The 144,179-nt window shown below is 42.5% G+C and overlaps 1 protein-coding gene across 2 annotated transcripts; it reads left to right on the top strand.

The window, feature by feature from the left end:
* The first annotated feature begins 58,571 nt into the window (after positions 1–58,571).
* LOC109896117 (tenascin) lies at positions 58,572–141,393 on the top strand. Of its 2 annotated transcripts, none has more exons than XM_031829753.1 (23): positions 58,572–58,896; positions 83,879–84,465; positions 84,827–86,047; positions 87,303–87,566; positions 88,216–88,331; positions 97,816–97,969; positions 106,058–106,327; positions 106,984–107,169; positions 117,449–117,538; positions 118,114–118,377; positions 122,617–122,892; positions 126,798–127,070; positions 128,450–128,572; positions 131,054–131,197; positions 131,702–131,821; positions 137,506–137,649; positions 138,038–138,168; positions 138,454–138,586; positions 138,917–139,068; positions 139,339–139,435; positions 139,617–139,778; positions 140,057–140,220; positions 140,382–141,393. In XM_031829753.1, the coding sequence occupies exons 2-23, from the start codon at positions 83,985–83,987 to the stop codon at positions 140,490–140,492; spliced, it is 5,076 nt and encodes a 1,691-aa protein (XP_031685613.1). In that variant the 5' UTR covers positions 58,572–58,896; positions 83,879–83,984; the 3' UTR covers positions 140,493–141,393. The 2 variants fall into 2 exon arrangements, with proteins under 2 accessions (XP_031685613.1, XP_020345961.1); XM_020490372.2 differs by having other exon boundaries at positions 126,795–127,070.
* Positions 141,394–144,179: the final 2,786 nt, after the last annotated feature.

Genomic DNA, 144,179 nt, shown 5'->3' with positions numbered 1-144,179 from the left:
AGTATGAATAAATTCATCAAAATAAAGTGATAAAATGAAAATATGTCAATCATTATTTGAATATGTTGGTAACTCGTTGTATAAAGGTCCTGTCATACTTACAACTCACCATGCCCTTCCTTAGGTAGGGGTGATGCTGATCTCAAGGGTGATGATGATGATTATGGTTTTTTTCTAGAAAGGATACAGCTTTTGTCAAAATGTTCTGATCATTGCAGGTTTAGGAGAACTTATGCAGCAGATAGGATAATTAACATAGCCGTTAAGAGAATTAGGTTAAGATTAGGAAAAGGTTTAGGGTTAGCTAAAATCAAAAATAAACTTTGACAAAATCTATATCCCATCTAGACATGACCATGATGATTGGCCATGTGATCCAGGTAGTCTGTCCTGTGCCACACAGTAGGAGCAGAAGAAATTGAATTAGCCGACTGTCAGTCATTCATGTGGGTATTGAAGTGAGCCCACCATGAAACAACCAAACAGATGGCTTGCCATTAAGGCTTTGAGAATGCACCCCCACCCAGCCCAGCCGTGAACATGCTCCCTGGGTAATTTACAGTATGCTCCTTAGTTTATGTCCATGCTCCCTGGGTAATTTACAGTAAGCTCCTTAGTTTATGTCCATGCTCCCTGGGTAATTTACAGTAAGCTCCTTAGTTTATGTCCATGCTCCCTGGGTAATTTACAGTAAGCTCCTTAGTTTATGTCCATGCTCCCTGGGTAATTTACAGTAAGCTCCTTAGTTTATGTCCATGTTCCCTGGGTAATTTACAGTAAGCTCCTTGGTTTATGTCCATGCTCCCGGGGTAATTTACAGTAAGCTCCTTAGTTTATGTCCATGCTCCCTGGGTAATTTACAGTAAGCTCCTTAGTTTATGTCCATGCTCCCTGGGTAATTTACAGTAAGCTCCTTAGTTTATGTCCATGCTCCCGGGGTAATTTACAGTAAGCTCCTTGGTTTATGTTCATGCTCCCTGGGTAATTTACAGTAAGCTCCTTAGTTTATGTCCATGCTCCCGGGGTAATTTACAGTAAGCTCCTTAGTTTATGTCCATGCTCCCTGGGTAATTTACAGTAAGCTCCTTGGTTTATGTCCATGCTCCCGGGGTAATTTACAGTAAGCTCCTTGGTTTATGTCCATGCTCCCTGGGTAATTTACAGTAAGCTCCTTGGTTTATGTCCATGCTCCCTGGGTAATTTACAGTAAGCTCCTTGGTTTATGTCCATGCTCCCTGGGTAATTTACAGTAAGCTCCTTAGTTTATGTCCATGGTCCCGGGGTAATTTACAGTAAGCTCCTTAGTTTATGTCCATGCTCCCTGGGTAATTTACAGTAAGCTCCTTGGTTTATGTCCATGCTCCCGGGGTCATTTACAGTAAGCTCCTTAGTTTATGTCCATGCTCCCTGGGTAATTTACAGTAAGTTCCTTGGTTTATGTCCATGCTCCCTGGGTAATTTACAGTAAGCTCCTTAGTTAATGTCCATGCTCCCTGGGTAATTTACAGTAAGCTCCTTGGTTTATGTCCATCAATCTCAATAATTTGGTTCTTCATCAACGCAGTATTATCATTTTTTACACATACATTTGATTCACCAAAAAAGGCCCCTTTTAACGTGCCATGTCAATGCTATGATCTATACAATAGGTACTGTATAACACTTAGATAATGCTGAAAATGCTTGAATGTGATTTAATTATTGTCGGGCTAAAAAAAATCAGTGCTAGCTGGTGCTTAAGACTATAGCATGCCATAGGGAGGTATAAGTGACAGGTCTATTTTGTGCCAGGGCAGGCGACCACCCCCGACAGACACCAAAGCAAGCAGAAGAGTAGAAGAGGAGAATATAGCCCAAGCAGAGCAGGTGTCTCTTGTGACATCTGCCTCAGTTCACTAGGGAACCACAAGCACCCTGCAGCAACATTCAGCCCTCACAATGCCTGAAGTGCCAAGCTCTCTCTTCTCACACTTCCTCACTCTTTCCAACTTGTTTCTATGTGCTAGGATCCTTTCAGAAGCATCACAATATATTTTGTATATTTTTGTGCATCATTGGATCATGATTTTAAGAGTGGAATGATTGATTATTTGGATGAAAGATTCTAGAAAATTTGCATCATGCAAATGTTTAGTTTTCTGAATCGCTGTCTCTCAGTATATAATTTTATTTTATGAACTGAAACAGCTACATTTCAGAATAGAGATAGAATGCTTATTTTCTACACAAAAAGAAATAAAAAGCTAGATTTTATCTCATGTAATATTGATGCGTTTATATTTGTTCATCAACCCAATTTCCTTTTGAATTTAATCAGGCTCTCAAGACAAACCCACAAGACTGTTTCTTCAGACAAACTATTGATCCATCCAGGTCCGTGTTAAATTGACCCATGGGCATCTTATAAAGAGGCAGTCATCACTGAACCTTTGCATTAAATCTGTCTATCCCTCCTCTACCCAGACCTGGCTTATCCGATTATCAGAAAGCTTGTTACAGTTTGTATTTTTTGTGTGTATTTGTTGTAATCGCTCATTGATCTGACAGGGCTAGAGTGGTGATGTGCTTATGGAAAAATACATGGTTGTGACAAAGAGGGTAAATAGGGATGGGAATAGAGAGTGAGTGATGGCAACTTGAAGGAGATGGACGGCGAATTGAGGGTGAGTAAGGGGCTTATAGGAAGGAGCCTCTCATAGAAATTCAGGGCATGCTCATGACAAGTGATATGAATCCCAGTACAAGCATATCCTCCTCCTTTAAATATGTGTCTGTGGTTGTGTCCCAAATGGCACCCTATTCCCTAAATAGTGCACTACTTTTGACCAGGGCCCATAGGCCTCTATATAGTGCACTACATAGGAAATAAGGTGCCAATTGGGACACAACCTATCCCAACAAAGAGACCAGTGCCCTTATCAGTTTAATCATGGGCCGTTATTGCAGAGCCCTGCTGAGAGAGCAGTGAGAGAGGTAGACGGCCTCAAGGTAAAGTTACTTTAGTATTCCATGTGAACACTCACTGAGACGGGTGGCCATTTGGTTTTGATTGAAAATGGTTTTCTAAAAGGTCACTGAGACCATAGTTATTCCAGATGTATTTTCAGTGCTGGTAGATTTGAATGACTGCAGTACACACCAAAGACATATTAATTACTTATGGCCAGGTCTGATTTGTGCTCTCTCACGCATGGGTTGCTCTTTTCTGACAGGTTTCGGCACAATTTGTTAACTTGGTCTTTTTAAACTGACAAACCATCATTGCTTATCTTTCAACTGGGCGAATGAGAGACTCTAAAACCCAAATGTCAGGATGTAAAATTGATCTTTGACCATGGCCGGGTAACAGGCTTTGTGTATTTTGGCAGCTTTAGATGTCTCCCAGGTCATGACTTCTCTCTGTATGGTAGGCTGTGGTAGCCTGAAGAGCAGGGAGCATGTGGTCCCTGTGCTGGGTGGAGAAGGTTCCAAGCTTATTTTAGGCCAGGGGGACATGAGATTTAAGCCATTGCGGAGCTGGCATCAGTCTGTCTGAGGATGGAATTAAATTGTGAGTGTGGGGGTGAGGGTTTTGAAACAGAGGAGCAGCCCCTGGACTGCCCTAGTATGATCTTACACTCAAACATGGATTTTCCTTAAATGCAAACAAGGGTGGTTTTTTGACAAGGTACATTTTTACTTGACTAACATGGTTATTGTGCTATGCCATTACCTCTATACAACAGTCTTTTAGAATGTAGAGGTGTTACATTTTCAGATATAGGCCAGTAAATTACCTTGTGGTTAACCGACATTGAGCCGTGAAATGATTGGAGCCATCCATGGCACGTGCAGCACACCATGTCATTATTTTCCATGTTTTATTTCAGAAGGTTCATACATGCTCTGAGCATTTTATAGCAGTGCATTAGACGTGTTAAAAGCTGTGTCACAAAAGTGTTTCCTTTAAGTTTGTCCCCAGGAAGCGCAGACCTTGGAAGTCAAGTAGGTTTTAGTTACTGCAGCCTTTGGCTTGTTCAGTGTCAATATATTACCTTGTGTTTTAACAATGAGCAATTGGAGTTGAGGTGTCTACATAATTCACCATGCGAAATTGTATGCATCTTCTCAAGTGTCAAAGACTACCTGCATTTGTAGTGAATACTCAAGGGGAAAAAAATTGTAGATTAACAAGCAGAGCGCGGCAAGTGTTTATTTCGCGGTCACAGGCAGGCAATGGTCATACACAGGTAGGCAAACAGGCAGGTGAATCAAAACTAGGACTGAAGACTATAACTGCTCAAAATGAACAATACCTCACAAAGGCACAAACAGAATGAACTGAACTAAATAAGGCGCTGATGAGACCAGGTGAGTAACTAACAGGTGAAATCAATGAACAAAAATGAAACAGGGCTATGCTCAAGAACACAATGTAACAGAACAACAGATTGACTAAGAAAATAAATACAGAACCTCAAACTACACCCCCCCGAACAAGGGCTCTTGACAACCCAAAGGCACCGGAGGGCAGAGGCGGTCTCCTACGTCGGGGGCAAGGTCCGGCAGGCTGGTTCGACAAGGTCGTGGATTGACCCGACGTTCTGAGTCGAGGCTGATGTCCAGTGGGTCTGTTCGGGGGTTGACCCCAAGGTCGGGCAGCGGGACAATCCGGATGGTTACGTGGAATGCCTGAATCATCTCCGGGTCGAGGAGGTCCTGGTTGGGCACCCAGGACCGGTCTTCAGGCCCATAACCTTCCCAGTCCACTAGATAGTGGAAGCGACCTGAAGCATTTGGAATCAAGGACGGCCTGAATGGCGTAGCCAGGTTCCCCTCCGACGTCCAACGCTGGGGGCGCACTGTGGGTAGAGACTGGAGGCTGAAGAGGACCGTAGGTGGCCGGTTTTAAACAGAGACACAAGGAAGGATGAGGAGATTTTATGCTGACGGGGTAACTGGAGGTGGTACTTGACAGGGTTGATGCGATGGGTTATCTTGAAGGGACCAATGAAGCGTGGACAGACATTTTGCAGGGGAGGCAGATGTCTCTGGTAGAGAGCCACATACTCTGTCCGGGGTGAAAGAGTGGCGTAGGTCGGCAGTTTCCACCGGCAAAGCGTTTCTGGGTATTAGCGGTCTCCCATACCCGCTCACTACGCCGAAACCAGTCATTGACAGCTGGGACAATACCGGGCTCCGCCTCCCAGGGAAACATTGGGGGGGGGGGGGGATGGTAACCATGTACACACGGAAACGGAGTAAGGAGGGATGAATGCATGAGTGAGTTCTGAACGTATTCGGCCCAGGCCATATACTGACTCCAGTCGTGTGGAGAGGCAGAACATTGTTTGCGGAGGTACTCCATTTCTCAATTTTTCCATTTCTCCATTTCTTGGTTCAGGCATTCCATATGCCCATTGGTCTAGGGATTGTACCAGAAGGGGAGGCTGACGGCGACCCCCAGTCGGTCACAGAAGGCTCGCCACACCTGGGAGACAAACTTGGGCCCCAGGTCAGAGACGATTTTCTCCGGAATCCCATAAAGACGGAACACCTGCTGGGACATACACTCAACGAATTCCATGGTGTTAGGTAAATGAGGAACCAGACACATTTTTGAAAAACAGTCTACTATGACAAGGATAGTGGTGTTACCAGAGGATTCAGGAAGGTCTGTGATGAAGTCTACAGCTATTAGGGACCAGGGTCTGTGAGGGATTGGCAAAGGTTAAAGTTTCCTGGAAGGGAGATGACGAGGGCTTTTGGTTTGGGCGCAGACTGGACAGGAGAATATGTAATCCCTTACGTCGGATGCCAGTGAGGACCACTAGAATTTATGGGCTAGAAGTTTGGTGGTTCGTGTAATGTGATGTCCTGACCCCAAGGATGTGTGACACCATTGCATCAGTTGGGGTCTGACAACTGCTGGTATGTAACTCCTCCCAGCTGGTGTCTCAGGAGGAGCCAGGTCTGAGGTTAGTGCTTTTTGTATGGCAGAGTGAACCTCCCTCTGTACCGGTCCCATAATGCAAGAGGAAGGAAGAATGGGTGTAGGGTCTGATTTACTGGTCGGAAGGTCAAACTGGCAGGATAGAGCATCAGCTTTTATGTTTTTCTTTCCAAGGATGTAAGTAACATGAAAATGGAATTGTGTGAGGAGAGCCCAGCAGGCTTGTCTGGAGTTTAACCTGTCTAGGACTGGGGTTCCGCTAGTGGAAATTGCAGGGCGCCAAATACAAATGAACAGAAATCTCATAAATCACATTTCTCAAACATACAGAAATTAGGCACCATTTTAAAGATACAATTCTCGTTAATCCAGCCACAGTGTCTGATTTAAAAAATGCTTTACAGCGAAAGCTCCACAAATTATTATGTTAGGTCACCACCAAGTCACAGAAAAACTCAGCCATTTTTCCAACCAAAGAGAGGAGTCACAAAAAGCACAAATACAGATAAAATTAATCACTAACCTATGATTATCTTCATCAGATGACACTCATTGGACTTCATGTTACACAATACATGTCTGTTTTGTTCGGTAAAGTTCATATTTATATCCCAAAATCTTATTTGACATTGGCGTGTTATGTTCAATAGTTCCAAAACATGCAATGATATAGCAGAGAGCCACATGAATTCACAGAAATACTCATTATAAATGTTGATGAAAATTCAAGTGTTATGCATGGAACTTTAGGTACACTTCTCCTTAATGCAACCGCTGTGTCAGATGTAAAACATTTTTTATGGAAAAAGCATAATCTGAGAACGGCGCCCGGAGCCCAAACCAGCCAAAAGAAATATCCGCCATGTTGGGTAGTCAACATTAGTCATAAATAGCATTATAAATATTCACTTACCTTTGATGATCTTCATCAGAATGCACTCCCAGGAATCGCAGTTCCACAATAAATGCTTGTTTTGTTTGATAATGTCCATCATTTATGTCCAAATAGCTTCTTTTGTCAGGGCGTTTGATAAACAAATCCAAAAGCGCGTTTTGGTCCAGTCGGACGAAAAGTTCAAAAAGTTATATTACAGGTCGAAGAAACTTGTCAAACTAAGTTTAGAATCAATCTTTAAGATGTTTATATCATAAATGTTCAATAATGTTCCAACCGGAGAATTCCATTGTCTGTAGAAAAGCAACGGAACGAGAGATACCTCATGTGAAAGGCTTTGGTGACCGAGAACGAGGCTGCTGGCAGATCCCTTAGTCAAACAGCTCTCATCCGGCCCCCTTTCACAGGAGCAACCTGAAACAACGTTCTAAAGACGGTTGACATCTAGTGGAAGCCGTAGGAAGTGGAAAATAACCCATATCCCACTATGTATTCGATAGGGGTGAGTTCAAAAACTACAAACCTCAGATTTCCCACCTCCTGTTTGGATTTTTTCTCAGGTTTTTGCCTGCCATATGAGTTCTGTTATACTCACAGACAGCATTCAAACAGTTTTAGAAACTACAGAGTGCTTTCTATCCAATATTACCAATTATATGCATATATTAGCATCTGGGACTGAGTAGGAGGCAGTTCAGTCTGGGGACGCTATTCATCCAAAAGTGAAAATGCTGCCCCCTATCCCAAAGAAGTTTAAACCTCTTGGCCCCTCTGATCCATTCCAGATTATGATGATCTGTTAGGATGAGAAAGGGATGTTGTGCGCCCTCCAACCGGTGACACCACTCCTCGAGGGCCAGCTTGATGGCAAGGAGTTCTGTTCCCCATATCATAATTCCTCTCAGCGGAGGATAACTTCCTGGAGAAGAATGCACAGGGATGTGATTTTGGAGGTGTTTCCACCCGCTGAGAGAGTATGGCTCCTACTTCGTAGGAATCCACCTCCAGGGTGAAAGGAAGGGTTGGATCAGCTTGGTGAAGGACAGGAGCTGAGGTGAAGAGGTGTTTCCAGTTGTTGAACGCAGTCAGGGCGGAATCAGTCCATTGAAGGGTCCGGGTCTTTTGGCTGGTAAGGGCAGTACTGAAGTTCCGAATGAACCGGCGATAGTAGTTGGAGAACCCAATGAAATGTTGGAGTTACTTAATGGTGGTGGCTTTGGGCCGGTTACTGAAGGCGGTGACTTTGTTCTCATCCATGCTGACCCCTCCAGGTGTCAGTACAAGACCGAGTTTGAGGTTACATAGAAGGTGCTCTTTTCAGTCTTCACATAAAGAAGGCTGAATGAAACCGTTTGAGTGTTTCATCAATGTAGTTCTCCATTGCCTCATTTTCTGGGATAGGGGGTAAACACGGCCCTTTGGTGGGGACACTCCAGGGAGTAAGTCAATAGCACAGTCCCCTGGGCGATGTGGTGGCAGAGTGTCATGCAATAAAATGCAAATTAATTATTTAAAAATCATACAATGTGATTTTCTGGATTTTTGTTTTATATTCCGTCTCTCACAGTTGAAGTGTACCTATGATAAACATTATAGACCTCTACATGCTTTGTAAGTAGGAAAACCTGCAAAATCGGCAGTGTATCAAATACTTGTTCTCCCCACTGTACCTCTTTGAAGAGGGTGTGGAAATGGGTCTCGGATCCGAGCTCTGTGCTGTTGGCAGTCCATATGGTGGTGGCCCCATCCAGGGCATTGCCTGTGAGTAGCGACAACAAAATCCATCCTGCTCTTGTCAGTGGTTAGTGCGGTTGTGCTCTATGTATTTGCTGCATTGCATCAGAAATCCCAGGTGAACCGTCATATTTTTCAGGCATGGATATGAATGAAGGAGGGCTATGGGTTACCATACCTGGCATTGCAGGAGTAGGGATATGCTGGCGGAAAAGATGGCAGATATACACTCCTCTTGCTGGGTTAGGCATCGCTGTAGCTCTGCTGATTCCATTCCGTTTTTAGGTGAGGTACTATGTAGTGAATACTCAGGGAGAATAAGGTGTAGATTCACGCTCAGAGCACGGCAGGTATTTATTTCGCCTTCGCAGAAGGCAGGAATCATTGTCACAGGCAGGCAATGGTCAGACACAGTTAGGCAAACAGGCAGGTGACTCAAAACTAGGACTGAAGGCTATAACTGGTTCTCACAAATGAGCTCGGAAAAGGCTTTGTAGAGTCAAAACTAACAATGCCTCAAAGGCACAAACAGAATGAACTGAACTAAATAAGGAGCTGATGAGACCAGGTGAGTAACTAACACAGGTGAAATCAATGAACAAAAATGAAAGACAGGGCTACGTTCAAGAACACAAAGAAACAGGGCTACGTTCAAGAACATAAAGAAACAGGGCTACGTTCAAGAACATTAAGAAACAGGGCTACGTTCAAGAACATAGAACACAAGGTTGACTAAGAACATGAATACAGTACCTTACAGTTTGTTTATACAATCATTTGCATTTACAGTTTTTACAATTGCTAACGTCCTTTTGTCCAATCTGTAGTCACATTTTCAAAACTCTAAACACAATTAGCACAACAACATGTAGTGGACCATACCTTTAACACAATTCATGTTCTTTTCACAGAATATGAACTCAATTAGCACATTTCGAAAATGCTAACAATTTCTTTACAAGCTTACACAATACCAAAATGATGGATCTTTCTTGTCTTATTTACAAATGCTTGCACACAGCATGCCAGAAATTATGACCTAATGTTCAAAACCTTAAATATAGTATAAAGCCTCTACTTCTGCAACAAAAGCAGCTCAAAAGCTATATTGAAACAGCTTATAAGCATTTGTGAATGAACAGATCATTGAAACATTGAGAAATAGCTGATTTACATTAAGTTGTGTAAAATAGACCAACCACAGCTGATTCCAATCTCAATCGGAGACATAACCAGGTGTTGAAGTTCTTTCAATTACATGGACACAGTAAAAAGGGGGCTCTTTTGGATTGATTTTGTTCAACGTGGATACAGAACAACACAGAGGAGAAGAGAGAAAAAGCTGGACCAGGCAGAGGAGTAGCTGGAACAGGCAGAGAAGTAGCTGGACCAGGCAGAGGAGTAGCTGGACCAGGCAGAGGAGTAGCTGGACCAGGCAGAGGAGTAGCTGGACCAGGCAGAGGAGTAGTTGGAGAAGGAGAGGTAGGGGGAGAAGCGTAAGTGGTGCGTGCTGGTGTTCAAAGGAGATTAAGAGCTGATGAAATAAGAGCCACCATCATAGACCATGGTTTATCACATTGTCTATCACTGAGAAAGGCTGGTGAAAGAGTCAAGCCTAATCTCAGACTGTCAACCGTGGCTTCCATTATCTGGAATTTTCAACAAACCAACAGGTAAGTAATGCATTTCACAAGGGCTTCTTCTATTATTACTGTTGATATGTCCCACAGTAACTGTAGGCCACCAGTCCCAATGCAAATACATATGGTGTATTTTTGTTCCACTAAAGGACGCAACGTCTTCCTCCCTTTGGGGAAAGAAGAAACCTCCTCCGTGAAGACCAAGAGCATGCCATTGTAGGATTGGTCATTGCTGACAACGCAATAAAACTGAGAAATTCAGACCTGAATTGTATAGGACAACCTAGTATTTTACCATGTGGAAAGCATCAGCCAAACTACAATTGCTCGGACTCTGAAAAGCATTTACACATACTGTTTGATTTCTTTCAGAGAGTCATGGAGTTGGAGGCTAATCAGACCCCACAAAAAATAATTTATGTAGACGAGGCAGGGCTTAACCTGGCAAAAACACATCGGCCGGGGAAGAAACGTAATCGGAAAAAGGGTCACCGTTGATGTGCCGGGTCAGTGAGGAGCAAATATCACAATGTCTGTGTTAAAGGTTCCCCTAGTGGTCATGATTTGGTCTGTACCAAATGAATTATGTATTAGAATAATTGAGTATGCTTATGTTGTATTAATAGAAGGGGAGGGGTTATAAGACATAGACTACAGATTAACAATATATATATATTATGAGGTTTTAATATTGTTCCACAGTTGTTTTCTAGTTCTCGCTCTCTCTGCCTCTTATGAAGAGACCCCGCTGAGAAATGTGTGACTGAGACAGAACTCTGCAGGGGAGTGTAGGAGATAAGACTAGTCAGACATTCCACTATAAATCAACTTGGACATTTACTGCTAAGCTTTAAGATAACACTAAAAGCCTTGTTTAGCTGGGTAGGCATGGTTTTGGTCTCATGAGTAAAAGGTAATGACATAGGCAGTGACATCACTAACGCTTCGGGTTTAATAAAAGCAACTCGAGACTTTTTCTATTTTACTCGGAAACATGCGTGCTATGTTCCTGATTGTCAACTTCTGTCATTAATTAATTGCATTAATAAAGGTTTTGAATGATTTAATTAAAGATATTGTTATAATGCTAATTTCACCAATGAGCCAATGATTGACAAGGAACAAGGAAACGAACCCCAATATGTGCTGCAATCTTGAGTGCTGGTTTGGTCCTGCAGAAATGCCAGATTGGTCCCTACAATACAGAGCGCCTTTTGTTTTTAGATGACCTTGTAAGGCGTCTAGGTGTAGCAGGTAAGGCGGAGTCAGGCGCAGGACACAGAGATGAGTAATACACGTAACTTTACTCAAAACAACAAATATTCCAAGAAGGAAAAATAATCAAGCTCACAAATACAGACTAACTTACAATGAACAAACACGCACAAAACCATTGGGGAAACAGAGGGTTAAAATAAGGAACATATAATTATGGGAATGGAAACCAGGTGTGTACAATGAAGACAAAACAAATGGAAAATGAAAAGTGGATCAAACAATGTATACGAAATGCTTCAGTCTGGTTTTAGACCCCATCATAGCACTGAGACGGCACTTGTGAAGGTGGTAAATTACATTTTAATGGCATCGGACCGAGGCTCTGCATCTGTCCTCGTGCTCCTAGACCTTAGTGCTGCTTTTGATACCATCGATCACCACATTCTTTTGGAGAGATTGGAAACCCAAATTGGTCTACACGGACATGTTCTGGCCTGGTTTAGATCTTATCTGTCGGAAAGATATCAGTTTGTCTCTGTGAATGGTTTGTCCTCTGACAAATCAACTGTAAATTTCGGTGTTCCTCAAGGTTCCGTTTTAGGACCACTATTGTTTTCACTATATATTTTACCTCTTGGGGATGTTATTCGAAAACATAATGTAAACTTTCACTGCTATGTGGATGACACACAGCTGTACATTTCAATGAAACATGGTGAAGCCCCAAAATTGCCCTCGCTAGAAGCATGTGTTTCAGACATAAGGAAGTGGATGGCTGCAAACTTTCTACTATTAAACTTGGACAAAACAGAGATGCTTGTTCTAGGTCCCAAGAAACAAAGAGATCTTCTGTTGAATCTGACAATTAATCTTAATGGTTGTACAGTCGTCTCAAATAAAACTGTGAAGGACCTCGGCGTTACTCTGGACCCTGATCTCTCTTTTGAAGAACATATCAAGACCATTTCGAGGACAGCTTTTTTCCATCTACGTAACATTGCAAAAATCAGAAACTTTCTGTCCAAAAATGATGCAGAAAAATTAATCCATGCTTTTGTCACTTCTAGGTTAGACTACTGCAATGCTCTATTTTCCGGCTACCCGGATAAAGCACTAAATAAACTTCAGTTAGTGCTAAATACGGCTGCTAGAATCCTGACTAGAACCAAAAAATGTGATCATATTACTCCAGTGCTAGCCTCTCTACACTGGCTTCCTGTCAAAGCAAGGGCTGATTTCAAGGTTTTACTGCTAACCTACAAAGCATTACATGGGCTTGCTCCTACCTATCTCTCTGATTTGGTCCTGCCGTACATACCTACACGTACGCTACGGTCACAAGACGCAGGCCTCCTAATTGTCCCTAGAATTTCTAAGCAAACAGCTGGAGGCAGGGCTTTCTCCTATAGAGCTCAATTTTTATGGAACGGTCTGCCTACCCATGTCAGAGACGCAAACTCGGTCTCAACCTTTAAGTCTTTACTGAAGACTCATCTCTTCAGTGGGTCATATGATTGAGTGTAGTCTGGCCCAGGAGTGGGAAGGTGAACGGAAAGGCTCTGGAGCAACGAACCGCCCTTGCTGTCTCTGCCTGGCCGGTTCCCCTCTTTCCACTGGGATTCTCTGCCTCTAACCCTATTACAGGGGCTGAGTCACTGGCTTGCTGGGGCTCTCTCATGCCGTCCCTGGAGGGGGTGCGTCACCTGAGTGGGTTGATTCACTGTTGTGGTCATCCTGTCTGGGTTGGCGCCCCCCCCTTGGGTTGTGCCGTGGCGGAGATCTTTGTGGGCTATACTCAGCCTTGTCTCAGGATGGTAAGTTGGTGGTTGAAGATATCCCTCTAGTGGTGTGGGGGCTGTGCTTTGGCAAAGTGGGTGGGGTTATATCCTTCCTGTTTGGCCCTGTCCGGGGGTGTCCTCGGATGGGGCCACAGTGTCTCCTGACCCCTCCTGTCTCAGCCTCCAGTATTTATGCTGCAGTAGTTTATGTGTCGGGGGGCTGGGGTCAGTTTGTTATAACTGGAGTACTTCTCCTGTCCTATTCGGTGTCCTGTGTGAATCTAAGTGTGCGTTCTCTAATTCTCTCCTTCTCTCTTTCTTTCTCTCTCTCGGAGGACCTGAGCCCTAGGACCATGCCCCAGGACTACCTGACATGATGACTCCTTGCTGTCCCCAGTCCACCTGGCCATGCTGCTGTTCCAGTTTCAACTGACCTGAGCCCTAGGACCATGCCCCAGGACTACCTGACATGATGACTCCTTGCTGTCCCCAGTCCACCTGGCCATGCTGCTGCTCCAGTTTCAACTTCCACCTGACTGTGCTGCTGCTCCAGTTTCAACTGTTCTGCCTTATTATTATTCGACCATGCTGGTCATTTATGAACATTTGAACATCTTGGCCATGTTCTGTTATAATCTCCACCCGGCACAGCCAGAAGAGGACTGGCCACCCCACATAGCCTGGTTCCTCTCTAGGTTTCTTCCTAGGTATTGGCCTTTCTAGGGAGTTTTTCCTAGCCACCGTGCTTCTACACCTGCATTGCTTGCTGTTTGGGGTTTTAGGCTGGGTTTCTGTACAGCACTTTGAGATATCAGCTGATGTACGAAGGGCTATATAAATACATTTGATTTGATTTGATTTGGATCGGTGGCGGCTTGAAAACCGGTGATGTCGACCACCGAACGCCTCCCGAACAAGGAGAAGGACCAACATCCGCGGAAGTCGTGACAGACCTCCACCAACACCTGGTGCCAGAAGCAGAAAGGGAACAGGTGGGAGGAAACATGAGGACATTTGTGACTGCATGGGACAGTGTATCATTCCACCATTCACATGCAATCACAAACTGGTTTGCAGCCCATCCAATAATGGTCCCCCCCCCCTCTCGCCTTTCCGACCAAATGTCCCTCCTGGATACAATGGATGCCGGCTGCAGAGACCTCTCAGCTGAAGACTGCCAGGCGTGGAAAAGGCATGCCAAGCATTTCTATCCAAGGTGCATAACGAGAGACGACATGAGATGTGATGTGGCCAAATGCTGAAGATTGTATTACAACAGGATTCTGCTCTTTTGTTTTTACCCTTCTGTGACTTTTTTACTGTAATTTTTTTTTTTACACATTTGGAACCAAAGGCCAAGTATGTTTTTGTTGTTGTTGATCACTGGCAGCAATTCCATGTTGCTAATAAAGCTTTTACTGCAGTAGTTCTGTCACTTACACTTTTTTCTACTGTACTGTCACTCCCTGGCCATAGAGAGGCTTTTTATTCTCTATTTTGGTTAGGCCAGGTTGTGACTAGGGTGGGCGTTCTATGTTCTTTTTTCTATGTTTTTGTATTTCTTTGTTTTTGGCCGGGTATGGTTCTCAATCAGGGACAGCTCGCTGTCGTTTTTTCTGATTGAGAACCATACTTAGGTAGCTCTTGCCCACATGGGTTTTGTGGGTAGTTATTGTCTGTTTAGTGTGTGTTGCACCTGACAGAGCTGTTTTGGTTGTGTCTTTTGTTTCATCTCATGCGCTCCCTAGGAGGGGTGCGTCACTTGAGTGGGTTGAGTCACTGATGTGATCTTCCTGTCTGGGTTGGCGCCCCCCCTTGGGTTGTGCCGTGGCGGAGATCTTTGTGGGCTATACTCTGCCTTGTCTCAGGATGGTAATTTGGTGGTTGAAGATATCCCTCTAGTGGTGTGGGGGCTGTGCTTTGGCAAAGTGGGTGGGGTTATATCCTACCTGTTTGGCCCTGTCCGGGGGTATCATCGGATGGGGCCACAGTGTCTCCTGCCCCTCCTCTCTCAGCCTCCAGTATTTATGCTGCAGTAGTTTATGTGTCGGGGGACTAGGATCAGTCTGTTATATCTGGAGTACTTCTCCTGTCCTATTCGGTGTCCTGTGTGAATTTAAGTGTGCTCTCTCTAATTCTGTCTTTCTCTCTTTCTTTCTCTCTCTCGGAGGACCTGAGCCCTAGGACCATGCCTCAGGACTACCTGGCATGATGACTCCTTGCTGTCCCCAGTCCACCTGGCCGTGCTGCTGCTCCAGTTTCAACTGTTCTGCCTGTGGCTATGGAATCCTGACCTGTTCACTGGACGTGCTACCTGTCCCAGACCTATTATTTGACCATGCTGGTCATTTATGAACATTTGAACATCTTGGCCATGTTCTGTTATAATCTCCACCCGGCACAGCCAGAAGAGGACTGGCCACCCCTCATAGCCTGGTTCCTCTCTAGGTTTCTTCCTAGGTTTTGGCCTTTCTAGGGAGTTTTCCCTAGCCAACGTGCTTCAACACCTGCATTGCTTGCTGTTTGGGGTTTTAGGCTGGGTTTCTGTACAGCACTTTGAGATATCAGCTGATGTACGAAGGGCTATAGAAATAAATGTGATTTGATTTGAACATGAATATGCGTGATGAGACCAACAGCAGGTGGTTAGGATGGATGGAGGAAACCCTGAGTAAGCTGTATGGCTCATGGGCTGCCAAATATAACAGGCAGAACAATGCCTGGGGTGGAGGGGACAGAGAGGGAGCGGAATCCTCAGTGGGAGAAACTCGTAGAGGTATTTAACTGTAGAATTACCCCCACTTCACCTTGGCATGGCCCTAGGTCACACTCCACAGATGGGGAAAGTTGGGCTGTGTGTGCTGGAAGGTGGGTGTGCATTATTATGGTATAACGTTTAGAGAGCTTTCAGGGCTAACAACTACAAGAGGTTGTAGATAGATATATGTCTACAGTTACCACACCCAAATCAATTCAAATCAAATTTTATTGGTCACGTACATAGATTAGCAGGTGCAGCAAAATGCTTGTAAAGTGAGAAACCCTAGGGGGTTGGAGATTCAGCTACCTTGTTCTTATGACCGATCGCCTTGATTCGGTCTTATATAGCAACATTTGAAATGGTGTTTTTTACATTGGATAAAAGCAGAGACACAGAGCTAAACAATGCTATATCAAATGCTGCATTTGAGGAGCAATGGGAAAGTAATTCTGGTTTGAATGTTGATAAACTTGTAACCGCACTGTTGAGAAAATGGCCTTTGAATGTGTTGGTACCTACTGGAGAGCTCTTATTTGTCTACACCCATTCTGCATTGTATTTTGAAGTAGTGACCCATGACATACGACTAGTTTCCTGAAACGAGTCACCTATATTCATTAACTCGGGCCGGTATCAATCAGAGAGCAACACAGACGGTTACCCTATCCTCACTCACTTTGACATAACATAATGAAACAAAGTGATGATAGATTTCTACTACAGTACATGGTGCGGCAATCGGAAAACATCCAGTCAACGGCAGTCCTGCGGGCGACAACAGCTCGTTGAAGAGAGAGGTCGAAGGAGAATGGCAAGAATCGTGCAAGCTGACAGGTGGTCCACAAACAGACAAATAATGGTTCAGCACAACAGTGGTGTGCTGAACGACATCTCGGAACACACAACTCGTCGATCCTTGTCCCAGATGGGCTATTGCAGCAGACGACTATACCGGGATACACTCTTATCAGCCAAAAACAAGAAGTAGCTCCAATGGGCATGCGATCACCTACGCTGGACAATTGAGGAGTGGTAAAACAATCCCAGTTCCTGTTGTATCATGCTGATGACAGAGTCAAGGATTTGGCATAACAGCATAAGTCCATGGGTCCATCCTGCCTGGTACAGGCTGGTGCCAGTGGTGTACTGTACTGGTGTGGGGAATTTTTTCCTGGCACACATTAGGTCCCTTGATACCGAATGAGCAACAAACGTTTCCAACACCTTATAGAATCCATGCCCTGGAGAATTCAGGCTGTTCTGGTGGCAAAGGGGGTCTGACCTGATACTAGATGGGTGTACCTAATAAACTGGCCTGTAATTTTATATTTCATTGTAAAGATTGTAATTCTGTGTTCAGGTGCAGGAGAAAATGGATTCCTTTACCATAAATGAAATGTATTCATGCATTAGTGAGACATTTCCAACGTTCCCATTGAAATCAATGAATGATGCATGTAATAGTAGGTTGCAGTGCACCAGAGCAGAAAGAGATTGAGTGAACAAAGCTGATAGGCCGGTAATGAACATCCATTAAGCTGTGGAGGGTTACAGCAGGAGGGTTAATTTATTGGGCTGCTTTGTCCTTTCATCACTATCACATTTTAAGGTTTAATGGCTGAGTGGAAGCTCATATTTTCACTCCCCACTCTCTATTTTTACCCCCAGTCACCATCATAGTCCAGTCAAAAGTTTTGAGAATGACACAAATATACATTTTCACAAAGTCTGCTGCCTCAGTTTGTATGATGGCAATTTGCATATACTCCAGAATGTTATGAAGAGTGATCAGATGATTTGCAATTAATAGCAAAGCCCCTCTTTGCCATGCAAATGAACTGAATCCCCAAAACACAGGTGTTAGTGTTGACGAGGACAAGGCTGGAGATCAATCCGTCATGCTGATTGAGTTCGAATAACAGACAGGAAGCTTCAAAAGGCAGATGATGCTTGGAATCATTGTTTTTCCTCTGTCAATCATGGTTAACTGCAAGGAAACATTGCTTGGCACAAATAGGGCTTCAAAGGCAAGGATATTGCTGCCAGTAAGTTTGCACCTAAATCAACCATTTATCAGATCATCAAGAACTTCAAGGAGAATGGTTCAATTGTTGTGAAGAAGGCTTCAGGGAGCCCAAGAAAGTCCAGCAAGCGCCGGGACAATCTCCTAAGGTTGATTCAGCTGTGGGATTGGGGCACCACCAGTACAGAGCTTGCTCAGGAATGGCAGCAGGCAGGTTTGAGTTCATCTGCACGCACAGTGAGGCGAAGACTTTTGGAAGATGGCCTGGTGTCAAGAAGGGGAACAAGAAGCCATTTCTCTCCAGGAAAAACATCAGGGACAGACTGATATTCTGCAAAAGGTACAGGGATTGGACTGCTGAGGACTGGGGTAAAGTCATTTTCTCTGATGAATCCCCTTTCCGATTGTTTGGGGCATCCGGAAATAAGCTTGTCTGGAGAAGACAAGGTGAGCTACCATCAGTCCAGTATAATGCCAACAGTAAAGCATACTGAGACCATTCATGTGTGGGGTTGCTTCTCAGCCAAGGGAGTGGGCTCACTCACAATTCTGCCTAAGAACACAGCCATGAATAAAGAATGCTACCAACACATCCTCCAAGGGCAACTTCTCCCAACCATCCAGGAACAGTTTGGTGATGAACAATGCCTTTTCCATAAGGCAAAGGTGCCTTGTCATAAGGCAAAAGTGATAACTAAGTGGCTCGGGAAACAAAATATCAAGATTTTGGGTCCATGGCCAGGATACTCCTTAATCCCATTGAGAACTTGTGGTCAATCCTCAAGAGGCGGCTGAACAAACAACAACCCACAAATTCTGACAAACTCCAAGCATTGATTATGCAAGAATGGGCTGCCATCAGTCAGGATGTTGCCCAGAGGTTAATTGACAGGATGCCAGGGCGGATTGCAAACAAAACCCCACAAATTGTGGGTTTTTGTTTGTCAACACTGCAAATATTGACTCTTTGCATCAACTTCATGTAATTGTCAATAAAAGCCTTTGATACTTATGAAATTATTGTAATTATACTTCAGTATTCCACAGTAACATCTGACAAAAATATCTGAAGACACCGAAGCAGCAAACTTTGTGAAAATTTTAATTTGTGTTATTCTCAAAACTTTTGGCCACGACTGTACAGTATATGGGATGGGTCCCAAGTGGCACTTGGTTCCCTTTATAGTGCACACATTTTGACCAGGGGCCATAGGGTATATATGGAATAGGTTTGGAAAGCACACATATACTGTCAAAAAAGTCATCATCAAACAGTACAGTTTAGGATGCACTATAGAACTCATTCTCATTCCCTTTCCTTTCAGAGCAAAAGGATCTAATGTAAGTAAGAAATGTCATGCTTTTATGTTGTTAGTAGTGTCTTGTCACAGTCTTAACAAGTGGCTGATTTAGTTCTGAGTGCCGAGATTGTGTAAGAGTATTGGAAAAACCGTGAAAGATTGAGGTACTCCATAGCAAGGTTAGTACTGAGGTTGCCTTATTCAAGTCTGTTAAACCCTGAATACTTCAACAGTCTAATGGGGTCTCTTGACTGACAGACTGATGACCAGTGGGACTGTTGAGTTTGCTCCTTTGCTCCAGTCTCCAAAGTCAAGTACCTGCGTCCCAAATGGCACCATATTACTTACAAAGTGAACTACTTTCGACGAAAGCCCTATGGGTACTAGTCAAAAGAAATACACTGTATAGGCAATAGTGTTTGATTTTGGACGCATCCAAGCTCTCTGCCCCAACTGCCATAGGCTATTTTCTGTAAAGTGATCCTAATGTAATGGTTTTAAACCTGGCTGGGTCAAGACAATATTTACTCTGAAAAGCAGAAAAGTGGTGTTTACTCACTATGGAGTGTATCAGGTGAAGACTTTCTGACAAAAGAGCAACTGTCAGTAGGTATTGTAGCACAAACTTACAGATGTTGAATTTGAATTTGATCACCCTGTTGCATACAGGACATTTAAAACTTGTAGTGTAAAAAGAGTTTGGAAGTTTGTAACTTCAGACTTTGTTTTCCTGTAGAAAAAATGTATCAACCCCTACAAAAATGTCCATAGTTAAAATCCATGTCATGATTCACATTTCATGTTGCTGCAGGATCATTTTCCTGCTGTAGCAAACTGTCTCAAATTAAATCATGAGTGTATTATAAGATCCCCATAGAAAAACAACGCTAAGGACTGAGAGGGTAGGTGTAAAATTGGAATATCTTATTATTAAGGCATGATTAAATGATTAAAGCATGATTAAATGAGTATATAATATACTGTCTAGACCAGTGGTTCCCAAACGGTGAGTCGTTGGTTAAAATGTTTGGTACATTGCAAAAATTATATATATATATATATATATGGACTGCCCGTGGACATGGTCTCCGACCAGGGTCCTCAGTTCTCGTCCCAGTTCTGGAAGGCGTTCTGCACCCTCATTGGGTCATCGGCAAGCCTATCCTCTGGGTTCCACCCCTAGTTCAATGCCTGGTCTCCGCCAACCCCACACCAGCTTGTGTGGGTCGAATATGCCGGCAACACCTTTCCCTGCTCTGCCACGGGCCTATCTCCCTTCGAGTGTTCCCTGGGGTATCAGCCCCCGCTCTTCCCTGAGCAGAAAGAGGAGGTCGGCATACCTTCTGCCCAGACGTTTGTCCGCCGCTGTCGTCATACCTGGAGGAGATACCGGTCGGCCCTCCTCAAGACCACCTCCAGGTATTGACGACAAGCGTATCCCCGGTATCATCTCAGGCAGAAGGTATGGCTGTCCACCCGGGATCTGCCCCTCCGGGTGGAGTCTCGCAAACTGTCCCCCCGGTTCGTCGGACCTTTCCCCATCTCCAAGGTCATTAGCCCCTCTGCTGTTCATCTTCTGTGTCCCTGTACCCTTCGTATACACCCAACATTTCATGTCCCGTATTAAGCCCGTGTCTCACAGTCCTATGGCTTCCATTTCCAGGCCCACCTTGTCGTCGATGGCCATCCAGCTTACACAGTGAGATGTCTCCCGAGGGTTTGAGAGGGTCTGGTTGAAGTCATCCATTGCCAAGCTGATCACCCCTTTACTTTTTTTTGTTACGTTACAGACTTATTCTAAAATTGATTAAAATCATTTTTGTCCTCATCGATCTACACACATACCCCATAATGACATAGCAAAAACTGATTTTTTAAAATTTGATCAAATGTATTATGAATAAAAAACAGAAATACCTTATTTACATAAATATTCAGACCCTTTGCTATAAGACTCTAAATTGAGCACCGGGGTGGCAGCATCAGGTTCTGGGGGTGCTTTGCTGCAGGAGGGACTGGTGCACTTCGCAAAATAGATGGCATCATGAGGAGGAAAAATTATGTGGATATATTGAAACAACATCTCAAGGCATCAGTCAGGAAGTTTAAGCTTGGTTGCAAAGGGATCTTCCAAATGGACAATGACCCCAAGCATACTTCCAAAATTGTGTCAAAATGGCTTAAGGACAACAAAGTCAAGGTATTGGAGTGGCCATCACAAAGCCCTGACCTCAATCCTATAGAAAATGTGTGGGCAGAACTGAAAAAGCAACTGCGAGCAAGGAAGCCTAAAAAACCTGACTCAGTTACACCAACTCTGTCAGGAGGAATTGACCAATATTCACCCAAATTATTGTGGAAGGCTACCCAAAATGTTTCACCCAAGTTAGACAATTTAAAGGCAATGTTACCAAATACTAATTGAGTGTATGTAAACTTCTGACCCCCTGGGAATGTGATGAAAGAAATTAAAGCTGAAATAAATCATTCTCTCTACTATTATTTTGACATTTCACATTCCAAAAATATAGTGGTGATCATATCTGACCTAAGACAGGGCAATATTACTTGGACTAAATGTCAGGAATTGGGAAAAAGAGTTCATGTGTTTGGCTAAGGTGTATGTAAACTTCCGACTTCAACTGTAGGTCCCACAGTTGACAGTGCACGTCAGAGCAAAAAGCATGCTATGAGTTCGAAGGAATTGTCCTTAGAGCTCTGAGACAGGATTGTGTTGAGGCACATATATGGGGAAGGAAAACAAAACATGTCTGCAGACTTGAAGGTCCCCAAGAACATCATTCTTAAATGGAAGAAGTTTGGAACCACAAAGACTCTTCCTAGTGCTGGCCGCCCAGCCCAACTGATCAGTACCGGTAGAAGGGCCTTGGTCAGTGAGGTGACCAAGAACACGATGGTCACTCTGACAGAGCTCCAGAGTTCCTCTGTGGAGATGGGAGAACCTTCCAGAAGGACAACCATCTCTGCATCACTCCACCAATCAGGCCGTTTTTGGCTGGACCCAAGGAAAGAACTAATAAATATAAAGAATTTAAAAAACCTAAGCTAGTCTTGCCTGCTTCAAGAACAGCCAGCTAACTAACCAATAAAATACAGTGGGTGGTCCTCCCAGTTCTAACTAGGGTATTTAGACTAAGTTTTCTTACGGGTAATGTATGCCCAAGGGCGACTTGGCTTGATATCCCCTTTTCCCACCAACAAACAATCAGCCATACACCACAGCAATACATACTGACATGATAACGGACAATGTGAGATGTAGGCGCAAAAACAAAAGAGAGATAGCTCCAGAGACAACTGATTGGGTTTCTTTTAAACCAAGGGAAAGGGGATGTGATTGGGTAAGGGAAAAGGAGCAGGTGTGTCTTCAGATTGGCGACTGATAAGCGACTGATGACTGCCACCTGTGACTAGGGCAGAAGGAGAGAAAACAAATGCACACAGGATACCTGTATCCGTAACAGTGGCCCAGCCAGAGCCCGGACTTGAACCCAATTGAACATCTCTAGAGACACTCCCCATCCAAGCTGACAGAGCTTGAGAGGATCTGCAGAGAAGAACGGGAGAAACTCCCCAAGTACAGGTGTGCCAAACTTTTAGCGTCATACACAAGACAACTTCAGGTTGTAATCGCTGCCCTTAGTCGCTTCAACAAAGTACTGAGTAAAGGGTCTGAATACTACATACTACTACATGTCTAAAAACCTTTTTTGATTTGTCATTATGGGGTATTGTGTGTGAGATTTATGACGTAAAAGACAATTTAATCAATATCCTAATACGGTTGTAACGTAAATTTTTTTTGAAAAAGTTAAGGGGTCTGAATACTTTCCAAATGCACTAAACAAAAATATGAACTCAACATGTAAAGTATTTGTCCCATGTTTCATGAGAGGAAATAAAAGATCCCAGAAATGTTCCATAATGTTCCATATTTCTCTCAAACTTTGTTTACATCCCTGTTACTGAGAACTTCTCCTTTGCCAAGATAATCCATCATCTGACAGGTGTGGCATATCAAAAAGCTGATTAAACAGCATGATCATTAGATGCGTCTTGTGCAATCAACAAAATCAACACTAGACAATCAGACTCCCATTGATTGTGTTATAATATCTGAGCATAACAACAAAGCATTAGCCATGTAATTGTATGGAATTAGCTTCAAATCTGCTAATTATTCTCTTAGCTCCATGTCAAAATGAGTAGAATTGTATGGAATTAGCTTCAAATATGCTAATTATTCTCTTAGCTCCATGTCAAAATGAGTAGAATTGTATGGAATTAGCTTCAAATGTGCTAATTATTCTCTTAGCTCCATGGCAAAATGAGTAGAATTGTATGGATTTAGCTTCAAATCTGCTAATTATTCTCTTAGCTCCATGGCAAAATGAGTAGAATTGTATGGAATTAGCTTCAAATCTGCTAATTATTCTCTTAGCTCCATGGCAAAATGAGTAGAATTGTATGGAATTAGCTTCAAATCTGCTAATTATTCTCTTAGCTCCATGGCAAAATGAGTAGAATTGTATGGAATTAGCTTCAAATCTGCTAATTATTCTCTTAGCTCCATGTCAAAATGAGTAGAATTGTATGGAATTAGCTTCAAATCTGCTAATTATTCTCTTAGCTCCATGGCAAAATGAGTAGAATTGTATGGAATTAGCTTCAAATCTGCTAATTATTCTCTTAGCTCCATGTCAAAATGAGTAGAATTGTATGGAATTAGCTTCAAATCTGCTAATTATTCTCTTAGCTCCATGGCAAAATGTATAGAATTGCAGGAAATTCGGCTTTAAAACTGCAACATTTTCTTTCAGCTCCATGGCAAAATGTTTAGAACTGCAGGAAATTCGGCTTTAAAACTGCAACATTTTCTCTCTGCTGCCAAGATTATATATTTTTTTACATATTCTTTGGTCTATGTATGTTTTTCCCTGCTCAATGCTTATGGTGGGTCTCGACTCAAAAGACACCTCAATTGTTCAGCCTTGAAAAGCACTATTTTCTTACAGTCCTTTACCTTGGTCAATCAATTGAGGAGAGAGAGAAAGTGAGAGATTGTGAGAGAGAGAAAACGACAGACTGACAAGACTGGCAGACGTGTAGAGAGGGAGAGAAAGTAGTTATCTCCTCTTTGCGTGACACATGACGGCTATCTAATCGCGGCAAATGCAAATGGCCCCAGTCCATGGCTGCTTGGCACGGGGATCTGGCACAGCTTGAACTCATCTGGCCCCCAGTTCCTCTGGGTTGAGCTAAATAACTACACAGCCTGAACTCATCTGGCCCCCAGTTGCTCTGGGCTAAGCTAAATACCTACTGAAATAGCCTTCAACTTGCTACAGTCAAGTGCTTTTGGAAACAAAGGAAAGGAGGGAAAAATCACCTTGCGCAGCGTTTTTCTCAATCTCCGGTTTCCATGGGCACAACCAGGGGGTTGTGTGAGTCACAGGTACTGCTGTGGCTGTAAGGACGAGTTCCTTGACCTCAATTAAAGAGCAACTGAAGGCAATAAACAAATTCTCTGGTGTGGCATCAATATTAGTCAGAGACATTTATTCTAATGCCGTAATTGACTACAAAGTGTAAATAGGATATTGTTGGTCATAAAGTCAGTCTCTTCCAAAACTGAGATTTGCAAGATAATTAGGGGAAAAAATGGTATGTCACGGATTGAAGGGTCGGTTAATTTCAACTCTGTCCACATGCCCACAGCTGGCAGCACCCAATTAATCATCAATTCGGAACGCAGCTGCAAGCAACCAGATTGTATTGCTCATGGTGAATTTGACATTCAATATCCCTATGGGGCTAGTTAGGGACCATCAGTAAATTACACAATTTTTATTTTATTTAACCAGGCAAGCCAGTTAGGAACAAAATCTTATTTACATTGACGGCCTTCCCCGGCCAAACTCTAACCCGGACAGCACTCGGCCAATTGTCCGCCGCTCTATGGGACTCCCAATCACGACCGGTTGTGATACAGTCTGGAATCAAACCAGGGTTTGTAGTGACGCCTCTAGCACTGAGATGCAGTGCCTTAGACAGCTGTGCCACTCGGGAGCAATGTCCACATTTCAATTACTTAAAAACATAAAATGAACAATAAATTGTAGAAATTCACGTACAAATATTGAAAGAATTTAATGAGACAACTCAAAGATGTTCAACATGAATATATTGTCCCACTAACATTGTGTATTTTATTGACACCATCAGTGGATGCTTCCGGTTTCAGCTGTCCCTGCTCAGGCATTTATTTTACGTCTGCTAACATAGCTTTAGGTTCACAATGACCGGCTGAAGCTAATTGCCGAAAGAAGTTGGGTAGCTTGCTAGCTAATCTAGGCTACTTTCAGGCACAAGACAGGTTAAGTCTGTTTCAAGTTATATAGAAGGGTGAGTGACTGCAACAGTGTACTGTTTTGGCAGTTTGAAAGTACAAATCAATCATATCAATTTGTATTTGACACATGTGCCGAATACAACGGGTGTAGACTTAACCCTGAAATGATTGCTTAAGAGCCCTTCCCAACACCAACGAACAAATAACAATAAAAACAAATAATAAAATGAAAAATAATAATACAATAAATGAAATACACAATAATTGACAAGTAGCAGAAAAATCTATCCACTCTTGTTTGTTTTTTTCTAAGAGATTATGTCTTTAGGGGGTTGTTTATTCTCTCATTTATTCTATTTATTTTTTCTATTTATGACGTACTTGATGTAGAAGGCAGGGTAAAGTGACTAGGAATCAGGATAGATAATAATACAAGTAAAGAAAGGCCTTGGGCCATTTGAGATATTGTGTGTGACTAACACATTTCAGTTATCATGTGTGACCACAGATTATCCATTATATTGACCAGATACTCAAGTGGCCGCTCTAATGATGAAAAAAAATAAATAAAATGAAAGGCAGTTAGCCTAGTCTCTTAAACGAATCCATTCCCTGTACTCCATGTCATGTGCCATTATTTGGCCATGGCAAGGATTGGAATGTTACCTAATGAAACTGGTACGCAGACTAGAAGGCAGTCGGGAGGGGGCAAGATCAGGTGGGAAAATTCTAGCCAATGAGAGTACAGATATGGGTGTGAACAACAGGCACTTTGATATAAAGCGTTATCACGGGATGTCACGTGTCTTACTTATCAGTACAGTTCGATCAAATAAGACACAGATAGCAAATAAGCCATGCAAATGTGTGTTAATCAAATTCAAGACTCTCTCATTGGCCATACTAATACTCGTTGCTGGGTAAAAAAATATAATCCTGTAAATTTGTAAATGCCAGATCTCTATGGAAAGACACATCCTTCACCCAAGTTCCGTCAAAATCATGCCAGTGCTGTCTGAGATATTGCGTGTGACTAACAAACAGACGGACGGAGACCGATCCACAGTCCCCTCCTCACCGTGGGGGAAAATAAAGAACAGAGTAGCAGCAGCATGTGATGACTGTAAAAGTGTGAGTGTATATGTGTTTGTGTGTGTGTGTGCGTACGTGCGTGTATGTGTGTTTGTGTTGTTGGTATGCGTGTGTGTGTTATTAGTGTGTGTGTGAAAATATAGTGTATGTAAATGTGTGTATATAGTGTGTAAATATAGTATTGTGAGTGTGCATTGAGCCAGTGCAAGATAAGGCCAATGCAGATAGTCTTGAAAACCATTAACTATTTAGCAGTCTTATGGCTTGGGGGTAGTAGTAGTTTCGGAGCCTGTTGGTCCGAGAGCCAATATTCCGGTACTGTTTGAAGGATGATAGCAGAGTGAAAAGTCTATTGCTTTGGTGGCTCAGTTCTTTGGCAATTTTTGCAAACGCTTCCCACGTTCGAACACATTCACACACATTCACACACACACACACACACACACACACACACACACACACACACACACACACACACACACACACACACACACACACACACACACACACACACACACACACACACGACACCCACTTCATGAGGAGAATTGAAATAGAGTAAATTCAGGCCCCCTTTAAATATTTGTTTTTTTTAATCTGCTGGTAACTTTGTTTGTATGACCTTTTGTTGACCACCACCATCAACATGTGTTTCTCCTCTCCCACTCCTGGCCAGTTTGGTTATATGATATGAAAGCAGTGCCTATTCCAATCCAGGGCCCGTATTCATAAAGCATCTCAGAGTAGGAGTACCAGGTCTCCCTGTCCATATAATATCATTCATTATGATCTAAAAGGGGAAAACTGATCCTAGAGCCGTACTACTCGGAGACTATTTATGAATACAGACCTATACCTATGTTTTTCCCCCTGAGAGAGGTTGGCACGGCACTCTGCCATCGGACTGAGCGCTAGTTCCTTTAGTGTGTATGTGCGTGTGTTTGCGTGTGTGCCAGCTACTTTTCATTCTACAGAACAAACAGCTGCATTATTCAGCCTGCCATCTCATCTCAGTACAGCGGGCTACAGAGCCTAGCCTGTCACTGTGCCAGCAGGCTTGCCCCGGCCACCGTATGTCTGTGTCTCAAATGCCACTCTATTTCCAATATAGTGCACTACTTCTTACCAAAGCCCTATGGGCCATGATCAGAAGTAGTGTTCTACATGGTGAATAGGGTGCCATTTGGAACACATACATTCGGTTTACTACAAGGCAATAGGATATTAGTGAAACACTCATGTCCAGTATTGATGCCACTGTCTGCTTCATACCCAACAACATTATCTTGTAGAAGTTCAAGCCAGGCCAGAATAAAGATATACGTTTCATAGCTGTTGAGCCTAGTCAACACAGCAGTTTAATTGTTGTGTGTTTTGTAGATTTATTTGATGGTAACCTCGTCCCCAGGCTCAATTGCTATCGCATATAGTTTTGGACAGAGAGAGAGAGACTGGCTGGCTGGTGGACCACATTTTTACGGTTATAACCGCTGTTCAGTTAAGACTGTTGACTTATGGTGTGTTGGTAATATGTATTCTGACAAGCCAGGCACTGAGCAGCCAGCAGCAACAGCCTATTCCATTCCTCACCAGAGGATGAATAAATGTGTTTACATGGCATGCTTGGCCTCACATACACAGATACAGTTCACTTTGCTTCAAGTGGCTGTTAAAGCCTTCACTCCACTCTGTCTTGCCTGTGTTAATGGGCAAGTGATGGTGTTTGGGGGTCAGACGAGGCTGCAGGGCTGCAGGGTGGCATTGCCAGTATCTCTGCCTAGCTAGTCTGCCTAGCTAGTGCTTAGTGTCATTACATCCACTGTTGAATCCCATCAGGCCATAGTGTAGTGGTGGTTATGGCTGGGAAGGGTCCCGCTCTGAGATGTAATCAGCAGATCTGGGTTCAAATGCTATTTGAAATCTTTTAAATACTTTGGGCATTTAAATACTTTGAGCATTCTACAGTGCCAGATGGGTGGGACTTGCAGTTTGGGGACTAAGTCCATTAAACCAGGCAAGCTCAATCAAGCGCAGATAAAGTATTTGAAAATATTTCAAATAGTGCTCATTTGTCTGTCTGCTGCGAACTGGAGGTCAAGTAGGATTTTCTCTCACATCATCGAAACAAACGAGTCTCAACCTCCTCCAGTCTGCTTCTCTCCTGATAGAACTCCGCTGAGGAAGTCATTATCCTGAACTGGAGGACTGGGGCTGTTTTCATAAAGAGAAGGGAAAGGGGATACCTAGTCATTTATGCAACTGAATGCATTCAACTGAAATCAGTCTTCCGCATTTAACCCAACCCCTCTTAATCAGAGAGGTATGGGGGCTGCCTTAATCAACATCACCGGCCCTGGGGAGCAGTTGTTGTTGCCTTGCTCAGGGGCAGAACTATTATTTATTTTACCTTATCGGCTCGGGATTCGTCCAGCAACCTTTCGGTTACTGGCCCAACACTCCTACTTGCCAGGCTACATGCAACACTAAAGCATCGCAGAGTACAAGTGCCGATCTAGGATCAGGTCACCTCTATCATTATAATCCTGGTCATTATGATTTAAAAGGTAACAATGGTCCTAGATTAGCACTAAGTGACTCTTAGTGATTTGTCTCAGCATGACTGGTTGTTACTGGTGGGGAGATTCAGTTTCACTGTCATACACAGAATCAGATTCACATTCACACGTCAACTACACTAGAACAATTTAACCTACACAGAATAAAATGTGTGTGGTTGTTTGTATAAACATTTACACTGATTTTGTTATATACGGTATCAAAAATGTACACAGTGTATGTAGATTAGTACAGTAGATTACAATATACATTATATTTTGTAGATGTTATCGTGTCTCTAGTGAAATGCTTGTGTTCCTACCTCCAACGGTACAGTAATATCTAACACTACAAAACTATAGATGCAAATCCCAAAAATAAATAGAAAGGAATTAAGAAATTAGAATGAGCAATGTCCAGAATATTAAAACAGTATTAACACCCCTAGACTTTTTACACATTTTGTCATTTTACAGCCTCAAATGAAAATGGATTGCAATTACGTTTTTGGGTCACGGGCCTACACACAATAACCCATAATGTGAAAGTGGAATTGTGTTTTTTTTTAATTGTACAAATTAATAAAAAATTAAAAGCTGAAATGTTGAGTCAATATGTATTCCGCCCCTTTGTTATGGCAAGCATAAAGCAGTTCAGGAGAAAAAAATGTGCTTAACAAGTTGCATAATAAGTTGCATGGACTCTCTGTGTGAAATTATAGAGTTTAACATGATTTTAGAATGAATATATTTCATCTCTGTACCCCACACATACAATTATCTGTAAGGTCCCTCAGTCGAGCAGTGCATTTCATTTACAGATTCAACCAGAAAGACCAGGGAGGTTTTCCAATGACTCGCAAAGAAGGGCACCTATTGGTAGCATGGTTTGAGCATGGTGAAGTTATGAATTACACTTTGGATGGTGTATCAATACACCCAGTCACTACAAAGATACAGGCATCCTTCCCAACTCAGTTGCCATAGAGCAGTGGTTCCCAAACTTTTTATAGTCCCGTACCCCTTCAAACATTAAACCTCCATCTGCGTACCCCCTCTAGCACCAGGGTCAGCGCACTCTCAAATGTCGTTTTTTGCCATCATTGTAAGCCTGACACACACACACACACTATACAATACATTTAATAAACATAAGAATTAGTGTGAGTTTTTGTCACAACCCGGCTTGAGGGAAGTGACAAAGAGCTCTTATAGGATTAGGGCACAAATAATATAATAATAATAATTTTGATCTTTATTTAACCATCTTACATATAAAATCTTATTTGTTCATCAAAAATTGTGAAAATTGAAAATTGCTTGAAAGATTGCATTGGAGAGAGTCTCAGTCTTAAGTAATTGTCCACCAACAGTCTGTGCCTACATTTCGTTTTCATGCTAGTGAGGGCCGAGAATCCACTCTCACATATGTGCGTGGTTGCAAAGGGCATCAGTGTCTTAAAAGCGGGATTTCCCAAGGCAGGATACTCTGACCTCAAATCCAGAAATTTGGCAGTGGCTTCTGATTTAATTCCATTTTCACAGAACCGCTTGTCTAAAAAAAATGTTTTATTTTTTATTTGTTTTTCTTAGGGGGGTGGATAAGCTTTAATATTGCGGATAGATTGTTACTTCCATCAATGTAATTGTCTGCATCATTTCCAATCCCCGATATATTTTTGGGGTAAATATACACTATCATTCAAAAGTTTGGGGTCACGTAGAAATGTCCTTGTTTTTGAAAGAAAAGCACATTTCTTGTCCATTAAAATAACATAAAATTGATCAGAAATACAGTGTAGACATTGTTAATGTTGTAAATGACTATTGTAGCTGGAAACGGCAGATTTTTTATGGAATATCTACATAGGCGTACAGAGGCACATTATCAGCAACCATCACTCCAGTGTTCCAATTGCACGTTGTGTTAGCCTATACAAGTTTATCATTTTATTAAAAGGCTAATTGATCATTAGAAAACCCTTTGGAATTATGTTAGCACAGCTGGAAACTGTTGTCCTGATTAACAAAGCAATACAACCGGCCTTTTTTAGACTAGTTGAGTATCTGGAGAATCAGCATTTGTGGGTTCAACAGTGAAGAGGCGACTCCGGAATGCTGGCCTTGTAGGCAGAGTTCTTCTGTCCAGTGTTCCTTTGCCCATCTTAATCTTTTCTTTTCATTGTCCAGTCTGAGATATGGCTTTTTCTTTGCAACTCTGCCTAGAAGGCAAGCATCCCAGAGTCGCCTCTTCACTGTTGACGTTGTGACTGGTGTTTTGCGGGTACTATTTAATTAAGCTGCCAATTGAGGACTTGTGAGGCGTCTGTTTCTCAAACTAGACACTGTAATGTACTTGTCCTCTTGCTCAGTTGTGCACCGGGGCCTCCCACTCCTCTTTCTACTCTAAATCTACTTGAACATTTATGGCAAGGCCTGAAAATGGTTGTCAAGCAATGATCAACAACCAATTTGACAGAGCTTGAAAACTTTTTCAAAGAACAATGGGCAAATGTTGCACAATCCAGGCATGGAAAGCTCGTAGAGGCTTACGCATCTTTAGTTACTGACAAAGGTATTTCTATAAATTACTCACTCAGGGTTGTCAAACATTTGCAAACATTTGCAAAAATGTTTTCACTTTGTCATTAGGGTGTATTGTGGGTATCATGGATGATTTATTATTATTATTATTATTTTAATTCAGACTATGACACAACAAAATGTGGAATAAGTCAAGGAGTATGAATACTTTCTGAAGGCACTGTATTAGAGGTTGACCGATTATGATTTTTCAATGCCGATACCGATTATTGGAGGACCAAAAAATGCAGATACTGATGAATCGGCCAGTTTTTAAAATGTATTTGTAATAATGACAATTACAACAATACTGAATGAACAATTATTTTAACTTAATATAATACATCAATAAAATCAATTTAGCCTCAAATAAATAATGAAACATGTTCAATTTGGTTTAAATACTGCAAAAACAAAGTGTTGGAGAAGAAAGTAAAAGTGCAATATGTGCCATGTAAGAAAGCTAACGTTTAAGTTCCTTGCTCAGAACATGAGAACATATGAAACCTGATGGTTCCTTTTAATATGAGTCTTTAATATTCCCAGGTAAGAAGTTTTAGGTTGTAGTTATTATAGGAATTATATGACTATTTCTCTCTATACCATTTGTATTTCATTAACCTTTGACTATTGGATGTTCTTATAGGCACTGTAATATTGCCAGTGTAACAGTATAGCTTCCATCCCTCTCCTCGCTCCTACCTGGGCTCAAACCGGGAACACAACGACAACAGCCACCCTCGAAGCAGCGTTACCCATGTAGAGCAAGGGGAACAACCACTCCAAGTCTCAGAGCGAGTGATGTTTGAAACACTATTAGAGCGCACCCCGCTAACTAGCTAGCCATTTCACATCGGTTACACCAGCCTAATCTCGGGAGTTGATAGGCTTAAAGTCATAAACAGTGCAATGCTTGAAGCCAAGTGACAAGCTGTGGGAAAACGCAGGAAAGTGCTGTTTGAATGAATGCTTACGAGCCTGCTGCTGCCTACCATCGCTCAGTCAGACTGCTCTATCAAATCATAGACTTAGTTATAACATAATAACGCACAGAAATACGAGCCTTAGGTCATTAATATGGTTGAATCCGGAAACAATCATCTCGAAAACAAGACGTTTATTCTTTCAGTGAAATACGGAACTGTTTCGTATTTTATCTAACGCGTGGCATCCATAAGTCTAAATATTCCTGTTACATTGCACAACCTTCAATGTTATGTCATAATTACGTGAAATTCTGGCAAATTAGGCAGCCCAACTGTTGCATATACACTGACTCTGCATGCAATGAACGCAAGCGAAGTGACACAATTTCAGCTGGTTAATATTGCCTGCTAACCTGGATTTCTTTTAGCTAAATATGCAGGTTTAAAAATATATACTTCTGTGTATTGATTTTAAGAAAGGCATTGATGTTTATGGTTAGGTACACATTGGAGCAACGATACGCACAGCATCTATTATATGCATCACAAGACACGCTAGATAAACTAGTAATATCATCAACCATGTGTAGTTAGCTAGTGATTATGATTGATTGATTGTTTTTTACAAGATAAGTTTAATGCTAGCTAGCAACTTACCTTGGCTTCTACTGAATTCACGTAACAGGCAGGCTCCTCGTGGAGTGCAATGTAATCAGGTGGTTAGAACATTGGACTAGTTAACTGTAAGGTTGCAAGATTGAATCCCCCGAGCTGACAAGGTAAAAATCTGTTGTTCTGCCCCTGAACAAGGCAGTTAACCCACCGTTCCTAGGCCGTCATTGAAAATAAGAATTTGTTCTTAACTGACTTGCCTGGTTAAATAAAGGTTAAATAAAACATAAAAAATAGGCATGGGTGAACAGGGAGTACTGCAGGGGGAGTCTCTTTGTGGGGCCCCTGTGTTGAGGATCAGCATAGTGGAGCTGTTGTTGCCTAGCTTCACCCCCTGGGGTATGCCCGTCAGCAAGTCCAGGACCCAGTTGCACAGGGAGGGGTTCAGACCCAGGGCCCTGAGCTTAGTGACGAGCTTGGAGGGCACTATAGTGTTCAGCTGTTGTCGATGAGCAGCATTCTTACATAGCTGTTCCTCACATCCCATCCTAATTCACACACCGTACCTAAATATAGAACCTTATTTTGATTAAAGGGAACAGCCAGTTCTCTTACCTGTATGGATGCATATGGAAAATGCTTGCTGCCACCACTCTTCATCACAGCCACAGTCCATGAACCTGTTGAGCTACTGTGATCATCAAAAGCATTGAATACCTGGACATGTGGAGAGAAGCTCTGAGAGAAGCTCTCTGGTTGCATGCCTGATCTATAACAATAGGGGCGGCAGGGTAGCCTAGTGGTTAGAGCTGACAAGGTACAAATCTGTCGTTCTGCCCCTGCCCTTGAACAGGCAGTTCCCACTGTTCCTAGTCCGTCATTGAAAATAAGAATTTGTTCTTAACTGACTTGCCTAGTTAAATAAAGATAATATTAGTTCAAATGAGAGGGCTCCTGTAGGAATCATCTGGGACCAAATGTCACACTGTTTTGCACTACTCTGGTAGGTTGTCAGTGATGTGCACCTGTGGTTTGGGGTACTCTGGTAGTCTGGTAGTGCAAAAGTGGACTAGATAGGGAATAGGGTGTCAGTTGGGATGCATGTCAGTTCTTCAGATGGACCTTTTCAATCTGAACCTCTCTTAGACTGTCTGTGATCCCTACAGCAGGCTCTGTAGGCTGTCAGGTCATTGCGGTAATTGTAATTGACTGTACAGGCCACTAGAGAGCTTTAACTGTCCTCTAGGCCAGAGTGTTTGGGGAAGGGATTGGCAGCAAGTGTCCCATTTAATAGCATGTTTCCTTGTTGGGACTGGCAAAATGTCCTTGTTTTACTATACTTGTGAGGACTTCTGGTCCACACAAAGATAGAAAACCAATAAGACACACACGGCACACACACAAACAAGGCACACAGCCACCCGCAAACTGTTTATCAGATTTTGTTGGATAAATGGTTACTGCAGTGCTGATACAATAATAGCTTTAGGGAGCCAATGCACACATCACAGACAGACAGTATATTACAGCCATATGTCGGTCTAGAGGGGATCGGTTGAAATGTGTCTACGAGCTGCTGGTGTAGAGGTGGATAGAGGTGGAAAGGCTGGTGCTCCATCAATTCTCCCTTTGAATCCCTCAATATGATGAGTGGGCAGGGGCGGGATGGGGTGTGGAGTGAAGGAAGGAGTCCGTCGGTGACAGAACAGAGGATAATATTTCAGGTTTTGTGCTGTAGTGCAGATTGCTAACTCTTATAAATGCTTTCACAATGCAGGTGATTGTTTTGGGTAGGGTGGGGTGTGGTGGCATGTGGGGTGGGGTGGGGGGTTGGAAATAAACTAACCCAGTCACTGGGTTATGTGACACAGGACGTAGAGGAGACATTGGGTGATCCATCTGGTCTGTACGACATGTCATCATGGAGGATAAGACCCAGCAGAGGACCCAATCTCCCCCACTCCTCAAACAGACCCTGGCTCAGTACTCACAGGGCAGCACTTTGACTGGAGCCCCCAGTACCAGCTCCCAGACCCAGACTCCCCAGACCCAGACTCCCCAGACCCAGCCTCCATCTGTAGAGAGAAACTTGTGGTTTGGGGTTCTACACATGTGACTGATTGTAGGCATGGCAGCTAGCTATAACCTTTCCTTTCCTTCACTTTACCCTTCCTTTGTTTATTAATAATACCAGGTTGTATCCAGTAAAGTGTGTGTGTGTGTGTATGTGTCTGTGTGTAGGTGTGTGTGCGCATAATTATGTGTGTGTGTGTGTGTGTGTGTGTGTGTGTGTGTGTGTGTGTGTATGCGAGCACGCATATAATCTTGTGTATGTCTGTGTGTGTATTTCAGTGCACATATACGTATGGAGCACGTTAGTTCCTCTCTTTCACACCTACAGATTTAGACACTGAGCTCTTTGTATGGTTCCTGCCGGGGGGCGCACAGGGGAAGTGAAGGACAGAAATCTACACAAGTAGACCACCATTCCCATTCATTCAGCCCTGATACTTTCCCAGCATGCCAATGTATAGACTTTTTTAATGGACTTTGCAGGCGTTCCCAGTCTGCCATGCAATGGGATTAAGGAGCTTGCAGTGCTTGTCTGTCACACAACAGTGACTGCTATGATACTAAAACCTTGTTGGTTGGTTCAATGCATAAGGATGGAATACTTGGAATTTGAAAAAAAAATTAAATCTAATTTTCTTTGTGTAGGTTGTCTACCCATTCTGCCAAGAGTGTGTGAACGTGCTTCAGTGATGAAATTTCACATCCTTATGTTATAAAATACATTTTACCAAGACAAATCTGATTATTCATGTTCTGAATTATTCACTGGGGTCTTTCTCTAACATTTCATCAACAGTATATACAAACGGATTTGCTAACCTAATACATTTTACATATTGTGGTGGGCGTCTTCAAAGTTCGCAAAAATCTAGGTTAGCATGACAAGAGCTGAATTAAATGTACAAGGCTTTGAAAATGCTTGCGGTACACTCACTGTTCCATTGACATGTTACAGTGATACACTTGTTTTTGTGACTTCTTCAAATGAATATGAAAAGCGTATGCTAAAATATGAAAATGCTACATGTCATATCTAAAATCGATATCTATCTTACCTTTAATTGTTTAATGTCCTGTGGATTTAATAAAAGAAAGAGGACAAGTTCAATGGGAAAGTGAGCCTGACATGTAGTTAATTCCTGCTCAGCATCCAGCCTAGTTTTTTCTCTGGCCTCCATTGATTTTGTTGCCCTAAATTTGGCCATCCTAAAAGGGTAAAAATTTCAAGAACTTTTAAATGGATTATGATAGATACATGAGGTTTGGACCATTTACCCATTGGTCAAAATACACGTTTTTAATTGGGCACCCTACTTTGATTTGATGCAGTGTTGATCCTGTTGAGGGTTAAGATGTTTTCAGAGCCCATAGATTGACAGCACACTATATCAGTTATCATTAGGGTTTAACGTATTGATGCAGGAAAGCTATGCTTTACCTCTATGTGGCTTGCTTAAGTTCACGGAAGTTGTTTGGGATCAGTTTATTGTGTGGGATCATGCTCATTCTCTGCAAAGCCCCACAGCCCATCACAGGCTCAATTAGGTTGCCAAACAAAACCCTCCAAAATTATGTTCTGTGTCCCAAATGGCACCTAATCCCTTTATAGTGCACAATATGCTCCTGTAAAAAGTAGTACACTAGGGTGTCATTTGGGAAACAAATGTTCTGATTCAACATCCCCTCTGTGTGTTACAAAATATACTGCTTTGTTCAGTGTACTGGCTTTCAGGCCTCGTCCAGCATCTCACCTCAGGCCAAGTGCTCAGACAGACAGACCTGCTGAATAGAAGATAAGAGTGTTGAGGCTACTGTCTTCAGGGCTACTTCCCAAATGGTACTATGAGTCTTGGTCAAAATTAGTGCACTATAAAGGGAATTGGGTCCCATTTGGAATGCACATCAGGTCTTCACCCCCAGCAGACAGGACAACTGCTGAGATGAGCATTGTGCTGCTGTGAATGTCTGTCTGACTCTCTCTTTCTCTTTACTCTTTCTCTCATTCTCTCTACTCTCTCTTTCTCTCATCTCTTTCTCTCTACTATCTCTTTCTCTCTACTCTCTCTCTTCTCTCTTCTCTTTCACGCTACTCTCTCTTTTGCTCTACTCTCTCCTCTTTCTCTTTCTCTCTACTCTCTCTACTTTCTCTCTCTTTCTCTCTACTCTCTCTCTACTCTCTCTCTCTTTCTCACTACTTTTTCTCTACTCTTTCTCTCCCCCCATCTCTCTCTCTCATTCTCTCCCTCTCTCATAAATTCCTCATACTGGAGCAGGGGCTGCTCCCCTCCATCCCACAAGGCTTTGGTCAAAACTCTGGATCCGTGTTTTAATGCCTTTCTGAAAAGTGTCCTCCCTGTCATTTTAGGGCATCGTATTAAAGAACAATTTACTGTTGTATGCTGCGGTTGGGTGCACCAGCGATAGATGCCGATGCATATACAGCTTTGTGATTTGCTTGTAAAATATGAGGGGATCAGAGTGGAAGTACTGAGGTCTCTGTCTATGGCAGCTCAAAATGGTGATTCATTTCACACCAAATAAAAGCCTTGAAACTGAAGAAGAAAAATCTAACAAAGTTTGCTTTGTTCTTCAAGTAGATACAACCTTCAATCTGAAGGACAGATGCTGCCAAACACAAACACACATAAAACACACATACAAACACACATACAAACACACAAAAACAGTGCTGACGTATATAAGTCTACCTGATGTTGTCTTGATGATGTTTCGTGGTCAGAGACCTGGCCGTGTGGTGCCAGGACAACAACCTCTTCCTCAACGTGATCAAGACAAAAGATATGATTGTGGACTACAGGAATAGGAGGACAAAGCACACCCTCATTTTCATCGACAGGGCTGTAGTGAAGCAGGTTGAGAGTTTCACGTTCCTTGGTGTCCACATCACCAACAAACTAACATAGTCCAAGAACACCAAGAACACCAAGACAGTTGTGAAGAGGGCATGACAAAACCTATTCCCTCTCAGGATACAGCTGATCATAGTCCATCTGTAAATAGTCCACCCAATCTACCTACCTCATCCCCATACTGTTTTTATTATATTTACTTTTCTGCTCTTTTGCACATCAGTATCTCTACTTGCACATCATCATCTGCTCATTTATCACTCCAGTGTTAATCTGCTAAATTGGAATTATTCGCTCCTATGGCCTATTTATTGCCTACCTCCTCATGCCTTTTGCACACACTGTATATAGACTTTCTTTTTTCTACTGTGTCATTGACTTGTTTATTGTGTTATTGGCATGTTCATTGTTGTCAGGAACCATACCCTAGTTGTCACAAACCCCACCCTAGTCACACCCTGGCCTAACCAAAATAGAGAATAAAAGCCTCTCTATGGCCAGGGCATGACAGTACCCCCCCCCCCCCCCCCCCCCCAAAGATGGCCTCAAAACCTGACTCTATAGGGGAGGGTCCGGGTGGGCATCTACTTCTGTGGCAGTTCAAGTGCGGGACGCAGACCCCGCTCCACCTCTGGCTCCCCCCCACTTTGGTGGCGCCTCTGGACTGGGGACCCTCGCTGCAGGCCCCGGACTGAGGACCCTCGCTGCAGGCCCCGGACTGGGGACTATTGCTGCAGGCCCTGGACTGGGGACCTTCGCTGCAGGCCCCGGACTGGGGACCCTCGCTGCAGGCCCCGGACTGGGGACCCTTGTTGCAGGCCCCGGACTGGAGGCCGTCGCTGGAGCCTGTGGACTGGAGACCGTCACTGCAGGTTCCGGACTGCGGATCAATACTGGAGGCTTCGTGCCATGGATCCTCACTGCTGGCTCCGGGCCTTTGTGGATACTGGAAAGAGACCAAATGGTTATAATCTATTCTTATTGACTTGATATCAAATGATCTAGGAAATAATGAAGTACATCAATTGATTTCATAGAATGAATTACGAATCAATTTTGGAGCCAAAAAAGCCTGAATTTAATCCGGAGAGCTCTTCTGGAAATTGAAATGGAGATATTCAGTGCTTGAACCATCAGCCTCATCACTTGATTAATATGAGTATAGGCTAATGGAACAACAACAAGACAGGGGGAGGTAGATAGCTCCACTATCTTCTAAAAGCAGGCTTGCCTTAGTTGATTCACCTTTGATTATAGAACAATCCCCACAAAGCCATCCTCATCCACCAAATGAGATCATGTAAAGATGGAGATGAGTAGTTTCACAGCTGGTGTGTGCAATGTTGTTTTGGTGAGTCCGACGAGAACACAACATATCTTACAGTGTCCAATGCAATGGGACGCTCTATATCATTTGATAAGGTGCCATCATAGGCCATACAAATCTTCAGATCAAAAACATATTGCAAAATGTTCTTGTGTTGTTTTATGGCCAGTATTTGTTTTTCCAAATTGGCCTTCACATTTGGCAGAATGAGCTATGGGTGACTTGAGGTGGCTATATATTTGCTGTGTGTTTTGTTCGTGTGAGTGCCTGAGTGTCTGCCTGCGCGTGTGTGTGTGTGTGTGTGTGTGCAGGCTTGTGTTTCCATAAATTGTTGGGTCCCTCAGACAAGCCTGTGACCTGCTGCCAGCTGCCCTGGTCCACTGGGGCCTCTCAGGTTCCTAAGGTTGGGGGGTGGGCACATGGCCCCCCTCTGTGATTCACATTCCAAGGGGCTTTGAAGACCAGAGACCAGATCACCTCTAGGTTTTATTTGTGTGCTAGGACAGCACACCAAGGCCACTGAGCCTCCATAAATATCTCTCTTTATATCTTTGCTCTTTAAAGCCATTAAGCCACCCATATATTAAAATAAAATAAAATGAAATAATGTTTTTGAAAAATGCAGTCATCACATGCTTCATAAACAACATGTGTAGAATAACAGTGAAATTATTACTTAAATAATAGAAAAGTTATAACACGTAATAATAAAAGTTGTAATAAATACACAATGAGTAATGATAACTTGACTATATACATTGGGTTCCAGTACCAAGTCGATTTGCAGGGGTACGAGGTAATTGACGAAGATATGTAGAGTACATAAAGTGACTAGGCAACAGGATAAATAATCAACAGTAGCAGCAGTGTACGTTTATAGGTATACCGATCTTACTGTATGTAGGTATACCGATCTTACTGTATGTAGGTTTAACTATGTGGATCTTACTGTATGTAGGTATACCTATGTGGATCTTACTGTATGTAGGTTTAACTATTTGGATCTTACTGTATGTAGGTTTAACTATGTGGATCTTACTGTATGTAGGTTTAACTATGTGGATCTTACTGTATGTAGGTATAACTATGTGGATCTTACTGTATGTAGGTATACCTATGTGGATCTTACTGTATGTAGGTATAACTATGTGGATCTTATCAGAGGGAAGGAGTTCTTGGAATTTGTTTTTTGACCTGCTCATTTTGTGGGGCGGCTTGAGTTGGTCCATTTGAATAAGTGCTGAAAGTAAAGGAACCATACTTCCTCTAGTGCTCTTAGAGCAAATTACCCAGTAGGCTCTATGCTCTGCTCTCACAAGGAAGCTGCCTCTGTAATTACAGGTTGCTGCTCTAGGCCAGGGCTGTCTCTCATCATCAGAGTTGGTTTGTGTAAACACACACACACGCACGCACGCACGCACACACACACACACACACACATACACACACACACACACACACACACACACACACACACACACACACACACACACACACACACACACACACACACACACACACACACACACACACACCTCATGTGAAGGGAACCAGATTTTAAGAGGAAATGTTTATAGAGAACATGGCTTTGAACAAGCCATAGGTCTCTAGTACGTTAGGACAGCAGATACATGTAAACTTACACATGGAGACAGTTCACATTTTCAGAGGTTATTTTAGTTGATTTATGTGTGGGAAAGTGAGGGGTTCTCAGATTATTATCCTTACCACAAGGGCTCATCATATTTTGGTGTTCCTTCCATGCCTACAAAGCTACTATCTGAATGCTGATAGCATACTACCATCCTGTAAAATCATCTCTGTTTTAAATCTATAATGGACCAGAGGGAAGACTAACATAATAACCTTCTGTCTGTGCTTGAGTCAAAGAGGAGATGGATGATGTGTTTGTCTCCAGTGTAGAGACAGTGTGTTCTTTGTGAAAAACATTTCACCACAACTTCTTTTGGCAAGACGTCAGCTCTATGTGGTAATGGGAATCATGAGATGGGTAAGGCTTATGGGAGGCATGGATGGCAACATTGGCTGGAATTGAAGAATAATCATATGCATCCTAAATGCAGCCCTTTCTTCCTTTATAGTCCACTACTTTAAAACCAGAGCCCTATGGGCCCTAGCAAAAAGTAATACACAATATAGGGAATTGGGTGCCATTTGGGACATATTCATGGACTCTATAGGCAGAGGCAGCTCATTTTATGGTCTGTTTATAGGAAGTCCCTCGCCCTTCAAAATAACGAGAATAAGGAAATTCTACACTGCAAAAAATGAAATCTAAGCCAGCCTAAATGTTGTAAATTAATGGATAATTTGCCAAGCTAAATTATCTAACATCATTGGCAGATAATATTGCATATTTTAATTAATTATCACTCAATATAAATTATTTAGGCTTGCTTAGATTTCACTTTTTTGCAGTGTAGATTAAGGAATCTACTTTGGAGACTTTGTTGACTTTTTGTATTAGATAATAGGTAGATATCATATATTTACTATGTAATATGTTTTGATTTGTTTCTATCATCTTTGGCCCATGTCTATTATGTGGTCTTTTTAATAGATTGTGTCCAACCGGAACTACAGTGGGGAGAACAAGTATTTGATACACTGCCAATTTTGCAGGTTTTCCTACTTACAAAGCATGTAGAGGTCTGTAATTTTTTATCATAGGTACACTTCAACTGTGAGAGACGGAATCTAAAACAAAAATCCAGAAAATCACATTAATGAATTTAATTAATTTGCATTTTATTGCATGACATAAGTATTTGATCACCTACCAACCAGTAAGAATTCCAGGTCTCACAGACCTGTTAGTTTTTCTTTAAGAAGCCCTCCTGTTCTCCACTCATTACCTGTATTAACTGCACCTGTTTGAACTCGTTACCTGTATAAAAGACACCTGTCCACACCCTCAATCAAACAGACTACAACCTCTCCACAATGGCCAAGACCAGAGAGCTTTGTAAGGACATCAGGGCTAAACTTGTAGACCTGCACAAGGCTGGGATGGGCTACAGGACAATAGGCAAGCAGCTTGGTGAGAAGGCAACAACTGTTGGCGCAATTATTAGAAAATGGAAGAAGTTCAAGATGACAGTCAATCACCCTCAATCTGGGGCTCCATGCAAGATCTCACCTTGTGGGGCATCAATGATCATAAGGAAGGTGAATGATCAGCCCAGAACTACACGGCAGGACCTGGTCAATGACCTGAAGAAAGCTGGGACCACAGTCACAAAGAAAACCATTAGTAACACACTACGCCGTCATGGATTAAAATCCTGCAGCGCACGCATGGTCCCCCTGCTCAAGCCAGCGCATGTCCAGGCCCGTCTGTAGTTTGCCACTGACCATCTGGTTGATCCAGAGGAGGAATGGGAGAAGGTCATGTGGTCTGATAAGACAAAAATAGAGCTTTTTGGTCTAAACTCCACTCGCCGTGTTTGGAGGAAGAAGAAGGATGAGTTCAACCCCAAGAACACCATCCCAACCGTGAAGAATGGAGGTGGAAACATCATTCTTTGGGGATGCTTTTCTGCAAAGGGGACAGGACGACTGCACCGTATTGAGGGGAGGATGGATGGGGCCAAGATCTTGGCCAACAACCTCCTTCCCTCATTAAGAGCTTGGTACAGTGGTCGTGGCTGGATCTTCAACAACGACCCGAAACACACAGCCAGGGCAACTAAGGAGTGGCTCCGTAAGAAGCATCTCAAGGTCCTGGAGTGGCCTAGCCAGTCTCCAGACCTGAACCCAATAGAAAATCTTATGGAGGGAGCTGAAAGTCCATAATGCCCAGCGACAGCCCCGAAACCTGAAGGATCTGGAGAATGTCTGTATGTCAAATATTAAAAACCCAGTAACTAGACCCAATCCGCATTACCAAAACTATACAATACTCTTTCAAAGACTCACATATAGGTTAATTCTATTGTTTGGCTCTGCAATTGACTTTCATACATAATTCACATAACATGATATCAGTGAAGGAAGGCTTTGCGGTACATTTGAATGGCTAATGCAAGTTTTTGAAAAAGCTGCAATCCCACATAAGTGAGCACAGCTTGATTCTAAATCTGCATTTTCTTTGTTTCTAATGGGCTGCTAGACAGACAGCACACCTCAGGAGATTCCCATGGCCTGTCTGGAGTCTGCAACCTTAGTTTATCATTAATAAACACTTAGGATTCCCTCCACTAATCATTATAGCTCTTTATTAGGGACTGGGGTGCCGCTAAACTTCTGAGCGGGCTTCAGGGAAGCAAGAGAGATAATACTAGCTTTGTCCAGCTATTGGACTGTAAGAGAAACAATCCTTAAAGGAATCAGGGAAATTGAACCTAGATTTCATTGTCTTTAGAACAGGTTGAAGCAGAACAAACTGAGAAAGCCATAATTTATACTACAGTGTTGACTAGTATGGTGGTAATAGCCTGCGGCTTTCTCACTGAGCCTCACTGGCGCTTTTGTCATTTAGCATAGTTAGCATGGTCTCTAGTGGCCAAGCCTGGGTGGGGAAAATCAATTGCCAAGTAATAAGAGTGTGTATTGGGACCTGGGGGTCAGGGTTGTCTTGGTCCAGGGGGAACATCACAACATTGCAGGTAGTTTGGTCCAACTAAACCTTCACCACCAGGGCAATCTTACTGCCAAGCTAGACCTTATTGGTTTTTGGACAAGGAATGCTGTCGTAATGTACATAAATTATTCTTTGAGCTGTTATGAGAAATGTCACATGAGTTTCACGTGGTATTCTTTATTTATGACACAGCACAAAATAAAAGGGCAATATGACAATTGGAGTTTTGCTATTTGGTGTAAATTAGCATGTGTTCCGTTAGTCAATCGGACCGCAGAGAATTAGTGACATTATGTCTCAATTTCAACTACTGAAGCTTTCCATTTGTACCTTAGACTCAGAGTGAGGCTCTGGTGTAAGGATGAACTACTGTAGAACATCAGCATGATTCTGACATTCTTCCCTCTCCAGCCTCAAGGTCACCAGGCGGCTCGTTATGGCGCACAACTGTCACCATTGTTACGCGCATCAGCGCATTATGACACTCCCCTGGACTCCATCACCTCCCTGATTACCTTCCCTATATATGTCGCTCACTTTGGTTCCTTCCCCAGGCGTTATTGTTTCTGTGTCATGTCTGTGCATTCTTCGTGTTTCTTGTTTTGTCTTATGTTGTGTTTATTTATTAAGACACTCACTCCCTGAACTTGCTTCCCGACTCTCAGCGCACGTCGTTATACCTGCATAGCCCTGCTGCTGAACCAAGTAGAAAACATCTTAATGGTATATCCATCGAGGCGGCTACAACTTAATGGATGTTTAAAGCATTACTTAAGGTTGACTATACTAATATACAAAACCGCTTATCTGATCTTTGCAGACAGGGATTGCTTTCTTGTTGGGTCTGAATCCTGACTGCTGACCTTGTGTCCATCACGGGAGTCCACACCATTATGATGGATGGTTGTTTCCTTTGAGCTGTGCTGTTCAGGATCCAGATTCTACTGGCAGCTCAAAGCTGATTTATTACAGTCCGCGGTCAATGGTTAGATAACAAACTGTATATTCCTGACTGAGGTTTCCCTTCCATGTTGAGCTATTTGGCTATATTGGATCTTTCTGGCTGTAGCAGCAGGCTTCAAGCAGGGGGCAGAGAGGAATAGAGAGACAGACCAAAGCCACCAGTGGTGGGAGCAAGTTCACCAGACTAGATGTCCTCACCTCCACCTCCTGATCTTTGATCACTGCTGTGGGAGCTAGGAGGATCTGGCCAGTGTTTAAATGGATCTATAAACCATGCAGTAACTCCATAATCTCTTCCTTATTCAGCTCTCTTCTTGTAATTGACCAGGTCTCCCTTGTAAAATAAGTCACATGACCTGAATGGATAAATACAAGTTAAATATTATGTTTAATGTCCCAGCTGGGCTGACAGCTGCAGATGAAGAGTTAAATAATAATATGACATTATTAATACGACCATCCCTGAGCGCATTGTGACATCTCCTAATCAAAGGGCAACATGTCAAATCTGTGGACCACCAACAGGCCTGTCCCACGGTAGAAATCAATCATATGAGGCTTCTATCCCTTGTCTGGTGGCAGGGCTTGGTATTTCCCTGAAATGAGGAGGGCTGACAAAAACCTTTATTCAGACAGACCACCTCATCCCCTGTCACCCCTGCAGCCTGTCACACAAGCACACGCATGCACACACACACCCACCCGCACGCACGCACATACGCACACACACACACACACACACACACACACACACACACACACACACACACACACACACACACACACACACACACACACACACACACACACACACCTCCCTTGTCACCTGTCGCCTTTCTCCTCAGTTAGGTGCAGAGGTCACGGATGATCAGATGGTCATCATTGGGAAGTATCTCATCATCTCAGATGATTATAGGGTTGACCTCAGTGTGTGGATCTGTACATGTATACCATGGTACAATTTGATGTCATTTAATGGGTTGTATTCAGAATAATGTAATGGCAGAATCATTTATTTAACTGACATTGAATGTTGGTTTGCGCAACTGTAGCATTATATTGAAATACACAGTGAAAGCATAATAAATCAATAGTTATGTTGTCTCATCTCCCGGGACCATCTTTGGGAACCCTACCGTTATGTTTTCTGTGACATTCTCTACTTTGTGCAGATATGATAGATTTACACCCTCAGCATGGTGAAGGATTTATTTTTATGCCCCCATGTAGTCTATTTTTATTTTTGTAAATCATAACTCCAAATATACGTTTTATTATTCATTTCCTCCCGTTGCCTCCTTTTGCCATTGCAATGCTCAGTCTGATCGTGTTGGCGTGCTGATACAAATTGTAATATATTTCCATACAGTACACAGCCCTGACTGTTGGATAGGATCGTCTAGACTCTTGTCTAGAGCCTACCTTGCCTACCCCTTCAAACTAGGAGGGTACATATGCAAATAATGACTGGTCATTGGTCAGAATAATCCGATTGTGATGTCATGATCTGGACCAAAAACTCCATCCCTTCTGAACACTATGAAATTACAGGCATTTTTTTAAAACAACTCTTCAACAAAAAGGGAGTTATCATTATCTTCAGAATTTCAGTGTTATTTTTGACGTCATAGTGTGGAAATATAATTTTTTTAATTAATAGGAAATCACTTTTTTGACTGCACTGCCCCTTTAATATATGTATTAGTAAAGTAGATTTCCTTTTGAATGGTGTGTGTGCAGGAAGAAGAGTTGACAGGGCTTGCTGCCAGTAGTTCTGAAGCGTGACTTCTATTTAGCCTGTGCTGGATTACTGACGCTGAGGACAGAGAAATTTAGCTGAAAGGAATTGGTGATAAGATGAAGCCGACAAGAAAGACCAAAATGGGGGGTGGGAGGGAGGGATGGAGACTGAGGTGGGAGGGAAGGAGACTGAGGTGGGTGGGGGTGGACACAAAGAGATGGCTTTGCCGCAAAATGAAATATCAAGTCTGAAGGAGATGCATGGGGAAAAAAGCGGAAATCAGCAGCAAAGCAGGTTGAATCCAAATGGCAATTCCGAGAGGGTGACATTTCAGGAGATTTGAACTCAATTTCATATCAAAGGAAAGGTTTTGGAGCTATATTAAAGGGGACAGTGCAATTTCAATGCTGATTAAATTTCTAAGCAGTTTATGAAAAAATCTTATACCGTAGGTCCTAAGCATTTTTTAATTTATTTTTTGAATATATTACAACATATTTGGCCAAAAGAGAACCAACCATACCATAGCCCATCAGCATATAAATGAACGAGTTTCCCTTTCATCATTCCTAGTTTTCAAATAGCTTTCCCCTAGCTTGCAGCCCCTCTCCCATTCTCCATGTACTTGATGACAGAATCAATCATGTTACTGATAAGTAGGGATAGATATTGATGAGGTATGTGTATGACGCAGTCACATGCTGTGGATGTTATGGGAAGGAGGAACTCAGCTGTTCTACTACACACAATTACTCATCCCCTTCCTTTCTAACCATCCTGGACTGGAGACTGAAGGTAATCTAGCCCCAGACCCCCTTCTTCAACATTGTCCAGACCTCCCTTTTACATTGGCTACCATAACCCAAACTAAGCTCATTTGTCCCCAGAATAGACCCATGATCTCTCTTTTGTCCCGTCCACAACCTCCCATTCATTTCCCCCAAGAGATCGGACAAAAGAGTAAAAGGGAGAGCTGAACCTTTGGCCCAGACAGGCTGTGGAGAATGGCCCATAAAGACTGCTGGTGTCTGAATGGGTTTGGGGATGCTGTGGTGGGACTGAGGGTGGGGATCCCCTTATAACTCTGCCTCTGCTCTGTTAAGACACCCCCCTTAGCCAATGTTTGCCTGTCTCGACCACCAGGAGGCTTTCATTGTTCTATGAAATCAATATTCTATCCATGGAATTACAATCATTCTAATTCTATGATTATATCTCAGCTAGTCACCGTGATCCCTGCCCTATTTGATTACCTCCACTAATTGCTCTTCACAAGTCATCAGGGAGGCTGATTTCATGCATGTGTTTGAGCCAGACAAAGGCTGTATTCTATTTTATCGTTCAAATGTTCCTTTTCGCTCCCTCTGTTTCTTGGTTAAAAATAAAACTTTGAGACTGAAGACTTGTTGACAGCTCCGTCTTTCCTCGCGTCTAGTGGGGCCAACAGCATCACATTTCGACATTAGCTCACGGTGCTTTACAGACTGGAAGACATGTAGTTAACTCTGCCATGTGTTAATCTAGACAGGAAATAATCCTGACAAATAGCAATAGTCTGCCTCCTCTCCTACCTGTGTCACATGAATAAGCTATCAGTTCAATGCTGGAACACACAGTGTGAACTGCCATCAGCTTCCACAGGCATCTCTCATTCTATAGAGTTTAAAGCTGGAGCAGATATGAGGAAGGTCTCAGCAGGTATTCAGAAAGATGGATATTCCACAAACTGTCCGTTTAAGACAAAATATTTTCTAGAATATGTGTTCCACAGACTGATATTCCACACCAGTGTTTAACGTAGTCATTGGAACATTATGGGTTCAAAATGAAAATGAAATTGAGAAAGTGAAAAAATAGTGATGCTCTTGTTAGATGTTAAGATGTTCATAATTTAAACACATAGATACCTGGGATGATGAGTTGTTTTATGGTATCATGGTGCATTAGAATTGTGCATTGGAAATTATGCAGACAATTACATTGGCAGAAGCCAGAATCTGTGTGGAATATTAAAGCTAATCTACCCCCCCCTCCCCCCACCCCCAAAACAGAAGAAGAATACACAACACAAGGTGCAATTTAGATTGTTCATCATCAGTTTTTCTCTTGTTATGTCAGTCACTGACAGTCAATCAATTAGCCCATGTCAGCAAAACATTTTTGGACTGCAAGTTAGTATTGCGGCCAGCTATGGAACATTTTGTATAATTGCATGCAATTAGTTTTATAATTGCACAATCATCTCTTCACCCTATGTGATTTAAAACTGTAAAAATGTTGTCTACGCCCCATGGTATGGTGTGTCACTGTGGCATATCCCTGGCATTTACCTGGGCTAGTTCTGCGACCAAACTCTGGCTGCCAGGCCGCCATCTCTGGGGTGAGGTTGGGCAGAGGTCCGGTCTCAGGGGTCACACGTTCCCCAGGAGGTTACGACTCCCCAGCTTTGACCTGGCTCACATTAACACATTCCACACACTGTGCTCGCTCAAGCTGCAACCCAAACGGCACCCTAGTCCCTATATAATACACTACGTTTGACCAGCAGCACCATAGTCCCTTTATAATCCACTACATTTGACCAGTAGCACCCTTTTCCCTATATAATACACTACATTTGACCAGCAGCACCCTATTCCCTATATAATACACTACATTTGACCATCAGTACCCTTTTCCCTATACAATACACTACATTTGACCAGTAGCACCATTTTCCCTATATAATACACTACATTTGACCAGCAGCACCATATTCCCTATATAATACACTTACATTTGACCAGCAGCACCCTATTCCCTATATAATACACTACATTTGACCAGTAGCACCCAATTCCCCATAAAATACACTACGTATGACCAGCAGCACCCTATTCCCTATATAATACACTACATTTGACCAGTAGCACCATTTTCCCTATATAATACACTACATTTGACAAGCAGCACCCTATTCCCTATATAATACACTACATTTGACAAGCAGCACCCTATTCCCTATATAATACACTACATTTGACCAGCAGCACCCTATTCCCTATAAAATACACTACATTTGACCAGCAGCACCCTATTCCCTATATAATACACTACATTTGACCAGCAGCACCCTATTCCCTATATAATACACTACATTTGACCAGCAGCACCCTATTCCCTATATAATACACTACATTTGACCAGTAGCACCCAATTCCCCATAAAATACACTACGTTTGACCAGCAGCACCCTATTCCTTATATAAGGAATAGGGTGCTCTTTCACTCGTGCTGCCAAACATACCCTCGTAAAGCTGACGATCCTTCCAAACCTTGACTTCGGCAATGTCATTTACGAAAATAGCCTCCAACACTCTACTCAGCAAATTGGATTCAGTCTATCACAGTGCCATCCGTTTTGTCACCAAAGCCCCATATACTACCCACCACTGCGACCTGTATGCTCTCGTTGGCTGTTCCTTGCAACATACTCGTCACCAAACCCACTGGCTCCAGGTCATCTATAAGTCTTTGCTAGGTAAAGCGCCGCTTTATCTCAGCTCACTGGTCACCATAGCAACACCCACCCGTAGTCACGCTCCAGTAGGTATATTTCACTGGTCACCCCCAAAGCCAACACCTCTTTGGCCGCCTTTCATTCCAGTTCTCTGCTGTCAATGACTGGAACGAATTGCAAAAATCACTGAAGTTGGAGACTTATATCTCCCTCACTAACTTTAAGCATCAGCTGTCAGAGCAGTTTACTAATCACTGCAGCTGTACACAGCCCATCTGTAAATAGCCCATCCAACCAACTACCTACCTCATCCCATATTTGTTTTTGTTTTTCTGCTCTTTTGCACACCAGTATTTCTACTTGCACATCCTCATCTGCACATCTATCACTCCAGTGTTAATTTGCTAAATTGTAATTACTACGCCACTATGGCCTATTTATTCCCTTACCTCCTAACTTTATTTGCACACATCGTATACAGATTTTTCTGTTGTGTAATTGACTGTACTTGTTTATCCCATGTGTAACTCTGTGTTGTTGTTTTTGTCACACTGCTTTGCTTTATCTTGGCCAGGTCACAGTTGTAAATGAGAACTTGTTCTCAACTGGCCTACCTGTTAAATAAATAATACACTACGTTTTACCAGCAGCACCCTATTCCCTATATAATACACTACGTTTGACCAACAGCACCCTATTCCCTTTATAATACACTACGTTTGAACAACAGCACCCTATTCCCTACATATTACACTACATTTGACCAACAGCACCCTATTCCCTTTATAATACACTACGTTTGACCAACAGCACCCTATTCCCTACATATTACACTATGTTTGACCAACAGCACCCTATTCCCTACATATTACACTACATTTGACCAGCCACACCCTAGTCCCTATATAATACACTACCTAGGGGGTTCCTGAGTGGCGCAGCGGTCTAAGGTACTGGGGACTCCCAATATAGGGACTCCCAATATAATGCACAAGTTTGACCAAGGTCCAATGAAAACATTGCCCCTTTGAATCATTAAGAGTCAGGGGTAAGGGTTAGTTCATAGTTTCCCTGGGTGCAGGTTAAATATGTTCCATTGGCTCCGTTAGTAGAGAGGAATCAGCCCATTAAAAGTCCCCCGATAAAGTTCTCATTCAGCAGCCCTATCTGTGCTCCTTAGACCCCCCCCCCCCCCCCCCCCCTACACTGTCGAGCCCTTTGTCAGAAGCCAGTCAGGAGAAGATGGTAAACTTGGCTCTACATATTTGAGCCAATAAAAAAACATACAGAACTGAGAGAGAGAAATATATGGAGAGGCATATTCATCTGTTTGAGTTTAAACAGGCTCGACCTTTCAATCACCCTTAACTGGAAAATTAAATGTAGGCCTTATGTCAGATTGTGTTAAACTGGTCTTTTTTTTCTCTTTCTACGAGGGATGGACCGGGTAATGATTTAGTAATACAACAGTGTTTAAACATATCCATAGCAAATGAGGAGAAAATTACTGGCATGAATTGAAAACGTTAATCGTTGATTTCATGCATTCATATGCATGAGTTGCATGCATGTCGGCCAGTCATGAAAGTGTCCTGAACCCTGAGATGGTTAGCAGCAGTTGTGTAACGAAAAGCAGTGGTCAGTCAGTCACTAGGGACACAGCACCAACTGTGGCAACACAAAAGGTGGGAGGACCTTGCTTACTGGGATTACACAGGTCAGGAGCAGCATTAAAGTCACTAGGCCCTGTCATTATGTTGGGAGATTTACAGGCGTTGTATGAGGCTCTACACAGCTGAGGTTCTGTTATTATGATGGGAGAATTACAGGCGTTTTATGGGGCTCCACACAGCTGAGGAGTGTGGGAGGTTGGAGTGTGTGTGTTCTGTGTGGTGAAAGGCATCAGCCAGACTTAAGAGGCACCTGCAGGCTCCCAGCAGTGTCTTCTACCTTCTTTGTGTGTTTTAACAGATATCATCTTAATTTTCACATAAGTAGATTCATTAATAAGTGTAGTCTAATTGGTGCCATGTTTATATTTCCACCAATTCAGCATGTTTTGTTTTGCCAAATGTTCATTGTTTTATAGATACATAAGAACCGTAGAACAATGAAAGGGAAAGAAAGGATCCTCTGTCCTCTAGCTCTCTGCTTGAGCCTATCCTGGAGACATGTATTTTCCCTCCCTGGGTTATGAATTATTGATCCCTTCTAAACAGCGTTTTTCTCTCTTGTTTAACTTACTGCAGCCACAGGCTTATTGTGTTGATGACTGATTTTAATGGCAAAGTCACTCCACCCTAGCTGAGTACTCTCCCCTTACAGATCCACTGACAGATTCCTTCCCTCCCATCGTTATGTTATCGTCTCATTACTGCGTTAAGCAGCATGGGTTCCTGTACACTCCTGTAGCGTCAATAGGAGAGGAGAGAGACTGGAGGATATCTTCTCCTTTCAGGGCTGCTCTACTGTCCATGTTGACTATCCCTGAGAATTTAACTCACACCTCGACAGCTAGTGGGCATAAAGGATGAAGGACAGATGGGGGGAGGGTGGGAGGGAGAGAGAGAGAGAGGGGCATGCAACAGGACCAAGGCCCATTATTACCTGTGAATTCATTTTTAATGAGGTAAACAGGTCTTTCCAGGTCAGCTGTACCCTCAGTGGGTGGTGTGTCTACTCCATCAGCTGCCTGACTACCTCCCTGCCTAGAGCTTTGACACAGAGCATTGCTGCAGGGGCTCCAACCCATAATTAGGTCTCTCTGTCATTGACCAAAAGTGTCTCTCACTTTCCGCCGAGTCCTTTTCCTCGCCTTCAAGTTGAGTGCCATTAATTATACAGTGGCAGGAAGACCTTATTAAATGTGCTCCAGGCAACCTTTGTCTTCGTTTTTCTTCTCACTGTGGCAAACTATAGCTCTTGATTTCAATATATATTGAAATCAAGAGCAATAGATATTGATTTCATCCTAATCTGTTGTTTAGAAGTGGGAAGCAATTCCTTTAGCTGGCTTGTCTAATAGCGAGATGTTCAATGTTGTTCTAGAGAGAGATGAATTAAATAGACTGCTAAATAGTTATATAGTTAACCAATAGTTACCTGGACTATCTGCATTTACCAAGTCCTTTGACTCAATATATACGCTGCTGTTACTGTTTATTATCTATCCTTTTGCCTAGCCACTTTATTCCTAGTTATATGTACATATCTACCTCCATTACCTCGTACTCCTGCACATGGACTCAGTACTGGTGTTTACAGTCATGTTATCGTTTCTCATTGTGTCTTTATTCCTAGTTATATGTACATATCTACCTCCATTACCTCGTACTCCTGCACATGGACTCAGTACTGGTGTTTACAGTCATGTTATCGTTTCTCATTGTGTCTTTATTCCTAGTTATATGTACATATCTACCTCCATTACCTCGTACTCCTGCACATGGACTCAGTACTGGTGTTTACAGTCATGTTATCGTTTCTCATTGTGTCTTTATTCCTAGTTATATGTACATATCTACCTCCATTACCTCGTACTCCTGCACATGGACTCAGTACTGGTGTTTACAGTCATGTTATCGTTTCTCATTGTGTCTTTATTCCTAGTTATATGTACATATCTACCTCGATTACCTCGTACTCCTGCACATGGACTCAGTACTGGTGTTTACAGTCATGTTATCGTTTCTCATTGTGTCTTTATTCCTAGTTATATGTACATATCTACCTCCATTACCTCGTACTCCTGCACATGGACTCAGTACTGGTGTTTACAGTCATGTTATCGTTTCTCATTGTGTCTTTATTCCTAGTTATATGTACATATCTACCTCCATTACCTCGTACTCCTGCACATGGACTCAGTACTGGTGTTTACAGTCATGTTATCGTTTCTCATTGTGTCTTTATTCCTAGTTATATGTACATATCTACCTCCATTACCTCGTACTCCTGCACATGGACTCAGTACTGGTGTTTACAGTCATGTTATCGTTTCTCATTGTGTCTTTATTCCTAGTTATATGTACATATCTACCTCCATTACCTCGTACTCCTGCACATGGACTCAGTACTGGTGTTTACAGTCATGTTATCGTTTCTCATTGTGTCTTTATTCCTAGTTATATGTACATATCTACCTCCATTACCTCGTACTCCTGCACATGGACTCAGTACTGGTGTTTACAGTCATGTTATCGTTTCTCATTGTGTCTTTATTCCTAGTTATATGTACATATCTACCTCCATTACCTCGTACTCCTGCACATGGACTCAGTACTGGTGTTTACAGTCATGTTATCGTTTCTCATTGTGTCTTTATTCCTTGCGTTATTACTTCTCTTTTTCTTTCTATCTGCATTGTTGGGAAGGGCCCATTAGTAAACATTACACTGTTATTCTACACCTGCTGTTTACGAAGCATGTGACATACTGTATCCAACTAGTTGTCCTTTTGCTTGCTGTCTCTCCAGGTACACTATATCTTCATTCATACGCCATACATTATCAATAAGGTAGCAGCATTTAGTGCAGGTTGTCAGGCCCTCCCCACTTGACATATCCTAGCAGCATAGTTTCATCAGACATGTACATTTAAATGCCAGTCGATAACTCAGCACATGCTTCTGCAAGTGTCTGGTTCCTGAGTGCGACGAGATTGGATGACAGGGAAGGATGCGCTTGCACACATAGACGTCAGCAGGGAAATCAAACTCTGTTCCATGCTCAGTAGACGGAGGTAATAGCATGACAAACAGAGACTAGTCAAGCTCCCACAGCAATTCCCTGTGAATCCTCCCTGGCTGCACTGCTGTGAAGGAGAGATGAGGTGAAAGAGAAGGAGAGAGAGAGAGGAGAGACATGTTTATTTAGTCACATGCACAGGGTCGCTGCAACTGCATCACAGATTAAAATCTTAAACTCTGAGCTCCAACAGTGCAGGTGTGACTGAAACAATACACAAACAAATATTTACAACCACATGAGAGAAGAAGAGAGAGAAGAAGAGAGAGAAGAAGAGAGAGAAGGAGTGAAAGGAGGAGAGAGAGAAGGAGAGAGTGCGACAGGAAGGGTAAAAGAGGAACAGATGGAGAGACAGTATGTGTTCCACAGGAACGTAGGGACTGTGTGTAAAGACATACTCATTTAAAACAGGTGCTATACTTAGACATGGCTCCACAGCCTCTTTCCATCCTATAGTGAACGAAGACATTGATTTCATTGGAACACAGTGTCACAAATGACAATTATAAGGACTGAATGTTTGCACAACTATAATTCTAAATGTTAGATCATGTTTACCCTCAGGAGAGCCAAAGCAAAATTAATCAGGCCCCTCAAGTAATGGGATATTCTTTGTCACCCAATGGCCATGCTACATATACAGTATGTACCACTGTGCTTTGTATTGGATGTTTTCTGTCTGACTGGTAACTGGCTCTCAATAAGAAGAAGGAGATCATTTCCCCTGCTGATAGAAAGCCTCTATCTCTTAGGCTGCAAGTCTCCCTGTCTCAGCCTCCCCTCACCACACACCACTACTTCCTCTGCCTCATTCACCAGCCATGCTTATCACTGTGTATGTGTCCCAAATGGCACCCTATTCCCTATGTATTGCACTACTTTTGAACAGAGACATATGGTACCCGCTCAAAGGTAGTGCACTGTATAGGGTGCCATTTGTGACTGTTTTATATGGAGAACTTCCATAGACTGGCACCATTAGAATATTCAATATTTTGTTTTTTTGTGTCACATCAGCATGATTTCATATTGAAGGACAGAAAGCTAATGAGGGTAGATTTATTTTTTATCGTCAAAGGGGTTCTTGAATGTTCCCTAAGGGAAGCCCCCCCGATGCACCATCATCATCAGCACCAGAGCCTTTGTAGCCCACGATTAGTTTGGAGGTCGGGTCACAGACTGACTTAATTAGTGTCACTCAATTCTCCATGCTGGCTCTTATGAAATATATTTAATGCATATCTTCTGCTTTTGATGTCCTTTGGAATGAGGGGACACTGCCTGTGAGCATTTTGGCTCTGTCTCTGGCTGGGTCCTGCATCGTCCTTCTTGGTTGTTCCTGTGTTTATTTGAGATGAGACTGACTGTTTTCACAATCAGCATCCTCTGGGTCCTGCTGTTCCTATAGGCCCTGTAGTCTTTATATGAGGAGGTCAGGTTCTAACCCCAAGGGTCTCTAAATGAGGAGGTCAGGTTCTAGCTGCTATAGTCTCTAAATGCGGAGGTCGGGTTTTAGCCCCTGTTGTTTCTAAATGAGGAGGTCAGGTTCTAGCCATTGTAGTCTCTAAATGAGGAGGTCAGGTTCTAGCCACTGTAGTCTCTAAATGAGGAGGTCAGGTTCTAGCCGCTGTAGTCTCTAAATGTGAAGGTCAGGTTTTAGCCCCTGTTGTCTCTAAATGAGGAGGTCAGATTCTAGCCCCTGTTGTCTCTAAATGAGGAGGTCAGATTCTAGCCCCTGTTGTCTCTAAATGAGGAGGTCAGGTCCTAGCCGCTGTTGTCTCTAAATGAGGAGGTCAGGTCCTAGCCGCTGTTGTCACGCCCTGATCTGTTTCACCTGTTCCTGTCTCCACCCCCTCCAGTTGTCACTTGTTTTCCCCAGTGTATTTATCCCTGTGTTTCCTGTCACTCTGTGCCAGTTCGTCTTGTATGTTCAGTCAAGTCAACCAGCGTGTTTTTTTACCATCCTCCTTTGCTATTCTCCTTTTTCTAGTCCTCGCAGTTTTGACCTGTTTCTGGACTCTGTACCCACCTGTCTGACCATTCTGCCTGCCTTGACCACAAGCCTGTCTGCCACTCTGTGCCTCCTGGACTCTGATCTGGTTTTGACCTTTTGCCTGTCCACGACCATTCTCTTGCCTACCCCTTTGGATGAATAAACATTGTAATACTCCAACCATCTGCCTCATGTGTCTGCAGCTGGGTCTGGCCTTGTGTCTTGATAGCTGTAGTCTCTAAATAAGGATGCCATGTTGGTTCACTCCAGACATGGGCACAGAGCAGAGGGACAGAGGTAGTTACTGGGCTTTGTCTGAAATGGCACACTATTCCCTATTAAGTCAACTACTTTTGACAGGAGCCCTATGTGCCCTGGTCAAAATAAGTGCAATATGAAGGGAATAGGGATGCGGGTGTATTTAAACACACATTAATCAAGGGCTGTGTGGTTGGTAGAGTGCTGTATGGAGAGCAGGCTAGCTTGGTTCTGTTCAATGTTATGCATCAGGTTTCAGAGGATTCAGTATTCTGGTGGATTTGAGGATGGTATATCCGATATTATAAACCGGGTTGTTCAAGCCCTGAATGCTGATTGGCTGAAAGCTGTGCTATATCCAACCTAATACCACGGTTATGACAAATAATACATTTTTACTGTTCTAATTACGTTGGTAACCAGTTTATAATAGCAATAAAGCACCTTGATTGTTTGGAATACAGTATAGCCAATATGCCACGTCTAAGGGTTGTATCCAGGCACTCTGCATTGCATTGTGCTTAAGAGCAGCCCTTAGCCATGGTATGTTGTCCATACCACACCCCCTCGTCCTTATTGATTCAATTAGGGATATGAGGACTAATAACAAATAACTTAGAAAACGGATCCTAATCATTATCACCACCAGCATTATCATCATCGCCAACAGCATTATCGCCATCGCCGCCCGCATTATCACCATCGTAACCACAATCATCGCCATAGCTGCCGGCATTATCATCACTGTCACCAACATTATCATCGCCTCCATTGGCATTACCATCATCATCATCGCCAATATTATCCTCATCAACAAGCAGAGGCAGTCAATCTAGCTACTCTTCCTGTTGATATTCTAGTCTAAAATGATATGTTAATGCATCCCTGAATCCACTAATTTATTCCTCTTCCATTGGCTGCTCCACTTTGTGGCTAATGGTCCACCCTCCCCCAAACCCTCAGCCCCCCCCCCCCCTCTCTATCTCTCTCCCCCTCTCCAGCCTTGAGGCATCCCATTTCAACTCCTCAGCTTCCATTCATAGGGGGGTATTCAAGAGCGCTAGGTGGGAGTGGGGTCTGACCGCATAGTCTACTATTTAAGAGAAAGGGAATTTTCCCTCCCTCTCTCTTTCACTCAGTCCCCAGCTCTCCTGGCTTCTCTCTCTCCTCTCACTGACTACATCAGCAGCAGACTGGGTCTCTAGGTAGATGGAATAGACTGATTGAGAGAAGGAGAGGAAAATGACTAAACTGTCATTGCTTTAGAAGGCAAAGTCACAGACACACAAGAACATTTGTTTGAGGCTTTGGTTTCTTTGAGCCAAGTTCTCACATACTTCCTTTTTGTTCTATTACGTTGATTTAGCTCCGGTGGAGAGATTCTGTCAATTCAGTGGAAGGTAAGCTACTCCTGTGTTTAGCTGTGTGGTACTTGATGATGTTCTGTTTGAATTAGAATTAATGCTGATGTCTAGATTTTGTGTGATCAGATAATTTAAGATTTTTGTTAGTGTGACTTAATTTAGTATGGATTTGTATTAATATCACAGAAATAACACAGTGGGAAATACTATCAATTGAATGTTTTTGGTTTGTCTTAAAATATGTCTTGACGGGCAAACCAAATACATACAAATCAAAACATTTCAGAACAGTAAACTGTGGATTATAATGAGATATAGTTCATTCATCAAAGTGGAGTCTTTTATTGTTTGCCTTTTATACTTTTCAACAAGCGAAGTCTTCTGATGCTGGCTTAGTTTGTTCCATCATTACTCCTTTACTGTACATGCTCAAAGGTGCCTTTACAGTTTACGAGTTTACCACGTTTCTACTATTTACCTCTTACCTAACCTCATCCACCAGCCTGCTCTCTCTCTCTCTCTCTCTCTCTCTCTCGCTTGAGCCAGGGGATGAGGATAGCTGGGTCTTACCTGAACAGAGGGGAAAATGACATTGAGTGATCCAAGATGTTGATCATCTACTGAATAATTCTGCCTGTGGAGGTGTTGAGTTGCAGTCAGCTGGGGTTCGGGATAGGAGTAGGGTTGTTCTGTGTGTGTTGCCTCCCGCAGCCTGCCAGATATGAGTCTGTAGATCTACTGTATGTGTGCCAGCAGACATTGAGCTTCTGTAGCTCGAGAGACAGACAACTGCTGTGCAATACAGTTGCTCTCTTTACTCTCTCTATTCTCTCTACTCTCTCTGTTCTCTCTACTCTCTTTTGATTATCTCTACTCTCTAGTATCTCTACTCTCTAGGATCTCTAGTATCTCCACTCTCTCTACTCTTTGTTCTCTCTACTCTCTCTGTTTTCTCTGCTCTCTTTCTATCATCTCTACTCTCTCGTATCTAAACTCTCTCTACTCTTTGTTCTCTCTACTCTCTTTACTCTATAGTCTCTCTATTCTCTCTATTCTCTCTGTTCTCGCTACCCTCTCTATTTTCTCTACTCTCTCTTTTCTCTCTATTCTCTCATTGCTACGCGCTCTACTCTCTCTGTTCTCTCCTTTCTCTCCACTCTATCTACTCTCCCCTGTCTCTCTACACTCTCTATTCTCTCTACTCTCTCCACTCTCTCCTGTCTCTCTAATCTCTCTACTCTCCCTTCTCTCTCTATCTCTACCCTCTCTACACTCTCTACTCTATCTACTCTCTCTTCTATCTCTACTCTCTAGTATCTCTGCCCTCTCTACTCTCTCTATTCTCACTACTCTCTCTACACTCTCCTCACTCTACTCTCTACTCTCGACTCTCTACTGTCTCTACTCTCTCTACTCTCTCCTCACTCTACACTCTCTACTCTCTACTGTCTCTACTGTCTCTACTCTCTACTCTCTCTACTCTGTCCTTGCTCTACTCTCTACTCTTTACTGTCTACTCTCTCTACTCTCTCCTCACTCTACTCTCTACTCTCTACTGTCTGTACTATCTCTCTCCTCACTCTACTCTCTACACTCTACTCTCTACTCTCTACTCTCTCTACTCTCTCCTCACTCTACTCTCTACTGTCTCTATTCTCTCTACTCTCTCCTCACTCTACTCTCTACTCTCTACTGTCTCTACTATCTCTTCTCTCTCCTCACTCTACTCTCTACACTCTACTGTCTCTACTCTCTACTCTCTCCTCACTCTACTCTCTACTCTCTACTGTCTCTACTGTCTCTACTGTCTCTACTCTCTCCTCACTCTACTCTCTACACTCTACTCTCTCCTCACTCTACTCTCTAAACTCTCTACTCTCTACTCTCTCCTCACTCTACTCTCTACTCTCTCTACTCTCTCCTCACTCTACTCTCTACACTCTCTACTATCTACTTTCTCCTCACTCTATTCTCTACTCTCTACTCTCTCTACTCTCTAATCTCTACTCTCTCTACTCTCTAATCTCTACTATCTCTACTATCTACTCTCTACACTCTCTACTCTCTAATCTCTACTCTCTCTACTCTCTAATCTCTCTACTCTCTACACTCTCTACTCTCTACTCTCTACACTCTACACTCTAATCTCTACTCTCTCTACTCTCTAATCTCTCTACTCTCTACACTCTCTACACTCTACTCTCTAATCTCTACTCTCTCTACTCTCTAATCTCTCTACTCTCTACACTCTCTACTATCTACTCTCTACACTCTCTACTCTCTAATCTCTACTCTCTCTACTCTCTAATCTCTCTACTCTCTACACTCTCTACTCTCTACTCTCTACTCTCTAATCTCTACTCTCTCTACTCTCTAATCTCTCTACTCTCTACACTCTCTACTCTCTAATCTCCACTCTCTCCACTCTCTAATCTCTACTCTCTCTACTCTCTAATCTCTACTCTCTCTGCTCTCTCTAATCTCTCTATTCAAATCAAATCAAATCAAATTGTATTTGTCACATACACATGGTTAGCAGATGTTAATGTGAGTGTAGCGAAATGCGTGTGCTTCTAGTTCCGACAATGCAGTAATAACCAACGAGTAATCTAACCTAACAATTTCACAACAACTACCTTATACACACACACACGTGTAAAGGGATGAAGAATATGTATATAAAAATATATGAATGAGTGATGGTACAGAACAGCATAGGCAAGATGCAGTAGATGGTATAGAGTACAGTATATACATATGAGATGAGTAATGTAGGGTATGTAAACATATAAAAGTGGCATTGTTTAAAGTGGCTAGTGATACATGTATTACATAAAGATGGCAAGATGCAGTAGATGGTATAGTGTACAGTATATACATATGAGATGAGTAATGTAGGGTATGCGAACATTATATTAAGTGGCATTGTTTAAAGTGGCTAGTCATTTTTACAGCAATTCTTCCATTATTAAAGTGGCTGGAGTACTCACTCTACTCTCTGTGCGCTTGCTACTCTCTCTCTGTTCTTTCTATTTTGTATATTCTCTATGCTCTACTCATTCTATTCTCTCTGCTCTCTCTATTCTCTCTACTCTCTCTACTCTCTCTATTCTCTCTATTCTTTGTTCTCTCTACTCTCTCCACTCTCTATATTCACTCTACTCTCTCTACTCTCTATATTCTCTCTACTCTCTATATTCTCTCGACTCTCTCTGTTCTCTCGATTCCCTGTGTTCTCTCTACTCTCTCTACTCTCTATTCTCTCTACTCTCTCTATTCTCTCCACTCTAGTATCTCTAGTACGTCTAGTATCTCTATTCTCTCTGTTCTCTCTACTATTTGTTCTCTCTACTCTCTAATCTCTGTTCACTCTACCCTCTCTACTCTCTACATTCTCTCTACTCTCTATATTCTCTCTACTCTGTCTGTTCTCTTGACTCTCTCTATTCTCTCTACTCTCTGTATTCTCTCTACTCTCTCTGTTCTCTTGACTCTCTCTATTCTCTCTACTCTCTTTATTCTCTTGACTCTCTCTGTTCTCTTGACTCTCTCTGTTCTCCCTATTCTCTCTATTCTTTCTTTTCTCTTTGTTCTGTCTTATCTCTCTATTATCTCTACTCTCTCTACTCTACTCTCTCTGTTCTATCTATTTTCTTTACCCTCTACTCTCTATACTCTCTCTACCCTAATCTCTCTAATTGCTCTGTTCTCTTGACTCTCTCTGTTCTCTCTACTATCTATATTCTCTTTACCCTCTCTGTTCTCTCGACTCCCTCTGTTCTCTTGACTCTCTCTATTCTCTCTGTTCTTTTATTTTTTTATATTCTCTACTCTATTCTATACTCTACTCTACTCGTTCTACTCTCTCTACACTCTGCTCTCTCTATTCTCTCTAATCTCTCTATTCTCTCTACTCTCTCTCCGCTCTCTATTATCTTTACTCTCTTTATTCTCTACTCTACTCTACTCATTCTACTCTCTCTACACTCTGCTCTCTCTATTCTCTCTACTCTCTCTATTCTCTACTCTCTCTCCTGGTTCTCTCATTGTACGGTCGGTACACAGTACTAGCTGGCAGCTCTGTAGACTCCCTTCCCCCCTCTAGTCTATGTACTGTTCAGCACTGGGCTACAGGCAGCATGTCTGTGTGTGCATGTATAGTCCTCAACACTCACAGATCTCCTTTATCAGATCTCCTATATCAGATCTCCTTTATCAGATCTCCTATATCAGATCTCCTTTATCAGATCTCCTATATCGGATCTCCTATATCAGATCTCCTTTATCAGATCTCCTATATCGGATCTCCTATATCAGATCTCCTATATCAGATCTCCTTTATCAGATCTCCTTTATCAGATCTCCTATATCGGATCTCCTATATCGGATCTCCTATATCAGATCTCCTTTATCAGATCTCCTATATCGGATCTCCTATATCATATCTCCTATATCAGATCTCCTATATCAGATCTCCTTTATCAGATCTCCTATATCGGATCTCCTATATCAGATCTCCTATATTAGTTATCCTTTATCAGATCTCCTATATCAGTTCTCCTTTATCAGATCTCCCTTATCAGATCTCCTATATCGGATCTCCTATATCAGATCTCCTATATCAGTTCTCCTTTATCAGACCTCCTTTATCAGATCTCCTATATCAGATCTCCTATATCGGATCTCCTATATCGGATCTCCTATATCAGATCTCCTATATCAGATCTCCTTTATCAGATCTCCTTTATCAGATCTCCTATATCGGATCTCCTATATCAGATCTCCTTTATCGGATCTCCTATATCGGATCTCCTATATCGGATCTCCTATATCAGATCTCCTTTATCAGATCTCCTATATCGGATCTCCTATATCAGATCTCCTTTATCAGATCTCCTTTATGAGATCTCCTATATCGGATCTCCTCCATTGGATCTCCTGTATCAGATCTCCTATATCGGATTTCCTATATCAGATCTCCTATATCAGATCTCCTATATCAGTTCTCCTTTATCAGATCTCCTATATCAGTTTTCCTTTATCAGATCTCCTTTATCAGATCTCCTATATCAGATCTCCTTTATCAGATCTGCTTTATGAGATCTCCTATATCGGATCTCCTATATCGGATCTCCTATATCGGATCTCCTATATCAGATCTCCTCCATTGGATCTCCTATATCAGATCTCCTATATCAGAGGGCTCAGAGAGAGAAATTAGGGATGTACAGCGCTTATTGGTGGGGGTTGTCAACAGTGATTATGACCCTGTAAAAGATTGCATGCCTGTGACTGTGATGACTGTGATTGTAATGACTGTGACTGTGAATGAGAGTAGAGGGGAGGATGTGTGGGGGGTGCCGTGCACGTGTGTGTGTGGAGATGTGTGTGTGTGTGTGTAGGGGCACTGTGTGTGGTTAACTACGGAGATGTGGGGTGCAGTGAAGGAGGAGACCCCCAGGATACCACGTCTGCATCTGTTGGATGGTAAATGCAACATGAGGGCACAATGTAATGCCTACCTCATCTTATCTTTGGAACATTGTTGTGTAGATAATAGTTGAAGCAGGATCAACTCATGGTTCTTCTATTGCAGCACAAGGATGTTCAGTGCCTAATTGGACAATATTGACCCTTTTCCACTCAATACTTTGATGCTTGTGTGGATAAGGCTACCTACTTACTATCTTGGTTCATTTGTGTAGGTTTTCTGTCTCTTTGAGCAAAGACGTCTGATGTTGGGTTTTCTCTTTCATGCACCTTTTCCTTCTTGATATGTGTATAGTCAGTGTCAGAGTGGTTATGTTTCAGTACCAACTGCTTTCCATTCGGAGGTTGCTCAGGCTTGGTGTGTGAATGTTTTATGATCCTAATGCTATGTGCAGAGAGGAGAGCCATTGATAGTGACACAGCACCAGAGATGAGTGGAAAACTGTCCTTTGTTTGGACAGCTGTATCCTCCATCACCCCATGCTTGATAATCAATGCACTTGGAGAGAGAACTGTATTTACCCTCACTTAGCTCCTCTGGTGGTGATGGAGGATAAACAATGACTGGGGCATTTACAATGACCTGAAGAGATTATTTCACATGCTCATAAAGAAAGGAAAGGATAACAAATTAGTTGAGTGAAGAAGCAGATGTGATTTTTGCTGGATGAAACAACGGTCATCTCAATTTCAACCCCCCCCCCCACCTGCACTCTCTCACTCTCTCTCTCTCTCTCTCTCTCTCTCTCTCTCTCTCTCTCTCTCTCTCTCTCTCTCTCTCTCTCCCTCTCTCTCTCTCTCTCTCTCTCTCTCCCTCTCTTTCTCTCTCTCTCTCTCTCTCTCTCTCTCTCTCTCTCCCTCTCTCTCTCTCTCTCTCTCTCTCTCCCTCTTTCTTTCTCTCTCTCTCTCTCTCTCTCTCTCTCTCTCTCTCTCTCTCTCTCTCTCTCTCTCTCTCTCTCTCACTCTTTCTCTTTATCTTTCTCTCTCTCTCTCTCTCTCTCTCTCTCTCTCTCTCTGTCTCTCTCTTTCCCTCTCCCCTTGCTCTCTGTCTCTCTGTCTCTCCCTCTCCCCATCTCTCCCTGTATCTCTCTCTCCCCCTCTCTCTCTTTCTCTCTCTCTGTCTTTCTCTCAATTCAATTCAATTCAATTTGCTGTATTCTCTCTCTCTTGCTCTCTGTCTCTTTCTCTCCGTCTCCCCCTCTCTCCCTGTATCTCCGTCTCCCCCTCTCTCCCTGTATCTCCGTCTCCCCCTCTCTCCCTGTATCTCCGTCTCCCCTTCTCTCCCTGTATCTCCGTCTCCCCCTCTCTCCCTGTATCTCCGTCTCCCCCTCTCTCCCTGTATCTCCGTCTCCCCCTCTCTCCCTGTATCTCCGTCTCCCCCTCTCTCCCTGTATCTCCGTCTCCCCCTCTCTCCCTGTATCTCCGTCTCCCCCTCTCTCCCTGTATCTCCGTCTCCCCCTCTCTCCCTGTATCTCCGTCTCCCCCTCTCTCCCTGTATCTCCTCTTTCTATCAGATTCAGATTGCTTTATTGCTGTATAGTGGTACAGCATTTCAGGAAATACACTGCAATGCAATGAGGTTAATGAAATCCATTTCATTTCAGTAGTAATAATAACATATCATGTGGACAGGTAAAACACTACTGCTGTTTTACTGTGTGATCTTTGATCGATATATTTAATGAAATAAAACATATTATAAAAAGAAGATGGTTACACGATATGTTGCTTTTAAGGTATATAGAATGTAAATACATCAAGGAATGAATGTTCATGGACTGTCCCTCAGGCTATGGCAATCAGACATCTGTCAGTAATAGCTGCTCCCTTACCCAAATTACTAACAAGCTTTATGTCATTAGTAAATGCACAGAAGTTGGGGATTGATTGAGCTATTTTCTTTTATATTTATATCTATTGTCTCTCTACACTGTCATTGTTATTTTGTTGAAGTTTGTCTATTCAAGGATATCTTGATAATGGGTTAATTCACTGACAATTTGAGAAATTGACAGTTCTACATATGTCTCATTGATTGAATTTAATGATGGTGAGTAATTACTACCCTGAACAAAAATAAAGACGCAACCTGCAACAATTTCAGTTACAGTTCATATAAGGAAATCATTCAATATAAATACATTCATTAGGCCCTAATCTATGGATTTCACATGACTGGGAATATAGATATGCATCTGTTGGTCACAAATACCTTTTAAAAAAGTAGGGTTGTGGATCAAAAAAACAGTCAGTATCTGGTGTGACCACGGTTTGCTTCATGCAGCACGACACATCTCCTTCATATAGAGTTGATCAGGCTGTCGATTGTGGCATGTGGAACATTGTCCCACTCATCTTCAATGTCTGTGAGAAGTTGCTGGATATTGGCGGTAACTGAAACACGCTGTCATAGACGTCAATCCAGTGCATCTCAAATATGCTCAATGGGTAACATGTCTGGTGAGTATGCAGGCCAGGGAAGAACTGTGACATTTTTCAGCTTCAAGGAATTGTGTACAGATCCTTGCGACATGGGACCGTGCATTATCATGCTGAAACATGAGGTGATAACGGCGGATGAATGGCACGACAATGGGCCTCAAGATCTCCTCACTGTATCTCTGTGCATTCAAATTGCCATCGATAAATTGCAATTGTGTTCATGCCTGCCCATACCATAACCCCACCACCACCATGGGGCACTCTGTTCACAACTTTGACATCAGCAAACCGCTCACCCACACGATGTCATACATGTGGTCTGTGGTTATGAGGCCGGTTGGACGTACTGCCAAATTCTCGAAAACAGTGTTGGAGTCGGCTTATGGTAGAAAAATTTACACTCAAAATTCTGGCAACAGCTCTGGTGGACATTCCTGCAGTCAGCATGCCAATTGCACTCTCCCTCAAACCTTGAGACATCTGTGGTATTGTGATGTGTAAAAAAAACTACACATTTTAGATTGGCCATTTATTTATTGTCCCCAGCACAAGGTGCACCATGTTGTTTAATCAGCTTCTTGACATGCCACACCTGTCAGGTGGTTGGATTATCTTGGCAAAGAAGAAATGCTCACTAACAGGAATGTAAACAAATTTGTGCACAAAATTTAAGAGAAATAAGCTTTTTGTACATATGGAACTTTTCTGGGATCTTTTATTTCAGCTCATGAAACATGGGACCAACACTTTACATGTTGAGTTGATCTTTTTGTTCAGTGTAGATAATAACCTGCTGTGGTTCATTCAGACTGTTCCAGGTTGGTAAATGTGTGTTTTTCACCATGTATATCCGAGCCGCTGGCAGTATGGCCTGTCTTACAGCCAGATGTTAACCTGAAACATAAAGATTTAAGCAGATCCCGGTACCTGGAAACTCATAACCCGCATCATGCAGACTGACTGCAAGACCAAAACATTCCTGGTGAGAAAATGTAATTGTTTGTGCTTGTAGTGGTTTGAGTTCATGAAATGCCACCACCATTGACGGTGAATGAATAAATACCATCTATCCCTTTGAGAGCACCTATTTGATTTATATAGACTAATCCTTCAATCCAGTAGATTGTCGTCTGTAGTATTGTGCTTTGCTTTTGTGCTTTGATTGTGTGTTATGTCTGCTGTTCACATCACATTTGAGACTGACACATATGAATGTATTAAGCCTTATAAAAGGCCTCTTTCCTGTGTCACTCCCAGAATTGGCCTCTGACTGACAGCCCCTCCGCCCGAATAGACAAAAAGCTCCTGACAGATTAGTTATCACCACGGGAACAAAGATTCTCTCAAAAAGAATCCAATGTCTTAAAGTGTTGAACACCCAGACGGTTTTTAATGTTACTCTGATGCTAATGTGAGAGCTGAGTGGAGGGGAAGCGCTGGCAGCCTGTGAGTGCATCCCAAATTACACCTTATTCCCTATACAGTGCATTACTGTTGAACAGAGCCCTAAAGGACCTGGTCGAAAGTAATGCACTATATAGGGGATAGGGTGAGATTTGGGACACTGTCTGTGTTCCCGGGGCCTTTGTGTTGCCAACGTTATAACTCCATTGGTGGCATCCAAGAGATGAAAACAGCTGGCTGATGATGGGACTGTGACTCGCCAGTGACCCCACATATTGGAATGCACACACCATAGCATCGAGTTCCCTGGACAAGACAGGCCTCATTGAGGGGGCAGACAATTTAAATTGGGATATGGTAAATGGGAGACCCATAAAGTGTATGACCTGGGGTCGTATTAGTGTGTGAAAGGATGGTAGTACTCTCCGTGAGGACACGCGACACACTGTCAGCCTTTCATTGATAGGGACAAACAGATGTCCTCATATCACAGCCAACATTCCTGCCTCGATTTCCGAGTGGGAAAAACCTCTCCTTCCCGTCATAAAGCCTGTCAATGCTGTGCAGAATACCCCACAGTATTCAAAAGAAAGCCTTCAGTACTTTGGATCTCCTTGAATAACCTAAAAATCCCCTCGGTTCATTTACAAGTGGATGAAGAAGGCAACATGGTAATTCACCTAATGTTATTACTCTAAACCTTTTCATCAAGTTGTCTACTGTACGTTGTTAGCAGAAGTACTGGACAGCTGCCTCTGCAGTTTGCGAGGGAGTAACTAGGACCAAGGACAGAGAAAGTTGTCCTTTCCTCTGTCTGAATTCACTGCTGCAGTGCAAAGCCAAAGTTGGGGAGCAACACGGTGAAATGCTCCCGAGACCACATGCCTGCAAGGTGCTCCCTCTCCAGGAAAGGGATTTTTCTGTCCACCATTGGACAGAAAATCATTGTGCCTACCACAGACAAGCAAGTAGACAGTTATTCACCCATAAAGCCACTATAGAGCCATGCTGCATTATTGTCTGAAGGTCTGTTTGTCTGTGAGGGAATTGGATCCTGCTGAGAATTTTCCTCTTTTTTTTTACTTGACTCATGTTGTGTCTGGTCATAGTGCCACTTTGTATATGTAAGCAATTAAGTTAACAAGCGCTCTCTAGAGGTAACCAATATGAAGCCACAGTTGCTCCCAGCTCTCTTGTTTCTTGTTATGGTGCTGCAATCAGATCTCTGTCGAGCTCGTCTTGCAGCAAGATTTGATGACCTGAGAAGGTGTTGGCTGCTTGAAAGTTCATCCTTGTCTTCATGGTCAGCCAGACTCAATAAGATACAGTACATTATCAACACATAACATCATACAGTGCCTTCCAAAAGTATTCACATCCACTTTTTCCACATTTTGTTGTGTTACAGACCTAATGAAGACGTTGTGTCACTGGCCTACACACAATGCCCCATAATGTCAAAGTAGAATTATATTTGAGACATTTTTACAAAATAATAAAAAACGAAAAGCTGAAATGTCTTTAGTCAATACGTTTTCAGCCCCTTTGTTATGGCAAGCCTATATAAGGTCAGGAGTAAAAATGTGCTCTGATAATAAGTTGCATGGATTCACTTTGTCTGAAATACTCGTGTTTATCATGATTTTTGATAGATTACCTCATGTCTGTACACCACACATACTATTCTCTGTAAGGTCCCTCAGTTGAGCAGTGAATTTAAAGCACAGATTCAACCACAAAGACCAGGGTGGTTTTCCAATGCCTCGCAAAGAAGGGCACCTATTGGTAGATGGGTAAGGAAGACAAAAATAGAGGAAGAAAATCACTCAGGGATTTCACCATGAGGCCAATGGTGACTTTAAAACAGTTACAGTTGAATGGCTGTGATAGGAGAAAACTGAGGATGGATTAACAGCATTGTAGTTACTCCACAATTACTAACCTAAATGACAGAGTGAAAAGAAGGAAGCCTGTACAGAATACAAATATTCCAAAATATGCATCCTGTTTTTAATAAGGCACTAACGTAAAAAATGTGTCAAAGAAATAAACTTTATGTTTTGAATACAAAGTTTTATGTTTGGGGCAAATCCAACACAACACAACTGAGTATCACTCCTCATATGTTCAAGCATGGTGGTGGCTGCATCATGTTATGGGTATGCTTGTCATCGGTAAGGTCTAGGGAGTTTTTTAGTATGAAATGAAATTGAATAGAGCTAAGCACTGGCAAAAACCTAGATTAAAACCTGGTTCAGTCTGCTTTCCAACCCTTACTGGGAGACAAATTCTCCTTTCAGCAGGACAATAACCTAAAACACAAGGCAAAAATATACAGTTGAAGTCGGAAGTTTGCATACACCTTAGCCAAATACATTTAAACTCAGTGTTTCACAATTCCTGACATTTAATCCTTGTAAATCTTTGGTCAGCTGGGATCACCACGTTATTTCAAGAATGTGATATGTCAGATTAATAGTAGAGAGAGTGATTTATTTCAGCTTTTATTTCTTTCATCACATTGCCAGTAGGTCAGAAGTTAACTTTCATACAATCACAAGTGCAATACACCAAAATAAAGCTTAACCTCATGTTAATCTAGCCACCGTGTCAGATTTCTAACAGGCTTTAAGGCGAAAGCAAACCGTGCTATTATCTGAGGACAGCACCCCATCAAACAAACACATGACAATCATATTTCAACCCGCCAGGCGTGACACAAAACTCAGAAATAACGATATAATTATTGCCTTACCTTTGAAGATCTTCTTCTGTTGCCACTCCAATATGTCCCATAAATATCACAAATGGGCCTTTTGGTCGATCAATTCCGTCATTATATACCCAAAATGTCCATTTATTTGGCGCGTTTGATTCAGAAAAACACTGTTTCCAACTCGACCAACATGACTACAAAGTATCTAATAAGTTACCTGTAATCTTGGTCCAAACATTTCAAACAACTTTCCTAATCCAATTTTAGGTTTTTAAAAATGTAAATAATCGATCAAATTGAAGACAGGATAAACTGTGTTCAATAGCGGATAAAATGAAAGTGGAGCGAGCTCCAGGTAAACCGCCCCGAACAAAACAGTCCACTTGGCTATACACCCAGAAAGGAAAGAGCTACTTCTTCATTACTCAAAGGAAAAACATCAACCAATTTCTAAAGACTGTTGACATCTAGTGGAAGCCATAGGAACTGCAAGTTATTTCTATCAAAACGGGAAATAGAAATCTAATGGAAAACAGATGGACCTCAAAAAAAAATCCTTGGATGGATTGTGCTCAAGGGTTTTGCCTGCCAAATCAGTTATGTTATACTCACAGACATTATTCAAACGGTTTTAGAAACTTCTGAGTGTTTTCTATCCACATCTGCTAATAATATGCATATCCTAGCTTCTGGGCCTGAGTAGCAGGTTGTTTAATTTGAGCATGCTTTTTGATCCGGACGTAAAAATACTGCCCCCTATCCCAGAGAGGTTAAGCCATTTTGCCACAACTTTGGAAGTATGCTTGGGTTCATTGATCATTTGGAAGACCCATTTGCGACCAAGCTTTAACTTCCTGACTGATGTCTTGAGACGATGCTTCAATATATCCTCAGAATTTTTCACCAGTTCCTCATGCAGAAAAGCACACCCACAACATGATGCTGCCAACCCCGTGCTTCACGGTTGGGATGGTGTTCTTTGGCTTGCGAGCCTGCCCCTTTCTCCTCCAAACATAACAATGGTCATTATAGCCAATTAGTCCTATTTTTGTTTCATCAGATCAGAGGACATTTCTTCAAAAAGTACGATCTTTGTCCCCATGTGCAGTTGCATACCGTAGTCTGGCTTTTTTTATGGCGGTATTGGAGCAGTGACTTCTTCCTTGCTGAGCGGACATTCAGGTTATGTTGATATAGGACTTGTTTTACTGTGGATATGGATACTTTGTACCTGTTTCCTCCAGCATCTTCACAAGGTTCTTTGCTGTTGTTCTGGGATTTATTTACACTTTTCGCACCAAAGTATGTTCATCTCTAGGAGACAGAACGCGTCTCCTTCCTGAGAGTATGGTGGCTGTGTGGTCTCATGGTGTTTATACTTGCATACTATTGTTTGTACAGAATAACGTGGTACCTTGTGATGTTTGGAAATTGCTCCCAAAGTCTACAATTTGTTTTCTGCGGTCTTGGCTGATATCTTATGATTTTTGTCCACAGGTGCACCTCCAATTTACTCAAATGATGTCAATAAGCCTATCAAAAGCGTCTACAGCCATGACATAATTTTCTGGAATTTTCCAAGCTGTTTCAAGGCACAGTCAACTTAGTGTATGTCAACTTCTGACTCACTGGAATTGTGATACAGTGAATAATAAGTGAAATAATCCGTCTGTAAACAATTGTTGGAAAAATTACTTGTGTCATGCACAAAGTAGATGTCCTAACCAACTTGCCAAAACTATAGTTTGTTCACAAGAAATTTGTAGTGGTTGAAAAACCATTTTTAATGACTCCAACCTAAGTGTATGTCAACTTCTGACTTCAACTGTATATGTAGTTGCTTACCAAGAAAACATTGAATGTTCCTGAGTGGCCTAGTTACAGTTTGTACTTAAATCGCCCTTGAAAATCCATGGCAAGACTTGAAAATAACTATTTAGCGATGATCAACAACCAACTTGACAGAGCTTGAAGAATTGTAAAAAATAATAATAATGTGCAAATATTTTACAATCCAGATGTGCAAATCTCTTAGTGACTTACCCAGAAAGACTCACCCCTGTAATTGCTGCTGAAGGTGATTGTTACATGTATTGACTCAGGAGGTTAAATACTTATCTAATCAAGATACTAGTGTTATATTAGTGTTTTATTTTTCTTACATTTTTTGCAAAAGTTTGAATTCTTCTTCTACTTTGACATTGCAGAGTACTTTGTGTAGATAATAAAAAATAAAACATGTTAATCTATTTTAACCCCACTTTGTAACAACAAAATGTGGGAAAAGTCAAGGGGTGTTAATACTTTCTGAAGGCAGTGTAGTTAGAATAAAGTCAAACACATGCAGATTTTCTTGTCATTGCTGTGTGGTGTTAAAACTAAAGGAAAGGAAGTGGGATGAATGACTGGAGGTCTAGGTTGTTACGACTGTCTGCTGAAATGAATGGTTAGATGTGCTATAAAGGCAGCAGATGAGCCAGCTTCTCCCTGGCGCTGCCTGCCACACAGAGGTTGAACTAATAAACAGGTGATCACCAACAACATGGTAAAAAGATCTCATGAACAACGACTGGTATGTGTCCTCTCCGTCTGGACTGGACTACAAGAGCAGTGTGTGACAGACCTACATGGGTTACCAGCAGTAGAGAAAATTGATGGGCTCTGTCCAGAGATGAGAGACATTTTGACAATAAAATTGAGTCTCCGGCTGTCTGCCTGCCATTCTATTCCCCTCCCATGTGCATTCACAGCATCCTAATTTGTCTTTGTATCTCAATGTCAGAATGGGAAATTGCTTTTCGGTTCTGTAAATGTGTGTTGACTTTTTGTAACAGTCAGATAAGTTGGGATAGGATCTAAAGCAACCCTGTGTTTCAATCAGGGTGATACTGTTCACCCCTGGCTAGGTGATCTCACTAGCTGTTCATTGTCTGAATCCCAAATGGCACCCTATTCCCTATGTAGTGTACTACTTTTGAAGGTGCACTATATAGGGAATAGGGTGCCATTTGGGACTTAGCAGTGCATTGCGATAAGTGTTTGTGCTGGTGACACTGTCCTCCAACCCCAGCCTGTCTTATCAGACATGAACACACCAACCAACCCACTCCCCTGCTATCTGTGGCATCAGATACACCAGGGTCATGGGAGATCAATAACATGGGGCTTGATTTATATGAAACCAAGCCCTTTCATCCCGAGAAAAAAATAAGACCATATTTCGATTTAAAACTTTCAAGTAATTTTATGCTTTTCCCAAACCAAGGAAAATTATAAGCTATATGCCAGGAGGGGATATAATCAAAACATTGTAACACATGATTTATTTAATATTCTCCCTTCCCTGAGTGTTTACCCCTTAGTTTAGAAACATACTGTACAGTGCCTTCTGAAAGTAGTCAGACCCCTTGACTTTTCCCACATTTTGTTAAGTGAAAGACTTATTCTAAAATGGATTAAATAAAATAAAAAATCCTCAGCAATCTAAACACAATAACCCATAATGACAAAGTGAAAACATAAAAAAAAAATATTAGCTCATTTATACACATTTTAAAACAGAAATACCTTATTTACATAAGTATTCAGAATTGAGCTCCAGTGCATTCTGTTTCCATTGATCATCCTTGAGATGTTTCAACAACTTGATTGGAGTCCACCTGTGGTGAATTCAGTTGATTGGACATGATTTGGAAAGGCACATACCTGTCTATACAAGGACCCACAGTGCATGTCAGAGAAAAAACCAAGCCATTAAGTCGAAGGAATTGTCCGTGGAGCTCTAGGGAAGGGTACCAAAAAAATTCTGCAGCATTGAAGGTCGCCAAGAACACAGTGGCCTCCATCATTCTTAAATCGAAGAAGTTTGGAACCATGAAGACTCTTCCTAGAGCTGGTCGCCCAGCCAAACTGAGCAATCGGGGGAGAAGGGCCTTGGTAAGGGAGGTGACCAAGAACCCGATGGTCACTCTGACAGAGCTCCGGAGTTCCTCTGTGGAGATGGGAGAACATTCCAGAAGGACAACCTTTACTGCAGCACTCCACCAATCAGGCCTTTATGGTAGAGTGGCAAGACGGAAGCCACTTCTCAGTAAAAGGCACATGACAGCCCACTTAGAGTTTATCAAAAGGCACCTAAAGACTCTCAGACCATGAGAAACAAGATTATCTGGTCTGATGAAACCAAGATTCTTTGGCCTGAATTTCAAGCATTACGTCTGGAGGAAACCTGGCACCATCCATACGGTGAAGCATGGTGGTGGCAGCATCATGTTGTGGGGATGTTTTTCAGTGGCAGGGACTGGGAGACCAATCAGGATCGAGGGAAAGTTGAACGGTGCAAAGTAGGGAGAGATTCTTGATGAAAACCAGCTCAGAGTGCTCAGGACCTCAGACTAGGGCAAAGGTTCACCTTCCAACCAGAAAATTACCTTAAACACACAGGATATGCAGAGAAGAATGGAGAAACTTCCCAAATACGGGTGTGCCAAGCTTGTACTGTCATACTCAAGAAGATTCGAGGCTGTAATTAGTGCCAAATATGCTTCACGAAAGAACTGAGTAAAGAGTCTGAATATTTATGTAAATGTGATCTTCCGTCTTTCGCAAAATGTTCTAAAATCCTGTTTTCGCTTTGTCATTATGGAGTATTACGAGTAAATTGATGAGGAAGAAAAACAATTTCTTAAAGGTCCAACGCATCAGACATTTTTATCTCAATATCAGATCATTTCTGGGTAACGATTATGTACCTTACTGTGATTGTTTTCAAATAAAATGATCAAAAATAAACAAAAATAGTTTCTTATCAATGAGCAATTTCTTAAGCAAGAATTTTGCTTGGACTGTCTGGGAGTGGTCTAAGTGGAGAGGGAAAAACTGAAAACTAGCTGTTATTGGCAGAGAGGGTTGGAACTCTCTTTCTTATTGGTCTATTAACTAATTTACCTGCTGGTAACGTCACCAGGCAGGCCAAAACTCCATCCCATGAAAACAGGCTGACATTTCAGCTAGTCTGTTCAAACAGCTCTTACACTAAAAGAGCATTTTCACAATTTCACAGTATAGTTCCAACCTCATAGTGTGGAAGTACATATAAAACACAGCAAAATCATGTTTTTGACTGCACTATGCCTTTAAAGTTAATCTTGTGGGGTTATTTGCATTTCTGCCATTATTCAATTCTAGTTATCATCAACATGGAAATGTATACAGCTCAGAAATACCAAACACATTTAGGCTACATTTAATGTGAGGTGAAATTCCTTATGACCTCTGTGACCTGTCCAACAGCCAGATATGAGGGTCAGTTTCTGTGTCGTTACTATCTAGGCCTTTCATCCACACAAATGGAAGTGTATTGTGTTTATTATGACTGCTCAAAACAATTAGTTAGAAACCAATCAGTGAGCCCAAACCTGCCACAGCTGACTGCCCTTTAAATCGGATCCAGGCCAGAGAAAATAAATGTCTGAAGGGTGCCTGCGTCCAGTCGTCCACTAGCAAACTAGACTGAGAGGGCTTGTTTAGAGGCAGTGGACTGCGTTAGAGGCTGCATCCAAAATGGCACCCTTTTGTTTGTTTCTTCCAATGTGTTAGGTCTTGGGCACAGTCAGTACCATCAGTGAGCCTCATCCCTCTAAAGCATGTGGTGCCTTCCCCCCCTCCCTTTGAATGGATAAGATGATATTGATTGACTGCTTCGTCTACGGTGTTTTAAAAAATGAATTCCTGCGTCGTTTTCAACTCAGTTCAACACTGTGCAATATCAGTAAGGGTTGTGTACTGTTTGATCGATCGAGACAAGGACAGAGAGCACAGGGTTTCCCATTGTTGCAAGGTGATAACTTTAGAAACCCATTTTGGTGAGCAGCAACAACATGACTGAGGGCTGGAGTTTACAATCGATCCCATTTCTCACTCGCACTCGCATTCAATCCACGTTATAAGTCATACAGGAAATCAATTTCTGTGTTTGATGATTATCACTCTCAGCCATACAGCTATAGTGCTGGCCTCAGCAACTATCTCTCCTCTCCCCCCTCACCCTCTCTCTCTCTCTCTCTCTCTCTCTCTCTCCCTCTCTCTTTCTCTCTCTGATTGTGACCTTCGTGGAGATTGAAACAAACACTTTAACCGCTCCAGAAGAGGACATTAGTAGAAACCCTTTCACCTTGCAGGTGTTTTTTAATGATTTATGTACATATCAAACCATTTCAATATTAGCCAGTGTGTCCTCCTTATCGCCAAGCTTCTCTTTAAAGATTAATTTTGAAATGTGATAAGAGAGAGTTTTTTTCCGGGCTTTGTAGTAAATGGAAGATGTAAGTGTGGCAGTTTGATGTGTTGTATTTTCTCATGATCTTTTGTTGGAGCAGAATTTCCTGGTCATTGAGCCTCGTACTCTGATACCATGGTCTATGAGCCTGATACTCTGGGTCAGTACACATCCACTGAGATATTTTGTATGGCGTCTCTCAAGGTGAAAAGATCCTCCAGACAATAACTGGTCATTCACCTCCTCACGAGCGACCCAGATTAAATAAGAGTGTGTGCCAAGGAAGGCAAGCCCGTCTTTGCCATGGGTGACCTACAAAACTAGGCAAGCTTGATCATTTCTACTGAAACGAAAAGCATGCTTTTCCCCTGCCCCCTGTTTAACATACTGGGGATGTAGATACAGTCCTGGGAGTTGGTTGAAGAAATCATTGAATATGTACAGTTTTTACACATCAAGTGTGCCAAACTGTTTCATTATTCAGTTTGTTTGTTGTGTAGTTGATGTGACTGATACAGTAGACAGTAGTACACTCCAGCAATGCAACTGCTTCCTTTTTACTCCTCGGGCATATCTTCCATTTATCATTAGCAGACAGTCATGATCTGTATTAGCTTGCGTTTATGTCATGAAACACATGTGCCCGCAGAATGATGACGCTTGCCTTCCTTCCTGCTCTATCAATAGTTATTATTTTTAACCAAACAGATTGGTTGCAGTGACATGCCAAACTGTGCATGGTGAACAGTTGTCTTTTCTAGTGATTTATTTTGACTGTACCATATGGAACAGTGAGTATTAGTTAAGATAGATTACCAAGGGACAACTGGTAGTCAATTTTTAGCCCAGTGGACCTGTATTTCTTGGGTTTTTAAAGGAAAGAAAATGGGCCGGTTATTGATTTTGGGTCCCAGTCCGCCCCTGTAGGCTAGAGTGATAATTAAGTTTGCAGCATGGGGGCCAGGCTGAGCTGAGTTTGAAAGAAATCCTGGCTTCTGCATATAACGTCTGAAATCCTCTACAGGCGGAAAGCTCCCTCTCATCAATCATAAACTGCTCATCCAGAACCAATTGAAATAACAACTTCCAGTGTCTTAAAGATGGGACAAGGAAAGAAAATGTAAGGCACTCCTGGAAAAGCAATCATCGACAGAATAGCAATAATTGTTCATTTCCCCTGAAACTAGAGGTTAACGTGGGAAACGGTAGCAGCTATGCTAAGCGATTAAACATTTATAACAAAAATCTTACTTGCGCCTATTCCCTAAATAGTGCCTTTATTTTGACCATAGGTCTTGGTCAAAAGAAATGCACTAGGGACTAGAGCGCCATTTGGGATACAATCGAAGGAACATTTTGTAGTTTATAGGCAAAACTGTAGCTTATAGGGATTCCAATGGCCTGCAGGGTCCTGGTTTTCCCTCTTGCTGTGTTCAAGCCTCATCCTCTTCCTTCTGCTTTGTGTTAAATAAGTGCACTCACTGGATTTATTGAAGGATCAAGATCCTACAAGACTTACACAGTACAGAAGGAAAAAACAGCACACAGAGGAGAGTCTTCATCAGAGAAGAAAAAAATCATGTTTAGTACCGTAAGGTAAAGGAGGATCATGGCTTTCATTGGTTGGAGTTGGAGCCACAGTGCCATGGTTCTTACATTACACTAATGACAAAGGCAGGGAGGTACAGTCAAGTATGAAAGCAGATTTATGTAAAGAAACACTTCTGGGGATTAGATTTAATCTCTATGGGGTATCAGTTCTGTCTCACACAATATTTTATTTTCCATAGAAGTAGCTACAGTAGATTAATGTAGTTTCGTCCTTATTTGATCAATCAAAATCATGTCAACCTAGTTAAAACTATCACATAACAGTCTAAACCTTATCTAAACCGCATTGAATAACAGATTCACTATATGGAACAACAGAAACGCCCCCCAAAAAATACAAAAGAAATTTGTTCTGAAGTGTCTGTCCTATATCTGAGAGATATAAGAAAGATCAGGAAACATTAAAAACAAAAAAGAAATGTACATTTTTTTTTTCACTGAACAGTCTCCATATGTAGACTACTGTACATGGCCAAAGGTATGTGGACACCTGCTCGTCGAACATCTCATTCCAACATCTTGGGCATTCATATGGAGTTGGTCCCCCCTTTGCTGCTATAACAGCCTCTGCACTTCTGGGAAGGATTTCCACTAGATGTTAGAACATTGCTGCAGGAACTTGCTTCCATTCAGCCACAAAAGCATTAGTGAGGTCAGGCACTGATGTTGGGCAATTTGGCCTGGCTCGCAGTCAGCGTTCCAATTCACCTCGAAGGTGCTCGATGGGATTGAGGTCAGGGTTCTGTTTTGGCCAGTCAAGTTCTTCCACACCAATCTCGACAAACCAGTTCTGTATGGCCCTCACTTTGTGCACTGGGACAATGTCATGCGGAAACAGGAAAGGGCCTTCCCCAAACTGTTGCCACAAAGTTGAAAGCACAGAATTGTCTAGAACGTAATTACTTGTTGTAGTGTTAAGATTTCCCTTCACTGGATCTAAGGGGCCTAGCCAGAACCATGAGAAACAGCCCCAGACCATTTTTCCTACTCCACCAAACTTTACAGTTGCCACTATGCTCGGTAGTGAGTGTTGCAACTGAGGGAAAGGACCATTTTCATGTGCTACGCTCTTCAGCGCTCTGCAGTCCCGTTCTGTGAGCTTGTCTGGCCAATCAATTCACAGCTGATCCGTTTTTGCTCCTAGACATTTCCACTTCACAATAACAACACTTACAGTTAAACGTGGCAGCTGTAGCAGGGCAAACATTTGACTAACTGAGTATGACGGTCCCATGTTGAAAGTCATTGAGCTCTTCAGTACGGCCCTTCAACTACCAATGTTTGTCAATGGAGATTGCATGGCTGTGTGCTCGATTTTATACATTTGTGAACAACGGGTGTGGCTGAAATAGCCAGATCCACAAATTTCCACAGAGGCGTCCCATTAGTGTGCAGCCCAAACTCTGCGGGCGCTACATACAGAGGTTGGAAGATTGGCTCTACCAACAAGCCCCATCGGCTGTACCGAATTCAGAGCAAAACGGAGAACACTATTGTGTTTGTGAGAGTCTCATCTTTCCATAGGAGGGGTCTTAATAGTTTGCAGGATAAACCGATGTTTGGACGGAGAGATGCGTTGGACTGAGAAACTTTGAACAGATATTTTCATGGGGATTTTTTAATTATGCTAATTGGTTTTCCACAGGGGTGCAGACATCATCTCTAATCCCCATGATCATTATGTATGTCCATATGGCAGGGTCAGAGAAGGATGCTGCTTTGCTTGTTTTGAGATCTGTAGACTCATTCTTCTTTGCCATTTTTTTTTAATGAATCAATCCAAACCTTTGCTAAGGGCTGTAACCTGGCACTCCTCGTTGCGTCGTGCAGAGAACACCTCCTCGGGCCTTATTGCTTAAATGGGCACCATTGTTAAGACAGATGAATAGTCAATACTGCAAAGTTTTGAATGAGAAGCTTTTGAAGACGGGACTTTGTTTGAAACCATTCCCAGCTGTCCTCTGTGTGGGGTGGGTATAAAACTGAAGTGTTGCCGGCTCAGTACCACTCATACAATACTGGGCTAATATAGATCACTTGCACTGAATATGTGTGCCAGCCAGCAGGTTCTTCTTTCCCTGGTAAAATTCCCCTCACATTGGCCACATGGCAGCCAACTGGCTTTGTTGCGGTCTGAGAAGCTAACAATAGAGTAAAAACAAGTGAGAGAATTAGAAAGCAGCAGCAGTCAAATAGTGTCAGGTCTGAGTTGGTGTGCCAGCGACCAGCTGCATTAGCATCAAACCATGGCCACGGGGGTCTGCTGATGGAAGTCCAGGAGGGGAGGGCGTTTTCTTCGTTTCCCATGGTAGAAAAAAGCTACAACTGTCTGTTATTCACAGTATCATCTAATAATAACGGTATGGTCACAAGAAGCTGGCATTAGCTTCTCCTGTCTGTAGATAGTTGATTCTGATTAGACATGTTTTATTCCTTTCCACTTATTTTTGGAATAATACTGTGTTTTGCCAAAGCCACAGATTTGCTAAATACTGCCTCACACAAAGAGTAGTTTTGTCTCTCAGGGAGGGTTGGGTCCCTTAAAGGTTCATGTGGAGAGAAGCCAGCCAGCCTCCAAAGTGAGAAAGCCAACCATCCGTCCAGAACTAAAACCCCAGCAGCAGCTCAAAGCAATTTTCTGGCTATTTTGTTGATTTAATCCCTGGTTTGCGATGCTCAGGCACTGTGGAGTGAGTGTGTGTGTGTGTGTGTGTGTGTGTGTGTGTGTGTGTGTGTGTGTGTGTGTGTGTATGCCTGTGAGGTGGGGGGTAGCTTTTTAGCACCCCTAGGGTCCAGATCTTAGCGCTCCCATTAGTGCTCTTACTGTGCGTACATCACGGAGGCACTCATCCCTGTCTGTCGAATCAGCGGCTGGCTACGTGGGGCTGCTGAAGCTGAGATCAAATCAAATCAAATCAAATTTATTTATATAGCCCTTCGTACATCAGCTGATATCTCAAAGTGCTGTACAGAAACCCAGCCTAAAACCCCAAACAGCAAGCAATGCAGGTGGAGAAGCACGTGGGATCAGCCGTGGGATCCCATCCTCTGTATCCCTGTGACTGGAGCTCATCTGTCAGCCAGCCTAATCACACGTCAGCCAGCCCTGGTTCAGGAGACCGAGCAGACAGAAGCAGAGCAGCTCCTCACAGCACAGGATGCTACCTGTTCATGACTTCCCTGTGCCAATGACTGTCCTGTCTGTCAGCCCCCCACCGTCTGCTCTCACAGGGGAGAGTGTAGAAATGATGTACTTACTGAAGATGAGGAACACCAAATAAATGGTGCAGAAAAGTTAGTATTTCATTAGCTTGTGGTACAAAACACACACACTTTTATTGAAGGCAGGAAATCCATTGTTACATTTGTATTTACACTCATGTCCCCACGTATAATGTGCCAATAACGAGGTATTTCTAAATATGTCACTCTTAACTTAAACTAAGTGACCTAATAGTTACTTAATACCATATTGTTAGGAATAGTCTTCACAAATCCCCCCTTTATGTCAACATCTATTCTTGTGTTCATACAGAACATGTAGTTAATGCTTCACGTTCAAGCTCGGTTGCCCACAGTGGAGAATACTTTAACTAACCTGTATTTACAGTGGATAATACTTTAAATAACCTGTATTTACAAGAGAGAATACTTTAACTAACCTGTATGTTTTATCTAACCACAAGATTAAAGGAAAGAAATCAAACTTTTACTGCCTGTCTCTAAACCACAATTCAATCTCGGCACATTTTCCAGCAGACCATTACTCTTAAACAACATGTTGCAGGAGCACAGGAGGTTGGTGGTACCTTAATTGTGGAGTAAGGGCTCATGGTAATGGCTAGAGCGGCATCGATGGGATGATATCAAATACATGGTTTCCCATTTGCTCTGTTACAGCCATTATTTTGAGCCATTCGCCCCTCGAGAACTTGTTCTCAACTAGCTTACCTGGTTAAATGAAGGTGAAATAAATTAAATGAAAAAAATGATTTAACAAAGCAGCCTCATTGCTCAGGAGCCTTGCCAAACAGCCCAGTAACTTCTGGTTTAGAAAGAATCATGTTACCAAATGAAGCTGAATGGCCGTCTGTAGAGCAGTGAGGTGAATGCTGATCTGACCCTTGGGGAGCCCTGTGATGGGTACCAAATGGCACCCTATCCCCTTTACAGTTTACTATTTAAAAAAACAACTAATGCCCATAGTGCTCTAGTCAAAAGTAGTGTACTATAAAGGGAATAGGGTGCCATTTGGTGCGCAAACTGAACACCCGGCCACTCCGTGTGCCACTAGGCTAGCCAGGAACCTGCAGATGGTCTCCCCCTCATCGGTATTAATCTGTCAGCTTGGGTTGTGGTATAGGGAGTCGGGAAGGGGAGGGAGAAGGGTAGCTCCCCACTCCCCACATGCAGGTGTTGCCTGCTGTTTATGGCAGCCTGTCATGAGAAACCCGGACGGAGAATAAGCTCGAGCAGTACTCAAGGTCACAGCACACCACCCCTGCAGTAATTGTCCCTGCAGTGTTAGTCCTCAGAGAAATAGACAAAATAATGCCACAATGTCATCCACTAAGTGTCTGTGTCCTCCACTGTGACAAGGGGGGGTTGAGATGGGGTGCAGGCAGGCAGACCGGTATACAGGGAGACTAGAAACAGGCAGTCAGGCAGTCAGGCAGGCAGGCAGGCAGGCAGGCTGCAACAGGATCATGTATTGAAGGGGGACTGTGGAAGGTTAATGACATTTCACTGCAGCCAAGTGGTCCCATGTGTATCAGGGTGTTTTGTGTTGGTCACTGTCAGCTCCGTACTGGCTAGCAAGACCAACCTGGAGACCAACATAGTTCTGAGTTTCATAACTTGAGAATTCATAGTTGGTTGAGATTTTAAATAGATAAAGTAGCTACTGTAATACAACATACAGTATTTGTCAAAATCTCTCTCAACTCTGTTTCCTTGCTTTTTCATACATACAGTTTATCTGAAGGCTGACCTTCTGCTTCTATTCACATTATGTTTTCTTTATTTATTTTTCTTTCTTTCTTTCTTTCTTATTTCTTTCTTTCTTTCTTACACACAAGGGCATCTGCGCCATCTCCCAGATAGAAGGACTCCATTCTCCTCCACCGTCCCTGACCGCTCACAAGCGCCCCCAGCAGGACGTGACTGGACCTGGTCATCAGGGTGATGAAAGGCCTGCTCCTAGGCTGTGTGACCATGGCTGTGCTGCTTCAACTCTCCAGCACCGGCCTGGTCAAGAAGATCATCCGCCACCGCAGAGAAACCCTGAGAGAACCCTCTAAGAACCTGACCCTGCCCCACCCTGACCAACCAGTGGTCTTCAACCACGTCTACAACATCAACGTCCCCTCCAGCTCCCTGTGTTCCGTAAACATGGAGAGCCCAGAAGGAACCAAGGTCAAGCCTAAACGAAGTCCAGTCCAGTCGGTCATGCAGGGCATGGAGAACAAGGACCACACGATGGACGGAGAGAACCAGATCGTGTTCACCCACCGCATCAACATCCCCAAGCAGGCATGTGGCTGTGACAACCACATGCCTGATATGAAGGACATCTTTAGCAGACTGGAGATGCTGGAGTCTGAGCTGTCCAGCCTCAGAGAACAGTGTGGCAGTGGAGCTGGTTGCTGTGGAGCCCAGGTTACAGGTATAGCACAGAACATTTTGACCAAAGACATACTCAGGCAGTGTTTCACACCTGTTTCAACTATAGGCTTGATAGTGGGTAGATTCGTTGCATAAAATGTGTTAGTGCTAGGGCAAAAAGGAAAATGTTCACCCCTTTGGGTTCCAAGGACCAGGATTTAGAAACACTGTTCTTGCGGCAGTTAGAGTTATACTTTTCACTTAGATTACATTCCTACATTGCTTTTAATTCTGCTATAGATCAATATTCCCTATTCCGACTCATTGCAATTGTCTTTTTGTACATATATTATTTGCTGCAAAGATTATAATATTATCATAATTTAATAGATGTATGTGTTGTTTCCTCTACGTTTCCTCAGGTGAGGTGGCCACCAAGCCTTACTGTAACGGCCGTGGTAATTTCAGCACTGAGACCTGCAGCTGTGTGTGTGAGCCCGGCTGGAAGGGACCCAACTGCACCGAGTCTGAGTGCCCCAACTTCTGCCAAGACCAGGGACGCTGCCTCGATGGAAAGTGTGTCTGCTTCGAGGGCTTCCACGGAGACGACTGCAGCATGGAGCCATGTCAGGAGGACTGTGGGGACAACGGGGAGTGCATCGACGCCATGTGTATCTGTGAGGACGGCTTCACCGGGAACGACTGCTCCCAGACCAACTGCCTGAACAACTGCCTGGGACGCGGCCGTTGTGTAGACGATGAGTGTGTGTGTGACGAGCCGTGGATGGGCTACGACTGCTCCGAGCTCATCTGCCCCAACGACTGCTACGACCGCGGTCGCTGCGTCAACGGAACCTGCTTCTGTGAGGAGGGCTTCACCGGGGATGACTGTGGGGAACTCACCTGCCCCAGCAACTGTAACAACCGTGGGATGTGTGTCGACGGCCAATGTGTGTGTCACTCTGGCTACAGCGGCGAAGACTGCTCCAAGCTGACCTGCCCCAACGATTGTACTGAGAAAGGCCATTGCTTCAACGGGAGGTGCATCTGCGACCCAGGCTTCGAGGGAGTGGACTGTTCCATCCTGTCTTGCCCAGACAACTGCAGCAACAGAGGCCAGTGTGTCAATGGAGAGTGTGTCTGCAATGTAGGATTTGAGGGTGATGACTGCTCTGAAATCTCCTGCCCCATGAAGTGTCTGAACCGAGGCCGCTGTTTGAATGGCCAGTGTGTGTGCAGTAAAGGCTTCGCCGGGGACGACTGCAGCATCAAGACCTGCCCCAAAGACTGCCTGGGACGCGGCGAGTGTGTTGACGGCACGTGCGTGTGCTTCATTGGCTTCACGGGCAAAGACTGCAGCGAGCTGACTTGTCCCAACAAATGTCTGAACCGTGGGCACTGTGTTAACGGCCAGTGTGTGTGCAACAAAGGCTTTGCTGGGGAGGACTGCAGTGAGAAGACATGTCCCAAAAACTGCCTGGAGAGGGGCTACTGCGTGGACGGGACGTGTGTGTGCTTCGAGGGATTCCAGGGCCTGGACTGCTCTGTGCTGACCTGTCCAGGAGACTGTGAGGACCAGGGGAGATGTATGGATGGAGTGTGTCTGTGTAATGAAGGTTTCATCGGAGAGGACTGCTCTGGGGGTAAGAAACCGAAGATTAATCCCAAATGGCACCCTATTCCCTTTATAGTGGACTACTTTTGACTAGGGCCAATAGGGCTCTGGTCAAAAGTAGTGTATTAGGGCAGTGGTTCTCAACTGGTTTTGCCTCAGAACCTAAATTGAAGGTTTGGTTGTCTCAGTCGCAAACCAATATACATTTTCTGGTGGGCTAAAATGCAATCTGGAAAACTATTTTGAATGCTATATTGATAGTAAGTGTACTAGTTATATGAAAAGGGAACAGCAGTCCCACCTTTTTCATTGTCATTCATTTAATTTAGCCCATATTCTGCGTGAGGAGTGTTAAGCTCACTGGTTTGAGAACACAAAATAAACCAAATCCTCTAAATAGCGCTGCTAATAACTCTATATTGAAGATGCTATGATTAAAGAAAAATATTAAATTATTAAAAAATATATAGGTTCATTTCTACACACTTTCTACCGGGTTTTAGTTTTTTCATGAAAAATGTCAAATAAAAATGTTTGCCCACACTCTCGACCCATTCAAAACCTCCCGCGACCCGTATTTGGGTCATGACCCACCAGTTGAGAATCGCTGTACTAGGAAATAGGGTGTCATTTTGGACAAACAGAAAGAGACAGAGAGAGAGAGAGATCTCACATCCTTTGGTTGATGGGAGTATGGCTTGATGTGATATCATTTGTTTATGGCTGATATGTTTGAGGAACATTTCAACATGATGACATTCATTGAAATGCTAAAGTGTCTGGCTGCACAACATTGGTTATATTGCTTTGAATAAATAATGTTGCTGTTTAATGTGGATGTCAAATGAAAATGTCCATGGCAATTGGAGTCATCTTGGAGAATTGATGATTTGGTCTAATTTATGTCGTTAGATGCCACAAAATACATCAGATCAGAGACATAAAAAAAAAAAAATGGGTTTGGCAATTGATGCTGTTCGATGCCCACCCTCCATTGAAGTGTAGTTGTGCAGCTGCTGAAATTTCCAGACAGAAATTCTACGTTCAGCAAATCCAGACATTTTAATATCCCTGATCAATAAGACTACATGAACTTGAAGGTGATTCATAGGCATTGTCCTTTGCGTTTGTGATACGTATCATAGTTGTGTATTATTTTGTCATGTTATAAAGCGTACCCAACCAAGTCCATGGTATAAGCAATAAAAAACACTAATCTGCTACAATTATACCTACTATTCTGAATATGTCCCCTAACATGATGTGGTTTTGATTCTCTCCAGTGTCTCCACCCAAGGACCTGACAGTGCAGGAGGTCACCCCAGAGACAGTGGACTTGTCCTGGGCTAACGAGATGCAGGTGGCAGAGTACCTGGTCACCTATGTGCCCACCGCCCTTGGAGGCCTGGAGCTGGACATGCGTGTGCATGGGGATCAGAAGAACACCACCATCAGTGAGCTGGAGCCTGGTGTGGAGTATCTGATCAGTGTCTTCGCAGTCCTCAGCAACAAGAGGAGTGTCCCTGTCAGTGCCAGAGTGGCAACACGTAAGTCAGGAGTAGTAAAAAGTTGACCGAAGACTCTCCCCATGTGTCAGATTTTCATTTTCCCCACTATGGTTTAAGGTTAGGATTGGTGGAAGGTAAGCTGATCCTAGATCTGTAACTAGGGAAACTTCAGCCCGGAGATGTAATTCACCTCTACGGTGTCCATATTAAGGCCGTCTCAGTCTCTCCTGGAACTCGTGATAAGACAGACTCAAGTCTGACTGAGACTGTCCTAAAATGGACTCCGTACACCCTTACCTCACCTTTGGTACCTGACTTGTCGGCTCTCCCAGATCTGAAGTAATGCAAAAGTGACATTCATAATAAAAATCTAATTATATCAACAAATTGATTGCAGGGCTCATGCATCTGTTGCTAATCTCATTGAATTAAATCCCTAATTGTACCTGGGATGTGGTAGTTTTTCAATGTTGTTACACTTTATTTACCCATCATTGGAACCAGCCAGCCTATTTCCTATATAGTGCACTACTGTTGACCAGGACACACAGGGCTGGCTGTGATCGAAAGCAGTGTACTATATAGGGAAAGGGGTGCCATTTTTGACACAGTCCATGTGCTGGGTGTCCTGAGGATTTAGTAAACAGAATATCAAACATGGTTTCATTTGTAAGTCTCATCCCATTAGATCTCCCTGAGCCCGAGGGACTCAAGTTCACATCAGTGAGGGAGACTGCAGTAGAGGTTCAGTGGGACCCCCTGGACATCCCCTTTGATGGCTGGAACCTCATCTTCAGAAACACTGTAAGTTGTCAGCAGTAAACCCTCATCTATGCAAACATTGAGTTATCAGTAGCAGACCTCTCATCTATAGAAACACTGAGTTATCAGTAGCAGACCTCTCATCTATAGAAACACTGAGTTATCAGTAGTAGACCTCTCATCTATAGAAACACAGAGTTATAAGCAGTATAAACACTGAGTTATCAGTACTAGACCTCTCATCTATAGATACACTGAGTTATCAGTAGTAGACCTATCATCTATAGAAACACTGAGTTATCTGTAGTAGACCTCTCATCTATAGAAACACTGAGTTATCTGTCGTAGACCTATCATCAAAAGAAACACTGAGTTATCCTTTGTAGACCCCTCATCTACAGAAACACTGAGTTATCAGTAGTAGACCTCTCATCTACAGATAAACTGAGTTATCATTAGTAGACCTTTCATCTATAGAAACACTGAGTTATCAGTAGTAGAACTATCATCTATAGTTACACTGAGATATCAGTAGTAGACCTCTAATCTATATAGACACTGAGTTATCAGTAGTAGACCTATCATCTATAGAAACACTGAGTTATCAGTAGTAGACCTCTCATCTATAGATACACCGAGTTATCAGTAGTAGACCTCTCATCTATAGAAACACTGAGTTATCAGTAGCAGACCGCAATTCTATAGAAACACTGAGTTATCAGTAGTAGACCTCTCATCTATAGAAACACTGAGTTATCAGTAGTAGGCCTCTCATCTATAGAAACACTGAGTTATCAGTAGCAGACCCCTCATCTATAGAAACACTGAGTTATCAGTAGTAGACCTCTCATCTATAGAAACACTGAGTTATCAGTAGCAGGCCCCTCATCTATGGAAACACTGAGTTATCAGTAGTAGAACCCTCATCTATAGAAACACTGAGTTATCAGTAGTAGACCTCTCATCTATAGAAACACTGAGTTATCAGTAGTAGACCTCTCATCTATAGAAACACTGAGTAATCAGTAGCAGACCCCTCATCTATAGAAACACTGAGTTATCAGTAGTAGACCTCTCATCTATAGAAACACTGAGTTATCAATAGAAGACCCCTCAGCTATAGAAACACAGAGTTATCAGTAGTAGACCTCTCATGTACAGATAAACAGAGTTATCAGTAGTAGACCTCTCATCTATAGATACACCGAGTTATCAGTAGTAGACCTCGAATCTGTAGAAACACTGAATTCTCAGTAGTAGTGTAACGCTCAATGAGTGAAAGGGTGTGGAGTCTGTCAGAGAGCAAAAGGATTTGTGAAAAACACGCTTTAATGTCCAAAATTACACAGGAACAAAAATAGTATACCCAACACAGGAGTAACTATAAAACAAAATAGTTCCCTGATGTGAAATACTAGGACAGCGAGAAAACCCAACAAAAACACTAACACCTCTCAGACATACAGAAGAACAAGCCCGCACAAACAGAAGCGGGCTAAACGAACTTAAATAACCCCACCCTAACAACCAAACAATAAACAGGTGAAACCAATTAGACAAAACCAAACGAACACGGAACAAAGGATCGATGGCAGCTAGTAGACTGACGACGACTGCCGAGCGCCACCCGAACAAGAAGGGGAGTCACCTTCGGTAATATTTGTGACAAGTAGACCTCTCATCTATAGATACACTGAGTTATCAGTCATAGACCTCTCATCTATACAAACACTGACTCATCAGTAGAAGTCTTCTCATCTATAGATACACTGAGTTATCAGTAGTTCACACCTCATCTATAGAAACACTGAGTTATCAGTAGTAGACCTCTCATCTATAGATACACTGAGTTATCAGTAGTAGACCCCTCATCTATAGAAACACTGAGTTATCAGTAGTAGACCTCTCATCTATAGATACACTGAGTTATCAGTAGTTCACACCTCATCTATAGAAACACTGAGTTATCAGTAGTAGACCCCTCATCTATAGAAACACTGAGTTGTCAATAGCAGACCTCTAATCTATAGTTAAACTGAGATATCAGTAGTAGACCCCTAATCTACAGAAACACTGAGTTATCAGTAGCAGACCTCTAATCTATAGTTAAACTGAGATATCAGTAGTAGACCCCTAATCTACAGAAACACTGAGTTATCAGTAGCAGACCTCTAATCTATAGTTAAACTGAGATATCAGTAGTAGACCCCTAATCTACAGAAACACTGAGTTATCTGCAGTATAAACTCTTAGATATCAGTAGTAGACCTCTCATCTTCAGAAACACTGAGTTAACAGTAGTAGACCTCTCATCTATAGAAACACCGAGTTATTAGTAGTAGATCTCTCATCTAAAGAAACACTGAGTTATCAGTAGTAGACCTCAAATCTACAGAAACACTGAGTTATTAGTAGTAGATCTCTCATCTAAAGAAACACTGAGTTATCAGTAGTAGACCTCAAATCTACAGAAACACTGAGTTATCAGTAGTAGACCTCTCATCTATAGATACACTGAGTTATCAGTAGTAGATCCCTCATCTACAGAAACACTGAGTTATCAGTATTAGACCTCTCATCTGTAGAAACACTGAGTTATCAGTAGTAGACCTCTCATCTGTAGAAACACTGAGTTATCAGTAGTAGACCTCTCATCTATAGAAACACTGAGTTATCAGTAGTAGACCTCTCATCTATAGAAACACTGAGTTATCAGTAGTAGACCCCTAATCTACAGAAACACTGAGTTATCAGTAGCAGACCTCTAATCTATAGTTAAACTGAGATATCAGTAGTAGACCCCTAATCTACAGAAACACTGAGTTATCAGCAGTATAAACTCTTAGATATCAGTAGTAGACCTCTCATCTTCAGAAACACTGAGTTAACAGTAGTAGACCCCTCATCTATAGAAACACTGAGTTATCAGTAGTAGACCCCTCATCTATAGAAACACTGAGTTATCAGTAGTAGACCTCTCATCTATAGATACACTGAGTTATCAGTCATAGACCTCTCATCTATACAAACACTGACTCATCAGTAGAAGTCTTCTCATCTATAGATACACTGAGTTATCAGTAGTTCACACCTCATCTATAGAAACACTGAGTTATCAGTAGTAGACCTCTCATCTATAGATACACTGAGTTATCAGTAGTAGACCCCTCATCTATAGAAACACTGAGTTATCAGTAGTAGACCCCTCATCTATAGAAACACTGAGTTATCAGTAGTAGACCTCTCATCTATAGATACACTGAGTTATCAGTAGTTCACACCTCATCTATAGAAACACTGAGTTATCAGTAGTAGACCCCTCATCTATAGAAACACTGAGTTATCAGTAGTAGACCTCTCATCTATAGAAACACTGAGTTGTCAATAGCAGACCTCTAATCTATAGTTAAACTGAGATATCAGTAGTAGACCCCTAATCTACAGAAACACTGAGTTATCAGTAGCAGACCTCTAATCTATAGTTAAACTGAGATATCAGTAGTAGACCCCTAATCTATAGAAACACTGAGTTATCAGTAGTAGACCCCTCATCTATAGAAACACTGACTCATCAGTAGAAGTCTTCTCATCTATAGATACACTGAGTTATCAGTAGTTCACACCTCATCTATAGAAACACTGAGTTATCAGTAGTAGACCTCTCATCTATAGATACACTGAGTTATCAGTAGTAGACCCCTCATCTATAGAAACACTGAGTTATCAGTAGTAGACCTCTCATCTATAGATACACTGAGTTATCAGTAGTTCACACCTCATCTATAGAAACACTGAGTTATCAGTAGTAGACCCCTCATCTATAGAAACACTGAGTTGTCAATAGCAGACCTCTAATCTATAGTTAAACTGAGATATCAGTAGTAGACCCCTAATCTACAGAAACACTGAGTTATCAGTAGCAGACCTCTAATCTATAGTTAAACTGAGATATCAGTAGTAGACCCCTAATCTACAGAAACACTGAGTTATCAGTAGCAGACCTCTAATCTATAGTTAAACTGAGATATCAGTAGTAGACCCCTAATCTACAGAAACACTGAGTTATCAGCAGTATAAACTCTTAGATATCAGTAGTAGACCTCTCATCTTCAGAAACACTGAGTTAACAGTAGTAGACCTCTCATCTATAGAAACACCGAGTTATTAGTAGTAGATCTCTCATCTAAAGAAACACTGAGTTATCAGTAGTAGACCTCAAATCTACAGAAACACTGAGTTATTAGTAGTAGATCTCTCATCTAAAGAAACACTGAGTTATCAGTAGTAGACCTCAAATCTACAGAAACACTGAGTTATCAGTAGTAGACCTCTCATCTATAGATACACTGAGTTATCAGTAGTAGATCCCTCATCTACAGAAACACTGAGTTATCAGTATTAGACCTCTCATCTGTAGAAACACTGAGTTATCAGTAGTAGACCTCTCATCTATAGAAACACTGAGTTATCAGTAGTAGACCTCTCATCTATAGAAACACTGAGTTATCAGTAGTAGACCCCTAATCTACAGAAACACTGAGTTATCAGTAGCAGACCTCTAATCTATAGTTAAACTGAGATATCAGTAGTAGACCCCTAATCTACAGAAACACTGAGTTATCAGCAGTATAAACTCTTAGATATCAGTAGTAGACCTCTCATCTTCAGAAACACTGAGTTAACAGTAGTAGACCCCTCATCTATAGAAACACTGAGTTATCAGTAGTAGACCCCTCATCTATAGAAACACTGAGTTATCAGTAGTAGACCTCTCATCTATAGATACACTGAGTTATCAGTCATAGACCTCTCATCTATACAAACACTGACTCATCAGTAGAAGTCTTCTCATCTATAGATACACTGAGTTATCAGTAGTTCACACCTCATCTATAGAAACACTGAGTTATCAGTAGTAGACCTCTCATCTATAGATACACTGAGTTATCAGTAGTAGACCCCTCATCTATAGAAACACTGAGTTATCAGTAGTAGACCCCTCATCTATAGAAACACTGAGTTATCAGTAGTAGACCTCTCATCTATAGATACACTGAGTTATCAGTAGTTCACACCTCATCTATAGAAACACTGAGTTATCAGTAGTAGACCCCTCATCTATAGAAACACTGAGTTATCAGTAGTAGACCTCTCATCTATAGAAACACTGAGTTGTCAATAGCAGACCTCTAATCTATAGTTAAACTGAGATATCAGTAGTAGACCCCTAATCTACAGAAACACTGAGTTATCAGTAGCAGACCTCTAATCTATAGTTAAACTGAGATATCAGTAGTAGACCCCTAATCTACAGAAACACTGAGTTATCAGTAGCAGACCTCTAATCTATAGTTAAACTGAGATATCAGTAGTAGACCCCTAATCTACAGAAACACTGAGTTATCAGTAGCAGACCTCTAATCTATAGTTAAACTGAGATATCAGTAGTAGACCCCTAATCTACAGAAACACTGAGTTATCAGTAGCAGACCTCTAATCTATAGTTAAACTGAGATATCAGTAGTAGACCCCTAATCTACAGAAACACTGAGTTATCAGCAGTATAAACTCTTAGATATCAGTAGTAGACCTCTCATCTTCAGAAACACTGAGTTAACAGTAGTAGACCTCTCATCTATAGAAACACCGAGTTATTAGTAGTAGATCTCTCATCTAAAGAAACACTGAGTTATCAGTAGTAGACCTCAAATCTACAGAAACACTGAGTTATTAGTAGTAGATCTCTCATCTAAAGAAACACTGAGTTATCAGTAGTAGACCTCAAATCTACAGAAACACTGAGTTATCAGTAGTAGACCTCTCATCTATAGATACACTGAGTTATCAGTAGTAGATCCCTCATCTACAGAAACACTGAGTTATCAGTATTAGACCTCTCATCTGTAGAAACACTGAGTTATCAGTAGTAGACCTCTCATCTATAGAAACACTGAGTTATCAGTAGTAGACCTCTCATCTATAGAAACACTGAGTTATCAGTAGTAGACCCCTAATCTACAGAAACACTGAGTTATCAGTAGCAGACCTCTAATCTATAGTTAAACTGAGATATCAGTAGTAGACCCCTAATCTACAGAAACACTGAGTTATCAGCAGTATAAACTCTTAGATATCAGTAGTAGACCTCTCATCTTCAGAAACACTGAGTTAACAGTAGTAGACCCCTCATCTATAGAAACACTGAGTTATCAGTAGTAGACCCCTCATCTATAGAAACACTGAGTTATCAGTAGTAGACCTCTCATCTATAGATACACTGAGTTATCAGTCATAGACCTCTCATCTATACAAACACTGACTCATCAGTAGAAGTCTTCTCATCTATAGATACACTGAGTTATCAGTAGTTCACACCTCATCTATAGAAACACTGAGTTATCAGTAGTAGACCTCTCATCTATAGATACACTGAGTTATCAGTAGTAGACCCCTCATCTATAGAAACACTGAGTTATCAGTAGTAGACCCCTCATCTATAGAAACACTGAGTTATCAGTAGTAGACCTCTCATCTATAGATACACTGAGTTATCAGTAGTTCACACCTCATCTATAGAAACACTGAGTTATCAGTAGTAGACCCCTCATCTATAGAAACACTGAGTTATCAGTAGTAGACCTCTCATCTGTAGAAACACTGAGTTATCAGTAGTAGACCTCTCATCTATAGAAACACTGAGTTATCAGTAGTAGACCTCTCATCTATAGAAACACTGAGTTATCAGTAGTAGACCCCTAATCTACAGAAACACTGAGTTATCAGTAGCAGACCTCTAATCTATAGTTAAACTGAGATATCAGTAGTAGACCCCTAATCTACAGAAACACTGAGTTATCAGCAGTATAAACTCTTAGATATCAGTAGTAGACCTCTCATCTTCAGAAACACTGAGTTAACAGTAGTAGACCCCTCATCTATAGAAACACTGAGTTATCAGTAGTAGACCCCTCATCTATAGAAACACTGAGTTATCAGTAGTAGACCTCTCATCTATAGATACACTGAGTTATCAGTCATAGACCTCTCATCTATACAAACACTGACTCATCAGTAGAAGTCTTCTCATCTATAGATACACTGAGTTATCAGTAGTTCACACCTCATCTATAGAAACACTGAGTTATCAGTAGTAGACCTCTCATCTATAGATACACTGAGTTATCAGTAGTAGACCCCTCATCTATAGAAACACTGAGTTATCAGTAGTAGACCCCTCATCTATAGAAACACTGAGTTATCAGTAGTAGACCTCTCATCTATAGATACACTGAGTTATCAGTAGTTCACACCTCATCTATAGAAACACTGAGTTATCAGTAGTAGACCCCTCATCTATAGAAACACTGAGTTATCAGTAGTAGACCTCTCATCTATAGAAACACTGAGTTGTCAATAGCAGACCTCTAATCTATAGTTAAACTGAGATATCAGTAGTAGACCCATAATCTACAGAAACACTGAGTTATCAGTAGCAGACCTCTAATCTATAGTTAAACTGAGATATCAGTAGTAGACCCCTAATCTACAGAAACACTGAGTTATCAGTAGCAGACCTCTAATCTATAGTTAAACTGAGATATCAGTAGTAGACCCCTAATCTACAGAAACACTGAGTTATCAGTAGCAGACCTCTAATCTATAGTTAAACTGAGATATCAGTAGTAGACCCCTAATCTACAGAAACACTGAGTTATCAGCAGTATAAACTCTTAGATATCAGTAGTAGACCTCTCATCTTCAGAAACACTGAGTTAACAGTAGTAGACCTCTCATCTATAGAAACACCGAGTTATTAGTAGTAGATCTCTCATCTAAAGAAACACTGAGTTATCAGTAGTAGACCTCAAATCTACAGAAACACTGAGTTATTAGTAGTAGATCTCTCATCTAAAGAAACACTGAGTTATCAGTAGTAGACCTCAAATCTACAGAAACACTGAGTTATCAGTAGTAGACCTCTCATCTATAGATACACTGAGTTATCAGTAGTAGATCCCTCATCTACAGAAACACTGAGTTATCAGTATTAGACCTCTCATCTGTAGAAACACTGAGTTATCAGTAGTAGACCTCTCATCTATAGAAACACTGAGTTATCAGTATTAGACCTCTCATCCATAGAAACACTGAGTTATCAGCAGTAGACCTCTCATCTATAGAAACACTGAGTTATCAGTATTAGACCTTTCATCTATAGAAACACTGAGTTATCATTAGTAGACCTTTCATCTATAGGAACACTGAGTTATCAGTAGAAGACCCTTCATCTGCAGAAACACAGAAATATCAGCAGTATAAACACTGAGAGAACAATAGTAGACCTCTCATCTTCAGAAACACTGAGTTATCAGTAGAAGACCCCTGATCTATAGAAGCACTGAATTTTCAGTAGTAGAACTCTAATCTATAGAAACACTGAGTTATCAGTTGCAGACCTCTTATCTAGAGAAACACTGATTTATCAGTATTAGACCTTTCATCTATAGAAACACTGAGTTATCAGTGGTAGAACCCTTATCTATATAAACACTGAGTTATCAGTAGTAGACCTCTCATCTATTGAATCACTGAGTTATCAGTTGTAGACCCCTCGCCTTCAAACAATCTGAGTTAGGAACACGCCTTTCCCTCGTCTCCCATGGTGCATTTTGTTGTTAATAGATCTGTCTCTACATATTTTACATCGAGGAGGCTGAGATCTTCAGAAGCCAAAAGCCTATCATTATCCCCACTTTTCTGTGGTCGAAACCATACACCGCCCCCTGAAAGGACAGACAGACCCACTCCTAGCTTCAGTAATTGCCCTAGCTATGTGCGTTTGTGTTCTAAATGGCACACTTTTCCCTATATAGGGCACTACTTTTGACCAGAAGCCTATGGGTCTATGTTTTCTGGTCAAAAGCAGTGCACTGTATAGGGAATAGGGTGTAGGGTGCCATTTGGGACAAATACTATGTGAACCTGAGTATCCTGTGGAAATAATGTAGCAGAGCCCGTATTCAAGTCTCTAGTCACCAGTTAAATGTGACTAAATGTTCTGCGAGGCTTCTGTCGACAGCTCTAATGGCCATGTACTGCAGCAATGAGGCACAGAACCATTATTGTTTCTGAATGCTTTGTTTTTTCTTTTCCAAAGCCTATGAGAAGTAGCCCAAGGACATGAAAGCCACAGTTCATTACATTTAGTTCCCCCCCACATCCTTACAGTAGTTGAACCATCACAGACAGAATCCTCTGAGTACGATGTGGCTGCCCTATTCCCACACCAAGTCTATGTCCCAAATAGCACCCCATCTACTATAAAGTGTGCTACTTTTGACCAGAGGGGCCCTGGGAAAGTAGTGATTAGGGTGCCATTTGGGAATCAGCCCAAAGCTAACCTTGACTTTGAGGTGGGTAACGGTAGATATACTAGATAGATAGGTACTTTATTGATCCCCAAGGTGAAGTGTGTCATAAAACATGCCATCCCATTTTAATGACTGGTGTTGTTTGGCGTTGTCAGAAAGAGGAGAACGGGGAGATTCTGAACTCCCTGGGCAGCCCTGACACCATGTTCGAGCAGTCTGGGCTGGGACCTGGTCAGGAGTACGAGGTCAAACTGGAGGTGGTGAAGAACAACACCAGCGGACCTGCAGCACGCAAAAGCCTTTTCACAAGTGAGTCCATACATACAGCACTTATAGAGTTCTATTCACTTGTTTTTTAGGACAAGAATGTGCTCCTCCAGGCCAATATCTTTCAGTTGGAAAATGAACCTGAATGTTGAATCTGCGTAGATGGTAGCTTGTCGCGCAATAAAACAAGTAAATTAAATAACTATTTCAAAATATGATGAACTATTTCTTGCCAACCTCAAGTGTTCTGTAATCCTTGTATTCATGACATATTTGCATTGGATATAATCCATAAACCCCTTCTACGCCATTCTGACCGCCTGCTGGAGATTTAAAAGACATGATTCCCAGCAATACACACAGACTCAGAAGCAGCTTACAGCTGTCATAGTTACACACAGAACACATTGTCACCTTGATTCACTAGGTTTCTCTATTGAATATCCGCACTGCTGGAGCTCTGTGAGTGTGTTCCAAATGGCACCCTATTTCCTTTATAGTGCATCCATTTGGGATGCAGCTGGACAGTCTATCCAAGGCATCCTGAAGTGCCAATATTGAGTGATTAGCTTGTCACTTTTCATGGCAACGTCTTGATTTACCAGAGGTACCCCCTCGACTGGTTAACATTTATGTGGAAATCATATTTCCATAATGCTGCTGCTATAAGGGCTAATGGCTTTTATGGGATCAATATAACAATAGGTTTCATGTTGAAACTAATGTTGAAACTATCTCGTACCCTCTCACTAGCCAAACTATTTTTAGGTGGCTCGAGGGGAGGTTAAAATATACTGCACTACCAACACATTAAAGAATAGTCATGGAGAATGGTGTGTTATTGTCATTTCGGAAAGAAAAGCTTTCTGGAACATTCCAGCCCTAAACTATCAAAATAAAGAAAGTCACACACTCCATGTATAAACTCCCAGCAATTTAATGGGTATTTACCAATGTTTAGGCATCACTGTGCCTTCCTCTGGGTAATGTCATGAATACTTGAACCAGGTTATGTAGACAAAAAGTGCAATGAGTGTAATCAATGACAGTAGTTAGGGGTGTGTCATAATGATTAAGTTAATTAAAATTCATTTGTGAAACTGTTAAAAAATAGTATATGGCATATTAAATATGTTACACTATTGTTATCATATAGAAACATAATGGAATATTGTACATCATATTAGCATCAACATATGTTCTTTCATTCAATTTCACATAATACTTTTCTATTTCATTTCATATTTGTTACATGGGATATTTTGGTTCAACCTTAATGTATATTAGGCATCATCAAACAGGGGGAACATATTAGGTGTACGCTAATAAGCTGTAGAAAAATATATACATTTATAAGACTTGTTCATAAAGGAAACATTTTGTTCATAAGAAGGGCCTGAGATCAAAGTCAATATTCAGAAAACAGTTTTTAGATAGGATATCCAATAAGCCTCCCTTTGTAGAAGTAGGATCTCCATGTTACCTCCTCTCCTTGGTAGAGCAACATGCTCAATGCCTGTGTATTTGAGGGAGGAGATTGAGTGGTTAGCTTCAACAAAGTGAGCTGCTACTGGATGGTCAATGTTCTTACACCTGATTGAGCTGCAGTGTTCAGCTATGCGTTGTTTTTAATTGTCTTTTCGTTTGTCCTACGTAGGCTTTTCAACATGGACAGGTGATGAGATGGATTACTCCCTTGGTTTTGCATGAGATGATACTCCTAATAGGGATCTTTCAACCTGTATGTGGGTGTCTGAAGGAAGACGCTTTTATAGTGCTATTGCACTGTGCGCATGAGCCACATTTGTAGTTCCCATTTGGGATAGGTGTCAAGAGAGTCTGAGTAGTCTCAGGGGGCATGTCAGATCTCACCAAACTATCTCCAATATTGTGACCATGCTTATAGACAACCAGTCGGGGTGCCAGTGCTTTATCAGGATCTTTCATTTTCTCTGAAACATTCGTGTACGATTGCGTTGTTTTTCTTCTTTGGTTGAGTTTTTAGTAATTCCTCTTTTGTTTTTTGAGATATTTTCATCATTGCAGCATCAAGAGTTTTGTCCTTGTAGTCTCTCATTTTGAATTTATCTGTCATTTTTTTTGCGTTGCTGTTTAACCCTGCATAACTGATTATATGGTAGACCATTCTTGAGGGGAAGAGGATGCATACTATCCACACATAGGCACAAGGTATTGTGATCTGTGGGCTTTGTTAATAAGTCTGTGTGTAATGCATCATTCTCTTTGATGATCCATAAGTCTAGGTAGTTTTCTCTCATCAGTCTGCATGGTGAATTTTAGGTATTCAGAGTTCTCCTTTAGCAGAGTTTGGAATTAATTTAGTTCCTGCTGACTTCCTTCCCATAGCACAAAGACATCATCTATATATCTCTTCCATAGAAGTATTTTAGAAAGTAAGGGGTGTCTCTGTTTTATAAAGGAGTGCTTCTTCAAATTGTCCCACAAACAGGTTTGCATAGTTGGGGGAAAAGGGGAGCCCACGGCTACACCCCGACTTTGAAGGAAAAAGTCTGACTCAAAGACAAAGTAGTTATTGGATAATACCAGTTCAGTAAGTTGTAAGATGCGATCATTGGATGGAGCAAGGGTAGGGTCTCTCTGCTGAAGGATGTGTTGCAGCGTCTGCAAGCCTCCAGTGTGTGGGATGTTAGTGTACAAGCTCTCCACATCAAAAATGGCCAGCAGGGTGCCCTCTGGTAACCTTCCTAAGCCCTCTATCAATGAGATCAGTTCAGAAAGATCAGAAAGTTGGTATCTTGGGAATTTTCATACATAGAAATTCAACTTATTTTTTTGTGATTTAGAGTACACATAATATGTTCCCTCTGTTTGATGGTGCTCATTATACATTCAGGTTGAACCAAAAGATTACATGTAACAAATATGAAATTAAGTACGAAATGATTATGTGAAATTGAATGAAACAACCAACGTATGTTTATGCTAATATGATACAATATTCCATTATGTTTCTATATGATAACAATAGTGTAATATATTTAATATTTTTATTTAACTAGGCAAGTCAGTTAAGAACAAATTCTTATTTTCAATGACGGCCTAGGAACAGTGGGTTAACTGCCTGTTCAGGGGCAGAATGACAGATTTGTACCTTGTCAGCTCTGGGATTTGAACTTGCAACCTTTCAGTTACTAGTCCAATGCTCGTACCACTAGGCTACTCTGCCTAGTGGTACATAATATGCCATATACTATTTTTTTAACAGTTTCACAAATTAATTTGAATTAACTTAATCATTATGACACACCCCTAACTACTGTCATTGATTACACTCATTGCACTGTTTGTCTACATAACCTGGTTCAAGTATTCATGACATTACCCAGAGGAAGGCACAGTGATGCCGAAATGTTGGCAAATACCCGTTAAATTGCTGGGAGTTTATACATGGAGTGTGCGACTTTCTTTCTTTTGATAGTTTATAGTTTATTCGCCGTTAGTCAGCACCTCCACGCAAACTGTTTCTTAATAGTTTTTAATCGAACATGCCAGCGCTGACGTGGGAGCTGAACAGACTGGGAGCTTTCACCCCTGCCCTTGCAAGAGTTCTCTTTCAACAAATCAGAGTAAAGACATTTCAATATCCTGAAGCAAATGTTCTTCACAGGTTTCTGTACTAACCTTTATTGGCTCACCTCCATCCCAATTCAAGGTCAGGCTCTCTCTGCTTATTTATGGTTTGAAAAATGCATTCGCTTTGCCAGAGTAAACAGAACTAAGCCACTAGCTACCTGACATTCTCCTCTTATACGCCCCCCTTCCTCTTTATCGGAGGGTAGTTTGCACACTATAGCGTTGACTGACACTATAGGACTAGCATGTCCGTGTCTAAAGTTTATGGAGCTGTTGAGCTGTTGAACATTGGAACCTGAGACACGCATACACACACCGCACACACACGTGTGCTTGCACACATGCGTGCACACACATGCACGCACACACACGTACACACACACACACACACACACACACACACACACACACACACACACACACACACACACACACACACACACACACACACACACACACACACACACACACACACACACACACACACACACACACGCATACACATAAACACACACAAACATACTTTTACACAACAGCACTGGGATTATGTTACCTAGATCTCCATGTAGCTCAAGGCCTCTCTATGTCTGCCATTAAAACACACAGACTCATGCCACATCAAATCAAATCAAATTTTATTGGTCACATACACATGGTTAGCAGATGCTAATGCGAGTGTAGCGAAATGCTTGTGCTTCTAGTTCAGACAGTGCAGCAATATCTAACAAGTAATCTAACAATTTCACAATGACCTAATACACAAATGTAAAGGGATGGAATAGGAATATGTACATATAAATATATGGATGAGCGATGACCAAACGGCATTGGCAAGATGCAGTAGATGGTATAAAATACAGTATATACATATGAGATGAGTAAGACATGTAAACATTATTAAAGTGTCATTTTTTTAGGTGATGCATTTATTAAAGTGGACAGTGATTTGAGTCTGTATGTAGGCAGCAGCCTCTGTGTTAGTGATGGCTGTTTAACAGTCTGATGGCCTTGAGATAGAAGCTGTTTTTCAGTCTCTCGGTCCGTGCTTTGATGCACCTGTACTGACCTCGCCTTCTGGATGATAGCGGGGTGAACAGGCAGTGGGATGGGTGGTGGTTGTCCTTGATTATCTTTTTTGCCTTCCTTGTGAATCGAGTGCTGTAGGTGTCCTGGAGGGCAGGTAGTTTGCTCCTGGTGATGCGTTGTGCTGACCGCACCACCCTCTGGAGAGTCTTGCGGTTGAGGGCGGCGCAGTTGCCATACCAGGCGGTGATACAGCCCGACAGGGTGCTCTGAATTGTGCATCTGTAAACGTTGAGGGTTTTAGGTGACAAGCCAAAATTCTTCAGCCTCCTGTTGATCCTTCTTCACCACACTGTCTGTGTGGGTGGACCATTTCAGTTTGTCCGTGATGTGTATGCCGAGGAACTTAAAACTTTCCACCTTCGCCACTATTGTCCTGTCGATGTGGATAGAGGAGTGCTCTCTCTGCTGTTTCCTGAAGTCCACGATAATCTCCTTTGTTTTGTTGATGTTGAGTGAGAGGTTGTTTTCCTGACACCACACTCCGAGTGCCCTCACCTCCTCCCTGTAGGCTGGGGTGCTACCTCTGCTGTTTCCTGAAGTCCACGATCATCTCCCTTGTTTTGTTGACATTAAGTTAGAGGTTGTTTTCCTGACACCACACTCCATGTGCCCTCACCTCCTCCCTGTAGGCTGTCTCGTCGTTGTTGGTAATCAAGCCCGCTACTGTTGTGTCATCTGCAAACTTGATGATTGAGCTGGAGGCGTGCATGGCCACGCAGTCATGGGTGAACAGGGAGTACAGGAGGGGGCTGAGCACGTACCCTTGTGGGGCCCCAGTGTTGAGGATCAGTGAAGTGGAGATGTTGATTCCTTCCTTCACCACCTGGGGGCGGGCCGTCAGAAAGTCCAGGACGCAATTGCACAGGGTGGGGTTGAGACCCAGGGCCTTAAGCTTAATGATGAGCTTGGAGGGTACTATGGTGTTGATTGCTGAGCTGTAGTCAATGAACAACATGCTTACATAGGTATTCCTCTTGTCCAGATGGGATAGGGCAGTGTGCGGTGTGATGGCGATTGCATCGTCTGTGGACCTGTTGGGGCGGTTTGCAAACTGAAGTGGGCCTAGGGTGGCAAGTAAGGTGGAGGGGATATGATCCTTGACTAGTCTCTCAAAGCACTCCAGGATGACAGAGGTGAGTGCTACGACGCGATAGTCATTTAGTTCAGTTATCTTTGCCTTCTTGGGTATAGGAACAATGGTAGCCATCTTGAAGCATGTGGGTGCAGCAGACTGGGATAGGGAGCAATTGAATATGTCCGTAAACTCACCAGCCAGCTGGTCTGCGCATGCTCTGAGGACGCGGCTAAGGACGCCGTCTGGGCCAGCAGCCTTGCGAGGGTTAACACGTTTAAATGTTTGAGTTTGAGTTTGAGTTAATTTTTATTTTTACAGGGACAGTGCACATTAATCAACGTTTCAGTAAAAGTGCCGGTTTTAGCCAGCCGGCTAATTTTCAACTGCAGTCCCTGGGCAGGTTATTAAAAACAATTACAATATAGACAATAGCAACATAGAACAAGAAAGACATAGCAACATAGGACAAGCAAGACGTAGCATACAGACAGAGCAACATAAAACAAAAAGCAGCAAGACAAGATTCATAAAAGCAACAAAGTGTTTCCACACCTCACAAGCTACAGACAACAGACAACATGGAGAGCGGCAACACACAGCTAGGGACCATGTTCACAAATCTGATTGACCTTTAGCCATGTCTTCAAGCATTTTGTGAAAGTGTGATATGTGGTGCAGTTATGTGTGTCTGATGGCAGTGTATTCCAGACATGGGAAGCTCTCACAGAGAATGCAGATTTACTAAAGGTGCTTTTCCTTAGGGGAACTATACAGTCACCTCTCATGGCAGACCTTGTGGATCTGCTGCCATATGTCTGGGTTTTCTGTTTAACAAAAATATTGAGTGGAGGGGGAGCCAGGCCATTGAGGATCTTGAATACAAGACATGCGTCTGTGTATTGCACAAGATTTTCCCAACTCAAGAGCTCATGCTTTCTAAGGATGTGACAATGATGATGGCTTACTCACGTCGGCCACGGAGAAGGAGAGGGGGGCCCGCGATGCGGGCAATGGTGCTTAGTTTTTCTGGAAGCAAGATGTCGGTGCCCGTGACTTGGCTGGGTTTCTTTTTGTAGTCCATAACTGCCTGTAGACCCTGCCACATACGTCTCGTGTCTGAGCCGTTGAATTGCAACTCTACTTTGTCCCTATACCAACATTCCACTTGTTGGATTGCCTTGCAGAGGGAATAACTACACTGTTTATATTCTGCCATATTCCTAGTCATCTTTCCATCATTGAATGTGATAGCTCGCACATTCAGCTTTGCGCGAATGCCGCCATCTATACGTGGTTTCTGATTAGGGTAGGTTTTAATAGTCACATAGACATAGTGTAGTGGGATTAGCATTCTGTGGGACTAATTGCATGGAGAGATCCCCTCCTCCATGCCCTCCCACATCCCCTCCCCCATGGTGTGTGTTTGTGTGGGAGGGAGGGAGGGACCACTCCGGCTCATGGGAAGCCATCATCCTCCCAGGAAACAATCACAACCCTCGAACGACACATACACACACACACACACACACACACACACACACACACACACACACACACACACACACACACACACACACACACACACACACACACACACACACACACACACACACACACCCAGCCAGCCAGCCAGCCAGCCAATCTCATTGGCGGTTAAATCTATGTTAAGCTCCAGTGCAGATTCCCTGTTTTATCTTTCTTCTGCAGAAGGTTGACTTTCCTGAAGTTGCTAATTGTGACAAATCAATTCCATCATAATCTAGGGAAAGTGCCTTTCATGCTCTGGGTTTTGATCTGTACTTAAATTAATAACGTCATGCATGGATGCCTAAAAGAAAACATAGTTCATTTTCAAATGATTATTGGTAGTAAATCCTGTCACTATTCATATTCAACCCTGTAACAAAGGCTCTGATGAGAGCTCAAACTCTTTAAATCATATTCCAAGTCTCTCTGCCCTATCCATGGCCTTTTACCAGGACACCTGCACCCAGTATCACCTTATTAAAAATAGACAACCTGCCTTAATAAACCCCGTTCTCTGACCAAATTCGGTTCTCGGGACCCCAAGGGGTGCACGTTTTGGTTTTTGCTCTAGCACTACACAGCTGATTCAAATAATCAACTCATCATCAAGCTTTGATCATTTGAATCAGCTGTGTAGTGTTATGGCAAAAACCAAAATGTGCATCCCCTGGGGACTCGAGGACTTAGTTTGGGAAATGTTCTCAGTCCTGGGATGTGACCCAAACTGCACCCTATTCCCTATATAGTGCAATACATTTGACCAGGTACCATAGAGCTGTATTCATATCACACCCTGTATTCACCCCCCCCACCTCCTCTCTCCCCAGAGATCGATTCTCCTAGAGAGGTGAATTTGCGTGATGTAACGGACACCACAGCGCTGGTGACCTGGTTCCTGCCTGTGGCCATGGTGGATGGGGTGAGAGTGTCTTATGGGCCCAGCGACAACCCCTCAGACAGGAACACAGTGGAGCTGTCCTCCAGCGACACACAGCACCACCTGGGCAGCCTGAACCCTGACACAGAGTATGAGGTGTCGCTCATGGCCAAGAGGGGAGAGATGACCAGCGTGCCTGTATCTGAGACCTTCCAAACAGGTAAGACAAGAGTTGTATTCCATTTGGCACCTTATTCCATTTATAGTGCACCAGGGCCCATTAGGGACAAGCAAACTATACAACACTAGGGTTGCAAAAGTTTTCCAGAAATCTTTGAATTAGGAGGGAATAAACAGGATATCCATGAATGCTCCAACTGGGATTTCTGGAAAAACCTGGAATCGGGAGGGAATAAGCAGGAAATCTGGAAATCGTTAAACCGGGATTTCTGGAAAACATGGGAATTTGGGGAAAGTGGCTGGAAGTGTGGATCTCTTTAAACAGCACAATATCAAAATGATGGATGTGTAATAATTTGTTTGCTGGGTCTTTGATTAGAATAAAGGTAATGTTGATTATTGAAATGTTTATATGTTCATGTCTTACCCTTTAGCTGTTATACATTTAGATTAAATTAAAATAAACATCCAATAAGCTTAAAAAATAGATTAAAAACTGTCCAGTATCTTTGATCAACTAGGCCAGGGGTGTCAAAGTCATTTTGCCCAGGGGGCCACATCCTAGGCAAACATACTAACCGGCGATAAAAAAGTGTTGGTCTGTTCTCAACTGGGGTCTGGACCACACATCGTATTGTATTTGTGAGGGGATCATGACATTCCCCCCTGCCTGATCTATGACTGGATGTGTTCCAGACCTGGATGCCCCGCGGGACCTGCAGACGGTAGAGCTGACTGACGAGAGCATTACTCTGGAGTGGAAGAACAGCCAGGCTCAAGTAGACAACTACCGCATCAAATATGGCCCCCTCTCTGGAGGAGACCATGGAGAGCTGTTGTTCCCTACCGGACCCCTGGACACCACCCAGGCCAAGATCACTGGTAAGTGATCTCATTTTACGTAAAACCCTGATGAACTGTAAGGGCCGAAACGTGTTAGTTATATCAATAACTGTGTGTTTTTATCAACTCCAACTGCCCTCCAAGAGTTCCTCTTCCAAGAATTCCTCTTCTCTTCCGTTTACTCCTCAGTTCATGCACCTTGGTTGTAGAGCAAGGTGGTGGCAAATGCTCCTTTTCCTTTGTTCAAGATCACTGGTAAGACAGAGCCCCTCCACTAGTCTAGTTATAACAGGATGCTTTTGGTGGTGGTTTGTGTAATATCTGTGAATTTTCAGTTTTTAGATATTTTTGTTGTTACCTCTTAAAAAAACAATCAATGTGAGAACAGCTATAAAACAACCGTCCTGTCTAAGTGTAAATTAATATACACTACATGACTAAAAGTATGTGGACACCTGCTCGTCGAACATCTCATTCCAAAAATCATGGGCATTAATATGGAGTTGGTCCCCCTTAACAGCCTCCACTCTTCTGGGAAGGCTTTCCACTAGATGTTGGAACATTGCTGCGGGTACTTGCACCCATTCAGCCACAAGAGCATTAGTGAGGTCGGGCACTGATGTTGGGCAATTAGGCCTGGCTCGCAGTCAGCGTTCCAATTCATCCCAAAGGTGTTCGATGGGATTGAGGTCAGGGCTCTGTGCAGGCCAGTCAAGTTCTTCCATACCGATCTTGACAAAACATTTCTGTATGCACCTCGCTTTGTGCACGGGGCCATTGACATGCTGAAACAGGAAAGGGCCTTCCCAAAAATGTTTCCACAATGTTGGAAGCACAGACTCGTCGTGGTATGCTGTAGCCTTAAGATTTCCCTTCACTGGATCTAAGGGGCCTAGCCTGAACCATGAAAAAGCCCTAGACCATTATTCCTCCTCCACCAAACTTTACAGTTGGCACTATGCATTGGGGCAGGTAGCATTCTCCTGGCATCTGCCAAACCCAGATTCGTCCATCGGACTGCCAGATGATGAAGAGTGATTCATTACTCCAGAGAACACGTTTCCACTGCTCCAGTGTCCAATGGCAGCGGATGTTACACCACTCCAGCCAACGCCTGGCATTGAGCATGGTCATCTTAGGCTTGTGTGCGGCTGCTCGGCCATGGAAACCCATTTCATCAAGCTTCCGACGAACAGTTCTTGTGCTGACATTGCTTCCACAGGCAGTTTGGAACTCAGTAGTGAGTATTGCAACCGAGGACAGGCGGTTTTTATCACACTACGCACTTCAGCACTCGCCGGTCCCGTTCTGTGAGCTTGTGTGTCCTCCCACTTTGCGGCTTAGCCATTGTTGCTTCTAGACGTTTCCATTTCACAATAACAGCACATATGTTGACCGGGGCAGCTCTAGCAGGGCAGAAATTTGACGAACTGAATTGTTGGAAAGGTGGCATCCTATGACGGTGCCACCTTGAAAGTCACTGAGCTCTTCAGTAAGGCCATTCTACTGCTAATATTGGTCTATGGAGATTGCATTGCTGTGTGCTTGATGTTATACACCTGTCAGCAATGGGTGAGGCTGAAATAGCTGAATCTACTAATTTGAAGGGGTGTCCACATATTGCTGTATATATAGTGTATATTGTTTTTCAATGTAAACGGCAGCCTCGCTCTGCCAACCGTTCTGCTGCCAAGAGTTTGCGGCCCTCCTTCTACATTGTCATTATTAAATTCAATACACTTATTTACAGATGGGCTGCTTTGTTTTTCTGTCATCAAACATTTGTCCGACCACAAAAGAACCCCACTTTATTAGAAAACAGCTAAAGGGAGATTGCATTCAGGCCTTAAATGGAATAACATGACTACTTCAATGTGAGATTCATCCTGGTTTAACAAGAAATGCAGGGAGGGCCTATTTTTATCCTCCTGCACCGGTTCCCATTATACTCCATGTTTTGAGTCCGGCGGGCGGACAGACTCTTTTTGTATACCATGTGCCACTGCATCAACGGATTAAGCTCCCTGGCTGAGAAAAAAAAAGTTCCAAACGGGTAATAGTGTCTTTGTCTGGGGCCCGTTCTTTGTTCTTGGGAGACCCATCCCCTGTAAATAAGGCATTGGCTGTGTCCCAAAATGCCATCCTATTCCCTATATAGTGCACTACTTTTGATCAGGGACCATCTGGCTATAGGCTCTGGTCAGAAGTAGTGCACTATATATGGAATAAGGTGCCATTTGGGATGCATCCAGTGCTTCTATTCAGCTGACTGGCCTCCCGGTCCCCCTCCGCTCCTCTCCGCTCCTCACAAACCTCAGCACTTTTTTCACACAGTTATTATCTGTAATTGCCTTCACGCTTGTGATTTTATTGATAATGAGTTTCCTCTGCGTTAGGTGTAATTTCACGCTTCTTGTGCCTGGTTGCCTAGTGACCTCTGTGGGAGTTAATAAAGGAAATGAAGGCCGTTGGACTGAGGACTCTTAATTGCACCACACAGCGCGGCCACATAGCCGGACTAAAAGGATCTCAAAGCCTCTTATATCATAGCAAATGTTGTTTCTGCCCCATATAGCGCCTCTTCTAGATCAATCAGAGCAGATAGAGGTTGCAAAATGAAGAGGCTGAAAATAAACCCAATTATGCTTCAATCTATTAGCAAGGCAATTAAATCAAATCAAATCAAATGTATTTATATAGCCCTTCTTACATCAGCTGATATCTCAAAGTGCTGTACAGAAACCCAGCCTAAAACCCCAAACAGCAAGCAATGCGGGTGTAGAAGCCCGGTGGCAAGGAAAAACACCCTAGATAGGCCTAAACCTAGGAAGAAACCTAGAGAGGAACCAGGCTATGAGGGGTGGCCAGTCCTCTTCTGGCTGTGCCGGCTGGAGATTATAACAGAACAAAATAATAATAATAATCACAGTAGTTGTCGAAGGTGCAACAAGTCAGCACCTCAGGAGTAAATGTCAGTTGGCTTTTCATAGCCGATCATTAAGAGTATCTCTTCTGCTCCTGCTGTCTCAAGAGAGTTGAAAACAGCAGGTCTGGGACAGGTAGCACGTCCGGCGAACAGGTCAGGGTTCCATAGCCGCAGGCAGAACAGTTGAAACTGGAGCAGCAGCACGGCCAGGTGGACTGGGGACAGCAAGGAGTCATCATGCCAGGTAGTCCTGAGGCATGGTCCTAGGGCTCAGGTTCTCCGAGAGAGAGAGAGAGAGAGAGAGAGAGAGAGAGAAAGAGAGAGAGAAAGAAAGAAAGAAAGAAAGAAAGAAAGAAAGAAAGAAAGAAAGAAAGAAAGAAAGAAAGAAAGAAAGAAAGAAAGAAAAAGAGAAAGAAAAAGAGAAAGACAGAATTAGAGAGAGCATACTTCAATTCACACAGGACACCGGAAAAGGCAGGAGAAGTACTCCAGATATAGCAGACTGACCCTAGCCCCCTGACACATAAACTACTGCAGCATAAATATTGGAGGCTGAGACAGGAGGGGTCAGGAGACACTGTGGCCCCATCCGATGATACCCCCGGACAAGGCCAAACAGGCAGGATATAACCCCACCCACTTTGCCAAAGCACAGCCCCCACACCACTAGAGGGATATCTTCAACCACCAACTTACCATCCTGAGACAAGGCAGAGTATAGCCCACAAAGATCTCTGCCACGGCACAACCCAAGGGGGGGCACCAACCCAGAAAGGACGATCACGTCAGTGACTCAACCCACTCAAGTGACATACCCCTCCTTGGGACGGCATGGAAGAGCACCAGTAAGCCAGTGACTCAGTCCCTGTAATAGGGTTAGAGGCAGAAAATCCCAGTGGAGAGAGGGGAACCAGCCAGGCAGAGACAGCAAGGGCTGTTCGTTGCTCCAGAGCCTTTCCGTTCACCTTCACACTCCTGGGCCAGACTACACTCAATCATATGATGTACTGAAGAGATGAGTCTTCAGTAAAGACTTAAAGGTTGAGACCGAGTTTGCGTCTCTCACATGGGTAGGCAGACAATTCCATAAAAATGGAGCTCTATAGGAGAAAGCCCTGCCTCCAGCTTAGAAATTCTAGTGATAATTAGGAGGCCTGCGTCTTGTGACCATAGCGTACGTGCAGGTATGTACAGCAGGACCAAATCAGAGAGATAAGTAGGAGCAAGCCCATGTAACGCTTTGTAAGTTAGCAGTAAAACCTTGAAATCAACCCTTGCCTTGACAGGAAGCCAGTGTAGGGAGACTAGCACTGGAGTATGATCCAATATGATCCAATATTTTGGTTCTAGTCAGGATTCTAGCAGCCAACAAACCATTCACAGAGACAAACTGATATCTTTCCGACAGATAAGATCTAAACCAGGCCAGAACTTGTCCGTGTTGACCAATTTCGGTTTCCAATCTCTCCAAAAGATTGTGGTGATCGATGGTATCAAAAGCAGCACTAAGGTCTAGGAGCACGAGGACAGATGCAGAGCCTCGGTCTGACGCCATTAAAAGGTAATTTACCACCTTCACAAGTGCAGTCTCAGTGCTTTGATGGGGTCTTAAACCAGACTGAAGCATTTCATATATGTTGTTTGTCTTCAGGAAGGCAGTGAGTTGCGGTGCAACAGCTTTTTCTAACATTTTTGAGAGGAATGGAAGATTCGATATAGGCTGATTAGTTTTTTATATTTTCTGGGTCAAGGTTTGGCTTTTTGAAGTGAGGCTTTGTTACTGCCACTTTTAGTGAGTTTGGTACACATCCGGTGGATAGAGAGCCGGTTATTATGTTCAACATAGGAGGGCCAAGCACAGGAAGCAGCTCTTTCAGTAGTTTAGTTGGAATAGGGTCCAGTATGCAGCTTGAAGGTTTAGAGGCTGATTATTTTCATCATTGTGTCAAGAGATATAGTACTAAAACACTTGAGTGTCTCTCTTGATCCTAGGTCCTGGCAGAGTTGTGCAGACTAAGGACAACTGAGCTTTGGAGGAATATGCAGATTTAAAGAGGAGTCTGTAATTTGCTTTGTAATGATCATGATCTTTTCCTCAAAGAAGTTCATGAATTTATTACTGCTGAAGTGAAAGTAATCCTCTCTTGAGAAATGCTGCTTTTTAGTTAGCTTTGCGATAGTATCAAAAATACATTTAGGATTGTTTTATTTTCCTCAATTAAGTTCGAAAAATAAGATGATCGAGCAGTGAGGGCTCTTCGATACTGCACGGTACTGTCTTTCCAAGCTCGTTGGAAGACTTCCAGTTTGGTGGAGCAGCAGTGAGGGCTCTTCGATACTGCACGGTACTGTCTTTCCAAGCTAGTCGGAAGACTTCCAGTTTGGTGGAGCAGCAGTGAGGGCTCTTCGATACTGCACGGTACTGTCCTTCCAAGCTAGTCGGAAGACTTCCAGTTTGGTGTGGCGCCATTTCTGTTCCAATTTTCTGGAAGCTTACTTCAGAGCTCGGGTATTTTCTGTATACCAGGGAGCTAGTTTCTTATGACAAATGTTTTTAGTTTTTAGGGGTGCAACTGCATCTTGGGTATTGCGCAAGGTTACATTTAGTTCCTTAATTAGGTGGTAAACTTATTTTTGTCCTCTGACGTCCTTGGGTAGGCAGAGGGAGTCTGGAAGGGCATCAAGGAATCTTTGGGTTGTCTGATATTTTATAGCACGACTTTTGATGCTCCTTGGTCGGGGTCTGAGCAGATTATTTGTTGCGATTGCAAACGTAATAAAATGGTGGTCCGATAGTCCAGGATTATGAGGAAAAACATTAAGATCCACAACATTTATTCCATGGTACAAAACTAGGTCCAGAGTATGACTGTGACTGTGACAGTGAGTAGGTCCAGAGACATGTTGGACAAAACCCACTGAGTCGATGATGGCTCTGAAAGCCTTTTGGAGTGGGTCTATGGACTTTTCCATGTGAATATTAAAATCACCAAAAATTAGAATATTATCTGCTATGACTACAAGGTCCGATAGGAATTCAGGGAACTCAATGAGGAACGCTGTATATGGCCCAGGAGGCCTGTAAACAGTAGCTATAAAAAGTGATTGAGTAGGCTGCATACATTTCATGACTAGAAGCACAAAAGACGAAAAAGGTTGGGGGTTGTTTTGTAAATTGAAATTTGCCATCGTAAATGTTAGCAACACCTCCAACTTTGCGGGATGCACGGGGGATATTGTCACTAGTGTAACCAGGAGGTGAGGCCTCATTTAACACAGTCAATTCATCAGGCTTAAGCCATGTTTCAGTCAAGCCAATCACATCAAGATTATGATCAGTGATTAGTTAATTGACTATAACTGCCTTTGAAGTGAGGGATCTAACATTAAGTTGCCCTATTTTGAGATGTGAGGTATCACGATCTCTTTCAATAATGGCAGGAATGGAGGCGGTCTTTATTCTAGTGAGATTGCTAAGGAGAACACCGCCGTGTTTAGTTTTGATCAACCTAGGTCGAGGCACAGCCACAGTCTCAATGGGAATAGCTGAGCTGACTACACTGACTGTGCTAGTAGCAGACTCCATTAAGCTGGCAGGCTGGCTAACAGCCTGCTACCTGGCTTGCACTCTATTTCATTGTGGAGCTAGAGGAGTTAGAGCCCTGTCTATGTTGGTAGATAAGATGAGAGCACCCCTCCAGCTAGGATGGAGTCCGTCACTCCTCAACAGACCAGGCTTGGTCCTGTTTGCGATTGAGTTGTGAGACTCTGCTGTAGAGCTCATCACTCCCCCTAACTGGGAGGGGGCCAGAGACAATTACTCGATGCCGACACATCTTTCTAGCTGATGTATAGGCTGAAGCTATGTTGCGCTTGGTGACCTGTTTCATCCTAACATCGTTGGTGCCGACGTGGATAACAATATCTCTATACTCTCTACACTCGCCAGTTTTAGCTTTCAGCCAGTACCATTTTCAGATTAGCCTTAACTTCTTGACGCTACCCATCCCGTTAGCGGGATCATTTTCGTCAGCAACCGCTGAATAGCATAGCGCCACAGTCAAATAATATTACTAAAAATCACAAGTGCAGTATTGCAAAAGTTTAGCCTTTTGTTAATCCACCTGTCGTCTCAGATTTTGAAATTATGCTTTACAGCGAAAGCAATCCAAGCGCTTGTATACGTTTAGCACAGCAAAACATTATGTACACATTTAGTAGCTAGGTCACGAAAATCAGAAAATAAATCAAATTAATCAAAATCAAATCAAATCAAATTTTATTAATCGTTTACCTTTGATGATCTTCGGATGTTTTCACTCACGAGACTCCCAGTTACACAACAAATGTTCCTTTTGTTCCATAAAGATTATTTCTGTACCCAAAATACCTCTGTTTGTTTGTCGCGTTATGTTCAGAAATCCACAGGAAAGAGCGATCACCACGAGATGAAAATTCCAAATAATATCCATAATGTCCACAGAAACATGTCAAACGTTTTTTATAATCAATCCTCAGGTTTAAAAAAATATATAAGACAATATTTTTACAGTTTTGGAAACTTTAGAGTGTTTTCTATCCTAATCAGACAATTATATGCATGTTCTATTTTCTGGGGCTGAGAAATAGGCAGTTTCAAATGGGTACGTTTTTTGGCCAAAAAACGAAAATACTGCCCCCTACACGCAAAAGGTTAACATCGGTAGCCCTGCCCCCTGGTAAACAGTATATGATCGCTGGATGATTAGCTTTAAGTCTAATAGTGCGGGTAATGGAGTTGCCAATGGCTAGGGTGTTCAATTTGTCAGAGCTAATGGTGGGAAACAGGAGGAGTAGAGACCAGAGAAGTCTGGTAATAAAATGTAACAGCTACAATCACAACAAACTTCAAATGTCCGACAGACCCATGTTTATTATGTGGAGTCTGCCAGAATTTAATTATCTATTTTCCTGCTTGAACAACTTTTAACTGTGACTACCTTTTGAAAGCACAACTTCAACTATACAGTGGGGAGAACAAGTATTTGATACCCTGCCAATTTTGCAAGTTTTCCTACTTACAAAGCATGTAGAGGTCTGTAATTTCTTTTATCATAGGTACACTTCAAATGTGAGGGACGGAATCTAAAACAAAAATCCAGAAAATCACATTGTATGATTTTTAAGTAACCAATTTGCATTTTATTGCATGACATAAGTATTTGATACATCAGAAAGCAGAACTTAATATTTGGTACAGAAACCTTTGTTTGCAATTACAGAGACCATACGTTTCCTGTAGTTCTTGACCAGGTTTGCACACTGCAGCAGGAAATTTGGCCCACTCCTCCATACAGACCTTCTCCAGATCCTTCAGGATTCGGGGCTGTCGCTGGGCAATATGGACTTTCAGCTCCCTCCAAAGATGTTCTATTGGGTTCAGGTCTGGAGACTGGCTAGACCACTCCAGGACCTTGAGATGCTTCTTACGGAGCCACTCCTTAGTTGCCCTGGCTGTGTGTTTCGGGTCGTTGTCATGCTGGAAAATCCAGCCACGACCCATCTTCAATGCTCTTACTGAGGGAAGGAGGTTGTTGGCCAAGATCTCGCGGTACATGGCCCCACCCATCCTCCCCTCAATATAGTGCAGTCGTCCTGTCCCCTTTGCAGAAAAGCATCCCCAAAGAATGATGTTTCCACCTCCATGCTTCATGGTTGGGATGGTGTTCTTGGGGTTGTACTCATCCTTCTTCTTCCTCCAAACACAGCGAGTGACCAAAAAGCTCAATTTTTGTCTCATCAGAACACATGACCTTCTCCCATTCCTCCTCTGGATCATCCAGATGGTCATTGGCAAACTTCAGACGGGCCTGGACATGCGCTGGCTTGAGCAGGGGGACCTTGCGTGCGCTGCAGGATTTTAATCTATGACGGCGTAGTGTGTTACTAATGGTTTTCTTTGAGACTGTGGTCCCAGCTCTCTTCAGGTCAATGACCAGGTCCTGCCGTGTAGTTCTGGGCTGATCCCTCGCCTTCCTCATGATCATTGATTCCCCACGAGGGGAGATCTTGCATGGAGCTCCAGATTGAGGGTGATTGACTGTCATCTTGAACTTCTTCCATTTTCTAATAATTGCGCCAACAGTTGTTCCCTTCTCACCAAGCTGCTTGCCTATTGTCCTGTAGCCCATCCCAGCCTTGTGCAGGTCTACAATTTTATCCCTGATGTCTGTTTGATTGAGTCTGTTTGATTAACATCACAATTGGTCCTTTTGTTCGATTAATTCCGTCCATATATATCCAAAATGTCCATTTATTTGGCGCGTTTGATCCAGAAAAAAACTGCTTCCAAATTGCGCAACGTCACTACAAAATATTTCAAAAGTTGCCTGTAAACTTTGCCAAACATTTCAAACTACTTTTGTTATACAACTTTAGGTATTTTTAAACGTTAATAATCGATCAAATTGAAGACGGGTCTATCTGTGTTCAATTCAGGAAGACAACAAACCAAGCTACTTTTCAAGTCTTGCGCAACTCTCAACAGTGTTACTCAGTTCCTAGATGGCCGTACTTCTTCATTGCACAAAATAATAACATCAACCAAATTCCAAAGACTGGTGACATCCAGTGGAAGCGGTAGGAACTGGAAACAAGTTCCTAAGAAATATCGTTTCCCAATGAGAACCCACTAAACAGACAGAGACCTAAAAAAAAGAAATTCTGAACGGTTAATCCTCGGTCTTTTGCCTGCTACATAAGTTCTGTTATACCCACAGACATGATTCAAACAGTTTTATAAACTCCAGAGTGTTTTCTATCGAAATCTAATACTAGTATGGATATCTTATATTATTGGCATGAGTAGCAGGAAGTTGAAATTGGGCACGCTATTTATCCAAAAGTGAAAATGCTGCCCCCTATAACTTAAGAAGTTAATACATGTAATTAGTGGAGAACAGGAGGGATTCTTAATGAAAAACTAACAGGTCTGTGAGAGCCGGAATTCTTACTGGTTGGTAGGTGATCAAATACTTATGTCATTCAATAAAATGCAAATTAATTACTTAAAAATCATACAATGTGATTTTCTGGATTTTTGTTTTAGATTCCTTCTCTCACAGTTGAAGTGTACCTATGATAGAAATTACAGACCTCTACATGCTTTGTAAGTAGGAAAACCTGCAAAATTGGCAGTGTATCAAATACTTGTTCTCCCCACTGCAGCTTTAAAAGCCTTGAAAAGCTTCGGTCTTTTTCACTTGCAAACAGCTGGGTGTTATATAAAACTTTTAACATATTGTTTTCATTAATAAATATTTAATATTAATAATACAATAACATGTTTTTGTTCTCATGCTCTGTTTGCATACATCCGGTACGATAAGTGTTCTTCGTCTGTGTGTTGTGTAGGCCTGAGAGCTGGGACAGAGTATGGGATGGGAGTGACAGCTGTGAAGAGTGAGCGTGAGAGCCTTCCTACCACCACTAATGCTGTTACAGGTGAGAGCTATGACCTTTTTCTGTATTGTAAAGAAATACATTGTTTTTTTTACGATCATGGATTGGAGTAATAATGTACTAAAAATAACCCCCATTCGACTATTTGCCTCCTACAATTCACAAATGGTTATTTGCACTTGTCTTGCACTATTTGAAATATACTCTCCTTCTATATTCTATACTCCCCTTCTATATTGTCCTTGTATATTCTATATTCTCCTTGTATATTCTATATTTTCCTTCTATATTCTATATTCTCCTTCTATATTCTATAGTCTCCTTAAATATTCTATATTTTCCTTATATATTCTCCTTCTATATTCTATATTCTATATTCTCCTTCTATATTCTGAATTTCCTTCTATATTCTCCTTCTTTATTCTATGTTCTTCTTTATTCTATGTTCTTCTTCTATATTCTATACTCTCCTTCTGTGTTCTATATTCTCCTTCTATATTCTATATTTTCCTTCAATATTCTATATTATCCTACTATATTCTATACTCTTCTTCTATATTCTCCTTCTATATTCTCCTTCTATATTATATATTCTCCTTCTATGTTCTTCTCTTCAGCGTTGGATGCTCCAAAGAACCTGGAGGTGGAGTCTTCCTCTGAGACTGAGATGGTACTGGTGTGGCAGAAGCCGGTGGCTAAGATTGACAAGTACAAGCTGGAGTACGTGTCAGCCGATGGGAAAAGGGCTGAGGTGACACCCGTCTCTATAGACGTCAAGTACACCATAAGGAACTTGACGCCCGGCATGTTGTACACCATCACCCTGACTGCTGAGAGGGGACGCAGGCAGAGCGGCCCCACCACCATCTCCGCAACAACAGGTCGGTGTGGACAGGTCACCGCTATCTCCTCTTAGCCAATTCATAGAATTAGAATAAATAGAGCAGGCATCCCCATTCAGGTCAGTTATGCTATAATGGGAGGACTTTCGGACATATTGAGTGTCCCCTTAATCTATTTATATGATCCCATGCTGCAGTAGCCACATGTCAGTGTCGACAGTAACCCTCTACCTTTCCAACCTGGTCCCTTACATAGAAAAACAATCTAGATGATATTTCCATGGTCCCTTATTACATGTTTTCTAGCCACAGGTCAGTGTGGACAGTACTCTAGCCTGGGTGCCAGTCTGTCTCTGTTCTCTTGCCAAATCCTTATGGAATTGTCACGTCTAAAATGTAATGTAATTTACAATAACTGTGTTGACAATACCTGTGTTGACAATGACTGTGTTGACAATAACTGTGTTGACAATAACTGTGTTGACAAAGAAACCCCCCCCCAAAAAAAGATATGTATTATTAATAAGAATTTTTTGATAAAAACTTTGGGGGGCCAAAATAAATCACTCACGGGCCAGTTTTGGCTGCTGTATAGTAGGGGTCTGTAAGAAAGCTATTTTTTTTGTATTTGGACTGTGTTTCGTGAAGTTTTCTCCAGTAAAGTTTTGTTCAGTCTTTTCCTCATTAATCAACGATTCAATTTTGCTCTCCAGTCCTGCAGCCAAACCTGCAGTAGGGAATGAATTTAATTCATTGTTACTACTTTCTTTAAGTCTCTCTGTCTCTGTTTCATTTACTGCACGTGGGTTTACTCTTTTACTAAAACAAGGAAAGGAAAATAAGATGATTATAACACTTTTTACCTCGCTCCTGAGGTCAGGATGCTTCCAAACCAAACATTTGAGAAGAAAGTCCTCCAGTTATGTAACGGGATACCCATTAATCTGTCTGGCTATGGGCAAAATTGAGATGGTGAGAGGGAAACGCTGGTATGGATAAGAATGACTGTCTTTTGTTTGGGTCTTTGTTACATGCTGCCAACTTTCAGAATGGTGTGTGTGTGTGTGTGTGTGTGTGTGTGTGTGTGTGTGTGTGTGTGTGTGTGTGTGTGTGTGTGTGTGTGTGTGTGTGTGTGTGTGTGTGTGTGTGTGCGTGTGTGTGCGTGTGTGTGTGTGTGCTCCATACAAAGCTCATTCATGTGATAATTGGTGGAGTGAGCCCACTCCTCTGTGTTTTTGTATGAATTTACCATGATGAATTGTGGGTCTGTCAGATAAAACGATACATACTCTGTTAAAACATTGGCTCCGAGATCACCACTCCTCTAATCAGCATGCTGCGACCGTTCCTCCAACACTTTATCGTCTCCATTCCAGACAGAAAATGCAAACGCAGTGCACGCTGCACGTTAACAGGGATATAAAGGGATTGAGGGGGGGGGGGGGGGGGGGTTCCCACCCTTTTACCCCCCAGGCCTGGACTTTACTTGTGTTTGACAGTCATCTGGTGTTGAAAGGATTACAAGAATTAGAGTTCAAGGGTTTGGAGTCCCACTGGAGTGAGCCAGTAACAACATTATACCTCTGCAGAACAAAAAATGTCAAAATCTTAAGGCTATTTCAAATGCTGAGCAAGAAACCTAAATTAATTTGATATAATAAACCTCCCACATCCTTCCATCAGTCAGACATGTATTGTTGATGTAGGAAGATCAGGAGACAGTACAGCTGCAGTATTATAACTTAGGCTAATCGGCAAATTCAGAGACTCATGGAGCTGTGGGGAGCCTTTGTGTAAACGGAAGGCTCAGGCACAATGAGAGAGAACAGTTTGAATGATAATACCTTGAGCTATAGTCAAAGGAGTCATTAATCACATTTGAATAATAGATGAAACACACCAGATGATTTTGTCCGTGGCTTTAGTGTACTGCGCACACCACACAGAATATGAAGTATAACCCTAGAGTGTAAACAAAGCCTTTTGAAGATTCTGCTGTACAGAACAATATTCTTTAGCAGTTTGGTGATGCTTTTATACACCTACGTGAACTGAAACAAAAGTTCTCTTTTGCTTTTTTTATGTGAAGTTTTCATGTTCAACAATATTTTGCCCGAAAGTTGCATGACCAATTGCTCCTCCAATTTGAGAAATGGAGCACAAAGTGCATGTCCTGCATGTCTTTGAGATAGTCTCATCTTGACGACAAGTAATTTCATTCAGCCCATCACGTCTCCATCTGCATGTTCTGAAGGCCAGACCTGAGACTCAGCCACAGTTGGTTCTGTTGCCTGACAAAAGGAGAAGAGACAATCCGTCCCACATGGCACCCTATTCCCTTCAGATGTAGGATCTTCATTTTAAGCAGTTTGCTACAGCAGGGAAATAATCCTGCAGCAACAGGAAATGTGAATTATTATGTGGATTATAATTCATTACATAATTAGTTATAATTAATTTTGTAAGGGTTGATACATTTTTCGTAGGGGAAAATCAAATCTGAAGCCTTTTTAAACCTCAAATACACTACACGTTTTACAAGTTCTCCTGCAACATGGTGACCAAATGAAGATCCAAAATCTGTATATAGTGCACTGTAAAGGGAACAGAGTGCCATTTGGAATGCAGATTTATGTTAGGTACTGATTGACATGACGTATCTTGATCGTTTAGTATGTGTCTGTAAAATGAACATTTATAGACTAGTATATAAAGAGAGAATGAACACAACAAGAGCCTGACTCAATCCCCTCCCTCCTGATGGTCTCAATCTAACTACTCCAACATTATAAAATGTTCTGGTAATGCTGTTCAATCTCTTCTCCCATGTGAGCTTTCACAAGCAATTAATGGCCAGGCCGGTCTCCGCCTGCCTTCCATCAAATGTCATTCATTCCATTCTCATTGTCTTCCATGCCATTTAGTCTACATTTTCCTGCCCACTCCAACATAGGTGCTTTGAAAATAGGATAATGGTAGCCTTGATGTTTCCCTGCATCTCACTCTGCTGACACCTCCAGCTAACAATGGGCTAGGCAGTTCTCCTTTCTCTGCTGCTACTGCTGCTACTGCTGCTACTGCATGGCTTCTCCATGTGTTTGAAGTGTACTGTGTACTTCTGCTCAAGCGGACTACAGTGGACTTTCAAAAATGAATGGCTTGTTCAGAGCCATTAATAGACAAGCGAGACATGCCGTTTCAGGCAGAGAGCCTTGCTGGCGTCAGGTGCATGCAGAACAGATTGTCTGTCTACATCATGGTGTGTGTGTGTGTGTGTGTGTGTGTGTGTGTGTGTGTGTGTGTGTGTGTGTGTGTGTGTGTCTGTCTGTCTGTCTGTCTGTCTGTCTGTCTGTCTGTCTGTCTGTCTGTCTGTCTGCGCGTCTGTCTGTCTGTCTCAACAATAAATTGAGTCTTCATATCTACGCTGCTAAAGAGTGTGTTTGTCACCAAGGTCTTTTGTAGTGGTAATGTTAGAATATTTCACTCCACGTTCATTTACACACACTAAAGGGACTTCTTTCAGAGTCTTAAAGATGTTGGAACTTAATAATTTGATCATCCTGTTGTTGCAGGAAATTGTAGTATATTCAAGGTTTAAAAAGGCTTCTAAAGTTTTTCATTTCCAATTTAAAATGTCAAACTTGATTTGCCCGAGCTAAAAATATATCATCAAAAATGTCCATTAATTTAAATCCACACATTACCTGTTGCTGCTCGATTATTTTTGTGCTGTGAGAAACTGGTCAAATTAAGATCCTACATCTGTATGTGGAAATAAATGATTGAAATAGAAATGAGATTGGGTTATCAGGTTCAACTATCTTTTCCAACAAAAATCATGTTGTCTTTTTTGGTTTTATGGAGTCTTGAATTAACACTCTACTCTCTTCTTTGAGGTCAATACTTGTTTATTGTGTGCCATGTCATTTGAGTGAAATGTTTTCAGTGAAATATCTGTAGGCTATGTCTTCAATAACCAGCCTTTTTCACATTCCAAGCCCTCGGCTTTCTTATGTGTATTGTATTTTCCTTGTCCCAATTCTCCACCCTTCTCCAAAGGTGTAGATTTGTACACTCCCCGTCGTGGATTTTATAAGCATAGGATTGGTGTAAGCATTGGCTAGAGGGATTTTTCACCATTTTGAAATGGTGGAAGTGCACATTTCATGAGAAAGGGTGGAGAATCGGGTCACAGCCTATCTATATCTATGTTTTACATTGAGTGGTTTGCCTAACGTTGTCTTGATGTTGTTTGTTGTCATGTTTATCATCCTCCAGAGGAGGAGAAGCCTGTGCTGGGCAAACTGACAGTGTCAGACGTGTCGTGGGACAGCTTCCTGGTGTCCTGGGTCACTGAGGAGGGAGACTTTGATGGCTTTGTGGTTGAGGTGACAGACGCAGAGGCAGGGGTAGACTGGCAGAACCACACCCTGCAAGATGCGGCCCAGAGCCTGGGCATCGTAGGCCTCTCTCCCGCCACCTGGTACAATGTCAGTCTGTATGGGCTGTTCAAGGGGGCCCTGTTGGGGCCTGTCTATGCAGACACCATCACAGGTATCACCACTCACTTAGTAAATCCTCTGTCTGTCTGACTAAATATTTGAATTAACATCACAATCTTTTTCTCCCTCGTCTTGGGAGAGGCTTGATTCAATCCATGGTATCATCTTGTCTCTTTATACTGTTAGTGTACACCCTATTATCCATTTGTACACCTATAGAACATTACTTATCTGTTTTCCCGCCAACAGCACTTCACCTCTGATCTCTTCTTACAATAACTGTCTAATGGTGATAAGTTACCAGTCCAGCCACTGCGGAAGTTCTTTGCTCCTTAGTCATTTCCACCATACAAAACCCCCAGCCTGTTTTAACCTCTTGCCATTCAAATGCCTCAACCATCATCACCTAGCAACACCATATCACCCATTATGTGGGTTTCCCTCACTTTGATGCAGTGACTGTAAAATATATTTTCGAAACCAACCGTCCACAGTATAGAACCACCCCACCCAGACAAAACCCATTCAGTTGACATGAGGCCTGACCTGGCCTGCAGTGGATCCACCTTTGAGCCACCCTAAGCAGACTACGGTACAGTATGTGCCTGTCAGGGCGTACCATGAGAGAACATGTCTGGAGAATCTCTGAGATGTCAGCTGACCCACGTGTTGTGATCTGTACCCTGGGTAGTGGCTGACTGACTGTCTGGCAGTATAAACCCAACAGGTGCATTGATTCATTCTCCCATCCAACCAATAGTAGTCATTATCAACAATTCACATTCTGTGAATTACAACGTTGAACGGAGCGTGAACAAGACTACTTACTTGTTTGCTGTTAAAACCATTGAGGACTTTGGCATGTGCTATGAGAATGTACAAAAGGATTAAGCAGTGACAAGTAATAATATGTATCCACATGCAGTGTTGTCTATGTTTCAGTAAAACATTTTCATTTCGGATTCGAGGTGGAAGTCAGTTAAGATTTAGGTGACCTAGCCAAGCCATCTGTTTTTGACAGCATAGAGTACCTAGACGAACCTGGCCTCTGCATACTTCTGCTGCCATGGAGAATAATAGCTGTCATTCAGACCAGCCAGACCCCTGGTACCTCCCGTTCTCCCCTAAACACACATATAGAGGCCAGGCTGCACACACTTCGCACACATAGCTTTGTTCTTTTGAGGTCTCCCGTCACCTGCTGAAAACCTGCCTCAAATTACTTCTCCCTCATCTACTAATTTGGTAACTTTCCCAGTGAATAAAAGGGATTTATTTCAAACAATCTCTTCAAAGCTCATTTAAAACAGTTCTTCACGTTTTTCATGTTATCCTCATGGTATAAACAATATAGGTATGTATTGTATCATTGTATCACTCAAAGCACGCTATAGTTCAGCTGTTCCCACATAATGACGATTCGGCAAATGGATGGAGAGAGTTAATGGTTTCTTCAAGTCCCTGAGAAGATTTTTTTCTAATCTGTGAGGGCTTTGTTCACCTCTCTCCCTAGACTCAGACCATTCTGCTCCCCTCCCACACCTGCTCTGCTCCGCTCCCACACCCGCTCTGCTCCGCTCCCCCACCCACTCTGCTCCGCTCCCAGACCGCTCTTCTCTGCTCCGCTCTGCTCCTCTCCCAGACCGCTCTGCGTCTCTCCTACACCCGCTCTACTCCTTTCCCAGACTGCTCTACTCCTCTCGGCTCCACTCCCAGACTGCTCTGCTCCACTCCCAGACAGCTTTGCTCCACTCCCAGACAGCTCTGCTCCTCTCCCAGACCGTTCTGCTCCTCTCCCAGACCGTTCTGCTCCTCTCCCAGACCGCTCTGCTCCTCTCCCAGACCGTTCTGCTCCTCTCCCAGACCGTTCTGCTCCTCTCCCAGACCGTTCTGCTCCTCTCCCACACCCGCTCTGCTACTTTCCCAGACTGCTCTGCTCCTCTCCCACACCCACTCTGCTCCTCTCCCACACCTTCTCTGCTCCTTTCCCAGATCGCTCTGCTCCTCTCCCACACCCTCTCTGCTCCTCTCACAGACCGCTCTGCTACTCTTCCAGACCACTCTTCTCCTCAATCTCATGCTCACACTGACACTGTGTCCTGGAGCCTGGTGTTGGGATGCCAGGGACTGCTAGAGCCTGGTGTTGGGATACCAGGGACTGCTAGAGCCTGGTGTTGGGGTTCCAGGGACTGCTGGAGCCTGGTGTTGGGATGCCAGGGACTGCTAGAGCCTGGTGTTGGGGTGCCAGGGACTGCTGGAGCCTGGTGTTGGGATGCCAGGCACTGCTAGAGCCTGGTGTTGGGGTGCCAGGGACTGCTGGAGCCTGGTGTTGGGATGCCAGGGACTGCTAGAGCCTGGTGTTGGGGTGCCAGGGAATGCTGGGGCTGGTGCACATGTTTCCACTTCTGGGTTGCATCCCAAATGGCACCCTATTCCCATAAATAGTGCACTACTTTTTTACCGGGGCCTCTATCACACTCTCTCCCTCCCTGCTTCCTTGACTGACTAGCTGCCCAGCTAAAGAAGCCCTGCTCCACTCCTAACGAAGAGTGACAGCTACCCGGGATTTTTGTGATATGGTTTTCATTTTCCACCACTTCTTCTTACAACAACTGCCTTGCGCGGTTCCCTCATTTCACGTCAGCCCAATCCTCTGGGTTCACACTGGCTCAGGCACCTAATGTTTGTTGTAGTGTTCTAACGAGTCATGTCCCTGTATCTAGTCAGGCAGCACTGAGGCGGCACGGTCAGTCCACGGTCTATGTCTGACTGTCCGTCTCTCGGACAGAGCTACACCAGAAATACTTTAGAACCACCCTGGCCCATATTCCATCCATCTGCAGCTCTGAATCTCCAGGAAGCAGCTTTAGTTGTAATAAACTGCTGTCTGTATGGTGCAGATGGCCAGTCTGCTAGCATACCCTCTCTCTCTGGGTGCTACAGCTATACACTCTAGCAGCTGTACACTCTAGCAGCTGTAGACTCTAGCAGCTGTAGACTCTAACAGATGTAGACTCTAACAGATGTAGACTAACCAATGTAGACTAAACAATGTAGACTCAGCTGTAGACTCTAGCAGATGTAGACTCTAGCAGATGTAGACTCTAGCAGATGTAAACTCCTGTTGGCTCCACTCCTCTCCTTTTCATCAGGCATTATTAGCTACTGCTAACGATTAGTTTACACTGTTGTTTTTTGCAACTCTTTGAAAGCACAGACCCATCTGCAATGACGTAGTCACCCAGACTCTTAAAACTCTAGTCAAACCCTGACTTTCTGTCTCTTATGTTCCTTTTCTTCTGATAGATGACCTTCGTTTCAGTGTATTATGGAATTGATCCCATGTATGTTATTTTTGCAGTCACAGCATCAATAAACTGAGGGTGGAATTTGATCACACTAGCTGGTGAATAACAACATACCTACCTGCACCAATAAAATACATATCTTTCCCTTCATGCTCACCACAGTGGCTGTGATAGGTACACAAGTGGTATAAACATTTATAACTTACATAATTAATACTGGTGAAACACACAGTCAACATCTTCAGGAATATAACAACTTTTAATTATTTTCATCTTGCAAACTTACTCTTCTCGTTTGACTCATATGGATCCCTAAATTGATATGGGTCCAGAACTAGTATTTGATATTTTATTAGGATCCAAATGACCTGCTGCAAAAGTAGTAGCTACTCTTCCTAGGGTGGGCATAAAACACGACATAATAAAGAACACTAATAGACAAGTACATCACAAGGTCAGAACTACATCTATTTCAAATAAGTATACACACTTTCATACATTTCTGCTTTCATGATCATGTGATTGTCTATAGTAAATACAATATGGAATAATTGTAAATGATCTTCTGTAATCTTCATAAGCACTTCCTAAAGTGCTCTTGAGGCCTAAAGAGGATGGAAACAACATGTCTTCCCTTATCACTCAGAAGCTGAACCCATCGTGGAGCATCTCTTGGTCTCTGACATCACCCCAGACAGCTGTAAAGTGGCCTGGTTGGCTGAAGAGAACCTCTTTGATAGTTTTGTCATTGTGATCAATGATACTAGCGACGACCTCGCTTCTCCGCAAGAGGTGGTCGTGCCCGGCGAGGAGAGAACAACAGTGCTTACTGAGCTAATTGACGACACAGAGTACGAAATTGAGCTGTATGGGGTCATTTCTGGACGGCACTCAGACTCTATCTCCGGGGTGGCCAAAACAGGTATGACATCACACCACCAATGGCGTAGGGCTGCTGGATAGATGATGCTAGGAATGTGTGCAGCAGCTTTCAATATTGTAAACTATATTTTCTCTTTCTCCATGTTGTCATTTTGCAGTCTTACAATAACAGCATGAAAATAGGGTGAAAATGGGTCAATGTTTATACAATTATCTCATTTCTTTATCGTTGCAGTCGTTTTTGTTTACTAACCTGATAACATTGTGTCATAATATTTGTTCAAGGCAGCAATCTGGTAGAATTATAATTAACTTTGCAAATGGAAGTCCTTAGGTTGTCATGAATGTTTTATTTAAACCAGCTTGGGCTGCCTTGTGTGTCTTGTGCCAAAACTGTGTGTGATGGGTCTCATGGTGTTTTTTTTCTCATCCTCATCATGTCTGTTCAGTGTTCACTGTCCTGTCATTGTCTCGTCTGTCAGTTCTCCTGTGTGGTTCCAGTGGAATCATCCAGCAACCCTCTCCTCTAAACCCAGCTCCAGTATATGTGAACCAACACACTCTGTCTGTCTGTCTCACTGTCTGCCTGTCAGTGTAAACACAGCATTCAGCCTCTGATGGCCTCCCATTCATGGGGATACAGAGAACTGCTCAGGAGATTTATTCAACTCTTCACTTGCTCAGTTTTTTTGTCTCTATCTGTCAAGTTGTCTCCAATGTTGTCTTTGACTGTCCAGCCCCAATGGGGTTTGTCTAATTGTCTTTAGGGAAATTGTCTGTCTGTGTGTTGAGTGTCTGAATGGGTGTCTCTCTCTCTCTCGCTGGTCGTCCCCTGCCTTCTCTGGGAGTATGGCTTCACTCTCGGGTCCGATGGCCCTGATGCATGTTTCACTTTTGTGTGTCTGTAATGGGGGCAAGTTCATCTCCCCGTGTCGTGTCTGTCAAGGAAGATGCTGTGGCCCAGCGCTGACGACAGGCTCTGGGAGCCTTGGCTTCTTTGTCTGTGTCTGGTTCTCTTTATCTACTTTAGTTGGTGGTTGTCAATAATGTGTATTTTCTGGGTAATTAAGGCATTAAAAAAATCCTATGGACGTTTTTAGGAATGGGATCTTTAGGAATCTTTAGTTGTGCTTTAGGGGTGTTTTCCTTTCTTTTGTCATGTATATGGAGGCAGTCATCTTTTATTGAGAGATATCCTATGATCTGGAGCCATTTCCTTAAAGCATCTCAGAGTAGAAGTGCTGATTTAGCATTTGTCCATATGATCTTATTGATTATTATCTAAAAGGCTAAAATGATCTCCTACTCTGAGACACTTTGTGGTTTTCATTCCCCTTCACTTACAAACCTGCCCCCTAAGTTCCTACCTGTGTTCTGTTTGTTTGGTGTCCTCTGTATCCTTATGTTCCCCTATGCCAGGGCTGGGCACACCCAAGGGCATCCATTTCTCTGATGTCACTGATACCTCGGCCATTGTACACTGGACAATCCCCAGGGCTCGAGTGGACAGCTACCATGTCACCTATGTCCCTGCTCAGGGAGGTGAGTACCTACAGACATACATACCTATACTGTACAGGCATATACTGTATATCTATGCTATATCTATAATACACATCTATATCTATGGTTCTCCCGAGTGGCGCTGGGGTCTAAGGCACTACATCCCAGTACTAGAGGCGTCATTACAGACACCTCAAATCAAGGCTGTATCACAACAGGCCGTGATTGGGTTTCCCATAGGGTGGCGCACAATTGGCCCAGCGTCGTCCATATTTGGCCGGTGTAGGCCGTCATTGTAAATAAGAATTTGTTCTTAACTGACTTGCCTAGTTAAATAAAGGTTAAATAAAATAAATAAATATGTACTTATACTGTAGATACAGCTACACAAAAGTATGTGGACACCTGCTTGTTGAACATCTCATTCCAAAATCTTGGGCATTAATATGGAGTTGATCCCCTTGTTACTGCTGTAACAGCCTCCACTCTTCTGGGAAGGCTTTCCACTAGATGTTGGAACATTTCTGCGGGGACTTTAGTGAGGTCAAGCACTGATGTTGGGCAATTAAGTCTGGCTCACAGTCAGCGTTCCAATTCATCCCAAAGGTGTTCGATGGTGTTGAGGTCAGGGCTCTGTGCAGGCCAGTCAAGTTCTACCATACCAGGCATTGTCATGCTGAAACAGGAAAGGGCCCTCCCCAAACTGTTGCCACAAAGTTGGAAGCACAGAATTGTTTAGAATGTACTTGTATGCTGTAGCATTAAGATTTCCCTTCAGTGGAACAAAGGGGCCTAGCCCAAATAATGAAAAACAGCTCCTCCTCCACTAAACTTTACAGTTGGCACTGTGCATTCGGGCAGGTAGTGTTCTCCTGGAATCCGCCAAACCCAGATTTGTCTGTTGAACTGCCAAATCGTGACGCTTGAATCATCACTCCAGAGAATGTGTTTCCACTGCTCCAGAGTCCAATGGCGGTGAGATTTTCACCACTCCAGCCAACGCTTGGCATTACGCATGGTGATCTTAGTCTAGTGTGCTGCTCCTCTGCCATGGAAACTAATTTCATGAAGCTCCCAACGAACAGTTATGGTGTTGACATTGCTTCTAGAGGCAGTTTGGAACTCAGTAGTGAATGTTGCAACAGGACAGACAATTTTTACGCACTACGCTCTTCATCACTCAGCGGGCTAGTTCTGTGAGTTTGTGTGGCCTCCCACTTCGTGGCTGAGCCCTTGTTGCTCCTAGACTTTCCACTTCACAATAGCAGCACTTACAGTTGACCGGGAAGCTCTAGAAGGGAAGAAATTTGAGAACTGACTTGTTGGAAAGATGACATCCTATGACTGTGCCAAGTTGAAAGTCACTGAGCTCTTCAGTTAAGCCATTCTCCTGCCAATGTTTGTCTATGAAGATTGCATGGCTGTGTGCTCGATTTTATACACCTGTTAGCAACCGGTGTGGCTGAAATAGCTGAATCCACTAATTTGGCCATGTAGTTTATACCTATGCTGTATATATCTATACTGTACATACATATATAACTATACTATACACTGAGTGTACAAAATATTAGGAACACCTTCCTAATACTGAGTTGCACCTCCTTTTGCCTTTAGAATAGCTTCAATTCATTGGTGCATGGACTCCACAAGGTGTCGAAATCATTTCATTGGGATGCTGGCCCATGTTGACTCCAATGCTTCCCACAGTTGTGTCAAGTTGGCTGAATGTCCTTTGGGTGGTGGACCATTCTTGATAAATACGGGAAACTGTTAAGCATGAATAACCCAGTAGTTCTTGACACAAACTGGTGTGCCTGGCACCTACTACCATACCCTGTTCAAAGACAATTCAACATGCTGTCTTACCCATTCACCCTCTGAATCCATGTCTCAATTGTCTCAAGGCTTAAAAGTCCTTCTTTAACCTGTCTCCTCCTCTTCATCTACACTGATTGAAGTGGGTTTAACAAGTGTCATCAATAAGGGATCATAGCTTTCACCTGGATTTACCTGGTCAGTCTGTCATGGAAAGAGCAGGAGTGCTTAATGTTTTGTATACTCAGCGTATATACTATACTATACATACATTGGCTGCAAACCAGAGGAAACACATTTACATGTGTGGTGTGGTCACATGGACTTTATTTTATCATTTTAAAATAAATAAGGTAGGATTTTGGAGTCTCAGTAGAGAGAACAGATTATTCTGTGGAATTCTATGCTAGTCTTCTTCTTCCCTCTAGTGGCTGTTCTGTCTCTGTGAGGTGTTGTGGCAGTTTGAAGTGCAACCCAACACAACTTTGATGTGAACTGCTTCACTACTGGTTCACTCTTTTACTGGTTTGCTGCTTGATGATAAAACATATTACTTGTGATATGGATTGAATAAATAATAGCCAACACAGAATCGGACGTCTGACCAAAACATGTCCTATAATTCATTATTGATTCTATATAATTCCATGTCATTTGATGGTCTGACTGACCTTGTCCCTTTCTTCACGTGTATGTGTGAAGGTGCTCCTCAGACTGTGACAGTGGGTGGCACGGAGTCTCAGAAGGTGCTGTCCAACCTGACCCCTGGAGTGACCTACCAGTTGACAGTCATCTCTGTGAAGGGACAGAAGGAGAGTGAGCCTGGCTCCAGCAGCGTCACCACAGGTGTGTGTCACACCTGTCAAAACACAAGGGATATATCCCAAATGGCACCCTATTCCCTATTTAGTGCACTACTTTGGACCACAACCCTATAAGCCCCTGTCAAAAGTAATACACCACAAAGGGAAAAGGGTGCCATTTGGGACATAGCGTTTGGAGTATGGTAACAAGAGCCTACATACACATACAACACCAAAACAATAATAGCTTAGTCTTTGTATGCCCTGCAGACAAAATGTGATACATTCAATACAATTAAACAAAGCATCAAATGTTGATGGTGACAACCAAGTTGGTGATAGGTCTATAAAGGCTGAGCACGAAGCCCATTGTGAAAGCTGTTAGTGTGTACAGATGGAGCATGGCTGGGGGTGGATAGGTTTCCTGTTTCCTTACAACAGAAGACAATGGCTCTGTCCTTGGGGAGGTGTTTGATGTGGCTCTGCTCAGGGTAACCACATTGCGTGTGTGCGTCTGTGTGTGTCCTGTGTGTGTTCTATCTGACAGCTCTGGACAAGCCCCGTGGCCTGACTGTAGTCAACATCAATGACACAGATGCTCTGCTCCACTGGCAGCCTTCCATCGCCACTGTAGACGGATATGTCATCACCTACAGCGCAGACACTGGTAGGGTATCGCACACACACACCATCTGGATGTACTATACTCTATATTACCAGGGCTTATAGGAGAAAATGCCTTGCATTCACCTTCATTGTTTTCATTTAATATCCTTACAGACAGATGTTGATCTGGTTGTTAATGTCTCTATCTGTCCCTGTCTTTGTCTCTGTCTCAATCCCTGTCCTGGTCTCTATCACTGTCTATGTCCCTGTTGCTGTCTCTGTTTTTGTCTCTGTCCCTGTCCCTGTCTTTGTCTTTATTTCTATAGCTGTCTTTGTCTCTGTCTTTGTATGTCTCTGTCCCTATCTCTGTATGTCTCTGTCCTTGTCTCTGTCTTTATTTCTATATCTGTCTCTGTCCCTGTCCCTGTTTCTATTTCTTTATCTGTCTCTGTCCCGGTCCCTGTTTCTATTTCTTTATCTGTCTCTGTCTCTGTCCCTGTTTCTATTTCTTTATCTGTCTCTGTCTCTGTCCCTGTCCCTGTTTCTATTTATTTATCTGTCTCTGTCTCTGTCCCTGTCCCTGTTTCTATTTCTTTATCTGTCTCTGTCTCTGTCTCTGTCCCTGTTTCTATTTCTTTATCTGTCTCTGTCTCTGTCTCTGTCCCTGTCCCTGTCCCTGTTTCTATTTCTTTATCTGTCTCTGTCCCTGTCCCTGTTTCTATTTCTTTATCTGTCTCTGTCTCTGTCCCTGTCCCTGTTTCTATTTCTTTATCTGTCTCTGTCCCTGTCCCTGTCCCTGTCCCTGTTTCTATTTCTTTATCTGTCTCTGTCTCTGTCCCTGTTTCTATTTCTTTATTTGTCTCTGTCCCTGTCCCTGTTTCTATTTCTTTATCTGTCTCTGTCTCTGTCCCTGTCCCTGTTTCTATTTCTTTATCTGTCTCTGTCTCTGTCCCTGTCCCTGTTTCTATTTCTTTATCTGTCTCTGTCTCTGTCCCTGTCCCTGTTTCTATTTCTTTATCTGTCTCTGTCTCTGTCCCTGTCCCTGTTTCTATTTCTTTATCTGTCTCTGTCCCTGTCCCTGTTTCTATTTCTTTATCTGTCTCTGTCTCTGTCTCTGTCTCTGTCTCTGTCTCTGTCTCTGTCCCTGTCCCTGTTTCTATTTCTTTATCTGTCTCTGTCTCTGTCCCTGTCCCTGTTTCTATTTCTTTATCTGTCTCTGTCTCTGTCCCTGTCCCTGTTTCTATTTCTTTATCTGTCTCTGTCTCTGTCCCTGTCTCTATCTTTATTTATAAATCTGTGTTTGTCTCTGTCCCTGTCTCTGTCTTTATTTATAAATCTGTGTTTGTCTCTGTCTCTGTCCCTGTCTCTGTCTTTATTTATAAATCTGTGTTTGTCTCTGTCCCTGCCTCTGTCTTTATTTATAAATCTGTGTTTGTCTCTGTCCCTGTCTCTGTCTTTATTTATAAATCTGTGTTTGTATCTGTCCCTGTCTCTGTCTTTATTTATAAATCTGTGTTTGTCTCTGTCCCTGTCTCTGTCTTTATTTATAAATCTGTGTCTGTCCCTGTCTCTGTCTTTATTTATAAATCTGTGTTTGTCTCTGTCCCTGTCTCTTTCTTTCTTTATAAATCTGTGTTTGTCTCTGTCCCTGTCTCTGTCTTTATTTATAAATCTGTGTTTGTCTCTGTCTCTGTCTTTATTTTATAAATCTGTGTTTGTCTCTGTCTCTGTCTTTATTTATAAATCTGTGTTTGTCTCTGTCCCTGTCTCTGTCTTTATTTATAAATCTGTGTTTGTCTCTGTCCCTGTCTCTGTCTTTATTTATAAATCTGTGTTTGTATCTGTCCCTGTCTCTGTCTTTATTTATAAATCTGTGTTTGTCTCTGTCCCTGTCTCTGTCTTTATTCATAAATCTGTGTTTGTCTCTGTCCCTGTCTCTGTCTTTATTTATAAATCTGTGTTTGTATCTGTCCCTGTCTCTGTCTTTATTTATAAATCTGTGTTTGTCTCTGTCCCTGTCTCTGTCTTTATTTATAAATCTGTGTTTGTCTCTGTCCCTGTCTCTGTCTTTATTTATAAATCTGTGTTTGTCTCTGTCCCTGTCTCTGTCTTTATTTATAAATCTGTGTTTGTCTCTGTCCCTGTCTCTGTCTTTATTTCTAAATCTGTGTGTCTCTGTCTCTGTCTCTGTCTTTATTTCTATATCTATATCTGTGTCTGTTTCTATTTCTATATCTGTCTCTGTCTCTGTCCCTGTCTCTGTCTTTATTTATATTTCTATATCTGTCTCTGTATCTGTCCCTGTCCCTGTCTCTGTCTTTATTTCTATATCTATATCTGTGTCTGTTTCTATTTCTATATCTGTCTCTGTCTTTATTTCTATTTCTATATCTGCCTCTGTATCTGTCCCTGTCTCTGTCTTTATTTCTATATCTATTTTTGTGTCTGTTTCTATTTCTATATCTGTCTCTGTCCCTGTCTCTGTCTTTATTTCTATTTCTATATCTGTGTCTGTCTCTGTCCCTGTCTCTGTCTTTATTTCTATATCTAAATCTGTGTCTGTTTCTGTCCCTGCCTCTATTTCTATGCCTGTCTCTGTCTCTGTTTCTGTCCCTGCCTCTATTTCTATGTCTGTCTCTGTCTCTGTGTCTGTCTCTGTCTTTATTTCTATATCTGTCTCTGTATCTGTCCCTGCCTCTATTTCTATATCTGTCTCTGTCTCTGTTTCTGTCCCTGCCTCTATTTCTACATCTGTATCTGTCTCTGTATCTGTCCCTGCCTCTATTTCTACATCTGTATCTGTCTCTGTATCTGTCCCTGCCTCCATTTCTACATCTGTATCTGTCTCTGTTTCTGTCCCTGCCTCTATTTCTACATCTGTATCTGTATCTGTATCTGTTTCTGTCCCTGCCTCTATTTCTACATCTGTATCTGTCTCTGTTTCTGTCCCTGCCTCTATTTCTACATCTGTATCTGTCTCTGTATCTGTCCCTGCCTCTATTTCTACATCTGTATCTGTATCTGTTTCTGTCCCTGCCTCTATTTCTACATCTGTATCTGTATCTGTTTCTGTCCCTGCCTCTATTTCTACATCTGTATCTGTATCTGTTTCTGTCCCTGCCTCTATTTCTACATCTGTATCTGTATCTGTTTCTGTCCCTGCCTCTATTTCTATATATGTCTCTGTGTCTGTTTCTGTTTCTGTCCCTGCCTCTATTTCTACATCTGTATCTGTATCTGTTTCTGTCCCTGCCTCTATTTCTACATCTGTATCTGTATCTGTTTCTGTCCCTGCCTCTATTTCTATATATGTATCTGTATCTGTTTCTGTCCCTGCCTCTATTTCTATATCTGTCTCTGTATCTGTTTCTGTCCCTGCCTCTATTTCTATATCTGTCTCTGTTTCTGTCTCTGTTTCTGTCCCTGCCTCTATTTCTATATCTGTCTCTGTATCTGTCTCTGTTTCTGTCCCTGCCTCTATTTCTATATATGTTTCTGTCTCTGTGTCTGTTTCTGTCCCTGCCTCTATTTCTATATATGTTTCTGTCCCTGCCTCTATTTCTATATCTGTCTCTGTATCTGTCTCTGTTTCTGTCCCTGCCTCTATTTCTATATATGTTTCTGTATCTGTCTCTGTTTCTGTCCCTGCCTCTATTTCTATATATGTTTCTGTATCTGTCTCTGTTTCTGTCCCTGCCTCTATTTCTATATCTGTCTCTGTATCTGTCTCTGTTTCTGTCCCTGCCTCTATTTCTATATATGTTTCTGTATCTGTCTCTGTTTCTGTCCCTGCCTCTATTTCTATATATGTTTCTGTATCTGTCTCTGTTTCTGTCCCTGCCTCTCTTTCTATATATGTTTCTGTCCCTGCCTCTATTTCTACATATGTCTTTGCCCTGTCTTTGTCCCTGTCCCTGTCTTTGTCTATATTTATATTTATATATATGTGTCTGTCTCTGTTTCTGTCCCTGCCTCTATTTCTATATCTGTCTCTGTATCTGTCCCTGCCTCTATTTCTATATCTGTCTCTGTCTCTGTCTCTGTTTCTGTCCCTGCCTCTATTTCTATATCTGTATCTGTCTCTGTTTCTGTCCCTGCCTCTATTTCTATATATGTTTCTGTCTCTGTGTCTGTTTCTGTCCCTGCCTCTATTTCTATATATGTTTCTGTCCCTGCCTCTATTTCTACATATGTCTTTGCCCTGTCTTTGTCCCTGTCCCTGTCTTTGTCTATATTTATATTTATATGTTTATGTCCCTGTGTCTATGTCCCTGTCTCTGTATCGTTCTCTGTCTCTGTCCATGTCCCTGTTTCTATTTATGTCCCTGTATCTGTCACTGTTTCTATCCCTGTCTCTATAACTGTCTTTGTCCCTGTTCCTGTCTCTGTCCCTATTCCTGTCTCTCTCTCTGTCCATATTGCTATTTATATATCTGTCCCTGTCCCTGACTCTTTCCCTGTATCTGTCTCTGTCCCTGTCACTGTCTATATCTGTCACTGTCTATATCTGTCTTTGTCCCTGTCTTTGTCCCTGTCTCTGTCCCTGTTCCTGTCCCTCTCTCTGTTTAAATTAATATTTATATATCTGTCCCTGTCTCTGTCTCCTTCCCTGTCTGTTTCTCTGTCCCTTTCTCTGTCCCCTTCTCTGTCCCTGTCTCTGTTCCGGTCCCTGTCTCTGTCTCCTTCCCTGTCTGTTTCTCTGTCCCTTTCTCTGTCCCTGTCTCTGTTCCGGTCCCTGTCTCTGTCTCCTTCCCTGTCTGTTTCTCTGTCCCTTTCTCTGTCCCTGTCTCTGTTCCGGTCCCTGTCTCTGTCTCCTTCCCTGTCTGTTTCTCTGTCCCTTTCTCTGTCCCTGTCTCTGTTCCGGTCCCTGTCTCTGTCTCCTTCCCTGTCTGTTTCTCTGTCCCTTTCTCTGTCCCTGTATCTGTTCCGGTCCCTGTCTCTGTCTCCTTCCCTGTCTGTTTCTCTGTCCCTTTCTCTGTCCCTGTCTCTGTTCCGGTCCCTGTCTCTGTCTCCTTCCCTGTCTGTTTCTCTGTCCCTTTCTCTGTCCCTGTCTCTGTTCCGGTCCCTGTCTCTGTCTCCTTCCCTGTCTGTTTCTCTGTCCCTTTCTCTGTCCCTGTCTCTGTTCCGGTCCCTGTCTCTGTCTCCTTCCCTGTCTGTTTCTCTGTCCCTTTCTCTGTCCCTGTCTCTGTTCCGGTCCCTGTCTCTGTCTCCTTCCCTGTCTGTTTCTCTGTCCCTTTCTCTGTCCCTGTCTCTGTTCCGGTCTCTGTCTCTGTCTCCTTCCCTGTCTGTTTCTCTGTCCCTTTCTCTGTCCCTGTCTCTGTTCCGGTCCCTGTCTCTGTCTCCTTCCCTGTCTGTTTCTCTGTCCCTTTCTCTGTCCCTGTCTCTGTTCCGGTCCCTGTCCCTGTCCCTCTCTCTGTCTCTGTCCCTGTCTCTGTCTCCTTCCCTGTCTGTTTCTCTGTCCCTTTCTCTGTCCCTTTCTCTGTCCCTGTCTCTGTTCCGGTCCCTGTCCCTGTCCCTCTCTCTGTCTCTGTCCCTGCCTCTGTCTCCTTCCCTGTCTGTTTCTCTGTCCCTCTCTCTGTCTCTGTCCCTGTCTCTGTCCCTTTCTCTGTCCCTGTCTCTGTTCCGGTCCCTGTCCCTGTCCCTCTCTCTGTCTCTGTCCCTGTCCCTGTCCCTGTCCGTATCCCTGTCCCTGTCTCTGTCTCTATCTCTGTCTCCTCACTGTTTCTGTGTGTTCTGTGTGTGCAGTTGTCCCAGTGATGGAGAGAGTGTCTGGAAACATTGTGGAGTTTGAGATTACCTCCTTGACCCCTGCCACCCACTACACTGTCAAGGTCTACGCCATGAGAGCGGCTGCTAAGAGCGCCGCCACCACCACTGAGTTCACCACTGGTGGGTATATGGCCTAGGGGAGGCTGGACCTTCCCTCCCACACAAACATCCAAACAGCAGCTATGATTAGTGCCTATGATTTTATTGTGAAACTGCTATGAAGCTGTATGCTCATTCAATTGTGGATCATCAACAGAACAGATCAAATTCAAACCGAACAGGCAGACATTCATACAAAGCACTAATCTCTTTCTCCCTACTGCAGTTTCAGTATTTTCTGGCCCACTAACCCTACAGGTTACATAACTGTTATTTTTATGTTTAAAATGTACCTTTTTTACCCCGTACCCTTTCAAACAGACAACCTGAACCTGGAAACAGAAGATTTAAAGAAGGTGAAGTACTCTGTCTGAACGGGGGTTTTAGACCACTGTATTCTCTCCCCTAGATGTAGATGCCCCTCAGGACCTGACAGCCAGTAGCATCCAGACAGAGAACGCCATGTTGACCTGGAAGGCCCCACGCGCTGACATCACCGGCTACATCCTCAGCTTTGAGTCAGCTGACGGCACAATCCGGGTCAGTGGTTGTCTGCATGGTGTAACCATAGAATTAAAATGATGAGAAGAACATTCCTTCCTTGGTCAGATAGAGTATGGTTTTGTCCAAGAGGACATGATGATGCATCTTTGGGGAGTGTAAGAAAAAGCATTGATAATACACGTTTGGGATCTAGAAAAGCATTATATACTTCTAAATCCAATGAGTCCCAAATGGCATCCTTTTCCCCATGTATTGCACCCGAATGTATTAATAATGACGTATCCCTGACATTCTGACTGCTGGGTTGTGTTGTTCCTCCAGGAGGTTGTCCTGAGCCCCACAGCCACGTCCTACAACATGGCCCAGCTGAGTGCCTCCACTGAGTACTCCGTCAGACTGCTGGCCATCGCAGGGCCCAAGAGGAGCAGAGTCATCACCTCTGTCTTCACCACCAGTGAGTGTTACCACAGTGATGTTGGTAGTCTGCCAACTCCAGACCGAACATACCCACTGGCAATAGGGTTAGGAATCCAGCCTCGGACTCTCTGTTTCCCTTTGGATTTGCCCCTGTCTCTACCTTCCGATTTGGCACCGCCCATAAACCATAAAATACTAAAATATTTTTTTGGGTTGAAAAAAACATGTTACCACTGCAACCCTCTGCTCTGTTCACCACCCAGTGTGGCAATCTCTGTCCCTTCTTTATTTATCTTCAGCTTAGAGTTTTCTGGGCAGCTGGAGCTGTTTAGTAACTCATCTTCTGTGTGTGTGTGTGTGTGTGTAGTTGGCGTGCTGTACAAACACCCCAGGGACTGCTCCCAGGCCTTGCTGAATGGAGACACAGCCTCTGGTGTCTACACCATCTACCTGGGGGGAGATGAGAGTCAGCCCATACAGGTCTACTGTGACATGGCCACAGATGGAGGTGGATGGATTGTAAGTCACTGGCTACTAGTATACTGTACAACCCAACTCCAAAACTTATTGATTCAGATCATAGGTGGTTGGTGAATGGAGGACAGAATAATGACTGGAATGGAATGAACAGATTCAAACACCTGCATGGTTTCTGTTCTGGTCCAGGCATTCCTATGAACCTGTCACCCCATTTAAAGTGACACCAGGCTACACTGATTCAGATGTAATGTAGTGTAATGGATCCTAGGGTTATATAATGAGCGATCTGGTGTTTGTCCCATCATACAGGTGTTTCTCAGACGGCAGAGTGGTAAACTGGAGTTCTTCCGCAACTGGAGGAACTACACTGCTGGCTTCGGTGACATGAACGACGAATTCTGGCTCGGTATGCTCATTATATGGAAGATAGAACACATTCATTGATTTATTTGAATCCATTTAAGGTATATGAATATGAGTACTGTATTTGAATAAACTGTCCTCTTTTCCCCTATCATTTGTTACATATCATGACTAAAACTTCCTCAGAAATGATTGTAAATCCCAACTGTCATATTTTCCCACAGGCCTGTCAAACCTCCATAAGATCACTGTAGTGGGACAGTACGAGCTGCGTGTAGACCTCAGAGACAAGGGGGATGTAGCCCATGCCCAGTACGACAAGTTCTCCATCTCTGATCCCCGCAGTCGCTACAAGGTCCACGTTGGAGGGTACAGTGGTACCGCAGGTAAGACTTGCTTCTCTACAACCATTAGATAGCTAGTACAAAGTCCAATGTGTGTCGGAAATGGCACCCTATTCCCTATATGGACAACTACAGGGGTCATAGGGCACTGGTCAAAGGGTGCCATTTGTGGACACACAAAAAGTTAGAATAGATCTAAGTAATAAAGTAAGTATTGTTATTAGGTGAGGGTGAAGTGAGCAAGTATTCAACCTAAGCCTCCTTTCTGAAGTCTGTTAAGTTTGGTTCCTGCTTAAAGCTCTCTCTGCTGCCCCCTGTAGGTGATTCTATGACCTACCACCATGGTCGCCCGTTCTCAACCTACGACCATGACAATGACATCGCAGTCACCAACTGTGCCCTGTCCTACAAGGGTGCCTTCTGGTATAAGAACTGCCATCGCGTCAACCTTATGGGACGATATGGCGATGACAGTCACAGCAAGGTGAGAGCACATATACTTGAAGATTCAATACTAGCAGGAATTTCTGTTTTCAAAAATACTGCTGTAGTACAGTGTTGACTTTGAAAAGATAAGGGAGGAAATTCAAGGCATTTGTGTTAATAATATCAACCCCTCGCTACTAATATTACTGTGTTCTTCAGGGAGTGAACTGGTTCCATTGGAAAGGTCATGAGCACTCCGTTGAGTTTGCTGAGATGAAGATCAGGCCATCCAACTTCAGGAACTCTGAGGGAAGGAGAAAACGATCGTAAACCAACCGACTGATCCGCGCTACGACCCATCTCCTCGTGACCCCTGAACCTGTCCACCATCCTCTGCCACTGCTGATTCCAGGTCTGCATCCCAAATGGCATTATATTCCCCATAAAGTGCACTGCTTTTGACCAGGGCCAGTAGAGCTCTGGTCAAAGTGGTGCACTAAATAGAGAATAGGGTGCCATTTGGGACACAACCCACAATTCTCTGCAGCTACCAAAGCCACTGCTAAGAGCCCAACCAACTCGAACTACACCCCTCCTCTTGCTCAATCACAGACCTAAGCACAGATACAGTATAAATGTACTACAAAACCCACTATCCAACCCCTGATACAAAATGGTTATGTGCAGTATAAATAGTGTCAATGCTAAATTGATGTGGAAAAATATGGATTTACACGTCACAAAGTAAACCCACAGATTATACTTGCACCAAAGAGAGTATAATATTCAAATCCCAAGTATAAAGCATTTGTTTCTTTCTTGTCACAATCATGTTACAGTAACATCACTCAGTGGAGGGGTGTATTTCAGTCTGGTCTGAGGTATTAACATGTAGAATACTGATGTTTTCTGCCTCTACAGTGTATCCATCTCCTCCAACCACAGTAGGCCATTAGAGTGTTTGCCAGGGTTGGGGTCAGTTCGACTTGAAGGCAGTCAATTTAGAGAGTGATTTGAATGTAAAATTTAAAATATATAACTTTTTAAATATATTGACATAAAAAAAAAACTTTATTGAGTAGTCATTGAGAATAATCCTCTTTTTCAATTATTGAATTGGAATTTCAGTTTACTTTCTGAATTGACTGCCTTCAATTCGAATTGACTCCAACCCTAGTGTTTGCAGAGAGGGCATGGTATACCTTTAAACTGGATTATAGAAATGATATTCTTTGAATAACACACCACCCACCAAGAGCACATACAGTACGTACCTTCAATTCAATCATCTGGATGGAAGTGGTTATTGATCAAAAAGATTCTCCACATAAACTGCACAACTCATTCAAATGTAAAAAATCTTTGTAAAGTGGAGAGAGCTCACAGAGAAAGGCTGTCTCATTCATTAGTCTATGTGTGACTCATTCTTTTTCACTTTATGATTCCCTCTCTCTCGAAATCCCTTCTTCACCTCAACCTGCAAACTGTCTTCTGAAACGATATGGGCAGAATAAATGAAAAAAGCTAATCTGCTTCATCCCACACACAGAATGAATGACATGAGGTGTTTCCATTGATTGTGTGGGCTATACAGGCACTGTGCAATTGCCTCTTACACATGCAACTGAGCTAGTATTACTTTTTCCACCAGCTATCATGCATTAGCTGAAGGACACAGAGAATTCTGTTTGATTTGTTTTCTATTTCCTAAAAAATCCAAGGCAGGACCTACAGTTCAATAAACAATGAAAGGGTGGGTGACTGTTACATTTTTGCTAAATGGGAAATACTTATATGGATGCAACAGGAGTCAGACGAATATTGTGATGAAATATAGAAGATATGGATGCTTAAAATAGGCCAATGGCCAATTCCAATTGACATTGTAAGGTCTTAGTGTTTACTTTGCTGAGAAACATCTATTTGGTCAGACCAAAATTAACTAGAGAGAAGTTCTTCTTGTTCTGTTCTGTTCTCCCCCTCCCCTCCACCTGCTATGCCAGGAGACGAAACCACTGAGACCCCCCTCCCCATGAAATACCTGTGTAAATTAACGTTTTTTAAATAATTGTTTTGATTTTTGATTGTTTATAACTGGGTGAACAACAGGTGTTTCTCTGTAGCCCGTATTACAACAATAAAAAAAGGTTTGTTTAAAAATGACGAGTCTAGAATCTCTTTCTAAAGACAAATGTTTCATAATGCAATAAGTCACTGTCAATTTGTTTTTACACTGCATATTGGTTCAATATTGGCAGTTGGCTCGTCCATAGCTCTCCGATGCATAAATGTGAAGGAACCATATTGACAGTCTCTATATAGCCTATCTTAGACAGGAGCTATTTATTGCACAGAGAAGATGTACACATCACAGTACTGAATAAGATTCTATGTTTTCATTGTGCACACATGTAGGTTTATGGTTTTACTTGTAAGCCTACTATATTTGTGTTGTCTTACAGACAAGAAACTCAGTCAAATAACATAATAGGAAAATAACATGATAGAACAGCTCACTTTTCCGTATGCCACAATAGTCACTGTCACTGGATTTAAACTACATGAGTTGCTGGGTATTTGGGGTGGCTTCCAGAAAGGCCACCTCACCTTCTGATGTCTCATCCAGTCTTTCTTATGCACCAAAAGTAAAAACTACAACTAGGACATTGTTGTAAAGAATGTGCATCGAGAAAATGTTTTTTAAAAGTCATAAGCAACATCCTGAACTTGACTGGTGTTTGTTGGTAAAATTAGGTAAAAGGTTAATTATCGACCTTACTAGGTTTAAAATGTTGTTGATGTGAAATGAGATAGAATCATGCCGAACAGCAGCAAAGACCTGTAGTTCCACTTTATGAACAGCTGATGGCAGAGTTTACCCACTTTCCTATAACGAGGTGGAAGTGAACAGATCAGCATCAAATCAATCAAACTGTATTGGTCACATACACATATTTAGCAGATGTTATTGTCAGTGTTGAGAAATGCTTGCATCACTGTTCAATTGAGTGGTGTATTATGGAAAGAATATCATTAAACGTCATATTCTTTTATCATATTAATTGGAGTGCAAACATATCATAAAACAAAATGAATCTGTCCAATTACTACTTCAGAAACTGCATTCTACATTCGGGACAGTATATCTTCCTCGTCGGCACTGAATAGTGTTATTCTACAAGTATGCCATACTCTGAATTCATCTGGCTCTTTCTTTAATGCAATTTAATTTAACTGAGAAATGTAGTTGTTTGATGTTTACGAGCATTTTCGCTACACCCGCAATAACATCTGCTAAATATGTGTATGTGACCAATAAAATCTGATTCAATTTGATTTGTTATACATTTAGCAACCCATGTCATCATTATTAAATGTTTGTTGTTGGTGTTGACTGTTATGTAACATAATTGCTTTGAGAAAACAATGAAGTAACAGGAAGAAAAAGGAAGATGCTGTGTAATTACCGGGTGGTTGGATGGTGAAATGATGATAGAATGATATAATCTCTCCGTAGAAGTAGAGAGATGTGTCAGTGTGTGGGATCAGAAATAGGCTGATGATTCATGAACACTAGAGTGCAGCCTGGCTCTCTCAGCCAATTTGCAGCAGATGGCTGACGAACAGGAAAACTGTAAGACCAGTCACACTAACTATAGAACAATAAGACAGTGAGAAACAACAAGTTTCAGCTGTTCTTTGATATGTTACTCTTCCTTTCCCCCTGTTATTATAATTTCATTCCCACACTCTCAGAGGGAGTTTATGCTTAGACTGGTGCACTCAAGCCTGTAAAACAAACGTGTTCCTCCCTATCATCCAATGTCTTCATGCAATCTCTGTTTGACTTGACAATGTTCCTAGAAATATAACTAGTTCATATAACGTATGTGTGTAACATTAAATATATGGTCCCATATAGCTCAGTTGGTAGAGAATGGTGTTTGCAACACCAGAATAATGGGTTAAATTCCCAGGACTACCAATATGTCAAATGTGTGCATGCATGACTGTACA

Source organism: Oncorhynchus kisutch, linkage group LG8 (assembly GCF_002021735.2).
Source record: "Oncorhynchus kisutch isolate 150728-3 linkage group LG8, Okis_V2, whole genome shotgun sequence".
NCBI classification, from domain to species: domain Eukaryota; kingdom Metazoa; phylum Chordata; class Actinopteri; order Salmoniformes; family Salmonidae; genus Oncorhynchus; species Oncorhynchus kisutch.
Note: the sequence above shows the minus strand (reverse complement) of the source record. Positions and strands in the feature narration are given on the sequence as shown.

Coding starts and splice junctions, on each gene's coding strand:
- LOC109896117 (XM_020490372.2), top strand. CDS start 83,985: ATGAAAGGCCTGCTCCTAGGCTGTGTGACCATGGCTGTGCTGCTTCAA. Junction 122,893..126,794: donor CTATGCAGACACCATCACAG/GTATCACCACTC, acceptor CTTATCACTCAG/AAGCTGAACCCATCGTGGAG. Junction 140,221..140,381: donor GCGATGACAGTCACAGCAAG/GTGAGAGCACAT, acceptor TGTGTTCTTCAG/GGAGTGAACTGGTTCCATTG.